This window comes from Anastrepha obliqua, chromosome 5, assembly GCF_027943255.1.
Source record: "Anastrepha obliqua isolate idAnaObli1 chromosome 5, idAnaObli1_1.0, whole genome shotgun sequence".
Lineage (NCBI taxonomy): Eukaryota > Metazoa > Arthropoda > Insecta > Diptera > Tephritidae > Anastrepha > Anastrepha obliqua.
Genome location: NC_072896.1, coordinates 372,955 through 517,133, shown reverse-complemented (window position 1 = coordinate 517,133; position 144,179 = coordinate 372,955). Strand labels below are relative to the sequence as shown.

At 35.7% G+C, this 144,179-nt stretch overlaps 3 protein-coding genes across 4 annotated transcripts; all 3 read left to right on the top strand.

Moving 5' to 3' along the window:
• Positions 1–22,663: 22,663 nt before the first annotated feature.
• Positions 22,664–24,730, top strand: LOC129247241 (neprilysin-4). The gene has a single exon (XM_054886289.1). The coding sequence runs from the start codon at positions 22,664–22,666 to the stop codon at positions 24,728–24,730; it is 2,067 nt and encodes a 688-aa protein (XP_054742264.1).
• A 68,365-nt stretch (positions 24,731–93,095) lies between these two features.
• On the top strand, positions 93,096–102,318 carry LOC129248114 (AF4/FMR2 family member lilli). 2 transcript variants are annotated; one of them, XM_054887551.1, is made up of 11 exons: positions 93,096–93,786; positions 93,850–94,337; positions 94,405–94,458; positions 94,715–95,321; positions 95,386–98,919; positions 98,986–99,281; positions 99,354–99,548; positions 99,668–99,754; positions 99,817–99,982; positions 100,064–100,214; positions 100,293–102,318. In XM_054887551.1, the coding sequence occupies exons 1-11, from the start codon at positions 93,097–93,099 to the stop codon at positions 100,571–100,573; spliced, it is 6,549 nt and encodes a 2,182-aa protein (XP_054743526.1). In that variant the 5' UTR covers position 93,096; the 3' UTR covers positions 100,574–102,318. The 2 variants fall into 2 exon arrangements, with proteins under 2 accessions (XP_054743526.1, XP_054743525.1); XM_054887550.1 differs by having other exon boundaries at positions 98,983–99,281.
• Positions 102,319–117,183: 14,865 nt separating this feature from the next.
• Positions 117,184–124,921, top strand: LOC129246831 (ELAV-like protein 2). The gene is made up of 8 exons (XM_054885480.1): positions 117,184–117,455; positions 121,702–121,968; positions 122,141–122,776; positions 122,856–122,959; positions 123,033–123,186; positions 124,151–124,424; positions 124,500–124,677; positions 124,760–124,921. The coding sequence occupies exons 3-8, from the start codon at positions 122,458–122,460 to the stop codon at positions 124,919–124,921; spliced, it is 1,191 nt and encodes a 396-aa protein (XP_054741455.1). The 5' UTR covers positions 117,184–117,455; positions 121,702–121,968; positions 122,141–122,457.
• Positions 124,922–144,179: the final 19,258 nt, after the last annotated feature.

The window sequence follows — 144,179 nt, the reverse complement described above, 5'->3', positions numbered from 1 at the left end:
CGTCTGCCACCTTGTTTTCACTTCCTGGCTTATAATGAAACGTAGGAGCAAACTCTTCGACGAAAGCACGCCACCTTTTCATTTTAGTGTTAGGATTTTTATCCGAAATTGAAAAGATAAGCGGCTGGTGGTCAGTGAAAATATGGATGTTTTTGACGCCATATAGATAGTGCCGAAGGGCCTTCAATGCCCAAACTATAGCTAGTAGCTCACGCTCATTGGTGGCATAATTTTGTTCTGTTCGAGATAGCGTTCGGGAAATCATTGTTATAGGCCTATTTTTCTGGGACAAAACCGCGCCCAAAGCATTTGAAGACGCATCTGTGGTCAGATCGAAAGGGCAGCTAAAATCCGGGTATTGGAGCAAAACATCTTCAGAAGCAAGAATTTTCTTAACTCTGTTAAAGGCGGACATGGCTTCGGGGTCCAATTTTATTTGGATTTTTTTTGACTTGTTAGCTTCTACGTGTCCATTCTCTCCTCGCAAATATTTCGTTAGCGGTTTTACGATGGCTGCATAATCTTTCACGAACCTGCGGTAATATCCCGCAAGACCAAGGAAGGATCGAAGAGAGCGTAAAGTTTCTGGAACTTTGTAATTTAAAATATCGGTTATTTTGTTTGGACAAGTTCTTAAACCGTTCTGCGACACTACAAATCCTAAAAACTCCACTTCTTTTTGGAAAAACTTGGACTTTTCGGGCGAAACTCTCATACCGGCAGTTTCTAATTTGTTTAAAATTCTTTTAATGTCATTCAGATGCAAATGCTCGTTTGGTGAAAAGATAATTATATCATCGATATAAATATGGCAGGTCTTACCAATTTCATCACGCAGGATATCGTCTATCGCTCGTTGAAAAATGCTTGGAGCATTTTTCAAACCAAATGGCAAGCGGCAAAATTCGTACTTGCCATTATTTACACTGAATGCTGTTTTTGGTCTATCTTTCTCGCGCAAGTTGATTTGGTGGAATCCTGACTTCAAATCTAGCGTGGAGAAGAACTTTGATTTTCCTAAATTGGACAGGATGACAGAAGTGTCCGGTATGGGATATCGATCAGAGATGGTGTTTTCGTTAATTTTCCGAAAGTCTATCACCATACGCAGTTTTTGTTTGCCATTTTCGTCAATGCCCTTTTTTGTTACTACGTGGACGGGCGAATTATAGGGTGAACATGACTTGCGAATTATGCCATCTCCTAAGAGTGATTTTATTTCGGAGTTTATGAACTCTGCTGCTGAAATCGGGTACGGGTAGCTTTTGCTAAAAATTGGGTTTTCTGTAGTGGTACGAATTGTAGCCTCGACATTGGTATTGTAGGGTAGGGAACGATTTGGGTGAGCAAATGCATTAGTGTTTTTATTAATTAATTGACGAAAGTCATTTTGAACACTTGCAGGCACGGAATCATCGTTAATTGTAATCAAGTTGACTTGATTGCAACAAAGGTGCTGAAGTTTTACCTTACCATCCCGATAATATAAATACCCTGCATTAATATCAATTTTTGAGTCAATTTCTTTTAGGAAGTCATAACCAATTATGCCATCGAACGTTTTTAGATTATCAAGTAAATAAAAAGTCGAGGTGTGGTTGAGAACATTAACCAAACATTTTTTGTCTATAAAATTTTGCCCATTTATTGATTTTAGCGTAAATGGGGTTTTCATCTCCTTAATTCCGTCGAGAAATTGAAAATGTTTAATAAAATTTTTTGAAGTGCCTGTATCTATTAATATTTTTAGCTCCTGACCATTCGCAGTAGTTTTAGTGATGAAAGGTAGGAGCGACTTTAGTTTAAAAAATTTATTTCGGAATCATTTTTAGAGTCGCATGTATGGTAAGGCTCTTCGGAATAACTTTTAAAATTCGAGCTATCATAGTCGTCGTAGTGTTCTTCGTTTTCAGATTCATCAGAAACTATGCCAATATTGTCTGGCATATAATTAACCCGCTGTGTCTTTCCACCAGGTCTCTGGGAAGAACCGGATGGCTCACGAGAACGTTTAAATACAACTGCTTGATTGGGGGTTTTAGAAATGATTGCACTATTTTGAGTGGCATTAATTTTTCGATAGATAGATGTGCCATGGTCAACGTCCATTGGACTCGGTCTATTGTTGTGATTTGGTAAACGATTTGGTTCATTTTGTGAATTAAAATTATATTGCGGCATTGTCGCTCTTACTTTGTTTGGTTTAACTGAACTACCCATTGCAAAGGTTTGGGCGAAATCATAGCGCTTGTGATTCATCTCAAGCTCCTGTGCAACGGCCAAGGCAGTGGGCAGATCCTTTGGTGACGAGGAAAATAATATGTCACATAGTGGACGGCGAAGACCTGAAATGAATACTCGTAGAGCGTTTGCTCTTGCACGATCGTTTAGAGCCTTTATAACTTCGTCGTTGCCACTATTCGTCATTATTTGCTTATTTATGATAAGCGTCAAATGTTTGTCCACCGAGTCATAGTAGTCTGCAATTGACAAATGACCTTGCCTAAGAATACTTAGTTCAGTTTCCAGAACATGAACTGGTCTTTTATCTGCATAGGTTTGGTCTAACCTGGCGATTATTGCCTTAAAATTTAGCACCGTATTGAAAGACGACAGTGTTGAATTCGCCGCACCAGTAATTTTATTCCGGAAAATGCCCATTGCCACATAATATTTTTCGGAACCTTCAGGGTAGTAATTAATGGCAAAGGCGGCAGCGGAGCGCCAGGCTGGGTAACACGAGGCATCGCCACTAAATTCGGGTAAAGACTTTACTAAGTCCAAACTAGCATTTCCTGACTCTGTTAAAGGGTTAATTGCAACGGGTTGGTAGGGCTCAACACATGGTGGTTTAAGGCGATTTAAGGCTAGAGTAAGTTCTTGAATTTGGGCCGTGAACTCTGCCCTAGCACGCTCGGTTGAGACTCTTACGATATCTAAAACTAGCTCTCTTGTGATTTCCATTCTGCAGAAACTACAGATATCACGATGATTTCTGGTGGCTGTAAACAACTATGTGTAAACTGAACAATCTATGGTTCGTTTTCCGCACTATGGAAAATGTGTATTTTTACAGCCGTAAAAGTTAAAAGACTGGGTGTACCATTTGTTTTAACTGTTTTAAACGAGATTATGTTATGTAATCTGACAAATTATATTACTATGTTTCAAAATAATTCACGGAAATCTATGTTTCTTTTCGCCTGATACAGCATTTTTTTAATATGGAAAACTTTGTAGTTTTTGTTTTTAATTGAAATGAAAAATTCTATGCAAAATTTTCCAGAAAGAAAATATTTAGCTAATGTTACTATAGAACACGTGTATGTTACGTAAGTTGGGAACTAAGTTTCAATAACTTTGCACAAATGCAGTGAAATCTTGTTATCGCCTGATATAGCGATTTTTAATTTTTCAAGTTTGCCGTTTTTAAGATGGAAAAACCAATTGATGAAAAAATAACTTTTTATTGTTTCTTACGCAAGTATATTGAACCTTTTTTAGTTTTGAACACGTGTATGTTACGCAATTGGGAAAAAATTTCACCTCAATACGACACGAAAAGGGACTATTAACACTTTAGTCTCAAATTTTATATATTTTTTTTTTTCACATGAAATAATTATCAAATCTAATTATTACTTACATATATATGTAATTACGAAAAGATAAAGATAAGATAAAGGCTTCACAGTATTCCAACTGTCCAAGTAAAATGTATGATTCACTGCTCCCGTAGATGATGGTCCTGGTTCTTTTGAGACCTGTCGCTTGTCCGGCCTTCCTTATAGGAATTATTCTTGCATCCGAAATATTTCTTTGACAGGCCCCACGTTGGGCGCCACTTAATATCTTTATAAAAATTCAAGTTGGACCTTCGGTTTCAATGTCAATCTTTATTCTGTTCTTTAACTAAAATGCTTCGCTCAATCAAACCCCAGCTCGATGGAATTTCACCAACGTTTTCCGCTAGGCCATGCAACCCATAATTCATTAGTTTTTCCTCAAAACTGGTTTTGAGTAAAGTGTGAGAGCAATGGTTGTTACTGCGCCTACCCCATCAAAAAATCACTCGATCTTGGTCACGTAGGAAAAAGTAGTGTTGTAAAGCGTAAGCTGAGTCGATCTTGGTCACGTAGGCAAAAGTAGTGTTGTAAAGCGTAAGCTGAGTCGATCTTGGTCACGTAGGCAAAAGTAGTGTTGTAAAGCGTAAGCTGAGCTTTAACAAAAAATATAACATCAGCTAATTGTACATAGTTAGCGAATTTGTGCGGGTGGTCTTAACTTGCACAATGGGTGCCGCTTTCGTTAAAAATTGAACAAAAACACTTTCGCAGGCGACTTTCTCAGCAACTTTTAGATCATTTTCGAAAGGATAAAGTGGGTTCTGTGGATCAATACCAGGATCCTAAATTAAAGTAATAGGCTAAAGAGTGGTGTGAACCTGGTTCTTCGGTTCCGAAACGAGTTCGTGTCCAGAAATCGGCCAAGGTGTTAGCTCCAAATGTTTGGGATGGGAAGAAAATTTTGTTTGTGGATTACTAGAAAACTGTTAAAACGGATAAATTTTGAATATTATTGTAAACTTTTAGACCAGCTGAAGGAAAAAATTCGTGAAAAAAGAGCTTTTTTTCATCAAGACAATGCACGAATTGAACTTCGAATTGTTGCAACAGCCACTGTATTAACGCGTGGAAGGCTTTTCTCAACTAATGATGGGGTCAAACAGCTGTGGAAGCGTTTTTTGCAGACCTTTCAAATTCTCACTTCTGGGACGGAATTCATTAATTGTTGGAACAAGGATATTAATGTTCAGGGAGCTTATGCTGGACAATAAAGTGAATCGCAAACCATTAAATTGTGTTTTTTCTTTTCGAACCGTAAACTTATTGAACAACCTAGTATGTGGATGGCATGAGAATTCTCTTTTCGGCAAAACGGCAGTTAACTGTGCAATGATTTGAGAAAAGAACTGAGAATATTTTAGTATATTAGCCGTGCGTGAACAAACGGGAACTCAACAGCAACTTTGCCAAACAAAATGCTTTAAAACAACACGTAAAGGTTTTAGTTAAAATTCCACATAGTTTGTCTGAGTGGAGCTAACGTTGAAACCAAATGTTTTCGCTTTATACTCGTAATACTTCGTTGTACTTGGACCTTGAATTGCATTGAGTTCTACTGGCACTACGCTTTGCATTCGCAGCACATAGCCTGGTTGGGGTAATACTAAAGGTTGCCTCTGCCACTCCTGCTTGTCGCGTTAGCTTTCAATCTCACTCGTTCGTTCTTTAGTTCGATAGAATTGCTGGCTGCTGCCAGTTGTTGAAATCAGTTACCGATGACTGCAAAAATAAAATCGCTCAGTAGCAGTTATATTATATGTAACCAGAGCAACAACTATTTTCGTTTATTCGCACAAACCTTCACCAATATCCATTCACAGACATAAGCTTGCATGGGCATTTGCTTACATATGTACATATCTGGTCGTAGTACCAGTATTGGTGTCTTTATTCGTATTATATGATTTTGTAGGATTCTGGCGGCTGGCACGTGATGTGAATTGCGGCGTTTCGCTACAGCCAGCTGCTGCGTTTTTTGCCTGCTGCTATTGTTGTCGCTGGAACTTGCAAAATTCTTCAACTTTTTGCACATTTTAATTTCGATTTTATCCTATTTCTACTTTGTATTTTATATGTTTCCTCTTTGTTTACTACTCTTTTCTTTTGTTTACTTTTTTCATTTATTTTACTGTTGCTGCCTTTTAAAGTCCTTGTTCTGGCTCCCTCGCTTTGTCCCCAGACCCCTTTCGATTTTGCTCTGTTAGCTGTCTATGCGCACAGCTTTTAGCGCAGTTACTTCTCTGCCCGTTCGTTCATCTGCCTATCATCTTGCGTATATATGTATGTAGGCATGTATGTAAGTATGAAAAAGCATGTGTGTGTACGTGTACATTTGAGCTTTTGTTGTCGACTGTCGGCATCCGTTGCCACTTTTTATTGCGCGCTGCGTACTTACGTGCATATTTAAATTTTTTTGTATGTCACTCATGTCGGCATGTGTACATATTTTTGTAGTTGTTTGACTGGATTCAGTGTACTATATTTGATCTGGCGGAGTGAATAGGTGATGCAGAGTATACTGCGGACGGGCAAATAGAGTTGCGCTGCGACTGTTTAAATGCCCGACTAAATGACTGGCTCGCTAACAGGCTGACTGACTACTTCTCTCTTACTAAATACATATGTATGTATGTATATATTTATATACACAGTGAATTTGCATGCATTACACTTACACTGCTATGCTTCTCCGTATTCTAATCGATTCCTGTGGTGAAAAAACAAATGTAAATTAATTCGAAATAAAAATCTGTTCATATGTGTGTTTAGACGAGTGGCTTCTAATATTCTACTTGTATGTAAGTATGCAGGAGGTTGCGCTTTTTGCTTGTCATTTCATTCGCTTAGCAAATTTCTTTACACCTCAGGTGGCTTATAAAATGGTAAATTGAAAGCGTACACTGCGTGCGTGATCGTTCTATAGTCATTCTGTTTGTATCCGCCTCCCTTCTCAAAAGAGCGACTCCTTATCCTCCTATTAACAGGCCTCCTGAGCTACGAAGCTCAAATAAATAAATCAATATCCAACATATCCTGTATTGGCGAAAAGAAACAGACTGTGCTGACCATGGCTGCTGATTCGCTACAAAAATCACGTCTGTTCCAAATATAGTTCGCAAGCACCTTTCTCTGGCATATATAAGAAGGGAAAATACTCGTTTGGTCAGAAGTTGGCCTAAAAACACAAGGGTCACCTCTGCTGAAAAATGTTACTGCAATGATTTGCAACTGATTGTATCCTGTAGCCATTCCATTTTAAAGTGAAATCAGCCGTATTTATGGTTTTCAGTAAGATCATTTCTAACCAATTTTGTCCAACTACATCTTCAGCGCGCTTGGAAGTCTCAAGTTTCGAATGTGCCTATAAAACGAGAAAATTACTAGGAAATTTGTAAAATTATCGAGAAAAGTATGAAATTAAAGACATTATTTTATTGCATGAGAAATACTTTTTATTGGCAATAAAAAAGCTTGAAATTTGATCGATGAGAAAACAATTGGAACCGTAGAAAGGCACACTACTTGCCCAATAATTTCACGGTATTTTAAATTTTTTTTAGTTTTGTTTTTCAACTTCACTGTCAATGTTGCTTCAAGCGTGCCGTCATCACTTGTCCTTGTTATTCATTGCACGCCGAGTATCGATTACTACGTAGAAGCATAGTAAAAAGGTATTTGGTTAGAGCTCTTTTGTCAGTGACTGCATTATGTATACATATGTAGTAGTTGTTGTCGTGTGGCGCATTTTTGTGGTGGCAGTTGGTTTTGATTGCCTTCGATGTAGTATTTGTTGTTGCCGCTTCTGCTTTGTCTACGCCATTTACTCACTGCAAATACGAACGCTCGCTTTGTGCCAAATGAAGTTGGCGAACGATTTCATTAGGCAATTGCATTTTCTATTTATTATTTCTGTTGTTACAGTAGGAGGAGTACCACATCGATTGACACTGCCGCTCACATGCTCTCTTTCTCTTCAGGCATCAATTTACAGTTGACTGCCATATAGCCCACGGAGCCTTCAACAAAAAAGCAATACAACAATGCCTTAGGCGAACCTACATCACTTGCCGTTTCTCTATTCTTTGATGGCTGCCATTTACTTGGTACTCATACGAGCGCATTGAGTGCTCCATTTTCTATTGAGCACTTGAAACGGCCGACGTTTAACGTGCTCTCGACAAGTTAAAAAGAGCGAAAACAAAAACTCTAGTAATTAAAAACACTAATTGCCAATGCCAACAAAAACTAGCAATTAACAACAACTAGTTTGTGCTCGTTGAGTTACCCGATTTGTGCGTGTTTTTGTTCTATTCTAGAATCGATTGCACGTCCAACTCTGGCTGTTTGCGCTTCGAACGCACAACAAACAAACATTACCATTTAGTGGCACCAATCAAAAGTTGAAGGCGCTACTCAACCTCATAGTTAGCAGTCAAATCAATCAGGAATCTGGTCGTCGCGGCCTTTGATGACAGCGGCAGGCGACAAATTTCACTGCCGTGACACTGTTGACTGTATGCCATTTTTCACCAAGTTTTTTGAAGCTGCTTGCGCAACACTTTTGTTTGTTGCATCCATACTGAGCTTGCTTTTATTAGTACACCTGATCATTCACCGTTTCTAAGTTGTTCTGCTTGTACCTATTAGAAGGCATTATAGCCTTTATGCTTATATTAGCTTCTATTTATTTGCCACTAGATCAGTGCTTCCAAGTATGTATGAAGATATCACAAGAATTTTGCGTAGTGAAGAATAAAAACATAACTACTTACCAAGTTTATTTAAATTTTCTGTGTACAGGGCTACCGGGAAAGCCGTTCTAGGTACTGGAAATATGTTACCATGATCACAAGCAGAGACCAAATTCCTGCTCACGACCCAAGCCACACCTTCAGTTCACACGCAGTTCAAATACCCAAACCAAGTCATGTTTTTACAAATATTTTCCATAAGCAGCCTAAAGAAAATAGGAACGATTAAATACAGTGAGGCATGCACACATATAATACTTTAAAACAATATATGGAACAGTTACCATACTACGTTTTTTTGAATTGAAGTAGAAGCACTTAGCGAAACAGCGTAAGTTCAAAATGTTATCAACAGACCACTTTTCACTGTCAGGAGTTGGTTAAAATTTTATTTATGATTTTTATTACTTCACATATCCCAAAACTAAAAATAGAAAAAAAATCGGACCCTATACTAACATTTAAAAGTGGAAATTCATTACAATTTTTTTTGAATAAGCCTTAATATATCTAAAACTGTAAAGTTTTGGCATCATGTTTTTGAACCAGTTTAAATAGAAATTACCCTAAGTACGAACGACGACTTGTTCTGTTAATTTTTCTTTGCAACAAGCGGATTGTTTTACGCGCAAGTTGCTAAGTGTTTGGCCGAACCGACAGCAGCAGCTATTTAGTCGGCATTATTTGTAATGAAGGAATCAGCCAGACAAAATTTCAATACTCAAGCAGTCTGAGAAAAACCTGGGGCAGTATTTATTATATTTCCGTTTAAAGAAATGATAAATGGTTCTCAGTATAGCGACTCATTGCCAATTTCAGTGGTATTATGACGGTTTTTACGGAACAACACTTCTTTTATGAAATTTCTAAAAATACATATTGCCAAAATAAAGCCAAGAAATTGGTAAGGGGCAGAATTCGTTGCAGATTTAAGGAATTTTATACCGATTTTTTGCAAGCGCTAAGTTAATTTCTGTTTGAGTCTGTTTCTGGCTCATTGACTTTCACAGGTTAATATTAATAAATTCATTTTTACTTCGAGTTCACCCGCAAATCAATCATTAGATTCGGATTTATGAGTCATGGCTTATGGACGAGTATGCAAGCATTGAAATATAATATTTCCCCCCAATTACATTTATTGAATCCTTAGTGCCACTTGTACACGTTCAATGGATGGATCACACGATAGGCTGAGACCGACACACGACAGGCGGCTAGCCTCTACTGCTTGTACACTGGGCCACTCTACATATGTCAACATATTAGCTCATTCATGTTTGCAGCTGTGATAGCAACAGAACAGCAACAACTGGCTGTGAATTTTCCATCAATGCATTTTGCAAATATTTCATTTCAAACGGCTACCACCAGCCGTTAGCTCGCTTGCTTTGCAGTGCCGAATTATAGTATTTTCACTCAAGGGCTAGTGGAATTTTCAATATTTTGGCATGTGTTGCATGCCACACACCATTATGTGCTGCATGTGGTTTGTGTGCCAAATTTTGATGCATATCTTGTTTGAATCCACATACGATTGCATTTACATACATACATAGTAAGTGTGCAAATGGCAGCAGCACTCATTTATTTGTTAGTGTGTTGGCGCATTTCGAAAATTGCCTTTATGCACTCGACCAAGGATTGATCTAATCACACACAAACTTCCGCATATGCTTATATTCACACAGATAAATAAGCTTAAATGTATATACATACAAACGTATATGATTGGATGCTCCCCACCATTTGTCGACACTGCCTTTGAATCTAATTTTCTCTCATCACCGTTAATTCATTTGTTTCTTTTTGCGTTATGATTTAATAAATTTTGTTGAATTGGTAGCAAAATTGAATTAAAATTAATGACCGCTAATTAGCAATGCAAAACTAATTTTCGAAAATTTGAAGCTAATTCATTACATATGAAAGCGCGCACACTAGGCGTAAGTGTACCCGTTGTCTGAAATGCGTAAATGTGTGGTGTTGGTGTAAATGTGTAAAATGCGTTTAATGATTTCAAAAATACTTTTTCGAAATATGTGTTTAAATGCACATAATTATTTGTCTAAACATATATACGAAAGCCGAGTTACCCGTTGCTTAGAAGACAATATTTCATTCATTGGGCCGGTACTTTCTTAAGTAACTTTAAGAAATGCTAATCATTTACATCAGTCCATTTCTCCATTTGTGAAAAAACTTAGTTTTGAAAATACTTGTTCGAATCGACGATCATTAGCACCAACGTACGTAAAATACGGTTAGCAGTTTAGAGTTAAAATTCTAATTTTTTAGTGAAATGCTAGGAACGAAGTCGATAGCGCTATTGCGACATACAGTAAAGGAAGCAACTGTTCACGAAAGTTCAAAAAGTTCTCTTAGAATGCACATATTTGATTTATCTTTACGTCAATGTAAACTATGAGCATATCGTCGCATCAATCTATTAAAAAAACGTAGGAGTAAATTTAAAAAAGAAAACTTCTGTGAGTTGATTCAACAACCGAGTCATTTATAGATTAACATTTTGTACGAACACTGTCAACAAGATTGTCAAAAACGTGTTCATTTATATGGAGGATGTATATTTTGGAGAACAAATTTTGTTTTTAAAATCGACCATAATGTGCCCAATGAGGTTCAAAGCTAGATACTGGGGAGACCAGTCAACCATTTAACCCCTATTTTAGGATCACTATCCCGCATAAATATGTCTCCATGCCCACGTTCGAGTCCGAATATGCCCCGGAGTGTGCGGTATGAGTTCTACAGGATGGCCGTTTAATCTGTGGCATGCATGACACCGAACCATGCCATCTATTCTTTCTGTAGAACGAAAAACGACAATTAAAAGTAGATATTCGACTGCAGAGTTCTGCGATTTCTTGAAAACAAATCCGGAACCTTCCGCCCATTTACTGCAAAGGATTAATATTTCACTAAAAATCATATAAACGTTGAAGAATGTGGCAAGAAAGTCGACGAAAAAAGAACGAGATTAGTTTACAGTTAATTTGTTGGATAGGGAGGAGGAAATAGGGTATTACCCCGGCGAATATGAGGTGAAAAAATGTATCACCTAAAAGTAGCCTCAAATGAATGTACCATTGTAACTCGTAAATTGTTAAAGAATAATTGCCAGATGAAAGTGTGCAACCCTTAATAATGTTTTAACCCTTAAATACGTGTTGTTGCTCATACACAACGAACTGAAAGCTTGCTCTTATAGCCACTTAGTTTAGTTTTCTTTTGTGTGAACATACGAGTATTGAAAGTTTGAAAGTGAAATGATATTGACAATAAAAAGTGAGTAAATGTAAACCTCGATTTTCGCAAATCGTGAAAAAATAGTTTGTATTGCAAAAATAAACTAACCGTTGCGGTGTTTTTCATTGATGTCTTAATAAAAGCCTAAAAATGGTCCAATGACTTGTATTATTATTAGTATAGTACTAAATAGGTTCTATTTTTTGTAACGAAAAAATAAGAAATCGCAAATTTAAGAGTTAACCACTTACTGCAGAGAGCTTTTGGTTGACATTTGTTATATGGGTGAAATAATATGCAGATGGAAAATTGCATATATTCGTGAAAAGTTCTGTCCCTTACTGTAATTTACCGGTTTTAAAAATGTTGTTCCAGATGGGAAAATGGATGTTTGTAAATAATTGCAAAAATCACTTCGTTGTTGTTTCTTTGCCAGCCCATACCTTTTTCACTTTTATCCGGTTTCACTCAGACCAATCATCGTTAGTGAATTAACCCTTTTCTTGTTCTTTGATATTGTTTGAATGAAATCCAGCCCCAGCAGTTAAACAGAAAGTGATGGCAGTGTAACCGGCGTAAAGAAGCGAAAGAAATGCAGATTGCCATGAATGGAGCAAAATAAAATACAAAAAGAAACACAAGTCCGTGGTAAAATCAAAGTACTGTAATTGAATGGCAATAAGAATTAAAATGGAAAAGACCAAAAAGATTACGTAAAACCGAGACCCCCACGAAAAACGTGCTAGGGATGAAAGAGGATGCAAGAATTAGAAAAGAACACGCAAAACTTGGGATATGCAATCATTTTTCGTTGCCACCTGAAAGTTGAAGAGATGTGAGGTTTCCTTTCAAACAAATGTAAAAGAAAAAGAAAAACGAAAAATTAATTTTAGTTCATTTTGATTCCTTTTCCTCTATTCTATTTTCTTGTCTACAATTCGTGCCGTTGCACAATTTTTTCCGCCACTTAAAAAAAGAAAAAATTAAAATGAGTACAGGACATTGCTGCAAAAATGTAGGGTTGCATTTTGCTTTTAGCTCCAATTTGCAACAAGAAACAAAAATTTGCAATTTATCCGGAGCATACAGTTACACAAACTTTAGCTACATTAAATGTGTATGGGACTCCTGGTTGAGACTATTTGCGCACAAGTATAAAATGTATATATGTATGTAGGTATATGACTATATGCGAATAAACTCATGTGTATGTATATGTATGTGTGCATGCAAAGCCGCCTGTATATGCAACTTTGAATATTCCTGCAACTTTGTTTAAATACCTTATACTTGTAGATCCTCTTTATTATGCCAAAAACACAACTCCCTAGAGTTGACCCTGTGTATCAGCACACATATGCATATGTAAATATATCTATCTATTCGTTACTGAAAATCGCAATAGTAAATATCATCAGTCCTTTTCATAATTCCACCACCTTGGCTTTGCAGAAACTTGCCATATACTCGCATAGCAAATGAGGGAAGTCACAGCGTAAGATAGGAGGAAGTGCGGTTCGAGCATCAAGGGGGGGAGCAGAGTACGTACATGTGCACGTCAACAAACTAGTAAAACTCAAATATGCAAATTTGTTTGCAGAAATATGAACTTCTTGTTTACTCACATTCTCTTTTAATATTCGAGTGCTTTATTGTTTCCCTTCCTTTAAACAGGGGATTTCTATTAAATTTCTGCATTAAAGTATAAGGCAGTAAACTAAATGGAGAAAATGATAAATGCATCAGTTGATGAATCCCCTTACGCATTCCTTGTTATTGATTTATACACTTATAAAATGGACAAACCTGAAAGCGTACTGTTTTTTTCCAAGTGTTCTTTGTCTTGCAATGAACTGAAATTAGCAAACAAATTGAACATTTCAATTAATGTCCCGGAGTGCAAGTTGAAAGTCTCTAAAAAATCCTAAAATTATAAAATTTAGTGCTATAGCTTGTAATTGCTTAAATTTTTTTGTTTTCTGCAGAGTTTGAGATTTTGTTATATAATGAGCTATATCTTTATAAAAAACTAATGAACACGAAACAAAAAATTTTAAAATTTGGTCAAAATGTGGACGCCAAGTGCTGTGTGGTTTTTAATAATTTTTTGTATATTCGTTTAAAAAAAATTACCAATGAAGAAATTAAGATTAGTTTTTTTCAAAACAATGCTAATATATAATGTCATTAAAAAGTGTTTATTATATTTTTGAAACATTCTCTTATTTAACTGAACACATATATAAATCAATTTTTTAACGAAAAACCAATCTTTTTTATATCCAAAGATAGAAATTTAGGGTTAGCATTAAAATAGCAAATTTGTAAAAAAAATAAAGAAAAACTGTATTTATACAAAGTTGTAATTAATACTTAGTTGAATTCCTCAAATTTTTTATTACGGCAGTACAACAGCGGGGAATGGAGTCCACCAATTGCTCACATAGCTGCTTGGGATTCTTCAGCCACGGATCTTTAACAATTTCCTAAAGTTGTTGATTGTTATTCAGTTTGGCATTGTGTACAGCCCTTTTTAAGTTTCGACATAGATTTTTTATACGATTGAGGTCAGTAACAGAGCTGGCCATTTCATAACCTCAATTTTTTTTGCTCTAAACCAATCCTTGGCCTTCCGACTCGTGTGTTTAGGGACATTATCCCACTTTTGGACCCGTTTTATTGGCATCTCCTCTCTACAATACGGCAACTTAACATTCTGCATTATTTCTACATAAATATTGATGGCCATTAAATCAGTTTTGCTTATGAGGTCTGCTACATAATATGAGAAACATCCCCTCGTCATTATTTTTGAGCCTCCATGTTTAATGGTTGTTAGAGTATATTGTGGCTTATTTACGGTGCCAGATGAATGCCTAACCTATTCCCGTGAAGCCAATGCTATGTTAGACTCGTCAGCCCATAAAATATTGCGCCACGTGTCAGCTGTCCAGCTAGCATGTTTTCTTGCAAATTCGAAACGTTTCGCCTTATATTTGGGTGTCAAGAGTGACGCCAATAAATAGTCGTCATATGCGTAGTTGACAGATTCATTCAAATAAACTTTACACATCTGAAATCCCTTAACCTTTCGTAGATATTTGGTATTGAAGTTTTCTTTAGTATGATTTATAGGAAAAGTAAATGACTTTAAAATAATTGTTTAAGGGTACTTCTATTTTCATGTTCACAGCTGTACGTATATATAATAGATATCATATATTTCGGAATTAATTCTTCGAAATCCAAGTCATCCGGAAAATTTCAGGTATACATACATAGCTTCTGATCCCATGGACTCTCAATTAAACTTAACATTTAATTATTTCATCAGAATATAATCATTTCATTATTTGTATGCCATTTTGATGGGCAATTATACATATTATAGGTGGGCCTTAGTATAATTCTCTACGTCTTTTTACTTGAGACCAAAAAATTTTACATTGGAAATTTTGAATCAAATTGACTACTTTATTGAAACTACACTTGATTGATGAGAAATTTCTCAAATTTTCCATCAGCATATTCAGTCAATGAGATGGGAAGATATAAAAGTCACTTCATATGTAGCGTCAGGCATTTGCGAAAGAAAGTAATATGAAAAACATGCACACATACAAACATTTAAAACCTGAAATTTGTAAGTGTCGTGTAGCGGCAGGGGGCTACCACTTGTTTCGAGACGAATATGCAAATGAAGAACAAAGCAGCACTGAACAGCCCAAAGGGTTAAATCGATACCCGGAATGCTGTGGACAATAAAGGAAGCCCAGAGTTTGTTGAATGTTTAGAATAAGAAGCAAAAAGGAACTTGAAAGTAGAGAGAGCAAAATGTGCGCACTTCGATACGGCCAGGCAACATCGGAACTGGTAGCAACAATGCCAACAACACCACAATTGATGTAATTTCATAAAAAAAAACAACAAACAAAAAAGCAGAAGGGTTGATTACATGGCTATGGAACGAGCGATTTAATGGTTCATTGCTTCTTGTTTGGGTTGTTTTTGTGGCTAACTGTAAAACTTCTACAGAGCGTTTTTTTATTTTTTCATTGCTTTGAAAAGTAAAGTGTGAATTAAAAACTTCGGTGTTCAATTAAAATATTCATGGATACAGAGGGCGATCCTCAGCCACAACGCCATTGCTACTTCTACCATGGACATAGATGAAGAAAAAAAAAGAATTAAAAAAAATCCTTTTATGCAAATTAAACACTCGAAAATATATTATTGCGCAGCCGTTGCCTCAGAAGAAGTGTCGCCGCCACCGCCGCCGCAACAATTTCGATTATGAAAACGTGCGCTCATGCACAGCGCATAAAATGGATGAAAAGGATTGAATGTATGAACGTGAGCGTACGAGGGAATATACCCAGTAGTAAAAGCTGGTGACAAGGAACGGTGGCGGTTATAGCAGTAGTGAATAACTAAGTTGTTGTCCAACGAAATTCATAAATTCCCACATCGGATACTATCAGTTGTGTGGATTACCGATCCATATACATTGTCGCTTATTTACTTCGATAGTGTTATAACACTGACAAAAAACGAAAACTATTTTTTAGATAAGTATGCATAAATGACCACAAGTTCTTCTCGATTGCTGTGTAAAATTCGCGCATGTGGAAATATGTCTGTACTTTTACTTATAACAAATTGAAAACTTTGAATCCGTGTTTCTCGACATTTTGGGGTTTTTGAGTTATGACACTTCCGCAGTAAATGAGCGATATGTACCTAGAAATATAAGTTCATGTAAAGGGTGATCAGATTGGAGGTACTTTTTCCAATAGATGGCGCTACTTGCCATATAAGATGGGAAACAATGGATTTACTGCGTCGTCGTTTCGGTGAGCAATTTATCTCTTGTCTCGGGGCAATGGATTGGCCACCAAGACCTTTGAACTTTTATTTGTGGGCTATGTAAAGTCTAAATGCTTTATGAATAAGCCAGTTTCGATTGAGGCATTTGAAGCCAACATAACTAAAGTTTTGCACGAGATACCGACCGAAGTCCACTAGCGAGTCATTCAAAATTGGTCTTCAGGGATGGCCGAATTGCGGTGCAGTTGCGGCCAACATTTGAAAGGGACTATCTTTATGGTTCTACAGAGAAATAATAAAGATGTTTTATTTCATTTTAAAATCCGATACTTCTAAATTGATCACCCTTTATAATAAATACAATGGCTTTTTGTGTAATTTATTTTGTTAGATCTTGATCTTTTGTTCTATTTGCTGAGAATTTGCAATTTTGCAGTAGAAATTCTGTGTTGGTTTTAGAATATACAGGGTGGGCCATATAGCGTTTGCTTTTTGAACCACCTATTTTTTTGAGAATGGTAACACAAATGACATGTCAAATGTGTTCATAATTTACTTAAAGGTTTGACATTTACGAAATGGGACGCTATACGCTTGAACAAAATTGGGAAATATTGAAAACCTATTTTCAAGTGGGGCTACGTCAATAAGCAAAATTGTCGGATTTGGGGGTCAGAAAATCCACACGCTACTGTAGATAAGCAAATACATCCACAACGAGTCACTGTTTGGTTCGGTTTTTGGTCTGGCGGCATCATCGGGCCATTTTTTTTCGAAAATGAGCGAGGAGCCGCGGTTACAGTAAATGGCGAGACTTACCGTGACATGTTCAACGAGTTTTTGTTTCCAAAAATGGAAGAGGATGACATGGACGACATTTGGTTTCAACAGGACGGTGCAACTTTTCACACTGCCAAAGTTACACTCGAACTTTTTTGAAAACCGAATAATCAGCCAAAATTCCGATATCAATTGGCCGCCTCGGAGCTGTGATTTTAGCCCGTTGGACTATATTTTGTGGGGAGCCGTTAAGGACAAATGCTATGCGAACCATCCAGAGACGATTACTGCTTTAAAACACGAAATCGAAGTTGCCATTCATGAAATTGGAGCCCAAACTATGGAAAATGTGCTTAAAAATTGGGTTGATCGAATGGCCTACTGTAAAGCCAGTCGTGGCAGTCATTTGAACGATATTATTTTTCATTCATAAATGACAATGTTCAATCTTCAAAATAAAACAAAAAGTTTGAAAAAATATTGATTAGTTTTTTTTTATAGCCGATTCAAACAGCAAATTTTACATGGCCCACCCTATAATAAAACAACAGTTATTGGCACAACTCATAACGAAATTTCCTCTTTTGCTTTTTTCAGCGGTGAATCTTTTTACTGGTGGGTAATTACAATAATAAAGAAAAAATCACATGTGAAAGAAAGAATACGTTTTATGGGAAAACGTTTTTTGGGGTGCTTTCTTGATTTGTGTTTCATGAGAAATTCACCGTCTGAGGGAGGTGGTGCAAGACTTAGTGCTTGAGTGTGCGTGCAAGTAATTTATGCTGCACTCATGAAAAAGAGTTCTATTTTGGATTTTTAAAATATTCAAAGCTTCAATGTGCTGCGTTTTTAATTTGTCATAATCAATCGTGTAAAATAACTTCAATATTTTTAGGTTATAAAAGGGCGAACTTCTATTTGCAATTATTTTATTGGAATCTGAGCAACAACTCATCGTTTTCTTGTTCTCGATTACAATTTGCATTTGTTCTGCCTGATGCATTACAAATTTAAATTGAAATTAAAAATCAATTTTAGTGGTTTTCCTTGAATTTCCTTAGTTGTTGTGTTCGATTTCGTACCTGATATTTATGCAAGTGAAACTTGACAAACTCTTACGACATTTTTTCATTTCATCCTGAATGAAGATACTCTTCCACTACTTGCTGTTGACAAATCGTTGTATACAAATGATTTCTATAGATTCTTATGTATCTAACATGCGTACATATGTATGCGTGTTTATATGTATGCGTTTGTTAAGGTTGACTAGGACAATTTTGCCTTGAGCGCTGTCATCCACTCTTTCGATTACTTAACTTCAATCTGTATCTTTTTCTACTTCGTAATAATTTTTCCGTCGTGTTCTACTTTTTTCGCTGTGCGCAATCTTAGAAACAGGAGAAATTGAAAACAGGCCTTTCTCTTTATTGTAGAAATTTTATGCATTTTGATAGTTCGCAGTTGAAATCTATAAAGACATTGCATAGGCTTCGATTGTGCTTTATTATTTGCATGAATTGAAGATGGCCGTGAGATGAGAACTACTTAGTGACCTACTTACTATTGCAACATTATGCTTAGCCCAATTTAGAATACGAATTGTGTAAGGGTTGGGGAAAGCAGTTTTTTGTAGATTTGTTGTGTTTAAATAGTGGAATCTGTAAAAGTGCTTTCGTGCTTTTAAGTCAATAATTAATATTTATAATATTATAAAAGAAATTTTATTTTGCATTTTAAATGATCTTGACATGCCTAGTTTTAATCTCTACCATTAAATCGGTACTTTTGTGGCTCTATGAGGAAAAAATCAATAGAGGCCTGCAAAGTGCACTTGCACCAACTTTTCGACTTGATCGAAATGGCACATATAATATGAAGTTGATTAAGAACAATACAATATTTCGGTTATTTACTCAAGTTTTTAACCGAACTTTTTATCTTATCAATTTCTTGCGAAGTTATGAAATTTAACTACTGATCGGTAACAGTATACAGTATTTGTTATGCAATCTGGTTTTCACTCGTATTTAGCTTAATCTTATCTTATTCTCTGAAACTTATTTTTAATCGAATTTCAATGTCCACACGAATTTTTTCATTAATTTTGCACTCAACGTGCTCCTTATACTTACAGAATTCCAAGTAACTCAAACGTGCCCGTTTTCTGTGAAGGGAAGGGAAATATAAACGATTAAATAAAGGGATACTTTCTATGATAGGGCGTTAACACCTTGGCGGCGCCTAAACTAGAAGGTCATTTTCCGGGTGTTCGATGGAGCTGCTCTAGTTTTAATGCCGCCTCTGAAATATTGGGACGATTTTTCATCGTGTAATCAGAGGCAATTTAGAAACGTTTTCCTTCAATTTCTTTCTCATTTGTAGCTGATAGTATTACTCACTCCACTACTAAACCAGTTCAGCGACTTAGTCGTAAGATTTATAACCTCGGGGTGTACTTTCTCAATCAGATCTTAAATATTTTGAATACAAATACAAATATTTGTTAGATCGTTGGAAACTGCCCGCTACTTATTTTGTGCAAACTATGCAAAAGTGCATTGTCTTCTTCGGAAGTAAGAGTTCTCATATTTCCTCGAGCCTCTAGGGTTATATACGGACAAAAGTAAGACTTTGAATAGAATTGTTCACCTCAATAGTATGCTGTAGTATTCAATCTTTCCCTTATACATACACACGTACATATGTACGTAATATAGCACGTTTTGTCAAAGTGTTATTAAAAGAGTTTGATTAAAAAGTTGCCTGCGTTCGTAATCAGTTTTGCTGCATTAACATAGCAGCTCGCACAAATATGTGAAGCCAAAATCAAAACGAAAGGAAAAAATATATCCAGAAGAATATTGTGTTGAAGAGAAAGAGCATTGAAAACCAAGTCCTGCCAGTTTCCGTTCTTCTAATAAGAATTTTTCACCAACTTGATTTGATTCCAGCTTACTGCTTTTTAATGTGGTAAAATGTGCTTGTTTGTAGCCACAAAGCAATAAATCAGCAAACTGAATTCTTTGGAAAAATTTTGCTCTAATCTCGTAATACTTAAAGCAAAACACAATCAGAAGATTAGAAATGCAGAAGAAATATCGCGCAGAATTGCCAAACGCAAAAAACGAAAAAGCAGTAAGCATCTTTGTTTTGCCTGCTTATTCTGGCTGAACTCAGCTCGGCATATCTGGCACACAGCGAACATACACACAAATTGCTTTCTTGCTGAAAAGTATCACATTTGTTTAAAAATTTTATTGATGTAGAACGAAAGTAAACATTTCAAAGATTAACTACAAAGAAGAATTATTTCATTCGATTGATTCGTTTTCGATGTGACTTTTAGTGACTTTTTACCACATTGTTGTATATTGCCACGCTCCTATTCTGAAAAGAAGAGTAGGAATAACCGAAAGCAAGCGAAAAGCAACGAAAAAAACTGCATTTTGAAGCTTATTATCATTCATGCTTTCACAATTTAAAACGCGGCACTTCATGTTTAGTGTTTTGTTTAATTTAAAAATCAAATTATTCACTGAGTGCTTCGCAAACAAGTAACTTTGCACACAAAGGTTTGTTTATTTCTTGTGCTGAGGCCACTCAAAGCGGCTGATTCTGTCAAATTCGCCGAGTACAAAGTAGCAGTTGCAGGTTGGCGGATGTCGCCGCCTTTGTGTTGCTTACCTCGTGGCGTGTATTTTGTTGTTGATTGAACTCTCTAGAATGTCAAACTCGAATTGTCAAATTTGTCAGTTAAAATAAGTTGGTGTGCATTTTGTTGTTGCGCGAATGTTCTAGGTAAGGTAAACAAAATTTGGCAGTTTAGACAACACATAAAATTAAAAACAAAACAAAAACAAACAAAGAAGTTAAAGTTGTTATGATTTTTTCATACATTTTGGCTTATGGAAAAGCCCTTTTTCTAAGTTTAAGCACATTGCACAAAAAACAACTTCCAGCAATTTCAAATTCAAAAAAGAAAAACAAATCTGCAAGTCGGCGCATTATGTGCGTTGTTATCCGCGTGCGTACATATTTGCATTCATGCTTTGGAAAATTCGTTTAAAAGATGTAGAACGACTTAATAAATTGTATACTATACATTTTGCGATTAAAATATTTATACGAAAACATCAAAAGTCAATTCAGGATGTCAAACTTAAAAATCAATGACAAAAGCAATATTTTAAATGAAACAAAACGCGATACCACAAACCAAATATCAACACAATTTACATACATATGCACATAAATCAAGACAAATATCACCACACTCACATGAACTTCCTATATTTGCAGCGCACAGAAATGTAAACACACATGCATATATGTGCACATGTATGTGTACACGCACGTATATGGGTATGCATGTATTATTTATTATGCAAATAAAGAATAAATGCCATACTGTAGACCAAATTAAAACGAAAAACAAAAACGTTGGCACTGGCTTACAATGACACAAATGGTATAAAAACTGTATAAATAAATGCGGCTGTTTGTGTGTATGCGTATTGGTCTGCGCCATCCTGAAGTTTGGTTGTCAAAACAATAACAACAGCAACAACCTTGCTTCGTCATTACGTGAATAATTCGCGTGCATCGAGAGCAGCAAGTGCGCGTTCCCGGATGGTTTCGTTTGCATTGTCAAACACCAAGACGGGTAACTGCGATTGGAAATTTGTGATCTGTGATTGCGAAGAAAGTCCAACATAAATTGATTGCTTTCATGCCATTATGTTAACTGTGTCTATCAACATTTCTTTTGTATAAAAATAAAATTTTACATGACTTGCACTGGAATGCTTCAGAAAGATACATTTTTAATCTTAGTCTTAATCATAATTTTATCGAAAATATAAAAGCTATAAAGAACAAATATGATATTTGGGATCAGTGTACTCTATTGCGCTAAGCAACAAATTTTTAGCAAAATCTATCCATTTTCGTGTTTTTCACCACTTTTTGTATGGAGCCGCAGCACGGTGCGACGGGCTAATTAAAATTATTCATAATTTGCAAAAACAATAATTCGCTATGATCAGACCAGAAATATAGAAACAAGTTTTTAATATTGATGTGACAACGCTCTTCCCGCACGACTAAAATCTCTTGTATTGCATTTGATTGTCTTTCTGAGTGCTATTTCGATAAGCAGTATTTCTTCTACACAGATAATATTTAAAAATAAAAATCAATTCTAGCGCTCATAATCAAGCCCCAAAAACCCACCGATGTCAGTAAACATGTGATTCTTAAAAAAATTGGTGAAAAGCTGGATTGTTCGTTTTAGATTAGCTCTGCGCGAGCACATCAGACGTGCATGCGGTACAACAAGGTCGGTGCTTATCAGCAGCTTGGCAATACATTGTAAATGTCATCGTAGATATTTGCGCAATTTTGCAAATGCGTACCTTCAACTTGTTCAAAACCTTCGCAATTCTCACGCTCATCAGTCGATCCGAGTGCGACCACGTGGCGTTGGTAAGTTGCGCGGAGGATGCGGACTGTCTGTCACGACTGGATGCTTCTATCGTGGATGTAATACGCGCGAATTTGCACAACGCAACCGACCCTTGCGAGAACTTTTGGGACTATGCTTGCGGAGAGTGGACTGCCGCGCCTTACTACAATCACGTGGATAATTTTGGTGCTGTGGGCAATTACTATGCACAAAAATTGCAAAAGTATCTAAAGGACGCTAGCTTTAAAGGGCACGCAGACACGGAAATTATGTTTCTGCTCAGAAAGGTTGAACATTATTACACAACTTGTACAGGAGTAAATACTTACTATCTAAAACTGGATAATTACTTTAAAGAGCTGGTGAACAGAGAACCTCGTCTAAGATGGCTGGACGAACTGAGGATTTCTTTGAATGGCGATAAGTGGTCCACGGAGGATTTTGATTGGCTTTCCGCGATCGCTGATTTACGTCGCTTTGGTTTCAATGGTGTTTTTCTGCATGAAACTGTAAACTGGGCCTACAATGATTCTGCGCGCTATGTGATTGAGTTGCGGTTGCCTTATGAAGGGGAAGCCTTCAAAAATAAACGAGAAATACTAGGCGCAATCGTTGAACTTTGTCCAGATTGTGAACAAGAGGTAAAGAAATATGAGCAACTAGCTACGGTGGTCTATGCGTTTGAGACAGAAATACAGGCCTTGAGGAAAAAATATGAAAACCAGGTGGTACTAAGACGGAACTTAATGGGAGATGGTGTGACACAGTGTGAAGATGAGGCCATACTTACGCTAGGGGCATTACATGCAGTTATGCCGCACTTTGGCTGGTTTCAGTATTTCAGCAATCTCTTGAAACGTGCACCGCTCCCAACACTCCCCATTCAGTTAGTTGGTTTATCCTACATGCACAACCTAGAAAAATTGCTATCGAAAACAGACGCAGATACCATCGCCTGGTATATTTTGTTTCATCTCACTCACCTGCTCCAACAAATGGCTCCTCAAATTACGCCAAAAAATTGCTTTGACCATATTGCCGCACTTATGCCCCTAGGCGTGGATTACCTCTTCGATCGTTATCTCTACGAAACGCGTGTCGCGGATGAAATGACACTTGGGCGCATATTCACCAGATTAAAAGCGAGATTTTCGCGATACTTGGTAGCTAATAAATTTCGATTGTCTCCCTTGGAGCGCTCATATCTTCAAGACAAACTTTCAACCATGAATTTGCGGCTTGGAAATCTGCCAGCGCGCATGTCAGCCGCTCACTATAATGCATACTATGCAGACGCCAACCTCAGCGCTACTAATTTTTATCACAACCACCTCGAAATGCTTCGTTTTCGCACACAACAACAACATTCCAATCTACTTATCGGTGATGGGCGGCTCTGTCCCAATACCTTCTACGTTTACGACGATATACAGACTGCTCGCAATGCGCCCTACTTTGTGCATCAGCGCAACTTGCTTATCGTGCCAATGATTTTCCTTCATCTGCCCTTCTATGACCATCGCTCACATCCGTTGTTACAATACAGCCTCGGCGGCTGGATACTCGCACATGAACTTAGTCACGCTTTCGATACATCGGGTATTATTTTCGATAGCTTGGGTAATGAAAATCCTGCTGGTGAGATGATTCTTGCGAATATTGGTGTTCAGAGTAGTCTTCGATGTTTCATGCGTACGCCCACCGCAGCACTCATCGAACGCATAGCCGATGTTAGCGGAATGCAGTTGGCATATGATGTATATTTTGGTGGGGACGAAGGAGTTGCGGAAAGAGACAGACTTGTGCCGGAATTCAGCTCGCAGCAGTTGTTCTTTTTAAATTTTGCTCAGTTCTTTTGTGGCTCACTACCACATCCTATTGCGCATGATCGAGATGATGTGCGGGTCATAGAAACGTTGGCGAATATGCCAGAGTTTGCGACGGCTTTTCGATGCGCTCCTGATACCAGAGAGCATCCGTTTCCGCAGTGTGCATTGTGGAGAGTGTGAGAAAGGAGGCCTGGCTTGACTAATAGAGAATATAAAAGGGACTACAAAATAATGTTGGTATCCACACAATTGAAGACGACACCAATAAAAGATGGAAGGCGCGTGCAGGATTTTTGTATGAATAAGCTCAGTTGAGGAAGCGATTCTAGGAATTAATAATATTATGAATGCCTACATATACGATTAGAAATATACATAATTTATTAAACCATAAAAGAAAAAGATTCGTGTTCTAAATCGTTCCTTTTCTTCTTCAAAAATCACTGGTTCTTTGGCTCAAGGCAACTCAGTTATAAAAATTGTTAAACGTTTGTTTCACGTAACACTCAAACTAGTCATTAAACTGATTTGCACACGAAAGTGTCATTCCGAGAGCAGTGCGTACTTGGCGACGGTTGCGTGCCGCCCGGCACACAACACGTCATCCAGTCGTCAGATGAAGTCAGATGATGTTATCAATCGGTGTTTCAAAATTGAACACTTGTTGGAAATTTCAATCCATAAATGGCTGCAGGTGGCTGCCTGATTCCTCATTGTGATAAGAATTATCTTTAAGAAGGACTTGTAGCCTTGGGCTGGGTATACCAGTTCGATAAGGAACAGATTTCTGTTTTCGAATGTCTGTCTGTCTGGAAGGTGACACGTGTTGCTGCGCGCATGTGTCTTTTGTTCTGTTTGCGCTTCGGTGTTTTTCCAACGCTCGCTATTTACCTCGCGATTATTTGCGAAGAATTATGGAATTTCCCACTTGCATTTTTCAGCAGTGCGTTTGTTAGCCCCATCTGTCTCTTCACATCTAGAGCTTGTGAAATGTATGGTCGTTTTTATGCACCTACGTACATACTTACGCATGTACTACATACGTGCAAATAGGTATAATTTTTCTAATCACAGTGGTAAAGTGTATGCCCCTCCGTCGCTCTCCGCCATTCGCGGTAGTTCCTATTGCCATTTGTGTGGCACCAATAAAATGTGTCATTCAACTACTCTACTTGTGCTCGGATGTGTGTGCATGCCTATGTATACATACATACATATGTTCCGCACACTGATTGCGTTTGCCCGTCGCATAATGCATTTTGCTCCTCGGCTGCTAGTTGTGTGTCTTTTAACAACAACTTACAAATGCCTGTGTCTGCTTGCGTTTTACCGATCTCGCTCCTCATTCAGTTCAAGCGATGAAATAAGCTAGAGTGCCGTAAAAGCTTTGCCCAACAACAAAAAATGCCTCATTTGTTCTTGCTTTCGGAAGTGGAAATATCTCGTATGGCATTCAGCAACTAACACCAACGTTGGCTCCGCAATCGAGAATCACACGGACCATAATAAAAATCGGGGTAATGGACGGAAAATGCGCGTATAGCAGGATTAGTGGCGAGATTTCTCTCTACAATTGCATTAAAAATGAAAATTGCAGACACAGCGTAAAATGCCGGCGAATTTGGGGAGAAAAAGTGTGCTGTAATAAACGAAAGAGAAATGGGAAAATACAACAGTCGCAGTTTTGCCCTGAAGCAAGTTGAAAAATCGCTGTGGAATTGGAAAACGTGCAGATAAATGACGTACGTATGTATGTATGTACGTAGCGTAACCTAAGTAGGTATGTATTCGCAAAAAAACATATGTGCGTATGTATATGCTGTATGTTCCGTTTAAGTTTCTTCATAACTGATAAAAGCCAGGCTATGCGTAGATGTGTGGATATTACGAACAAACTAAACTTATTCGAACTTCACTATTTCGTTTACATCAGTTTTTAATAAACATATCTGTGAGAATTATAAAACTGAGATGAAAAGAGCGTCATTCTGTAGCCTAAGTCAGGGGCTTGCTAATGATCCATCGCAGTGATTGGGTCAAATATGCGCATCGCAAAGAATGCACAAATATGTTAGTCTCTACAACAATCACAATGTTTTATTGAGGCCTGAAATTCAGTGCAGCTACTAATGCATATCCAACCCTCTGTACTGCAACTCCGAAGATTGTTTTTACCGTTTGCTATGTCGCCCCGGCTGCAATTCGAAATGCAGGTAACGAATCAATCTAGGGAAGGATATGAGAGCGGCTATTTAAAAATGTAAAGCCCGCAAATTGGGCTGCTATATTTTCTAATAATAATAAAAGTCGTATCGTTTTTAGCGTTGTTTACTGTAGAAAATCGAAAAATGCTTACGCAGTTTTTAATAACGCTTCCTTTTTGTAAAAATCGATAGATGAAAAACACCTTAAGCAAATTAAAATAAATTAAATAAGCTCATCCAAAGCACAACGCAAATACTTCTGTAAAAAGAGCCGTGCCTATGACACGAAATATGTGTGTCTTTCTTTGCAATGCTGGCGGATGCTTTGTCCTTCTTGCCAAAAGAGTTGTCTTCCGACAAGAGTTTTATCTATTGTGATCCATTTAATCAATATTAAATTTTTCGACGCTTATTGATAATTGGATTTTTTATTTCTGTATGTTCTTTTCAGAAATTTCGATAAAGTCTAAATCCAGAGCTTTATAAACATCCCAACAAAAGTTTATATTATTTCTATTCTATTAAAAAAATTCCAAACACATTTACATTTTCCCATTTTTTATATAATATTTACCGTAGGTTATGAATAATTTATGACTTTGGAAAAGGCTGCAAATAAATGTTTCATGTAATTATGAGCATAGATGTGTTTTCATTACACACATTTACGCCACTGACCCAGTCGAAACGGAACAATCATTCCATTGCCCTTCCAAACTGCCACGGGCTTACTTGCTCGAGGCAGCAGTAGCAAATGTTCATTAATTCAATGCTACACATTTTTGTTAGCTATTGAATTTATTTGCAATAAATCAGAAAGGCGAGTCTATCCAAATGTGGCCAGTGGAGGCACCCTGAATCTGTTGGCTAGTCTGTTAACTTCAGTATCAGACGCCAGATAGCGGCGTATAAATTGCAACAATTCTTCAAATAAGTGCAGAAGCACAGAAGTTTGAGCGAGGTTGTACGCCTACCCACAGTTACCTCTGAAGTAGCTGGACATTTGCGGCGGACGTGATGTCTACCTGAATATGTGTACTATTTTCAACATGCACAAATACAACGGTTGGACGGTCAAGAGGCATGCAAATAAATAATTAATTAGGAAAGAAAAACATAATGAACGTTTAAAATGTTCTTTATTTCTTTTGTTAACACTTTTCGTTTGTATTTTTGTTCACTCATTTCAAATCAAAGTGCTTTAAAGCAAAACATCAAGTAATAGGAAAATGTCGAAAAAATATCAAAATAGTCAACAAGGCTGCTTTCTGGTTGATTCAAGGCTTCAGCGCTTCCAGGAGGGGAGGAACGTTTCACCGCCTCACAGACTTTAACGCCAACACTAAAACCAAAGGAACATAAAATTACCGGAATTGACACGCCGCACCACAAACGCCGCTTGCTATCGACTTCGCCAACAAGCACTCTCCTTCGGTGTTGTTGAAGCTTGCGGTGCACATACCTATGCATATACAATGTGCGGCTGAAAGTAGTGCACCCAGCCAGCCAGGAGTAGTGTAATAAATTGCAAACACATAAAACTAGATTGAGCTTGAGTTTGAGCGGCGCGGCGAACGATGGGGCAAATGAAGACGAAAGATGCGTGTGCGCATATCTGTTCTGCTAGATGCTTTTTCTAGCATACCTACATTTGCGTTCGCATTTATTTTATTGTTGTACGCGCGCCATGGTGAGTATTCCAAGTAATCGCGAAAATATCAAAATGACGCTGGTTCGGCGAAGAACATAGTTTCGTGTTTCCTTCCACCTTGATATTTAACACCATTTTGTTGTTTTAGTTCTTGTTCTTTGTTGTTTTTTGTATTGTGGGGCATAGCAAGTGCACCATAAATTTAATCACAACGACTGATTTGGAGAATAAAGCAAAGCAAGAAAAAAATAAATTAACTAAGCAATCGAATCGTATAGCAAACCAAATAAAAGTGGGAGGGGGTGTATGGCGGAAGAGGAGGGCAAACGTTAGACTCTGCAAATGTAGCTGCTCGAGCCGACCGAAGGTGAGGAGCAGATAACGAATTATTAAGCTGTTGGTTTTGCCTGCTTATTCGCTGCATAGCTCGACAGGCGGTATCACTCAGTACTCTTTTCGCTTCTCGCCTCTACGGGCTGTCACTCAGTCCGCGTGTTGTGCACGTGCCATACCTTATCTCTTTTTGCCTTTTTTCGTTCTCTTCACAAATTTAATTTAAATTTTTCTCCTAAGTTTTTCCTGCGCGGTTCAATCGCGTTATGTTTTCCCCTTCACATTTATTAAGAATTTACTTTTCCTTGCACTGGTTTTATTTATTTGCTAGAAACTTAAAACATTGGTTTGAATTTTATGTCCTCCGTTAGAACGATATAATATTTCTTGTGTGCTGGTGATGCTAGTTAAGTTGGAAATAAAGTAATTGGAAATTCGTGGGCTTAGTTTGTTTTAAAATTCTACTTATCTTAGTTTGTCTCAAATGTAATTAAAAATGAAACTGCTCCTTTTTGCCCTATTGTTAACTAAACTTCGATTTTTGTTTTCTAAATATAGTTTGGTTAAAGAATTATGCAATCTACTTTTTTGCTTACAATGTTTGTACTAAACCAATAGAAATGAATTTACAGAAAACCAGCATCTCCTTTCAAGATTTTCAAGTCACTCCAATTTTTTTTTGCCCCCCCCCCCCCCGCCCCCCCCCCTTAAGGGGGGATTCTACTGTAAAAATCAAATTTTCATGGATTTTGTTTTCATACTTGTATTAATTTAATTAGTAAAAAAAAGTTTAGGGTTACATAAACACAGGTCTTGAGTGTACAAAAAAAATTTTTAAATTTATTTTCATTTCAAAATGGCAGCTGTACACCCGCTCCCCCGAAACGCCTTTTGAAATCTGCCCACACTGTCGCGCATTTAAAAAAAATCTGAAATCAAAAAACCCAAATTTTTTTTATTATATATCATTATTTTTAGTTGTTAAGCCTATTACTTGCAAAAAAAAAATTTTTTTGTAAAATTTTTGAAGTTTTTTAAAAAATCGACATTTTTTTGTTGTCATTTTGTTATTAAAAAAGGGGTTATAAATAATAAATTTTTCCCCACCATAGCTTTAAAAACTAGTAAATATTGTTAAAAATATACTATCAAAGTTTGAGCTTGATATGTTAATTTTTCACGGAGCTGTGATGTGGGCAATTTTGAAAACGTGGTTTCGAGAAAAACACGCATATGACCGTAAACCTCTCGAGCGCTCAGTTTATACCTGCTTTGCTAAAACTTTTATAACTTGAAAACTATTCAAGATTTCTTTTTAAGATTTTCATGGAACATTCTGGAGTTGTTTCTGAGTATGTTTCAACAAAAAGTAAAAAATCGATTTTTTTTAAGTTTTACAGTAGAGTCCCCCCTTAATACTGTAGTTTATGTCCTTTAATCATCTTATTCGTAATTTTCGCATGCGCAATTCGAAATTGAATAAATGAAAAATATTTTATTTATTAGAAATTGGCCATCGACAATATTGGGTGCTTGCTAAAATTATATTTGTTAATAATAATATGTTTAATATTATTAACATTTCCTCTCTTCATCATAGTTTTTTTAAAAATGGATTTACTGAACTCACTTAGACTTTCCGCAATCTCATTAGGGTTAGGAAAGGAAGGATGTTTACAATGAAAATGTATTGCATTTTATTATTTATTATTTCAATTTATGTTACTATATCTACATAATTGAACTATTTTACTGATCAGTAATTTTTTTTTCTTTTTCAGGTAAGAAAATTATGATAGTATTTTCAACTCATCCTGTTCAATTTAAGGTAAATATGTGCGTATGTCGAAACATCGCTTTATTGTGTTCAGTACAATTAATTTCTCGTGTACACAACCAGGTTTCTTTTGATGCTGTTTTTTCCGCATTAAGCAGTAGATGTATGCAGATATGCAAAAGGCTTTTGTGGTTAAAATTAGACGCCCTGAACACAACTGACGTATGCTATTGCGTGGGTTGTGTAATGGCTGAATATTGTTGGGGATTGTTTATTGCTCCAGCAACTCAAGTAATATAATATAATAATTCGTTATAATACTAATCACCAGTTCGTCGTTAATTGCTACACCAACTTTATATCGTACAGGTTGCAATTTTGTTGAAATTTTAATTGTTAATTTTTATTTATCATCAACACCTCGGCCGCCAATGACTATCTGATGAGCCACAAAAAGTTTTCATTTGAGGCTATGCGCGGAAGTATGTATTTGTCTTCCTATCAGGCAAGCACATTAAAGTCGTTTTTCATTACTAGTTAGTTTTTTATGCATATTAAATTCAAGGAAATGCAAGTTGTTATACCCTTCTGGGGTACGAAAAATCAAAGCATTTTAGGAGTAGTTACTAGTGATGCGATAAAAAAATAATTTTAGGGCTTTATTGAGTACAAATATTTACTTAAAAAAAGTGTCCTAATACAGGGCCAGTGGCGGTCCATTTTTTCGTTATTCGCACGAGTTTTTCTAAAGCGGTATACAATCGTGTGGTAAAGGAAGATATTAATTTTTCGCAAACAGGCAGCTTAGTCCGAAAAGCGAAAGTAAATTTTCACGAAAAAGAAAAAAACTTTGATTTATTTGAAAAAAAAGTGGAGTTTTTTAGACGATCATAAAAATCGTGTGTAGCGCTTTCTATAAGTTAGCTAAAACCGTTGGTTTTAAATTTCATTCTTTACTTGCAATAATATTTGTTTACTTATTTCAATGAAAACAAGAAGATGCCCTGCTAAGATTCTAATTCTGTCATAGTGGTGTTTGTTTCAAATTGATATATCAACAACGATAACTTTTTAATCGCTGATGATGTTTTTTTTCAAATTTATCATATTAACAAACGCATTCACTTATTTAAATACTTTATAAAATGTTTCCTTAAATATCTTTCCGCTATCACTTTGTTGCTAGTATCGTTTCCACTTATCTGCGATTGAGATAACCACAATAATTTTAAAATCCATGTATGCATGTGTATGTGTATATTTGTTTTCATTGAAAAACTGACAGCTGCGTCATTTCATTGTTGTCGAAACAAATAAAAATAAATTCACTATTATTTTATTTATTTATTTATCTATTTGTTTTGTTTTCATGTACCTGTTTTACGCAATTAGACAATTTTTCATAGCATCGTTTGAGCCCCACGCATTTGTTGCATGCCGACTTTTATTAGCTCAAAAAACTTCCTTAGTGGAAAGTTTATCTTCCTTTAGCTGCCTCTTTTATTGCTAAATGCTTCCTGCCACTGCTTTATTACGCTTCTTTTCGCGTCCTTCCATCCAGTTCGTTTCTTCCATACTGATTACACTGTTGTGTTTACAAAAGTTATTGAAACTCTTACTTTTCTATATATCGATTTTAACAGAGTTTTCTTCCTGTACTTTTTATGTTTTTCTGTCAAAATTTATAATCCTCGACTTATCTACTCTCAGCCTATTGCCAACCTCAATCCCTTTCACGTATTTCTTTGTATGCAAGTGTGGCCACTGTGGTTTCACTCTTTGTTTCGACTAGGCGTATACGTTCCATTTGAGCGGATGTGCTACTTATACGCCAGAGAGGCGTTTGCTCTCGCATTTCTTTTCATACAGAGTAAAACATTTATTACCTTTCTGTGTGACCGCTTTAAAGTATTATTACTGGAAATTTCAACTCACGTTGCGTAATTTTATTTTTATATATGTATGTGAGTTGACCTTTGTGCTTTGAAAACAAAGATAACTATGTATTTACATATCGTATACATGGGCAGAGAAATAGGGCACAAATAACATTTAACGAGGATTATTTTTACTGGACCTAGTAAAACAGTTGTATTATTCGTTACTATTTTTTAATTTAAAATTATTAAAAAAAAACGCTTAATAAATAGCTCTTCAATACCTACGTTTATAAGAAGCTCGAAAAATCGGAATTTATCACTCTGAAATAGCGCACTTTTATCGATCTGCAAGAGAAATCGGAGTTAGTTATTCGAAATTGGTTAAATTTGTTTATGAATTTCTTACCTGATTAGTATTTGGTTGAGTATTCATATTTTTTAAAACCTCTTCACACCTACGAGGTGAACTTTCTATTAACTTTTGGCGTCTCTCCAAAGGAATTGAGTACAACGCTGCCTGTACTCCTTGCTATAGTTCATTCGAATTTTTTAATTGTTTTGCTCAAACTCAACCGTAATATCGTTCCACAGATTTCTGATGTGGTTAATGTCAGAGTTTTGTGCTGGCCAATCCAGAACTTGCAATTTTTTCCTTAGAAATCCAATTTTTACCTTTCTTGCTGTACGCGTGGGGTCATTATTATGCATGAATAACCAGTTTAGTGTTATGTACTTGAAGGAATATGGCTCCATTGCATTTTTGAGAAAAAGCAAATTTATCCATATTGTCATTTATTCTGACTATTGGTGTAACTCCACTCCAAAAAAATAATCCCGAAACTTTCAAATTACCCCCAACGCGTTTTACAGTCTTTGTTGTGTACCCTTGAACTCAACTAGTCATGTTAATTTTTTTTTTTGCCCGTAAAAAGGATAATTTTTCAAATTTGTACGTCTTTGCTTCAATGGACAACTGCGAAAGGCAAACGAGGCTTTATATAGTATTTTTTTCTATACCCCTCATTCCTATTTACTTCCAGCGTTATCGCTCGCGAGGTCTTAAAAGGGTCACGCTCACTTTTCTTTACAATGGCCTTGCCCTGCTGAATTGTAGTCTTTCGCGAAGGCATCTTTTGAACCGTGTTTCTTTTAAGCAAATTTTGTCTGTACTAATACATTTGATGACATTGTTTACCATTTTACGAGAACAACTCATTATTTTTGAAATTTTAGTTTGCTTGTACTTTTTTCGTAAAGGTCCCAAATAATGTTTTTCTTCTCAAGTGAGCAACGAGGGTTACACCCATGACAAAAGAAGGATTAAAAAGTTAACGCGACTTATTGCCCGATATTAGAGAAAAATTATACGAATATCACTTAATCTTCTAAGAAATAACAATTCATGTAGAGGGCACTGTAGCGCACTTATACTATTTCTCTGGCCATAGCTGTAAATGTACATTTTCATTGTATAGAAAAACGTTTTTGCGCCTTCGTATTTTTGTACCGTGTGTTTTTAGTTTCTTTTTCTTCTTTTGTTTGGTCTATTTTGGCAGATATATTTATAACCATTAGTTGTGCATTGCATTTATAATCTGCACGCTCAATCTGTTGCGGGGGCTCGGGTTCACCTGGCGTGCAAACTCGGTATTGTTGGCCATAAATTTAATCTTCTATACGATTTTGATTTGTGGTGTTGCTATTTTTGTCATTATTTTTGAAATTAGCAACAACTAGAAAAAGAAATATATTTAGAAAATAATCACAACACAAATTCGAACAATAATAAATGTGTGAATAAAATTGTTACAAAACAACGAAGCATTTATTTAGAAGTGCACAAGGACGCTTCACCTGCATAGTGCTTTGGTGCCACGTCTGGTGCTTGTCGCTCAATTACCGCCTTTCGAATTAATTGGCAAAAAATTTTGTTTGCATGAGTCGTTTTACTACAAATAATTTAGAAAACGATTATTTTTAAAAACTTACTTACTTAAGGGATAAAGGCTAAAAAAAACACTTTTTTCATGAATTTATTGTAGCGAAACGGTTCAAGTCAGTTTATTAAAAGTTGTTGCATATTATAAAGTAACATTTCAAGAATATTTGATAAAATTTTCATGTAAAAATATTGCAAAATGAGCGAATGAGAGCACATTTACGTAGACGTCTTTTCAAAAATACATTTTGCAGTAGTCAGCATATCTCAGCATAGAATCATCTGAAATCAAAAAAATCGAATAATTTAGTTAAAGTATGAGTTAAGGGGTTAGGGGTAGTCAGAATTTTCAAACAATCGATTTTTTGTTTGCATTTTCTTAAAGTATAATGTTTTAAAAATATTGTGTAAAAATTTGAAGTGAATCCGACAAATACTTTTCAAGTTATTCAACAATTAACAAAGGGCGCTCGGCCGCTCCGAAGCCGATAGCAAAACTTGAAATGCGTTTTTCTCAAAACTATGTTTTTCAAACTGGTGAACACTGTAACTTAAAAACGGCTACGTAGATTTCAATAAAATTTATACAGCTTTTGAAAAACATAAAAAACTTGTGCCTGATCGAAGGTTTTTTTTTTTTTCAAAAATTTCGATTTTTTTTAACAATTAACTGTTGGTTTTTTTTTCTAAAATCTGGAAACAATTTTCTGAGGCCGCCATTTTGTTCATTTTGAAAAAAAAAAGCTTCGATCAGGCACAAGATTATCTATTAATAAAACTAATTTTTCTTGTCCGATTGGTTTTAGATGAGTCTGCAAGGACTTGTGATGTTCACCGCAAGGGACTTCTGGAGAAACGGACTTCACACAAACAGCGATAACTTTTGCAATTATTAATTTTTTTTTTTTGAAATTTTGGTGAAGTCAAGTTAAAACATGATGTTTTTATGCTATGTTTTTATTTTTGTTAAATAAATTAATTAAGTAGCAAAAAAAAATTCGTGAAAATCATCATTTTTTCGGGCCTCTGACTACCCCTAACCCCTTAAACTTCCCCCCAACGTTTATTTTGACGATTTATTTTCATTTTCAGCCATTTGGTAGTCGTTTGAAGTAAAAAGTGATTTTTGACGAAAAAATGCCGCCATTTTGTAGGTGTAAAACCACCTTAATATAAAAAAAAAATGGCGAAAAAAAACGTTGGGGGGAGGTTTTTTATATGTAAAATATGTGTGCAAAATTTCAAAAGGATCGGTTGAGTAGTTTTCAAATGCCAATGACTACGCACTTTAAAAACAAAGGTTCGAGAAAACCGCGTTTAAAGTTTGTAACGGACTACGCGCGCAACTGCTGCGTCTCGGCAGATGTTTGAGGCGGCTCGGCTTTATGCTCTATAATTTAAAAAGTTTTGCTCGGATTGACTTAAAATTTTAACACGGTATTTTTGAAATGTTTTATTACAATAACATGCAAAAAAAAAATCGATTTTTATCCCTTACCCCCCCCCCTTAATTAGCACACTGGAATATGATATTTAGTTTTGATCTAAGCTTCTACTAGAATAAATATTCTACATTTGTGCTATTTTGTCAGAATGTTTTATTTATTTTCAGTTTACGATTCCAGTTGGATTATAGACTTCACATGACTTATTTTTCATTTCCATATTAAATTGGTTAAATCAGTTTTGAAAATTCTAAGTTGTAACTTTTCAATTTGCAAGAGCGTTAAGGAAGAGCAACTAAATTATCAAATACTCAGTAGGTAGAAATATTTTACATGGTATTTACAGAATGGTAGTCATGCACCAAACCATTCGGCTATGGTGAGCCTAAAGGCAGCAAACGGTTTTCTTTTTTGGCTTTTTGATTTGAGGCACTTCTGTTGTTCAACACGTCAGATTGTGTTTCGTCTAAATGTTCACTACTGATACTTTGTAATTAAATTTAAATATTATGCGACTATACTGAAATAAACTAAACTCAGAATTTTTGCACAAAGCATATGATTTCATAGTATCCATTAAATTGTTTATGCGCTCACCTCTTCTTCTTCCTATTTATCTATTACTTGGAGACTGCTCGTGTAGTATATAAGTTGATGAAGTCATTGCTCACGAAATATTTCTTTCCCAAAACCACCTGCACAAATACTTTGCTGCACTTTAGCGCATGATGTGTAATGTACGCATGTGTGTGTTTTAGCTCTAGCACGTGTATTTTTGAACACACATTTTCTTATAGCGACCTTGACTCTGATTTTAAACAAGCAACTAGCTTTGCTCCGACGAGTGAAGAGATAAGATATTGATTATTATTTCTAAAATACGTTTAATCAAAATTTTTGGACAAGAAATATTTTTTGCTAGTTATTTCATAAATTGCTGTTTTTTTATTTGATTTTCTAATTTATTTTACTTTGTTTTGGTTTTTGCATGCCATGTTAATTTGATTTTTTATTTTTTTGCTCGTGCTCAACTCTGTATGGATGTGTTTCCTCTGAATTGTGGCCGCCAGCGTACGAGTCAGTGCAAAACTCGCGATTGCTGCCAACTTTTTATGTTCGCTTTTTCACTTTTATTTTGTTTTTGTTTGTGTTCATTTGCATGTTTGTGTTTTCGTAGCAGTTAGTCTGACAACCAGAGCTGCTGTCTCTTTTTGTTATGATTGCTATTTGTTCCTTTTTGTTATTCAATGTTTCTGCCAGTCCCCGCTGTTGCTACTATTCAAATTCTCATTTTCTCTGATTACTCACTGAAAATACGAAGCGACGCGACCGACCTCAATTTTAAAGTGTGGCAAAGTCATATAAAAAAATGTTTTTTTCGCTCTATGATGAAGCGAGGAAGTGAACAGTGTAAAACAACTAAAATGAAGATAAAAATTAAAGAATAAAAACGGTATAAACTGTTGCTGTTGCTCTTGCTTTATCAGCCATGTAGCCATATACCGTAGCTTACCCTCCGCTTTGACGAACACCCGCCCTATCTCACCTCAATCCCAACAGCTTAGTTTTGCCCTCGTCGGAGCGGCTGCTCAACGCCAACTCATTTGTGTGGAGTATTGTTTATATGTACGAGTACTATGCCCATTAGGCGCTCCGAAGGTACTCACCTCGTTGCTGTGTCTGTTCGCTATGGCCAGCCGCCACTCCATCCAGCCGAAGCAAATCAATTTCAGCTGTCATTCAGTTGGGCTATTCATGCTGCAATTCCTCTACCCAGTTGCCTGCTCCTTTGGATGAAGTTGTATGTACATACGTATACATATGTATGTATAATTGTATATATATTTGTCGGGATATGTTTGTTGTACTTGTGTGTACATCTCTATCTGCAGTACGCTACTCGTCTATTATGTTTTCATTCTTTTTTAATTTTCCATTTATTCATTTGCACAACCATTCCAGCAAGCTTTAGCTGTTTGTCAGACAATTTATCCATCTGCTTGATGTACTTTTGTGTGTACATATGTATATGAAATGTATGTATGTGTGTATAAGCAAATTTGCAATTATTGTGCAAGTAAGCGTCAGTGTAACGGTGTTTCAGGCAGTCCACCATTCAGATCGCCAACTAGTCAGTCGGCCTGTGTGTTCGTCAAATAAGTTGATGAAATAATTACTAGCTCCACTGCTGCTTTTAGACACCGCCGCACCTATGCAACCTTCGACAGTCCATCTGTCTATGCCGTAGTCGGTGTGCATATACAAAAATATATCGACAGCCCAAATATATGTAAACAGCTATTCCTCTAACCGCTTTTCGAGAATGAGGTAAAGTTCTTTGTATTGTGTATCCATGTTTGCAAACACCTCATAGCCCGCTGTTACTAATGCCTCGTGCCAGCATCGAAATTATGGCCATCTATACCTATCTGCGAACCGTATTTCACCCTCCTGCTCTCCTCTTTTCTCACCTAATTTTATCTCACATTTCAGTCCAGTCCAGCGGTAATAATCGTTGCTTGCTCACTGTTAGTAAATTTGATGTTCTTATTGTATTTAATTTTGGGTCTCGCATTGCATAATATTTTTTCTTCTCCAAACCCTATCCACCTTCCACCTCTTGCCGTCACAACTGCTTTTGTTCTCGAGTTATATTTGCATTTCAAATACACATGCGGGCTTATATAAATTCACTCATTTACTCAATTATGTTCGGAAGAGGTGTGCCTGCCTATTGGCTGTAGGCAGCTACTCGCCGGTTCGCAGAGTCTCTTGGCTGCGTCTCTGTCTTTTAGCTCTCATTTAGCTTAATATGCCAGTAATTGATTATTCTATTTGTGAACAAGCGTGGAAAAAAGAAGTGAAATAACAACTAAATATTGCTCATTGCTGCAAAATTACAGGTTTTCGCTGGAGTTGAGGGTATGCAATTACCGCCGTCACTGACGGTCACTATTTCAAAGTTTTCCCTTTTTTCAATTTTCGTTTTGGATAAATATTTAAAGTAGTAGTTACTAATTAACTTGGAGGCTTATTTGAATACCGAAATGCGATGATTTTAAAATTAATTGAAATTAGATAGCCATTTGACAGAAGCCGCCGCAAGCAAATATATGCATTTGTGTATACGAAACCTGGAAATTGGGCTTAGGTTCGGTTCCCACTAGGCAAGAAATATCAAAATTATAGGAAATTATCCAAAAATTAGTAATTACTAAATTTTAAATACATAGATGTATGTGGGTAGGTACAGTTAATTTGAATTATTGGTAAGAAACTCTAACGGCCGCAGTAGCCGAATGGGTTTTTGCGTGACTACCACCATTCGTTATGGGACTGGATTCGGGTGGGCATGAAACAATACAATTTTAGTAGTATTTTTCGGGAAAATAAACTTGTATACTTGTTTTAAATCCTTTATGATTAAAATTCTTAAAGCTTCACTATCTTATAATTAGAAAAACAGGTTGATATGTTCTAAAAAAAATTTAGAATAGAAAGTATTTGCCGGTATAAAAGGAACTAAAAAATATAGAACATTTATAAAGTCTGTGTAAAACCATGGAATGGATCAGTGTAGCCGGTTTCAAAAAAACCTGCCCATCAACTTAAAAAATATCCTGAGTGAATGAATTATTACCACTTTTTAGCCTAGCTATTATATTCTGCTAAAGGAGCGGCTTTAATATCTTTTTTTTCAACAATTTTTCGGATGCAAATTTCTGCAAATAGTGCCTTTGTCACATTGAAGAAACGGTGAAAGAAGAAGTGTGCTATTATCAGCAAAGCTCGCGCACTGTCAGCTTTACGTGGCTGCCATTTTTCGCCGCATTGCTTGAAATGGCGATACCCAACTGTATTGGCACAAATAAATTAAAAGAATTTGAACTAACATTGATTACTTCCGTATCGTACACTATTTGCATGCTCAAAAAGTGGAAAAAAGTTGAAATCTCACCCACTTTTTTCAGTTACAAAGTAATTAGAAATGTTGGACTGAGTGCTGAATTGCGCTGGGAGTTGTTGAAATAAAGTTCCTTTGCTCTTTGGCGTTCGACATCCGGCTGGCCTTGAGTACATTGCATGTTTCACTGACTTTTGAAGAATATATGTATGTGTCTGTTTGTAACTATAAATATCAAAAACCTTTAACACAAATGGATACCAATATATGAGTAAATAAAGCTGGATACACAAGAAGCTAAACTGTAGCGTGCCGCCAAAGGATGCCTGAATGGTTATTCTGATAATAAGAAACTAACGAGCAAAAGGTTAAATTACTAATTAGATTTTAAATAAATTGTTGTTTTGACGACTAAATTATAAATTTTGTGATTTTTATTTCTTGAGGATGAAGTGATTAATGGCATTAGTTGCGCTATAACATTAGAGGTTATAGGTAGGGGCGTTACAGGGATGGACATTACCAATTGCCTAAGAAATTTTGGGTTCAAGGCATCAAAAAAGCGTTAAGACCATCGGAAAGATTAATTATTTAGTTACAATTGTGTTACACATTGTTTTTGCTCTTTTTGTTGACTCTACCATAATCCCTTTTCGAACATATAAGAGAAGGTGGGACAGAACCACTTGCTGTACACCGTTTCTGTAGCCATTCTCGATTGAATTTTGAATTTGACGAATAAATTACGTCACTCTCACACACCTGTTGTGTTTCTGTAAAAAAAGTAAGTCGAATTGATCGACAATCCACCCTGGTAGTCACCTGACATTCATTCCATCCCAATCTGAATACCCGACTAAAAGTGTATTGAAATGAAATGATGTAATGGATTATTCCTCGCATTCGACCTTGAAGGGGTAGTATATACATACATAGTGTATATCGAGCCCTAAAGCTGGAACTCCATACCAGTCTTTTCAGGTGTTGTGGTTTTCGAAGTTACTCAAGCTTTACAAGCATTAGAAGTTGGCAGCAAATGAGAATTTTCAGACGTGACATTTCCGTTTATGTTAACATTTTACTATGAAGATTTGTATATGTTGTCAGCACAATAGCTAACAATTTTTAGATATCCGAATGTTTGCCACTTTTTAATTATAATAAATAATAAATATGGATCAAGAATTAGAAGAACCAAAGGAATTCATTGATTTTATTAATTTCAATATGATAACTTTGTGTGAAATTCAGAATATTCCAATCACTTAATGCAGGGGAAGAGAAGTTTTTGATACTCGAATTGTTTAAGGATCACTATTCCCAAGCATTACCTATACATAAATAAAATCATATCAAATCATCAGTAATACATCAGACAAAATTTAATTCGCAAACAAAGACACAATATAATATCACTTAATTAAATTTTTGCAAAAGCAGTAGAAATAATGAAGCAATGATTTTTTCAAGTACTACAATTTTTATTACATTTTGTAACGCATATTTATTGCCTCACTCTTTTTGCTTTAATCCTCACATAAAGATGATTAGAAATCGCTGCTTTCTCATCGTCGATATCTTCGGCAGACAACTCTGAAAATAAATGTACAGCAGTTCCAAAAAACCGTTTTTGCTCACTGTTCTGTCGAAAATCTTTTTTCCGCAATGTGAGTTTTATTTTTTAGGAATTGCGAAAATTCGTCACAATGAGTCTTTCCACGTCTTTTCTTTCATCCATTCATCATTGCAAAGAATTGGACTCTGGAAAACGAAATAGTTTTATTGAAACATACGTACATACAACAAATTATGCCTATGTTTAGCCATTTGTGTCAAGGATAGAACTGATGTTCACGACTGTGTATATGTATGCTCCTTGGTGTAGCGTTTCCGAAGATTCTTCCATTGGCAGCTTGTGCGTATGGCAAGTCCAGAATACCAGTATTAGACTATCAGCCTCATTCGCCGGGTCTTGCGCCGTGGACTTCTTTTTGTTTCGTAATTTCTTTTTAATTATTGTTTTGAAAATGCTTTGAAGGGAAGTCAAAAGAATATATTTCCAAATTAAAAATTGAATACTTCCTAGGCGCATTCATTAAAGGTTGTGGCACTAGACCAACAACACTGTTCTGTACGTTTGATTGCCAAATTAAAGTATTGAGTAAGTAAGTCGCCTTTTGCATTCTGAGCTGACAGCCAAATGGACACGGCGAAAGAAGAAAAACAACTCAGTTGATTTACCAACACCACCTTTAATAGATTCGCCTGAATACTTCATGATCGATTTTAAAATTAAAATCATGCCTTACTTTCCGTTTTGCATTTTTCTGTGAATTTACATCGAATAGATGATTTAAGGTAGGCCTTGCAATAAACGCTTAGTGGTGCTCACATGCAGCCAAACTTTGGCCTGAATAGCTGAGCGAAATTGCGCCAAATTGAACCCAGGTGATTTGGCATGTACAGCCAGCTTCGTTTATTGTCCACAATGATGATTCCAATAACAATTATGATTGTCTAACCTACTAAACATTGCGGGCTTCGCTCAAGGGTATGTGAAAATTCTGAGTTTTTTCTGCTTGTAGTCAACTGCCAGCGTTTTGCAATGTATTCACGTAAATTTATATACACACATATCTATATTCTACCCAGTACTATAATAAGTCCATTTACGATTGTAACTACAACATAAAAATGTATGTATGTAGATAAGTATTTATGTTCTCCAATCTATAGGTGAACGACCACACCACAGGGATTACATTGAATGAATGCGCTTAGATTTGGTCTACACAATTTCATTGCCGACTTTTGCAGTGTTTTCATAAGCGTGACATAGGTTTTTTTTTATTGTTGATGTTGGTGTTGCTTATATTTGTATACATTTCACTGCTCTTTGTTTGTCCCGGGAGTTTGTCCTGTAGAGCCAAATTGGCTAAGTGCTATGCCATGAGGTCCTAAAATCTTAAAAATAAATACATTCTATGTTTATACAGACCTCTTATGTCTCTATAGGGAATGGCTAAAATACTGGTAATTAAAGTTTCTACCAAAATTATTTAATTTTTTAACAAATCAAAAGTAGTAGCAAATAGATCTTTTATTAGCAAATAGATCTTGAATTAAATTGAGAATGTTTGTTTAAAATTGTGGTGTGGATTATTTAAATTAAACTTCCTATATATTTCCAACCTCTATTAAGGCCAAATGTGCATGTAAAAACTAGGCTAGACCTATGCATAGATATTCATGTCCACCTCTGATTGCTACCTGTAAATATTCGACACTGTTTTGCCACTGAATAGGTCTATGATGTTACCGATGTTGGTGACTGGCTGTATTAAAAGAGTTGGAATGCTTGCTTTACTCGTCGTTAGTGCCCCTTCTGTTTGTAAATGTGTTGGTAGTGCTACTGCCAGCTACGCATTGCAATAATCACTGACCCTGCCCAAGTCCTTTCCATGATTTTCATTTGTCTCTGCCGTCACTACAACATCATAGCTGCTCATCAACACTAGCCCAGAGTGCTCTTCTAAAACATTATCACTGTTTGGCTTCATTTTGTACGTACAGTGGTGGCCTTATAATTAGAAACGAGATAGCAGCATTTGATTTTACTAATGCAATTTTAAAATTTATTTCGCCACATCATTTTTTTTTATTAGAAATAATACAAAAACAAGTAGTCTTTCAGTTTAACATAAAAAATGTTCACCATTACTACAATCTTAAAAAAAAAAAAAAAATAAACTTAATACTAAACACAAATTCATCTTGGTCAAATAATTAGAAACGACAAGGAAAACTTAAAAATATCTTCAAAAAGTTCAACAAATTTAGCATAATTTTAATATTTTGTGGGATAACCCTTATTTTTTATAACATTTTGCAATCTTCTCGGCAAGCTTTGTATTAAATTTTGGCATCTTTCAACAGATATGCTCTCCCACCTTCGCTGCACCAATTGAAACAATTCATTATTATTTCTCAGACTTTTGTCCTTGAGATCTCGTTTCACAATTGCCCATTAGTTCTCAATTGGGTTGAGATCAGGACTTTGCGGTGGCCAGTCCAAAACATCAATATTTTGATCCAAAAGTCAACGCTTTACTAACCGTGAAGTGTGCTTTGGATCATTGTCATGCTGGAAAATGTAGTGAAAAGGGCATGTTGTCAAAGGAATATGGTTCCATTACATTTTCCAGAATGCTTTTATATTGATTCCGTCAATGCGCACAATTGGTCCCACGCCACGCCAAGAAAATGCTCCCCAGACCATAATAGATCCGCCACCGTGTTTCACTGTTTTTACAGTATACCTAGGGTCCAAAGCTTTGCCCGGAGGACGCCTCACATATGTTTTTCCATCAGATTGGAATAAATTGAATTTCGATTCGTCACTCCAGAGAACTCTATTCCAGAATCTTGAATCTTTTTTGAGCATTTCCTTAGAAAATCGTAACCGTTTCATAATATTTTTTTTTTACACATGCGGTTTTTTTTTGTGCGATGCACCCACTTAGTCCCGCCTCTTGTAAGCGCCTTCTTATCGGCCGAGCGGAGACTTCTACGTTTAATTGCTCTGCAACTTCGGCTTTTATATCATGCGAAGACATAAAAGGGTTGCTCTTGCTGGTCCTACAAATATGCCTATCATCCGCTGGAGTTGTTTTTCGAGGTCTAGGCTTCCTGGCTGGGGTTTCAAAGTTCCTCGTTTTTTTGTACAAATGAATTGCTCCGAATACCATTTTTTTGGAGCAGGCAAACCTTTGTGCGATAGCCGACATTGACATTTTTTCCTTTTTGTAACACTGTACAATTAGTTCCCTCAATTTCGGGGAGCATGACTTTTTCTTACCCATTCTAACAATTGAGATGAACTAAAATTAGAAAAGTTAATCTATGGACTTTTTCAGTATATTTACTTTAACACTAACTCCAAGATAAATATAGAAAATTTAAGAAAAAACTGCGCGTTTCTAATTTCGTGGCCAGCCAAGAAACACAATCAGTGAAACAATGTGAATTTTTTCAGGAATCAACCATCAAATATCAACGTGCTTTTCTAACTACAATGTTCATCGCCTATTCTAAGAATAACGGTGCTCATAATTCATAGTGCACGTCTTCCAAAAATATGCACAGTGATTTTATTTTTCTTAGCACATCGTTTCTAATTATAAGGCCACCACTGTATGTTTGCGTCAATGTTTCCCTGCCTGCCCACTTCCTATTTCATGTCATGTTCTTTGACCTCTTTTCATGTTGTCCAGCGTTTGCTTGTCATCGGCAATGCCAAAGCTCGTCCAAATAATCGGTTTGCCTTCTCTTTTACTGCCACTTCACTCGAAATAGCAGTAATCATGAGTAAATTATTTACTCATGTCGTCATTGTTGTTGCTAGTAATTTTAACACAAATGCATCGAAATGACTTTAAAATTGCTGTCGAAAATTGCAACTGGAATTTTGTAGAATTTCATTGAATGTCTGCTGGCATGCAAGATTAAACTGTCGAACGAGGACCTCGTTAAGAGCGGCAAAAGGCCGTTGATATGAAAGGAATGGCATGCTCGCTCGTTCAGTTGGCAAAATTTGATTGCAAATTGCAGAGAAACTTATTTCTAACGCATTTGCATCGTGTGCCTGCATTTATGTGCTTCAGTTGATGAGAATGTTTGCAATCTATTATTTATTAATTTAGCATATCAGCCTTCGTTCTTTCCACTCATTAGGTATTGATATCTGTCAGGATTGTTTTCTCCAAAAATGGTAATTATTAAAATTAGTTAAGATATGAGTTTTGATATTTCAATTAGCATTGAACTCGGATTATTGCTTTATTATTTAAATATTAACTAAAAAATACATAAATGAAATAAAATAAAAATGTAGTAAGAGTTGTCTTAGATAACACGAGGAGACTAGATTAGATACGCCAGTTGAAATTCTCGAACCATATCTCAGTGTATTAGTTTATTCTGCAAAACTGCTGCGAACGACAGCGTAACATAAGGCCCAGAAGCGATCAAGGAATATATTGACAAATGACCTTAGAAAAAGATTCACAGCTAAAAGCATGATTTAAATCAGAAATTGGCTGGCACTGAAGTTTGTCTATGTTATCGATCGCTTGTATATACACATTCGATAGTGTTGCCATATGTACCCTCTAGGTGGCCTTTTCTGAGATTTGGCGTGATGTGAATATTTGGTCGATTATTGACTTACGAGGTCTAACAGAACACTGATAATGTCCAATCACTTCATTGACGGTGGGCATTAGTCTCGATAGAACCATGCGATATTAAGAAGACTGGTCGCTCGTCCGCAGGATAATCCTTTTTGTGTATATATGTATGTGGGTGCTAAAGTGCTTTCTACTCAAACCACAAAGGAATGCTGCTAATTATAGTTTACTTTAATCTCGATGTGGCCCTACTTATCTATGTATGTATGCGAGTGCACAAATTAGTGCTTAATTAGTTTTAGTTTTTAGTTCATATTTATAATAAAATTTAATGAAAAAATTTAATTTACACTCAAATAGAAATAAGCATTAATAGTTTGGAGCCGTGAAATGCGAACATACATACAGACGAGTAGATTTGTTATAAGAACATAGCGAATTGGGACGCACTTGCCGAAATTTCACCGTACACTTGTGTAGTGGTTTTGGTTTCATATGGAATGGAAGTTTCGGCTGGACGTATGTGTGTGTAGATTCGTATATACGGAGGCATGCTTGAAACCATTTATCTTCGTGCAGCTTAACATTGTATGCGCTGCTCATTCCCATCACCGCGTTGTCCTCTTTTTCCACTTCTGTTGCTGCTTCACACCCCAAAAATGCCAATAAATTGTGTTTCTGGTGGCCACGCACCCTTAGCAAATTGTGCTACACTCACACACACACCAACAAAAACTCGTGATGGAATGTGCCATGCAAAAGTAAAACAAACAAATACGAAACACGTGAGACCTACACTACAGGCATGCCAGTGCTCACAAAAACATCCATCTACACACGTACGTCAGTATGTATTTATCTAAGAGTATATCTCCTAACCTGCCCCGCAAAACCTTTAGCAACTACTAAGTCTGTGTGTGTAAAGGGATGGCGATAGGCAGTACGGAAATACCACCATTTATCCTACACGCAACATGTACATTTTTTCCGGCCGCTTCTGTTATGCTCCTAAAAAATTGTGTTTTCAGATTTTCACTTTTTTGCTTCATGTGCCGCCGACATATTCGTTACACTTTTGGCGGAACTTTTAAAGTTTTCTCTACACTTCTGCTGTGTCTGTTTTCATTTTTAATAATTTCGCTTTTTATATTGTTTTGTTCAATTTCCTGTGTGCCAGAATTTTTCGAATATAATATTTGTATGTATTTGTATTTTCTCCCCACCGCTCGAAACATTTTCTGCTTTTATTGCCCACTTCCCTCTGCCACGCTGTCGTATTACTCGTATGTGTATAGTACAATGAATAGCGCAGACTTCGTTGCTGGTTATATTGTTTAGGAAAAATCGTAAAAACTTTACAATTCCTCAAACCACAAACCAGTTTACATTTCGTCCATTGCGATTTGCAGTTTGATAGCAATACCAGCCAAGGCTTATAAATATAAGTACATACATACATACGTCATATCTGTATACTTGAAAACAGCCGAAATGAAAGGCAAAACAATAATTTATATGGAAACAAAGCTTGAAATGATATGTTGTCTGAGATTTTCGTAGCGGTAAAATATTTGCATGATGCCTTAGAAACCGAGTTTTTATTGTGCTTCTTATCCTATTTCTCATTTTCAATAATTGTGTTTTAAATTAATTTTCAGTAATACTTTACTACTTATAGTAGATATATATGTAAATTGAAATTTCAAAAAGGCGAACCAAAAAGCATCGAGAGAATGGTAACACCTAAGACACTCAGGCTAAAAACCATTGTATTCGAAGCTCTGGAAAGTAAAAGGGTAGATAGTCAAGGAGGAAAAGAGAGATGTGGCAGAGAGAAAGAGATAGGATAGAATAGAGACAGAGATAGCTAGTCCTGTGAAAATTTTCTAGATTCTTTGGCAAATCTGAAAATATTCTCCAGTTAGAGAAAACGAATTTTATTCATTCTCATGACATCGGAACCCAAAATTGCAAAGAAAATGCTTAGCGCTATCCGCCTCCTCTAAGCAAGATAGACAAATGGGGTCCTCAATGATTCCACTCATGGTCATGGTGTCCTGAAGTAATACCGACTGTCTACCGAACGTCTTTTCTTCCAAGTTTAAGAAGAAAGAAAGAATACAGATTTTTTGACTAATGGAGTGCATTCTTTTGACACCGAGACAGTTATATGCCCTTATGGCAACGACTCAACACTTAGAAAAACTTAAAATTATTTGGTAAAATTACTTCCGACTCTGCCCAAGTGCATGTGCACTTTTATCACCACTAATATTGTAGTTTTCCTGCCGAAATAACTAAAGATACTAATTTTCCGCCATATTTTTATAATTATATCTGCTATTTTGCCACTTTTATGGCTTTCATAATGCACCGCGAATAACCTAATTACACGCAAATTTAACATAACGAGCAAAGCGAAAAATAAGTTTGCCACTGCATACTTGTGCGCCAGCTAGCAATTAGCGCCTTCTAGCCGCTGGTTGCCAATAACTGTATTTGAGGATCTTTCGGATATTTGCTTAAGAAGCTGACCAATCCATTTGTAATCTTAGAAGGACGGGTGAAAATTTTGATATATTTTATTGTCTTGTGCAGATGAATTAAACGAAGTTACTAAGACTATTGGGCACCACCTTTTTCGTTTCGTGTTATAGTTAGAGAAAAATGTTCGTGACCTTTGCTCAAAATGCTGTAGTTTAACCGGGAAAACTTCTAATTTTCAACCCTGTACCAAAAAAGAGGGTGGGCGTTCACAAACGGATTTTAATTTATCTGGGGTTCTCTTCAAAACTGTTGTGCGAAAACTTCAATTGTTACAAAAAATTAGAAATAAATCATTGAGTTTCATTCAACAGCACTATCAAATTATTTTTTCGTACTTAGAAATATACACACACACATACATATGTATGTATATGTAGAAGAGAAAACAATTATCTGACAATTTAAAATTATGTCCTTGCAAATGTAGATTCACTTGTATGAAACTCTCTGGCTTATCATTTAATCTAGAAGTTTTGTTTAGGACATTTTATCGATTACATTTTCGATGAGCTAAAAGTAACTTCAGTTCAGGCGCAGACACAAAACAAGCAATGAATTCGCAAAAGTAAAAAGGAGTTACAAAAAAAGGATACATAAACCGCAAAACATTAGAGATTTATGCCCACTGTCTGCAATGTTGCTGGCAACAGTTGCTTCAGATTGGTTCACCACTGTGGTTGTTGCCGTTATAATACAGCTGTGTTGTCAACATCTGTTCTAAACGTCTAGTCGTTAGTAGTCAGTCGTCGTTGTTTGGTCGGCCATTTAGCTGCCATTTTCGGTTTTTCTCTCCGGCTTTGAGCTTTGTACATGTATTACCTATTTGCATACAAATGTAAACAGTTCATATAGTATCCATGATACATTTTGAGTATATGTATAACTTTGATATGCTACTGTTTGTGTTTGCCACAAATGTTGCTGGGGTTTGTTTTTAAACAGTTACTGTCTGCTTTGCTGTTTGAAAACTCACATGAATATTCATGTTTATACTACGGTGTACGGTGTTGTTTTATGGTTACTTGGGGCTTTCCTAGCAAGAGGTCATTCTAAGGGAAAGCAGTCTAAAAACACAGTATAACAAAATAAGGTTTTTCGATTAGAATATTCAATCGACGATGTAGTCCTGAAAGTACATTCGAGTAGGTCATATTTGTAGAACAAAGTTCTAGACCAGCGAAGCTAATATTTTTTACAGTGGATGAAACTTTCCAAATTTTGATCATAGAAATCTTTATAATTATTTATTTATTGGTTTTCTTATTGCTTATTCAATTTCTTTATTTTCACTTTTGTAGAATTTCAGCATAAATTCTGTATAACTGTTTAATGGCCCCTCTTGGAGTCAACATACTTGCCTTATTAATGGCAAGTCCGGCCAAAAAGAAAGCGTAAAATATCCCACTTTTCTCGAAAGAAAATAATAATAATTAAAAAAAAAATAGCTCAAAGTTTTTAGTCACAAATTCAGTAGATCCAAATAAACCACAGAAAAATATTCATGTTTTGCTATTCATAAAGCTCTAAAAAGTATCAGTTCGGAAATTGACAACATATCAGAGCTAAGAGATGGGAATTTACTAAACACAATAGTTTAGTAAAGAACAACAATATAGTAAACACATTTGTATCGATCGAGTAACTTACTGATGTCAAGTTTAACTTTCACGATATCCTTAACTCACTGAAAGGCACAATTTACAGTCCATACCTTAATAACGTAAGCGGCGAAGAAGACGTTAATAACAAAGAACAAGGAGTGAGACCAGTATATAAGTTTATGAAGTCCCTGATGGAAAGCAGGTAGCATGCAGTGGTAACTACTAATGCTTCGCCACACATTGCGAATAAAAGTAAATATAAAATAAATGAAAACCAACAAAATATGAGCAATGACATTGATAGATTGAAAGATTGGCAGCTGATAACTCATCTTACTCACCTTATTTATCCCACTCAAATGACTTAGTCAATTATCCACCACACAAATCCACCTCTCCTTCGTTAACAACTCTAACCGATAATTCACCTAAATCTGCATTTAGCGGAGCCGTAGTCATAACGCCATAGCCGCAACATTACAGCATTTGTCGATTAGTCATGGCGTAACCAGACACAGCTGATATTGAAGTAAAATTAAAGACAACATTTGCATTTTGTCATAAAAACATGGATAATTTTTCACTAAGTCAATTAATTCTTTGTCGTTCATTTCCAATATTCAAATAAAATTTAACACCTTACGGTTACGGGCAAAAACCAAGACTCAACAGATGCATATGGCTACGGTTATGGTTACGGCGTTATGGTACACAACAGCAGCTACCTACAGTAGCAGCCCCATCAAACGATTTATTTCATACAGCTGCTCATTTGTCTATTCCACAATGTTGGCCCAGTAAGTTTTCTACCAAACTCACTTACTGAACCAACCAACTTTCTATGCTTAGAAGAAACGAGCAGAGCGCATAGGCAAAGTTAAAAAGTAAAACCAAGAAATCTGGATTTGTTTACAAAATCAGACTCCTTATTTAGATGAGAGCCCAAGTTTACAAAGGAAAAAGCATTTTAAGATCTTACATCCAAATTAGTAAAATTAATTTTCCATGTTTTTAGATACTCTTATGGAGAATAAAACGGAATGAAAGTATTTAGCAAAAATAAAAAATAGTTATAAGAGGAAGGAAAATTAATTTCCATATCTAGGACAAAGTACGGTTAAGAAAAGTCAAAAAAATTAATTTGACTTAGAAGATAAAAGTAAGAAATAACATAGAAGCAGTAAAAAACGGTTGCACAGTGTAACTGTTTGATTATTTCCCGTTAAATTTACTGAATTCGCCTTTAATTTCTTTTACTTGTTTAAACTTTTTAAACCTCTAAAATCTATTAGTGCATTTAAAAAAGGCAGCGCGTTTCAAATTATGCACATTTTAAATTTACTTTTGCTCTTCCCATAACCTTCAAGCACATCCGGTCGGCCCACCTTCGATTAATTTTCAACCACGTATTATCATTACAAAATGTTGTTTGCTCACCCGTGGCTTTTGCGGTATCATTTCAATTATCAACATGTGGTGCGCTCGTCTGACCGCCTATTTTTAACCCGTTTTGTGGTGGCAACGCAAATAGGACACGTACAAATTTACAGAACATAATCATGACATTGTTATTGTAATGTCTAATGCTCTTTCATGCTCTTTCATGCTCGAATTTCGCATCACACCCAGCTACGGAAATATTAGTCTGATTTCTATTGATTCATGCAATAGTAAGAGTTTAAATAAAATCTCCGCAGTATTTATTCGAAGAATAAAGTTTGTCTTTTTGCCGTTACCACTTCTTTGTTTGCTTAACAGTCGTTTGTCCAACCATCCGATTATTCAAACAGTCGAATAGCAATTTTTGCATCGATCGAAAATCAAATAGCCAGTATTCCACCGTTCGATCACCGTAGTGGAAGTTGTTTAAATTAAATTTTTTTTTCACGTCAAGCAACTAGGATTTTACTTGTATTCATTTAAAATTAGTTTTCGTAAGCAAAGCTGGGTGTATAATATATTTTTCAATCAAAGAAATCGAGTGATTATAGGTGGAAAATATATGGTCTGCAATAATTCCACTCCGCCTTTAGCAACCCATTTGAAGAGCATTCATAATAGAGACAAAGAGCAGGAGCCAGAAAAGTAAGTGTATTTTAGAGAAGTTATACCTTTGCACAGTCTATGTTCTCCCAGGACGTCGTGATAGCCAATAATGAATGTGTCGAACCAAGCCCAGAAGAAATTATCAAGTATAGAAAGGAAAAAGAAGATAGTGACACTATTTCAAGCAAATATGTTACCAAATTCTCTTAATTGTTATAATGAGAAGAAGTTAGCCTAACCCCTAAGCCTTTAAAGCGATTAGTGCCAAGTGTTATAAATAGTCAAGTTAGTCAATTAACCGAACAGTTATTTGAATCTATCTACTAGACAAATGTAAAAACAATTCGATTATTTAAGGTTAGCCCAGCATTAATCTACTCTTCCACTCTGTTACTCCGTATTGCATTGTTATATTTTTTGTTTGTCACGTGCGTTGAAATTAATTATTTCAATATTGCACTCTTACACTTTTCTAGTCTTAGTGTTGCTCGCCCGACTTCCGTTTTTGAAGTGGCCTGAACTGATTAAGCAACTTCCCTTAGTTCAGAATAGAAATGCGTCAAGCGGCTGGTCAACATCCTCACATTTTTGTTTTACGTTTCACGGTATTCTTGCCTCATTAACATGCGGGACCTCTAAAGTAGTAAATTAGTAATATATACGAGTTTTTGTATGGAAAATATTAAAAACCGGACGAAGCTGTCTTCACTTCGCATTTGGATCAGTACTAAATTTCTAAAGAAGTACTTAAATGTCTCAATCCAGTTTTAGTCGCATATATTCTTTTATATAGCTAATCAAAGTTTGGGGGAAAAATGTGTATTTTTGTTTTTTTTTGTAAACACCTTGTAATTAGCGTTTTCTGTCTTATTCTTTTCAATCAGAGAGGAGATTCTTTTTTTGAAGAGGTTCATGTGAATTTATTTTTTTGTGTTAATTACAGCTTTCGTATATGTAGTTATTTCCAAAAACATTAATTAATTTTCGTCTGGTTAAACGAAAAGCAAAAACAATTCCTGGGAAATTAATTTGCTATTGCTTTGTGAGTCTCTTGAATGCTCTTTTTAGTTATAATATACTTCTATTTTTATTGACTAATTTTATTTTTGTAACTAACTGTAATTCTCCTCATTAATTTCTTTTACACACATAAAATTGTCTTCATTTTTATTTTGTTCACTTTTTATTTAATTTTATGCTTGAAACTCATTTGGTCCATTTCGTTAATCACCGTTGTTATGCCTTATATTGTTTTGTTTTGGGCGTTTTTCTTAATTTTTTTGTATTTCTTACATTACTATTACTATTCAACATACCTTTTATATACTTATTTGCTTTTTTCTCGCCATCATCTTCGCATATTCAGCTTGAAGGCCATTCAACGTGTTGCTGTTTTCAACCTAAGCTATGCATAAACGAAAACGTCAAACGTAAATACCTACTTACGAACTTATAAGTATCCATATACAAAGTTGTTATGCCACTCCGACATTTCTCGCATTAGGCTTGTCGTCACATCTGTATCGCCTAAGCCATTACACGTTTTTCTCTTGTTCTTTAATGAGGTCATGAAAATGTTCAACCATCTTCGTCGAGCACAAATACAGACGACAAAATGCAGAACTATGCAAATATATTTGTACTATAAGTTTACATATAAAGTACTGTTCTGGATAGTTTAATGAAACGAAAGATGCTATGAATCTATTCGTATCCATAAATACATAATTCGATGTTTATTACTATTATATGAATGTGTGATTATTATACGTATGCAATGTAATGTGTATGTGTAATGATGGAGTGATTAAACACAGCGGCTGATCAATTATTCGATGTGTTGAAATTTTGAGTGCTTTAGCCCAGTAGATGTAACCATTGAGTTAATCATATTATATTATATTAATTGGCGTTATTACTAATAAACAAAGAACCTGCTAATACTTATTTTTTCTTGTCATTGCAGGTGAGTTGAAGATTTGAACAACTGTCACTCTAATTCAGCCCAAAATGGTTGAACATTATCGGTAAATATGCTATGAAAACATACACAATCTTGCAATTGAATTCTATGCTGGTACTGCTGAGTTGGAAATCTATTAAAATCTGGAATTGATGGAGAACTTTTAGGGAGATAAAGTTAATTTTAATTTATGTAGTTTTATGTTGCCTCCGAACGGCAGATGTGGCGATCTCTACTAGAGTGGGCAAATCGACTAAGTCTATGCTTTTGGAACTGTAGTTTTTTTACTTCACCGAGTTGAGAAACCCTTTGCAACACTGTGATCAAATTGAAAGGTGACAGTAGTTTAAAAAATAATTTTCTTTTATTATTTCTCCTCCTAGGATTATAATCAACTAATAAGCCACTCCAATACGGTAATGTTATTGGCTTCAAACCATTCTTTTGTTTGCTTCGCCGTGAGTCATTGTCATGTCTATTGTGATATTCGACCGATACCATTCACTCTAATCTAATCTGATCACCATTCGGATCACTTTTCTAGTTTTGTATAATACTATTTCATCTACTTATAGGAATCTGCCAAAAATTGGTTCAATTGCGTTTCATTTAAATCATAATGAAATGGAAAGTAACACAGAAAATTCTCCCGTCTGGCCTCATTTACTCAACTAGTAAAGAAAATTTCTCACGATTAGTAATTTTCGTAAAAACAGTAATATAAAGCCGCAACCCGCTTTTATCGCTACTGCGTTTCGATTGCGGTTATTGGAATGCAGGTTATCTGCGAACTGTTTTATCAACTTCTAATACCAGAATGGGCATGAGAATTCTGAAGAATTTCAACATAGTATGTTGCCATGATAGTGCGATGTAGTGGCTGGTGTCCCAACACCAATTTACGAAAATATTAAGTTGCCATTACCGGGATGGTATGTGTATTATACACTCCGCGAAATTCAATTTAGTTAAACCAACTTTGACGGAGCCACACAAATGCGCCAGACTAGAAATTGGCAACAGCACATATAGACCGAAGAGTGAAAAAATGTGTTCTGTAGAGACGAAAAATATTCTATTTCGATGGTTCTGATTGTTTTAATTACTACTGGTAACTGTTTTTCTATCAAGCAAAATTATGGATGTTGTTCTTTGATGGTTTGGATTGGCTTATGTTACCATAACAGAACATTTAGGAGCAAAATTTTCGGTCGTATAAACTCGGATGGCTACATAAATATCTTAAAAAAAAGTCGTGAACAACTTTATGAAGGAGCTAAGGACATATCTCAGCCACTGTTGCGTCACGTGCCACCCGAAATTGACTTCAGGAGGAGCAGATTCAAGTATAAGAATGGCCATCACGATCCTCGAAAACATTGGGGAAATCTTTCTCGTCGAATATACGCTTGAAGACGCGATTTTCAGAAGAGCTACGCAAAGTCATTAAGAAAAAATATGTTTTTTGGTTGTTTAACCAGGAGTGTCTTTAATCGAATTTCGCATTTAAGTTTGATTTTTTTGAATAAATATAGTACTGCAAATCTGTGTTACAACCCATAACAAAACAAGTCTCATCTGTATCCTTATACATCATTGACGTGAAGCATCCTTCATTTTATATACATTTACACAATGAATTAGAGCTACAAATTACAAAGTTCACACTTTTTATGGGCAACATCCAGACAGTTTTTCTAAATTTTTCTATTATGAACTATTTGTTGTTTTAAAACATGCCCGGTATACAATTTGCAGCACGCCCAGCTCACGTGACTTGTTGATTTCATGGCTTCTACGTATAAGCTCATAACTCATGGCAATTACACATTTATACATACTAATGCACACATATTTACATTTTTATTTTGACATTTGCATTTTTCGAGAGACGTAGAGAAGAGAAATTAAGTGGTTTGTGTGTTCTAACCTCGTGCCCGCTGTTTATTACTCGAATTATTATATTCAAAGTAGTCGTATTTGTTTCTACACAGCGACGCCATTTGCTGTTTGCAAAAAAAAAAAAACTTAAAACGAATATTCATTTGCTCGAGCGAAGTGCTTAACACAAAACAGTGAAGTAAAAAATCATGAAATATTTATAAAGAGGCCGGGCATTGCCGTAGTTTGCTTGTCGTACTTACATACAGCTTCCACATAAATCTGTTTTGCTTTTTTGCTTTGTATTATGATCAGTCACTTAGCACTTCCACTTGAAATTTTTTGTGTCTTTTGTCTTTCTGTGATTTTCCCCTCTCTGCAAAATCCCACACTGAATCGACAAGTAACTTTTGAAAAATTGCGCGCTATTATACGCTACGCTGACACAAATTATAGTGACAACTGAGACAGAGAATAATTGAGTGCGTGCTCGTGTAACTGCTGTAATATTTCTTCAAATTAAAAACAATGTACGGGTTAAAAAATCTTAAATTAACATCATAATATTATTAAATGGGTAAACAAAGAGAAGTTTTACAAATAAGAATTGTAAATGAATCCTTTATAACGACTCGACTAATCGAATAGCCACCATTGAATCTTCTCAGAAACTCAGATTAAGAAAATGGCAAGACAATAACTTGAGGACTTTGAAGAGTATCAAAAATTCAAATTTTGTCCTGAAATGAAAAAACCTTCCTCAAGACGGGTTTTGAACTTTACTCTCAACTTTGGCTCTGTGTACATATTTGGATTTGTAACTTGAAAAGTTTTTGTTCTCAATATGTAGTTTTTAAATTCGGTGGACAAACAGACTACTCAAACGGCTTTCTAGAATATTTGATCTCAAATGTTTTTCCATATTTCATCTACCACCCCCCATCTCATAGCCCGCTAAATGGAATCGCCCCTATAATAGGCTACACATGCATATACATACATGTTTGTCTCTGATCATTTACACTTAAACAAAGCCTAAGATAACAGCCGCATCATCATCATTAGATATTAGCAGATATTTTGCAAATGGAATGATTAGAGCAAGCAACTGTCCGAATACAAAACACGAAGCACAAAACGTGCGCATACTCATTCGCCCCATTAGATTGCGGACTGACTGTTTGACTGACGCTCTTTCCGCACTCATTCATGCATACGTGCTTTTCTCATCTGCTCCACAATTTCAGCCATTGCCGTGGGGGCTCACGTATGTATTGTCGTTTGCTGCATTTGACCGGTTTTCTCTCTTTGTTTTCCTCAGTTGCTTCTGGTTTTGTTTTGTTTTCGTCATTATTTCTCCCTCCATTTTGTGTGATGTATGTATGTACTTAGCCGGGGACATACAATTTTAGTGGGTTGAATTGTCGTCTATGCATCTCTCCGTAACTTACCGTGGTTACGGTACCTTTAGCCTTAATACAGTAGTTTTTCGATTTTATGAACGACTATTTTGCAATACTGATTTTTTTAAATATATAGCATTGTTTTTGTTTTTACAGTTTTTCAATTATTACAATTACTTTCGATTGCATCATCCTGATTAATACAAATAACTTTGTGCTCATTTGATTTTTGGTACAAAAATGCATCGAGAACTAAAGTCATTATACACTTATTTTGATAATACAGTTTTATCATTTAAACGTGCTGTTGCATCGTGTAACTTGCCATGATGATTTGGCATAAACAACTGAATAATAAACAAAAGGTTTGACAGATGTCACCAAAACAAAATGGCTGCCACAGGGCGCCAAAATCGACCCGCGCCAATTGAAAAACCCTACACTACTCGTATCCCCTACTACTGCTCTCTCACACAATCAACAGAAGCGATCGGGCTTAAAAGCACTTAAATTAGATTAAGATTCAAATCCTTACTGTTAGGCTTAACTTTACTTCTAAGAGATACAGTACGTAAAACGTAAAAGAATACGTCTTATTTTCTCAGAAAACATTAATTTTGTATAGAGCTCTTGAAACTGTGAACAGCCAAAGTTTCTTTAGTCGTTATTTAAGGTATTCAACGAATGCTATTCATTGATTCATTATTTGCAATTTTCGTTGAGCCAAATATTTGTAAAATCGGAGAATTACTGTGCATCGTCTGTAAATACTGTGTGCAGTAAATGGGCTAACATTCATCAACTCTCTTCCTCTCCTGTCCTAGTCAATTAGTTACGCTCTTTTATTTACCATATTTTATTGCTTAGCGTTTATATGCTGTTCGCTCAGTATACTTAAGATCAAGTGTTATTGTATAAGTAGATTTGTATAAATGTATTAATTTATTAACTATTTTGCGCTTTCCACTAAAAGCCATAAAATACAAATTAACTTAATTACTTTGAGCTACAAGCGAGCGGCAGCAAAGGAACGCTGTGGTTTCCGGAACAAGCAATAATAAAAAACAAACAAACGTAAAAAATTTAAAAACAGTAAAAATGGATCTCACGACACTGACTTAGTACTTTTGCAATAGATTAATGGGTCCATACTCGCAATAGAGTCCTCCTCGCTAAGAAAACCTGCACGAGCGAACGAATTCCGAGCTGAGAATTTGTACGATTAGTCAAAGTTACCAAAGCGACTTTCTGTAATGGAAGGTAATAGAGTTAATTAGGATATAATAAAGACGCGTTATTGTGTCGCATTTAAATTATAGAAAAAATTCAATGGTTGTATTTATATATTGAACGTAAGATCCGTAAGACGTATGCAACTGCTATACGACAGGGCCAGCAGCATTTTACGAGTAGCATTAAAATTTCATACTATACGCCCTACTCAGCAGTTGATTATACGAAATTTGAAGAAAAGAAACAGTTGTGTAATAGTACACTTCCCTACAGAGCTCCTCCACTCCTTTACATTAGACATATTTCATGAGGCAAAAATTTCGATCAAAACGAAGGGTCAGGATCAGGTATTCACAATTTGCCTTACATTCCCATGGGAATGGATTTCTTTGGAATTTTCGGGGAAAAGTGTATCATGTACATGGCCTTATGGGTACAATTACCGGAACCGATCACAGCCTACATCGAAAATGAACTATAACAGATGCATCTGACGGCTTTATATGGTATTACAAATCAGAGTCGTAGTATGAAAGTTTTGAGTAATTATCCAGTGCCTCTGTGATTAACAAAGTACTTAATGTAGGTGCAGAACACGGTGAGCACTTAAAATGAAATATTGGACGTCTTTCCGAGTTCACTAATTTCTTTTCTGTGTGTGACGTTAGTTAGTTATTATTTTATTTCATTGCTCATTCGTCTGGCCATCCGCTGCTGCGCCCTCTGGAACACCACATTTTAATAGTAGTCAAATAGACGACCGCAACAAGCGACGACTAGCCGCTAAAACAAATAACAGCCAAGCTCTCGAACCATTCAGACATTGGACCGAACAGCAGACCGTTCAGCTGGCCGCCTGAACGCCATAAATCCAGCCAACCGGTTAGCCAGTGTGTTGTTGACCTGCTGTTGCTTGCGTTTTTGCTAATGTCGCTGCCAATGAATTTTTTCTCCGCCCAGCATTCACCCGCTCATTTTTTTGGTTGCTTGGTGGCTCATTTGCTGTTGTTGGTGTCTATTATATTTTTGTTATTATTGTTGGATTTTATTGCTGTAATATTCAGCAAAATAGTAATAATAATAATGAATCAACAAGAATGCTGGTATAGCTTTGGGAGACAGAGCTGAAAGAGAGGGTGGAATTACATGGTGTTCTTAACCTCCGCCTGTGTTTGCTATTCGTTGTTGCTTGGTTGATTGCTTTTGTTTTGTTTTTGCCATTGTCATGAGTTGTTAACAAGGCTTGAACGCGTGTGTCAACATGCCAGTCAGCTCGCAAAGCGCATACCCAAAAAACCGTGAAAGGGCAAAATCTGTGTGTGGCAGGCAATATTAAATGATGGGCGAATGATAATGAAAATTATAAAAGAGAAGAGAAGAACAGTAACTATTTGCAACTAAAATTGTTGGTAGATTTTTGTTTTGCTTCTATCTTTTCGCATCGTCACTATGATATCTAAGCAACAAAAAAGCTGCACGTTAATATTCAGTTTTTCTGAGTTTTTGCTCTAAAAAACGATCAACTATAGCGGCAGCAATAATAAAAACAACCATTGTATGAAATTTAAACAAAACAGTTCTCACTACCTATTGTTACGGCGCCAACCATATTGTCGCTGATGTGTCTACTATGCGGCCATCAACTACAGAATAGGAATATGCAGCCTAAACGTTTTGTTGTTGCTATCATAGCTAGAGTGCTGATATCAGCGGCAGCAAGAAATTTGCTGTGCGGAGGGAGTGAAGGTCTGCTGGTGGCGTTGATAAGCAGAAAGTAAACACTGCCAAGCGTACACAATAATCAGAGCTTAAGAGAGGGGCAATATGTGAAAAATAAAGGAAAAGAGACAAGAGACTGCGCATGTGAGTAACTGCCAGCAGCGTATGTGGCATGCACGGAGTGAAAGGCCGTTGGTTATTCGGTTGAGTAACAACACTCGAAAAATGTTTTTGATACTGCTGTCGCGAGCATAGTATGTATGTAGCTGGCAATAGTGGAAATAAAATTGTGAATAAATAAATTACACAGTGCTCAGATTTGTTGCTCTAGCTGCATTAAATCAATTTGGTTTTAGATATGGTCACAAAATGATTACATTCAAACAACTCTTGAAATTATTATAAGCCATTAAAAATGGCATGTTTTGACTATCTACTTATTAATATTTTAATTTAAATTAAAAAGCCATAGAAATCAAAGTTTCAAGATTTATAAAAACTCGACAACGACTCGACTTTCATAAAAGTGTCTAATTCTAATCCTCTTTGGCTGCCCATTAAATTTCAGTATAATAAAGTTTGTCGAATTGGGCTGTGAAGTTCGGAGAATTTTCCTAATTTTTGTATAAAATTTAAAATTTTTATTCATATGGTTTTTGTTCGACAAGGAGTTATATTTTAGGTTGGTACGTGACTACGATTCGGAAGTGTACCGGTTCGAAAGCCCGGGCCCGAAACACCAAATGATAGAAAAAGCTTTTTCTAATAGCGGTCTTTCCTTGGGCAGGCAGTGTACTATATTTTGTCCGATTTCTTTATTGAATCATGCAAGCGTGCGAAATTAATAGAATTTGTTAATGTTCATTGTCATGCATTCAATCTTAATTTTTTTGTAACTTAATTTATTGTATGAATATATTTTTTTATGTTTAATTTTTTCGTACTTATTACACTGAATACAATAAAATATTTAAGTCTCACTCTAGAGTGACCTCGAGGTCACTGCATTGCCGGTTGCTGCCGTTGGCGAAGTGATCCACCTTGACGCTTAGCAATTTTCATCATCACTAACACTTCATAGTCAGTTTGACATTACGCCAGTCAAATTTATATGCTCTTGTTGTTTCTTACGTCATTCACTTGCAAATTAAAGTTGTTAATTATTCTTGCAGTAATTTAGTTGGATGAAATTGTAGAATTCTTTGAAGTTGCAGTGTTTTATTCGAATTGTTACGACATTATTGCACATTAGCTTTTTTCTAACAAATGTTAAATTTATTTATTTTTTTAAATAAAATTCATTCTAAAAATAAACAAAAACATAAGAATGCTGAAAATTTTTTATATGCCCTCCAGAAAAAAAAACAACGCCATTTTGGAGACACTTCAAACTTGCGCTGTATTATTATACATATGTATATATATATAATTGGCGCGTACACCCTTTCTGGGTGTTTGGCCGAGCTCCTCCTCCTATTTGTGGTGTGCGCCTTGATGTTGTTCCACAAATGGATGGACCTACAATTTCAAGCCGAGTCCGAACGGCAGATATTTTTTGTGGTATAGGGTGATCAATTAAGAGGAGTTTTTTCCATTTGCATTTTTTTTACAGATCGCGCGCGAGTTGTGGCAAACTGTCATCGTGGATTTGTTGAACAGCGTTTGGCATTTCGTCATGGAAAGACTCACACCGCAACAACGTCTACAAATTGTTCAACTGTATTATGAAAATCAGCGTTCTGTGACAAAGCCACTTGCCATACAGCTCGTGAAACAATGACTTTATTGAGAAGTCATTTCGGAGAGCAGCTGATTTCACGTTTAGGACCTGTGAGTTGGCCACCAAGATCTTGTGATATCACACCTTTGGACTTTTTTCTTTGGGGATTCGTGAAGTCCAAGGTCTATGCTGATAAACCAACTACGATTGAAGCTCTGGAAGCCAACATTACGCGTGTTATTCACGACATACCAGTCGAAATGCTCGAACGAGTGATTGAAAATTGGACCTTCAGAATGGACCACCTTAAGCGTAGTTGCGGTTAACATTTGAATGAAGTCATATTCAAAAAGTAAATGTCAAAGAATGTCCTTTCAAATGATAAATAAAGGTTTTGAACATAATTTACATTTTTTTTTTTTTAACTATTGAAAAAAGCACCTCATGATTGATCACCCTATAGAAATACTCTCGGAGGTTTGTCATTACCTGTCGAGGGGCGACCGCTATGGCTGTATTATACCAAAATTAAATGGGCGATAAAACTGTATCCAAGTACACGACATTTCTCTAAAGATTCTGATACATAAGTTTGAATGAGAATTTGATTAATTCTTTGTGCACAGCCTGTCGCGCTGCTATTGTTGTGAACACAGGTGCATGCAAGTTGCGTCTTAACAACTTAAAAACTTTCCTTTGGTGATGACGCTGTAAAATGATAAGCGATTCCGGACGTGCTGCAGGATTGGAGGCAATGACATGCGAAGTAAGGTGTCAAAGGGCAAATATATGAAAGAAGGGAGATTAGTAACGGCTGTTTGTTGTAGTCTAAACACTAAATTACTTGTTATTACAATGAAAAGTCCCCGCAAACGAACTCGGTTTCTTCCAATGCTCAGCTTGTGTGCAAATTGTTGTTAAACTTACTTTCAGGTTGCATAGCAAAGTCAAACGAAAAAACGAGAACGGCTTAAACGAAATTAGCTTCTGCGATAAAGACAAAAAATTGCAACACATACAACAAAAATAAAAAAATGACTTGCATTGCAGCTTTTGGCGTTTATCAATATCTTCATCAACATCCGACACGCACAAAGTAAATGGATTTTCAAGGATTCTGCCATCAAAAATTGCGGTTATGTGGCGTCGTTTACTCTCGCGTTTGCATTTTCCAACTCACTCATCCATTTTTGTTGGAAATTTCATTCAAAGACCATATTATCACTTTAATCAAATAATTGTTCCAACCCATGAACGAGCCGTGAAGCAGAGTGGCGATTGATGGCAAAGGTAAGCCTACAAAAGGCTACAAGGAAACAAGACAGTGAGCCAAAGTGGATGTAGTCGGGCAGGTGTGCACTCTCTCACCTACTCATTGTTGATTCGCCAATCAGGAATGGAATTATTAAAGGACAATCCTTAATGTGGTGCGAACATGCGAACATTTTTGAAAGAAATTTTGATGGAAGGAATATTTTAGATTTGCACCCAAATGCCCTCCATAACTTTTGAATTTTTTTAATTTCTAAGCCCTACCTCAACATCTTCCTTGATTTATTTTTATTTGTAATGTATTTTAGTATATGCTTGGAATATATTGAAAAGACAAATCAGAACGAAGATCAATAATCGGAGTGAAACACAGAAAGCGGAGATGCGCCAGTGACGAACTCCTTGTGGGCATCCTCCATTCCAGGCTTGAAACTCAGCGAAGCATTAAAAGCGACAACGTCAACATTTTTGCTGAGGCGCCAATGGAACCGGACAAGGAATGCTAGCGCTGCGAATGTGGCAAGGCGTGAAGTAAAAACAGCACTTTGCAACTTCAGTAGCATCAGCATTAACACCAACAAATTGCATTTTCAACGCAGGCAAGAAAAACGTACGCCAGAAAATGTAATGAAGTGTATCAGGAGACGGGCTCAAAGAATCCTGAACAAATAAGAAAACGAGTAAACTTTACGCCGGAAAAAGGATTTCTTGCCCGAGATACAGTGAATGAATAAGAGACAGCCTTTGGTATTACGTTGCGGTCAAAAAGTTGCAGCTGTGCAACTTGCCATGCGCCAGCAGGATGGTTGAGAAATTGAGAGAAAAGGCCAGGCAACAAAATTTAAAATTGGTGGTAAATAGCGAAATGCGCGGAATGTGTATGAGAGCAAATCTTTCACACACAGGTCATAAAATTTATTTGCTTACATTTTTTTGTAGAGGTTTATGAATTTAATTTAAGTGATAGAAGAAAAGTAGCGAGATCTATGTTAGTTAAGCAGAACATAAAAATATTTTCCTCATAAAATTCCTCCTCATGGCGAATGTCTTTAATTAAAGTTTTGGGTTTTAGGGAGTTATCAGTAATGTTACGCATTGCCGGACCGTTTTCTTTAGCACTTTTGTGTCAACAAATGAAGTAAATATCGTTCTAGACTCTGTTCTCAGCTTGAGCATTAGAAAATAAGGGCATTCAAGCTCACCAACGCTCGAATCAACCGGCAACATCGCTTTATTCCTTCGATGTGTATTCTTTTTACTCTCTCTTTTTTCTCGAAAGTAATCGCCATCATTTAATGAGCTTTACGGCGTAGACATAGCGATTAGAAACGAAAGTATTCGATTCTATACCAGCTGGTGGTAGCAGAGGAAGAGGAAGGCCTCCTCTACGTTGGAAAGATCGGATTGGTTGGAGAAGGACTTGGTGTTTCATTTGGTCTTTCCAACTGGCGCCGGTTAGCACGAGAAAGCAAAGACTGACTCGCTTTGTTAAACTCGGCCAAAATCGCGTCAAGAAAAAGGAGAATCGCAATCACTATCCTTTTCAAAGTGGCAGGTATAGGGTCTTTTAAGACCAAGATCCCTCTTTGAATTCAAATGAAACGCAAAGGAATGCATCGAATGGGAATTAAGTATTTGTGATTTGTAGTAAAGGGCATAAAATTGTTGAATGGTAATGGTGTAGATGTAGATTCGTTTGGAGAATCTATCGGTGTTATGGAGGCTTAAGTTTTGTGATTTCCCCCCTGCGGGCTAGGGGTTTAGAATATACCCGCAGTAAGGCATGCTTGTCGTAAAAGGCGACTAAAATCCAAGCATCCACTCGCTTTACTCAAGAAGACCAAGGGCTTGGTTGTGGAATTCTTAGCCAGTCTCTGCCATCCTCTTTTGTGGAAGTCAGTGGAGGCAATACGCATCCTATCGCTACAGGTAGGGATGACCTGTTTTAGAGTTGCATGTCTGTTGGATGAAGCTTCTACTATTGCTGGCAACCGTTTTAGCCGAAGCGGACAACATTCATCTAATACTCTTCCAACTCGTCTATGCCAAGGACTTAAACCTAGCTCAAAGCAGTGATGACATGTTTTAGAGTTGCACGTCTGTTGGTTAAAATTTCTACTATTGCTGACGACAGTTATAGTCGAGACGGACATCAGTCGTCCAATGATATTCTAACTCGTCGCTGCTAAGGGCGATAAATAAGCTCTAAGCAGAGCTGCAATTTGGGAGTTGTGTGTCTGTTAGTCGAAGCCTCTAATATTGCTGGAATCAGTTTTGGCAGAGGAGGGCAGCAGTCGTTCAATGACCTCTAGGTAGTCTATGGCAATACATGGAACTTAGCATAAGGCCAAGCTAAACGTGTTTTAGAGTTGCATGCCTGTTGGATGATGGTTCTACTATTGCTGGCAACAGTTTTAGCCGAAGCAGACAGCAGTCATCGAATATTCTTAACTCGTCTAAGCCAAGGACTTAAACCTAGCTCAAAGCAGTGATGACATGTTTTAGAGTTGCACGTCTGTTGGTTGAAGTTTCTACTATTGCTGACGACAGTTATAGTCGAGACGGACATCAGTCGTCCAATAATATTCTAACTCGTTGCTGCTAAGGGCGATAAATAAGTTCTAAGCAGAACTGCAATTTGGGAGTTGTGTGTCTGTTAGTCGAAGCCTCTAATATTGCTGGAATCAGTTTTGGCAGAGGCGGGCAGCAGTCGTTCAATGACCTCTAGGTAGTCTATGGCAATAGCTAGAACTTAGCTTAAGGCCAAGCTAAACGTGTTTTAGAGTTGCGTGTCCGTTGGATGAAGCTTCCACTATTGCTGGCAACAGTTTTAGCCGAAGCAGACAACAGTCATCGAATATTCTTAACTCGTCTATGCCAAGGACTTAAACCTAGCTCAAAGCAGTGATGACATGTTTTAGAGTTGCGCGTCTGTTGGTTGAAGTTTCTACTATTGCTGACGACAGTTATAGTCGAGACTGACAACAGTCGTTCAATGATAATTCTAACTCGTCCGTGCCAAAGGCAAGTACTTGACTCTAGCAGAACTGAGAGTTGTGTGTCTGTAGGTTCAATTCTATTATTGCTGTTAATAGCTTTAGCCGAAGCGGTCAGCAGTTGCCCAATGCTCTTCTAACTCATCAATGCCGAGAGCTAAGCGAGTGCATAGCTCAAGGCGAGATGACGTGGTTCAGCATTGGGTTTATGCTGATTGAAGCCTCGAATATTGCAGGGAACAGTTTTAGCGGATATAACCAACAGTTGTTTCATACTCGTTTATGCTAAGAGTTACTACCATAGTCTTTATTACAGACGCAAAGTTGGGCTCGGGGTGTGGCACTTTTTAACAGACATTTACCATTCACGAAATTTGTATTTGGCAGATTTGAAGAGTTTTCCATGGTCAAGCCAAGAAAGCCTCAATCTTGCTTATTTCAATATTTTGTGGGTAGATTTTTTGTTAATTAAGTTGCCCTCTTTCGGCCTATGCATGTACAGGCTGTATAGCCAGTAACTATAAGGGGCAACTGTAATTTTCCCGGCTTGTCGGATTCTAGTGCCACTAATTATTTAGTGAACTTAGTTGTTGAGCTCTTTGGTTAGCGGCTTGAGTCCGTCCTTTGCTGGTGCTCCGAATGTTCTCGAGGTTCCTGGACTACGAGATCGTTTTATTTTTTTTATGTTGACGCAAACCAAACTTCGCCGCTTTTATATCCCGACATGATAGAATTGAGAGGAAGACATAAGTAAATGTGCTTTGTTGGGTCTTAACATTCTTAAATCGGTTGGAATATAAACGGTTTATAAGAGATAATAATTTTAAAGATATGCTTTTTATCTCAGAAATTGAAAACAAAAATATTCGCAATATATGTTTGTATGTATCTACGTGCAGATGTGTATTGTGAATTTGCGTTCAGGGCATAGAATAAAAAGGAAATGTGTTGTAAGCGCAAAAGACAAATTGTGTCTGCGGGCTTATACACACCTTCCAACAAAACCAACAAAAACAAAAAAATTTCTTTACGTTTGTAATTTAACAAATATTGCATTAATAAAATATGTGATTTAATACAAATTTGGACGATTAACACATTTTGGTTAAATTTTTTGTTGTAGTACTAATAAATATATTGGTTAAAAATCCAAACAAGTGAATTTAACTATATTAATTAGTCTTAGTATTTTAATATAAGACCTAACGTTCAAATAATTAACTCAACTACTGCTCAAATTCGTTAGCAATACTTAACATCAGACACGTGAGCAAGTTGACCTTTAGCAAAGCGACGTTTAGCCAAATAGAAATATGTGATTGTGTAAGTTTTGGCCAGCACTGTTTTATCTAAATCACCCTGTTATCGATGTTTTTTATTGTTCTCTTTTTCGCTATTTTATTATTACTTAAGCTAAATTAAATTGGACCAGTACCGCCCGTAATCGAAAATTCGACCACTAACAATTCCCATTGCAAGTAGTCGTTTGTAATCTATTCCAGTTTTATCATTATGTTTGTCTCTGTCCTCTGTCTATCTCTTACTTTGTCTCTTTTTCTATCCTGTTTTTTATCTTTACCTTTTTTGCTTTATCTTCATCCTTAACCCCACCTTTTTTATCTCTATCTTTATCTTTATTATTATTACATTAATTATCTACTTAATTATATACACCTTTGTCCTTATATGAAGAGAATAAATTTGTTGTTATGTTTATGTACCTTTATTTTAATTTTTATCGTTGCCTTCATCATTTTCTTCATCTGCATATCTATTTTTACCTTTATCATTGTTCAATTTTATCAATTTCAATCCCATTTTGCTGTTTCCACCATACACACCTTCGGCTTCAATGCTTAGGTTGGCTAGTTCTTCAAAATATCTTCGCAGCTAACGGTAAAAAAGATTTTTGGTAAATTTTATTCATCGGAACGGCATTCAAATTGAAACAGTCCCAAACATGAACCTTAGCTGGATGATTAACAGTTCGTTGAAGTTATTGTTTATCAGCAGTACACCAGAGCGGAAGTATGCAACTATTCGCCCAAAAGGAAGATTCACCCGTGAAAATTATATTATCCATTATTTTCCCGGTAGATGTGGCTGTAGTGATCGATATCTCGTAAAGTATTGATCGAACCATTTAAAGTTGATGCTCGTTTTCAAGGTTATATTTCACGCTAAAAAATTTGTAGCATCGCCCACGAGCTAAAGATCGACCATAAAACAGTTTTAAACCATTTACGCAAAAATACTGGATTTCTTTTTCCGCATTAATATAATTTGTGAAAGCGTAGCATTTTTCTTGTTCTTTTCTCATATGAAATATGCAATATTTTCCCAAGGCATATGACAATATTTTCGTAATGTTGCCTTGTAATGTGATAACACTTTTCCTCGAGAAAAGGAAACACCATCAGTAAACCCACATTTTTCCAAAAATAATTTCGTTGTCCGATTATTTGTTTGTTATTTTTCTAGTCCTTCACCTTTAGTATATCTACTTTTGCTTTAGCTGCGACTGAAGTAGTACTGGTTTAAAAACCTTTACCAATGGCACTTTATTTTTTTCGCTTCTATAAGCGGATATTATAATTCTACAACCTTCAAACCCATTCCCGCATTTACAACTTTTCCACCGCGTTTCGCATTTTGCATAGGTTTGCTAGTGTTTATTCTTCCATTCGTTTCAGCTTCTCTTCTCTTTCTTAATATCCTTTACTTTTCATATTGATCACTCAACCTCTTTATAACTGTTCACGTACGCCTGAGTGCATTTTATCCTCGAGCTCGAAATTCGAAATTTTGGCAACGCTCGACAGTTATACGAGTATATTAGTATTCGACCGAAGGGGCTCAGCTTTGTTTGGTATTCGGTTGATTTTTTATGTACGACCTCCCGTCTTAAATGGCGAACATTAAGGCCGAAGATATTTTGTTTTTAATCGAACGTAAACATTTCATGGAAATTCGATCAATACACTTAAAATTCGATTACTTATGTTAAGATGTTAATCAGATATTTATTCATATTCATTCACTAGCAAACCCGGCTCCCTTCGCTGGGCACACTAAAATAGAATAGATATGGTTTAGAACAGAAAATATATGGTTTTCATATTATTATATTAAACAATATTTTTTGTTTTTCTATTTGTTTTTGAGTAAATATAAAATATAAATTGAAAATCAGGAAAAAAGAAGATTGTTTTTAAATTTCAAATCAACGCATATGAATAAACAGTCGTCTTTTTTCCTGATCATCCATGAATTTTTCGTTTCAATTTATATGCTTTATTAAGCATTGGAGCTTTTTTAACCATTATCCATTTATATTTTTCAAAAAAAAAAAAAAAAAAACGAAAAAAAATTTGTTTTCCACGAACACATAATTTCATTCGGATTTCACATTAAATTCTCAAATTTCGTAAGAAATTATTCACTGTTCCAAAATCCACTCCAAAAAAATGCACAAACAATTTTTACATGTTGCATTTACGTTTTTTCCTTATGGCATCCAAATCAGAAAGAAATATTGACACATTGTAACTCACACTGTCAATTTGACAGTTCAGTTCCGCCCCAAGCGTTAAAAAAGTAAGCGACATTATGGCTGGCTCAAAAGAACGCTGTACCCGTTGCCACTGCTCCGAATTACAACCAAACTTTACGAAACCCATTTTCAATACTTACTTAACAATGTGCATAAGTTTGGTTTAATTCGGTGCAAAGACACGGCGGGTCCACGTTTTGGCATATATTTCGAGACCCTAGTCATCAATAGGTATGAAAATTACCACGTATTAAAGCACTTATCAACAGCTTTCATTTGATATCCATATTGTACAAACACATTCTAGGGTCCACGTTTTGGTCTCTATCTCGAGACCCTAGTCACGGAGCGGATGGAAATACTCTGAACTAAAGCATTCACCAACAGCTTCCATTTGATACCCACATTGTACATACACAACCAAAGGTTACCCGGGTCCACGTTTTGACCTATATCTCAAGACCCTATCTACCAATAGGTATCCAAACTATACGGAAACCATCTTCAATACCTCCTTAACAATGTGTGTAAGTTTGGTTTAATTCGGTTCAAAGACACGGCGGGTCCACGTTTTGGCATATATTTCCAGACCCTTGTCATCAATAGGTATGAAAATTACCCCGTATTAAAGCACTTATCAACAGCTTTCATTTGATACCCATATTGTACATACACAACTAAAGGTTACCCGATTCCACGTTTTGACCTATATCTCGAGACCCCAGTCACGGAGCGGCATGAAAAATACTCTGTACTAAAGCATTCACCAACACCTTCAATTTGATATCCATATTGTACAAACACATTCTAGGCTCCACGTTTTGGTCTCTATCTCGAGACCCTAGTCACGGAGCGGCATGAAAAATACTCTGGACTAAAGCATTCACCAACAGCTTTCATTTGATACCCATATTGTACATACACATCCGAAGGTTACCCGGGTCCACGTTTTGACCTATATCTCGAGCCCTATTTCCAAAATAAAATATGATCCATGTTACTCGTGGATGATGTAGCTTTCGAATGGTAAAAGAATTTTTAAAATCGGTCCAGTAGTTTTTGAGCCTATTCGTTACAAACAAACAAACAAAGTTTTCCTCTTTATAATATTAGTATAGATTGTTACTTCAGAGGCCTTAACCAAAATGTATGGGGAATATCTGCTGAGCTTCCTTTCCTCAGAAATGTGTATGTTTTTGACGCATTTATGAAAGGGCACTGATCTTCCAGGTTTTCTTTATTATGCATTATATTATAACAAATTCGTAGCTAAAATTGTACACTTGAGTTTGTTTGATACCTTCGCTAGTTTTTTTCCATATGGTTGAAAACTTTCATTTGACAAGTTCGCAAAATAAGCTGCGAATCAATGTAGGTATTGAAATGTCCTTGAAATAATTAGTTCTATCCATCCAGACTAAGCTGCTCCGCTTAACATTTCTATACAAATGACTTTCAACACTGCATAAATTAAAGAAATGTGACTTTCCCAGCAGCAAATGGGCCATGCACTACACACACACACACATGCACACGACATTTGTTTGAAAAAGTTGCTCCAAATATCGCTGGCTATCTGCAGATGCACTTGCGATTTTCGATTGTTTTTTGTTTTGTTGTGCTGGTGCACATGCCCCCCCACATCGTATGTCGACATCTTCAGTGATTTTGCATTTTCTGTTTGTTTTCGCAGACACAAAGGTTGGTGGTCATATAGGATGCTTGATTATTTGCACTAAAATGGATCAAAGGATCTGTGTGTTTAGCCAAAAAACAAATACGTTACAAAAAGATTCCTTTATTTTGTGAATGAAGCTCTCAACTACATATGTATGTATGTCTCCTGATAAAACGCTTTTACGCTCCTACCAATTTACATTCTTTACTCACATTTCAAGCTGGAGCTCTCTTATCGAATTGGTGTGGATCTAAATAAGTATGTATGTGCGTATGTATGAAAACTTTCTTTCGCTGTATTTGTGCATGGTACATATGTATGTCCTTCGGGTCATTGCTGCCGCCGTCATTCTCAAAGCGATGCTTAGTTTTCGTTTTATGTAATGTGCAACACATTTTAATTTATTTGCATGCGGCGGCCGGCAGCGGTAAGTTTTATGTGACTGTGTGTAACGTGCTAAATTACTTTTATGGTCACTTGTTGTGCTACCACAACGCTTTCACGCCTGTGCAAAGGCAGAATGGCATGCCCATGCACATACTGATTCAGTAATAAATTCGGTTTACTTGTAGATCTTTTCCTGCAGGGTGCATATAAATATGTGTATACTTCTCTCTGTATACTCATACATACATACGTAAGTGTTTCCCAACGTAACACACATTTTTTGAACTATTTTCTTCTTATTTTTCCTTTTATTTTCCTTTACTGTCGCCGCTACATTGTTTTAGCCATTACGAGTGCTACCACCTCCCAGTAGACTCTTTCACTATTTTCTCACTGTTTGGGGGTTTTACTTAATTTCCATCCCTTTCTGCAAAACAAAGTGAAGCACTTGAGTTTTGCAGTTTTCGCTTTGAAATGTGTATAATAGCTTAAATGTTCCCAAATACGCATGCATTTCTTTGAATGTGTGTATGTATGTACAAATGTGTGTGCCCGGTCTGATCTGCTTGCCATTTTTGGTTTATTTTTCGGTTTAGTTTGCCAGTTTATTTTCTCGCAGCTTAGCTGAATTTTGTGTATTTGTATGCGTCTACGCGTTTCCGGCGCCATTTAATTAAATTTGAACTGGTATTAAACTGTGGTGAACACACACATATACACATAGGAATCGAAGAAAGAAAGCAGTAAAATAAAATGGGAAAACGATCGCTACAAGGTGACACCCAAAGGACAGATTGCTTGAGTTGACTGCTGCTTCAGTGCGCCTTACGGGATAACCAGAATCAAATCGCTGAGCGGGCTTCGCCGGGCAAAACTTCGTTGTCGAAATTAAAACAAACTGCAGTATATGAGCTTGTACACAACCGAAGCGATTGCGGGGGTAGCGGCAAAATGAGCTCTCAGTGAAAAATGTAGAAAAATCTTCTCCGCAGACGTTTCCTTACTTGCAGGAATGCCTTGTACATTGTAAACAAGATATTTAAAACTTGACCATTTGAATTAATTGAAAGGAATTTGGGGATTCTTCTTTTCACTTCTGATGCGAATTTCATTTTGCTCTATTTAACTGTTGTGATTAATATCACAGACGGCATCGCTCCGGCCGACGAAGTTCGCTTGGCGATTTGATTGTTAATTCATTGCATACATACATTTCAATGATCTCATAAAGTAGCATACATACATACATATGCAAATAAATATTTCCAACATGTATTTATCACAGTGAATAATCACGAAAAGCATTAAATTAATATATTTAAAGTAAAAGTCATCTGTATTCACACAATATGACATAGAGCAAAATTTAATCATTTCGTCATATCAATAGCTCTGAACCAAATCTGTTTGATTTATTGTTTTTTTTTTTCTCGAAAAAATGTGACCTCATTGTATGCTAACATTACGAGAGTATTGTCAATCTCCTTGTGAAAATGTTGGGTGCCATATTTCATTGAGAAAAGAACTCGAAAAATTCAAGACTTCGCTTAAAATGTGTATGAAGCAATAAACGCACATTTTGTTATGTAATTTTTATCGGCGTTTTGCAATCTGTTTTATTGACCGTAAATAATGAACGAAACATCAACGGAGAAGACGTACCTCGATATCGTTCAACACACTTTCAAAGTTCTGAAAGAATCAAGAAACACATTTTTCTTTTAATGGAAAACTTTTCTCACGACTTACATTTTTCAGTTCGTAATTTATTTATTTAATTATTTCAGTCTGCAGTCTTACAGACTAATACAATTAGTTAAATTTTACAAAAATATTCGAGTTCGAAATCTTAGACAATTCGTCCCCTTAGTATTAAAATAGCCTATAAATTTTTTGATGTTTTGAGAAAATGAATTTCAAACTTTTTGTCGAAAGTAGCTCTCACTCAAATCTCGTTATGTCTGTAAATATTTATTATTTTTTGACTGACGTTTTGACCCACTTTGTGGAACTAGAATTTGACAAAATTTTGACCACATATAAAATCGACGATGGAGAATCCCAAAATTCAATAAAAAAATAATAGCCTATGAGCACATAGGCTATTGTTATACTAAGGGGACGAATTATCATTGAAATAAAATTAAAAGGAAATTAAATTGTTAAAATTGCGCGCTATATTTAAGACATACATATTTTTTTATAATTCTTTTACTGGCCGAATATTGTGGCCTAGTTTTAGTAATACTGCATATTCGGGTGTTTTTTGTAACAGCTTAAGAACTGGAAATGATAATAGAAAACAGAAATATTGATGGTATGATTTTTTTTTATTATTATAATTATAATCAGGTAGATAATTTCATGTGACTTATATGTGCCGGATTATAGGTTTGGCCAATAACTATGGTGAAAAACAAAATTGTGAGGGGAACTTCGGCAGCCACGTCACGGGAGTGATTCGCCAGCCGAATTCTGCTCTATAATTTCACACATAATCGCACACTCGTCCAATCAGTAGTTGTTCAGGGGGCAACGAAGTGACATTGTGTTAATTTAATTTCTTTATTGTATATTACGTAGAGCCGGCTAACGGTCTGATATTAGCCACACCATAAAAATCTTTTCACGATGCACCGTTAGTATTCATTGGAGTTTATAGACACCTAATAATGGTTATACAATTGGACAAATGTGTTTTTTTGCTTCTACACCTTTGTCACAATGTCTGATACCGCCAGGTGAATATAACTCATAAGCGCAAGTTCAAGCATCCACATTTTTTATCATTACAAGTGAAGCCAATGCCGGAACATCGTTCTATCGGCTAATATTCGACGCCGCCAACGCGCAATGGTGAATAAATCTGCTTTAGAATATTTTTTCTAACACTTCAAAACTCACTTTATTCGATGTTATCATAGTCCGTGATTTCGCGACATACAATAGGGCCGTGGGTAAGGGACGTGTCGAGTGCTGTTTTTGTTCATCTTGAAAGATTTTCTACTCAGCTTGTTGGTAAGGGATACTCTTCATTGAATTAATAAAAAAACGACATTATTTTCAGTGCTAACTAAGAAAATGCACAAAGGGATACATTATTTCAAAATGATAGGTGCCTACAATGACGTGCTGGTTCTTTTTCTCGGGCCTTTTTAAAGTTTTGGCGTAGTTTGAATATCTGCTCGATACATTTACAATTTTACTGCTTCCCGAGAGATGGCTGACTTAACTGACACAAATCTGGTACTTGACGTTCTTGCGAAATCGGGCCAGCAGTACGATCTACATTTATTTACTGTATTGTGGCCTCAGACTCCGGAAGCACACCAAATAGGAAGAGGAGCGTGGCCAAACACCCAATAAAGGATGTGAGCGCCCATTATATATACACAGATGGACAAAAGTCACCGTCATCTAGTATCTAGAAGATTATAACATCTCCCGTGCCCAGAATATAATGGAAACATAAAAAGTAGCATATTTAACAAAAACTATGATTTATTTAATTTCTATTTCAGTTTAAATATCTTTCTCTTACTAGCCCATCTTTGAAAAAATTAAAAAATAAATATTTTTGTCACCTTTTTTGGAGGACAAAATTCACCGTCAAGTCAGCTCGGCTTGCCTTTTAAAATAATTTTAACAAAAATTTAAGCCAATCTGGCTCCTTTTTTCAGCGAGTTCGTTTAGTATGGTAGCTTTAAGACTGATCTGTATACATTGTATAACGGTACTTATTTAAAAAATTTTACTGACGCCGCGTGATTGTTAAAAATGAATCAAAAAAGGAAAGAAACCACAATTGAAGAGAGAAAAATTATTTTAAATGCGTACAATCAAAGCAAGACCATTCGGGAGATATGCTCATTAGTAAATCGTCCACGCACTACTATTACTGGAATAATAAAAAGATTTAAAGATGAACCAGAGTGCAAATATTTGGCAAGGAGTGGACGACCGCTGGCACTATCTGAACGTGAAAAGCGTGAAATAATCAAAATAGTTAAAAAAGAGCCAAAAACTCCGTCAACAGAAATTGCTGCATCGATAAAGGAAAGCACTGGTACAATTGTTCACCCACGTACTGTGCGCAGGGCGCTGAATTCCGCTGGTTATAACGCCAAAGTATGTAGAAAAAAACCACAGATCAGCAAGGTCAACCAAACGAAGCGTCTTTCCTTCGCAAAAGAGCATTTAAGCGAGGGAATAGATTTCTGGGAAAAAGTTATCTTCTCTGATGAAAGTAAATTTTGCATATATAAATCAGACGGACGTGTTTTAACGTGGAGAAAGCAGGGCGAAGCATTAGCAGAGAAGCATATACAAACAACTGTGAAACACGGTGGTGCTGGAGTCATGGTATGGGGATACATGTCGGCGGCCGGTGTCGGAGAGCTCGTCTTTATCGATGAAATAATGGACAAAGGACTTTTTTTGAATATCCTTAAAGAAAATCTCCAAAAAAGTGCTCAAAAGCTTGGCATTGAATCAGACTATTATTTTCAACATGACAATGACCCCAAGCACACCGCAGAAATAGTTCGCTTGTGGGTCTTGTACAACAATCCCCATACCTTGAAGACTCCGCCACAGTCACCCGACCTGAATCCAATAGAACATTTGTGGGACCATTTAGATCGGCGCATTCGGGAGCATCACATTACCTCAAAAAATATGCTTAAGGGGGGACCCTCATTTAGACGGTCGAAAAATGCATCATTTTTGGGAATTTTTTTCTCAGGTAAAATAACTTCAAACGTTTTGTAATTCATAAAGTACTTTAATAAATGTCTTGACTGTCTACAAAAATTTTCAGAGAAGAAAAAAAAACATTTTAAGTATGGAAATATACACCTCGTCCATGGCACCTCATTCTATCTGTGTACATTCTAGCGCTCTGAATTTTTTTCTGAAATAAAAAAACCAATTTTTTTTAAAACTTTAGGATAATACCTTCGATGTGACATTTTGATTTAAAAAAAAAATGTCGAAATTGATATTTTTTATCCAGTTTTATGTTAAAAGTGATTTTTCATGCATAAAAATTGACTTTAAAATTACAAAAAAATATGAAAATCTTTTTTTTTTTAAAAACACTTAATGTCACATTGAAAACAATTTAATTATCTTTAAAATGAGCTATTGTAAAGCCTGATTGGTTCAATACAGCGTTCTCAATTGTGTACACAAAATCGAAAAATGATGTTTCGAGAAAAACGCGTTTAAAGTTTTGGATACAGGCGATCAGGCCACCCGTCGCGTCCTGTTAAAAATTTTGTCACTCCTTCAAAAATACAGATATCGACTTGAAATTTTGAAAGTATATTCTTAAATAGTTGTAGAATAGATTAAAATTGTTTCCAAAAAATCGATTTTTTTGACCCGATAAATGAGGGTCCCCCCTTAAGCAAACGCTGCTACAGGAATGGCAGAAAATAAGCCCAGATGTTACCAAAAAAATGGCTCATTCGATGCAGAAACGATTGCAAGCTGTCATCAAAAATAACGGCAAACACACATCATACTAAAATAATATTAGCACTTAAATTGATTAAGTGCTTTATTAAATGACGGTGACTTTTGTCCACCAAAAATGCACACAGCAACCATTATCTGTCATATTTTTTATAAATATTTCTTGAATTAGCCTTATGTTTAAACTGAAACAGAATTTAAATAAATAATAGTTTTCGTTAAATATACTACTTTTTATGTTTCCATTATGTTCTGGGCGCGGGAGATGTTATAATCTTCTAGATACTAAATGACGGTGACTTTTGTCCATCAGTGTATGTATTCATTTACATTACACTATTAAATTTCACTTTTTTTGCTTTTATGAACTCCACAAATTACTATTCTTCTCTTAAGGCCAGGTTACCCTTGATTTGTGTGCTTTTTTAAATAAACTTTATTCATAGTACAAAATATATTTATTAATCAATTTTTTTACATGTGAAAAAACAAATAATAAATTGCTTAAAAAAATTTTTTTTTTTTTTTTTTTCAAATGGTGGCTTTCAAAATGGCTGCTAAATTTTAGCTGATTCGTAGTTGGATGCCATCATATCTCGAAAACGAAGTATCTGAAAGTAAAAATTCAAACGGTTTCATCTTCTGTATTGAATTGGTTATAGCCGCAAGCAGAATCACAAACATTTATTGTTATTTAAAAAAGTTATAAACAATTAAAAGTGAAAAAATAGTGGCAAAAAATTCAAAAGTCCGCCATTTTGTTTTTTTTTATTAAAAATATTTGATTCTGCTTGCGGTCATAACCAATTCAATACAGAAGATGAAACCGTTTGATTTTTTACTTTCAGATAATTCGTTTTCGAGATATGATGGCATCCAACTACGAATCAGCTAAAATTTAGCAGCCGTTTTGAAAGCCACCATTTGAAAAAAAAAAAAAAAATTTTTTTTAAGCAATTTAATATTTGTTTTTTCACATGTAAAAAAATTGATTAATAAATATATTTTGTACTATGAATAAAGTTTATTTAAAAAAGCACACAAATCAAGGGTAACCTGGCCTTAAGTATAAACTTGCTTTACTTGCCAATACCCCATATGCCTTTGGTATTTGCATATTTGCAGGCCAAGAGTATGCACATATATTTTTCTTTCCTTACAGTCCAAAAACTACCAAAAAACTTAAACCATCTTGTGAAAGTAATTGAAAGTTTTGTGTATAGCACTAGTACACTTGTGGTGCTCTTAAATGAGAACCTTTTCTGCTGCTGCGCCAAAAATTATGCTATTATTTATTTGCCGCTTGCACAGCGACTACAACGTCATAATCATTCAGTTTCTCAATTAACCCTTCTGCAAGACTTTTTATGCCAAAATGTTTATGTAAATGCGCGTATATATTTTCCTGCCATTTCTCGTTGTTTCATTTTCCTTACGGAATGCTTTATTATGGTATGTGTTTTGTTTTTTTTTTTTGTGTGGGTTGCGGAAGGGATAGAAGCAAAGTTATGCGGGTTCACCTTACCACAACAACAAAGCACTTAACCCATATTTATGGAAAGTAATAGTAGACGAAAAGCTATTGTTGAGTTTTTCTGCTGCGGCCACCGCCCTTTGGTTGATTTTATTGTTCGCAATGCGATTTCTGCTGCGCGCACGTATTGTCTGTTTGTGATGATATCCTGCTATTTCTTGCTTTGACAAATCGGAAGATTTTCTTTTTAACTAGAGTTTTTTTTTTTTTTCTAATTCAATTATTTCTATTCCGTTTTTTGCGTTGGTTGAAGCAAACGCCTAGAAATATGCAATTTATTCATCTGAAACCCCCTTTGGTTATTTGTAACTAACTTCTTTGTTTTAGTTATGTTTCATTTCCCTTGAATTGTGCTGTGCGGTGATTTTGAACGAACACGTTATTAGAAACCTAATTATTATAAGTAGATTTGGTAATTTTGTGCACTTTTTATTTAAATGTATTCGTTGAACTTGACTCATTTGCATTTTCTCTCACATAAGAAAGATAAGTGACTTATATTTATACTTATTAAAATTTATTTACATTCATATTTTCTTTCTTATTCCATTGGCTAATGTAGCAAGTACATTGATAAAACGCCTGCAAGTATGCAACATTGTATATTCTTCGCTCACACTCCTATTTTTTTACTATAATTCTCAGTAGTTCGGTCGCACAAGTGTAGCTCAAATTATCATGCTTACCGTATTTTAGCGCTAAGTGGTTGTGCCTCCTTGCCGCATCGTTATTTTTTAATTCGCAACTATCTTGCCTTATTGCATCTGCTTAGTTTTGATATTGTCTTTGCTCGTAAAATAATTTTTTGGTTTGCTCTTTTCTTCATTGTTTTGAGACTTGCTTTCTACTTTTCATTCTCCTTCTCCTTGCTCCGCTAAATTTTACAACTTCCGACTATTTTTCGCAATCCTTTCTGGCTATGTACACAGCGCCCTACCCCTCTCTATTTCTCCCCTTGCCCCTTAAAAAGTAAACCATAAAAATGTAAGTAAACGTAGTTGAATTTGAAAATTGCGCGCCGCCGCTCCAACTGCAAGTTGTTGAAGAACAGTACGGACAAAAGCAAACGAAAAAAAAATAATAATTCGTCGCACACTATTTTCTACTCTCATTTTTGCCCGGGTGCAGCATATCACTGCGCTTCCAACCCCTCTCGTCTACTTTTCACTTCCTTTACAATTTTCTTTACTTTTGTGAAGTAAAATAAAAAGTTCTACAAATTAAAAACTTTTACTCAAGTTATTCGCTTTTGGCTTTAGCTTCAGCTAGCGAGCGCTTCCTTTTCCTGCCATTGCATTTTCTCTGGCGCTTCTTCTTTTGTGCTGCTGTTTTTGCTCTTTTTATCACGAAACTTTATTTTAGTTAGCAGCTTACTTTTATGCGCTCACTTGAAGTTTTTAACTCGGTAAAGTTTTTGTCCGATTTCGCGCGCCTTCCCCCTCTCGATCTGTTGCTGCAGAAAAATTCTTCAGGTTAGAGTAATTTCTATCTACCTTTAACTAAAATTTGTCCGATCTTTTCCTTTTTATTTTTGAATCTGCTTTTTTCAAGCCAATTTCTTTTTCGAATGGGATTTAGTAAAGCTTTTTGTAATATTGCTTGTATAAATATATTCGACAAAATTTTTTCCAAAAAGTGTATTTTAAATAAATTAAAACGATGCCCCTTGTAAAAGGTAAAATATAGTAAATTTAATTAAATAAAATAATTGAAAAGATGGAACTGATATTTTGTGTATCTGTCTTGTTTTTTAATGTTTTATCTCAGATAAAAAGCTCACCAGAATGGTTTCAAGAGAATATTGCTCTTTACACTTTGCAAGATTTCATCTAAATATTTACTAGCTTTGAGGTAAAAGTATGAAATCTCTACCTTGGCCTTCTATTCAAATTATAGAGTGCTCTTGATGCATTTTTACAAATCTATGTGCAGACAATATCAAATTGCTGTTGTTTTATGAGATACTTTTTCAAGGCGGTTTGATAATGCGCCCGCTATTGAAATAAACTAATCCCATCCCTTTGATAACTCATGTCCGAAATAAATACAAAGTTCGCCTTGTAATCGAGAACTGGTTGAAAGAAATGTAAAGAATAGAGAAAAAGAGGAAGGTACATTACACAAATACGCTTTCATAGTTTCTCACAAGAACTACCGATAAAATATATAAAGCAGGTGTCACATAAACATCAGCCCTAAATATTTTAAGTGAGCTTGAATAAGAAAACTTCATCTACATCTACATCTAATTTAATGTTTCCTTTTCTTAATTGCAGGTAAGCACAGCTCAAGTCTTCTAAAGCATGTTTCTTGGTAATCGAAATCTAAAACCACGGTAAATACATATATAAATGCTAATAAACTTTTATACATACAAAAACTTAAATACTTGTCCAGCGACTAATTAAAGCAAATTACCGCAAAGCTGTGCATCGAATTCTCTTCTTGTAATTGTTCAAAGACTTTGAATCGTCTCACTAATTTCGATAAATTTTGCTGGCATCCTTCAACATTTGCTGTTCAATTTTAATTGTAAAAATCTCGGAACTTCAGTCTGGTAAAAATATTCTCGATTTCACATGGGTTTAGCGATGCCAATTCTTCGCCTTCGCAGCGAATTATAAAAGCACATGCGTGGGAGTTGCGGATGACGTTCTCTTCTACGATTTGTTTTGCCGCATATTTCACAGTGAACTGTCCGTTCACAGATAATTAGTACAATATCGGCTGCAAAATTTGCTGTAAGATATGAAATATATGACGTTTGAATGGTGGGAAACGTTCTGATTGCTTTCCTTAGTCAAAAGATCTTGAACGTCCCAAATCGGATTAAGGCTCTTGAGGCGAATATAGAACGAGCCATTCATGAGTTAGAGCAAATTTCGTCACCAAGATTATCTAAAACTGGGTTAACAAGAGGCGAAGTATGATTTTTATTCTCAAAGCCTGAGATTTTATGGGGAAAGGTGTTTGAAAGGTGAAAATTCTATACTTTACTTTGTGAATAAACGAATCTAAATATGCAATGATGCTGATAATGAGCTTCTATTCCTTAGAAGAAGAAGACGTGATTTTGTGATTGTGGACGAAAGCCAATTAGCGCAAAATATTTATAATGTGCGCTAAGAAAAAATGGAGAAAAAACTTCCAGTATGTTACTCTTCTACTTCGCGGCTAGTGACTTAAGGGGTAACACCACTGTAGAAATTTCAAAAAATTGATTTTTTTTTTATAAGCTTAAAAAATTCTTTGAACCTTTTAAAATACAGAACAAAAAGTTTTATACGTTACCGAAGTTTATTTCATAAATATTTTAAGATTTTAACCAAGCGTTAGTGACTGCTACCTAACGATTTCTCCAAATTTCCAAACTTTACTGAAATTGGCACGCAGCATAACTCAAACAATTTTAAATATTTTTAATCAGGTTTTTCACTACGTCTGTAAAATAACCTTCTTAAGAGAAGAGCGTAGGGGATTTTCGATAGATTAATTTAAACGATTGTTATAATTATTTAAGTGCCGTTTTTTTAGTCCAAAATAGAGTTTTTTTCTTCAAATGCTTGCTAATTCCACAAAAATAAATATTTTTTAAATCCCCTACGTGTTTCTCTAGCTATTCTTATCTAGATTAAGAAAAAATAAATTTCCTTGTTCCAGATTAAAATTTGCACCCTCTGTGCTGCGTGCCGCGGAGCTCCTTCAAGAGAAACCACATTACAAAAATGTCTCCAATGCCGCCATTTTGTAACATTTTTCGATCAAACTTTGTAGTTTTGTATTTTAGTATATAAGTAATAACTTCCCAAATCTGAGTGATTGTTTTCCCTTTCTTTCTATACAAAAAAATTCTTTAAAAATCGTGTTTATTTTACGCGTGTAGAGTGGTGTTACCCCTTAAAGCACAGCGCGTGGCAATTCAACCCAAAACCAAAAAAACAAGAAGGTAATGGTGGAATGAGAGATAAAGAGAAAAACGAAAAGAAAGTTTGGCACTAAAGTCTAACGTTTCGTTTTTGTTTTTTTTTTTGTATATATATTTTTTTTTTCTAAAACGCATTCGTTATAAACAACCATTAACAACAACTATGGCCAGGTAACGTTTGGACAAACTTACAATCAAACAATTACTGTGATGGTGAGAAAGCGTCAAGCGCCGAGGAAAATGAAAAGAAAAGCTAATTTTTTTCAAATTCAACCACAAAAGACACCAAAACAAGCCATTAAACCTTGTACAAGACAGTGGAATAACAACTACTGTCACACCATCAACTACAGAAATTACTCAACAAAAACAACAGCAGTGCAATCAGCGATGCCAGAAGCATTACGAAGTTGTAGATGTTGCAATGCATGAAGAACACGTACATAATTACAACTAAAGCAAAAAACTATGGCTAAAAAATATTACAAAACAGGATTAAAACACTGAGCACTGAATGTAAGAGTCCAGGCTGGCAATTATCATCTGCTGTCACGGTTGGCACATCTTAAAAAGTAACCAACCAGAATCCATAAAAAACCAATAAAAAACAATTTTTAAACCGTCACAATTAAACTCTAATTGACCGCTATACAAATGCCCGGATTTCAATGTCCGCTACTGTATATACATATGTATGTTTAATGAAATCAATCATAATTTGGAAATGTCTACTTACCTATTTATGTGTTTACCACATTGTGGTAATACAGTCCAGTGCGGCATAATGGCATAATGGCATAATTAAAATTCTAGGTAATTTCTAATGAAAAAAAAAACGATGATTGGAAACAGCTACTTAGTCTTGCAATAAATTCTATGACAAATTATACAATGCATACGGCGAGAACAAATCCGCTGAAAAAAGTTCCGTTATTTTTTCTTTTGTTCGTATGCATTGTCTCTCATAAAGTACTCAGTTCCGTGGCAAATTTCGGAGTAGGGAGCTAAGAAAGATTGCATTCCAGTGATTGCATTACTAAAATGCGGCAAAAGCGCTATTGAGATTTACGATCGTCTGAAGTGGCAGACAGAAACCAGTGCAGCCTTAAAAGCCGTTCGAGAAAGAATTTGCAGAAAGCATAAAATCATATTCAGGAGAATGAATGTATCCATGATCCATGTCAAGAGTAATTAAGCAAAACGACAAAATCTAAACTTCTCAAGAGGCAAAAAATGTTGTTCGAAGGGTTCAGCGTGGCTACCATTCAGCCTCCGTAGTGGTTTGGTAAATACGTTACATCTCTTCATTTCTACGGAAAAGGGGTTAAGACCGGGCAAAAGCGTACCAGGAGGATGTCTTAGAAGGCGTGATGAAGCAGTTGAGCAGTACTCTCTTTAATGAAGAGCGTTGGATCTTCCAGCAAGATTCCAAGCCAACAGTGGCTAAACATCAATATTTCTGCATTCATAGGCGCAGAAGATTATCCGTCTGGAAGCCCAGATCTAAACCCATTGAACTATAGTTTGTGGTCAGATTTCTGTGTCGAAGACCTCAAAAAAATTTGTAGAGTCTAAAATAATCCTTGGTTCGACCAGCAACTTCAATGGAAACCGTGCGTGCTGTAAGAGCTGAATGGCCTAATCGTTTGAAGGCTTGTATAAAAGAAAATGGCTTGTGAAAATTTAATATTTACATAAATGAAACTAACTTCATTAAAAAAATATTTTAATTTCATATCTATAACGGACTTAACTTCTAACAAAACTTATGGCAAAACTAAGTAATGTTGCGCTTCCACTACAGCTTACTTTTTAGTTTGCTGCCGCTAGCCTGTTTAAGCGCTACCAGCAGCCAAAACTCTTGTTAAATCCCACACAAATACATCCATCCTTCACAGCCTGTTTGTGTTGGATTTACACGCGTTTTAATATTACATGGTACCAAAGTGTTCATTAAGATGAGAAAACTTTTGTTATTGCATTATAATCGAAACATGCTTGCAGGTTTTCAGCTCGTCAATATCGGGCTGGCTGCCTGGGTCTAAAGTTTAGATATACATACACAAGAATGAGACAAACGAATTACAGTTTACACATAATTTCCAACAAATACGCAGTGGAAACAGTTGACGATTCTCTCAAACCCGAAATCTACAAACTTCGGGCTTATCTTTGGGGGTAACCTATCATATTATAACAGAAACAGTCTCTCATTATTCTCTGTATGCATTCTCAGTTTTGGAATTTAGTTTCCATTGCACCTATAGCTCTCTATATGTCTTAAGTTAAGTGGCGTAGGTGAACCAGGAATAGGTAAGGTAGATTGGCCTAAGTTATGTAAAATCATGTCAAAGCTCCCAGATTCCTAAGTTATGTATTTTACGTAAATTGAGAGCCGTGAGAGAATCCTGCTGCCATATATTTTTTTACAAATGGAAGCGTGTCAAAGCGAACATTAGCGATGCATAATCGTGGGTAACGAGACCTCTGACTCCTTAGCTAAGATGGGTAAGCAAATGGGTAACTACAACCCACAAGCGAGCTTGACGGGCTGAGAGAGGCTGCAGATGGACTGAACTGATGTTACCTGTCATATCTGATCGACTGTCGCAAACCGCTGGTAGGACTGATGATGGGTCACTTTCTGTTAGCGAAGCACATGGAAAGGTTGGGCATCTCAGACAGTGTACTCTGCCTAGCTTGTAAAGAGGAGGATGCGACGCGGACCACTTCCTGTGCGTCTGCCCCGCCTTCGCTCGAATCAGATTATCATTAGAGGTCTTTGGCACTGATGTGTTAAGAAGTGACCATCTTGGCTCCTTGGCAACGCAAGATCTACTCAGATTTCTTCGGAGATCGTGTAGATTTAAAAAAAAAATAAATAATTGGCGCGTACACTTCTGTTAGGTGTTTGGCCGAGCTCCTCCTCCTATTTGTGGTGTGCGTCTTGATGTTGTTCCACAAATGGAGGGACCTACAGTTTCAAGCCGACTCCGAACGGCAGAGGTTTGTCATTGCCTGCCGAGGGGCGACCGCTATTAGAAAAATGTTTTTCTTAATTTGGTGTTTTCATCATGTAGATTTAAAGAAAATTAAAAGAGAATGCAAGTGTAGAACAATGGACTTAATTATTGTCTGTGTACTGCACTGGCTAGTTGTCCCGACAAAAAAAAACAGCCCCTAAGTTTGAAGTCTAGCTGAAGTCTAAGTTTTGGCTAAAATAGCTCTTACGAATTATTGTGGGCGAGGCAGTTGGCTGCGAATCAGGAACATTTACAATTTCTCAAAATCAATAACAAATACATGCAAAACTCTTTATCTTGAAACCCCTGTCAAAATGTTTAGTTTTTATTACTTTAGCTTCTGATGCAACATCGAAGGAAATCACCCTCTTATTTTTATCTTTACTTTCATCCTACTCTCTGATTATGTTATAAAAGTTAGGAATTTTTCTTTAATTCATTTTTCTTCTCTTCTTTGGTCAATTTTTGGCGCTTTTGTATGAGCTTCTGCCTCTTTGCAGCCTCTCTTTCTTTTTTTCTTTCGGCGGCAGATTGTTTTTTTGCTTCCGCGTCTGATTTCTTCTGAGCTGCAGCTGCTTGCTCAGCGCGTAATGACTCTAGCATCACTGCATCTATGAGAAGTGCAGCTATACGTCGCTTCCGGCCTCGATTTGATGGTTTGCGCAGTGAGCTTTAGGAAACGGCCGAATGTCCTCAATTGGAATTAATAGGTCGAGATTCGATCGATCTGGCTCTTGATCGGCATTCGATAAAAATGGCTCTTGATGGGCATTCGATGGACCAGTCTCTTGATGAGCAATCGATGGACCAGCCTCTTGATCTGGTTCGTTCTCGTACGGACGATCAGTTACGAATGCTGGCGTGAAATCATCTTCCGAAAAAATGTCGCGATAAAATGGCCAAATGCCAGTTGATCTGAATCCAGCGATGATATTCATGCTGGAAGCACCTTTCAACAAGTGTTCAGCTACCAGTTCAGCTATTCGGTCGATGGTAATAGGAATGCCGGAATGATTTAACATCCACGCCTTGCAGGAATGGTCAAAATAAGTTTTGAGCGGCCCAAATACTCCTCTATCGAGAGGCTGCAAACGATGGCTGGTGTGCGGAAGTAGAGTTAATACTTTAATATTATTATTCTTATAAAAGTCTAATCCAGCAATTGTCATGTGAGATTCGTGGTTATCCATTATGAGCAAAGTTTTTTCAGCACTGGATCGAATCGCATAATTTTTGAAGTGCTTCGAACGGAATTTTAAATTGTTTAGAGGCTGATCGAACACTAGCGCCATCTCTGACTGCCGCGATTGCGTTTTTTACGTCCTCTTCACTTCGTTTCGGCGTTTTTCGCACATAATTACGCACCATTTTGCTGCAAAAACAATTAAAATTTATTTTATTCAATTAAAAGTAGTGACCTATAATGCCCCCAGACGGCTGACCTATACTGCCCCCAAGCACATGTTTTATGTTAGTGTCGATATTTTTTTAAAAAACAAAAATATCAAAAAACCAACACATTATTCATGTTCAGCATTATTTTCTACGTAAAATAAAACTCACCTGACAAATATTTACATACATTAAATGCACTGCACCGTAGGATAAAAAAATGCTATGTCGGAGAAAAGCTCACAAAAAACTAAACGACGCCAGAACTAGGATATCTAATCAATGGTGACGGCCGAAATGACAGTCGCGAACGTTGTTCCCCACCACGTATTCAATTCACATAAGACGAGTGATCTCTGCAAAAACAGTGCGACGAAAACCCCACCTACTTATTGTGCCCCCATACCTATCTTACCCCATTCTACTCTATTTGCTATTACTTTTTATATTGGTTTAGTTTAAACTAACTATTTGTTATTACTTTTTATATTGGTTTAGTTTAAACTAACTAATATCAATTTTTTAAATAAAGTCGCTTTGAAAATCACCCTTCGCATATGCAAATTAATTGGAGGAGTTGAGCTGTCAAACTAGAAATATGTAGGCACGAAGAATAAGAGATAAAAGAAAGCTAGCAAAATCCCAGTAAGCTTTATTGATATTAGACAGCGGCATGGTTCGTTTATTTATATTATATGTGTGGAATTTCTTATAACAAAATATATATGTATTTATGTTATATCAAATGAAGGGTGCTAAAATGATCCTCTTTTTAGCCATCGCGGAACAATTTATATTGGAAATTTAGATTGTAGTAACTATAAATTTTGGAGAATTTACCCGACAATCCGAGGCAGCCATATGTATGAAGTTGTGTTCCATCATTAACCGGAAGGATTGAACTTCAAAATAAAAAAACAGTTTGAAAAAATATTGAGTAGTTTCTTCTTTATAACATTTTTAATTCCGTAAAGTTATATGGCGGACTCTATATATACGAGTACATGAAATGGTTTTTGTTCGTTGGGCTTTTTGGTAACTTCACATTTTCTATGCCAAAATGCCATTTTCAAACGGCCATTTTCAAAGGGTCTGGAGATGCGTTAGTGTGTAGATAGCAGACTTTTCTTAAAGTTTGGAGGGCGGCTCTTTCTATTGTATGGGGGTTTTAGATGTCACACTCCCTGATCCTGCACTTCCGTCCACTATAACTAAACATTCCCCTTGCTGCCGCCTTATTTCTGGCAACTCGTCATTTTGTTTGCTGCCAAGCATTCCAAACGACTTCCCGAGTGCGCTTTCACATAAAATGAGAGAGTTGCACATCTAGTTATCCATGAGAATAACGTTCGCAGTGATTAAAGGTGCTGGCCCAATTCAGGCTGGCTTTGCCATAACAATCAGACGATTCGTTCAAGGAAAAAGGAAACAGAGATGTTAACCATATTGAATATTACATAAAACATTTTTGAATCATGATGTTCCTAGAAGCTGTGAAAAGATATTGCGAATTTGAATAGTACAAATATACAAGATAAAACATGAAAGCACAGGCAGACAACATAAATCTAAATTTTTACTGTTATGGTTGCGCCCGTCGATAATTCAGTGGTTTTGAACCTTTTTCTATTTTTATGCAACTGCTACTCTAATTACCTCTATTTGTAAGCATTTCTTTAGGTTTTCCCATTGTCGATAGCCTGTATTTTCAAGAGTTTCAATCCTTTGTAGTTTTAGCATTATCACTCGCCTACCTTTCAAATTTCGTACACTTGAATAATTTCGCAGGTAGCGCTCCGGCCGAGATTTGTTGTTGTTGTTGATGTAGCAGCATAAACATTCCCTATACATATACGGGGAATGCTGCTGAAGTAGCAGTCCTTGGCCGGATATAAATCCAGGTCGTTCCGGTTACGTAGAACCAAAGCGAAGAAGTAACGTTTTTATCTTAAACCAAATGAAATTAAATAAAAGACAATAGTGTTCAATTCCTCCTATCAAAAGCGCAGCAAATAGAGCTTCAAGCAAAGATCTCATTTGGTCTCATTTCATATATCATATTTCAGTACCCTTCTATTCATTTTTGACAATGGCAAAAATCAACCCGATTTTGAGCGAATTCTAACTTACAATTTATTGTACTAAAACTGAATGGGCTATATAAAACTGTGTTATTGGAAGTTTTCTAAAAACTCTGATTAAAAAGTTGAATATTTGATAATTTTTTGAAATTTGTGCTACTTCTCTGCTCGCTATCTCTGGGCTCTTCTCACTTGACGAAAAATTTGCAGGTGAAAAAAGCAACAAAGTTATTGTGCAAGATTCGCCGCTAGCGAGTGTGGTTATACCTCCAGGAAGATAGAATAAAAGGTTGCGTATTTCGCCGTGTCGTCGGAGCCTATGAATACACGAACCAAAGGAAAGGAAATTACTTGTTTGTGAAGCAATGGAAACAACCACATGTGTACAAGAAATTATACGCACACACTTTCTTGCTCCCGCGTCTTCCGCATAAAGGCATATATTTATTGATACTTTCACAATTTAACACGCGTCACTTCGTTTTCATTAGTTTGTTTAGTTTAAATCTCACAAATCACAACACTACTACTAAGCCTTTCACTGAATTTCTATGTAATTTCTCCTCCTCTTATTTGTTTTGTCCCTTTGCTTTGTATGGGTAAGGGACCCTACGTGAGGCTCTTCAAAATCGCCAAAAATAAAGTAACTGTGTAGTGTAGACTCCACCTTCCATACCCAATTCGCCTTGGTTATGCCTCATAACACTGGTATAACTTTCTGACAAACAAGTGTAATTTCTGGTAGCTCTTTTCCAGCACTACAAACATATGTTTATTTATACCAGTTGCTTCACCTATTTGTCACTTGTTAATGCTTGGAGAATCGAAGAGGCCTCAGGTAACTATAGCAAAATCCAACAATAGAAAATTTTCGCGATAAGCTCAGCTGTTGTGATTGATCGCGAGTAGACTACCTGCATTGTTTTCCTTATTTATGAGTGGGCATTGTGGGAAGGTGGTGGCACTTGGGCAACAACAACAGTCAGATGTATTTCGTTTTTATAAAAGTAAGTTTTAATGTTAACATTTTCATGAGAATGTAAACAAGACAATAAAGCAACAATCGCCAAATCAGCTGCTCTATTGCCATTACCTTTAATGAACTTGCAAATTGAAGCAGAATTACCGCCGAACACATACCAAAGGATTAACAGCAAATGACGTATATATGGAGTGAGCCATCTAAGGCTAGTTTTTTTGTCTTTTGTATTTTGTCTTTTGCTGGTCTTTGTCTTCCACTAACTAACTAACTTAGAAAGCAATTATCTAAATCGTGAAATATTTTTTGCACTTAAAGATTACGTTATATGTTTTGGGAATAGCTCTTTCGATAATTTAACGTAAAAATCTTTGACGCCCCTCAAGGTCAGGTAATTGTTGACGAGTCTGATTAGGGCGAATTCATACAAAGTGATATGAATTCTAAAACAACAACAATTTGGGGGCTATTGTCAAATTTCAGCTGAACGTAGAGGAGGGATGTAAGATACATATCAAGGCTTATCCCCACATATCTTGCGATTTGCTGGTTGAAATGTCAAAATGCTCTGCTTCTTTGTTGTTGCCTCATTTGTTTGTGTATATCCTCATTTTGACATTCGAACGAATTACAAAAAACAATATACATGGAAATGTTGAATTCAACTTGATATAAATACACATTCGTTGGATGAACCTCTCGTACGATTTTGTTCAGTGAGCGAGACCCTGGGCACGCCCTCCAGTGCAAACATGTGTTCCTTTAAAGTTAATTTTTTCCTTTCAGGCTGGTTCTTTTGTAATATTTTTCTTCACCTTTCGGCTGTGAACTAATAATCCGATTTAATCACTTTTTAGGTAAATTGTTATTTCAATGTCCCGCTTCATCAACTTATAAAGCAATTATTTGAATCGTGAACATTTTTTTGCACTTCAAGATTACTTGATATATTTTGGGAATAGCTGTTTCGATCATTTAAGGTAAAAATTTGCTGGCGAGCTATTTTTAGGCTAAAGCGAATCTATAGCACACCACCTTGTATGTGGTTGTCTTGTTGTTATTGAGATATACAGCCATGGACGGAGAAGTAGCGCACTTCCCCACATTGATGTTTTTACTGGATGTCCTAGTAAAACATTTATTTTTGCACGAATTTATTCTTTTATTTAGTGTTAGCAAAAAACAAAAAAAAACCAAAGTAAATAACAATATATACAATTACCTATAAGGAGTTCGAAATTGGAATTTATTGCATTTTGAACTGGGCACTGAAATAACGTAACTTTTATCGATCTGCGAGAAAAATACAAATTAGTTAAGTTCAAGTTGGTTAAGTTTGTTTATGAATTTCTTACCTGATTAGTACCTTCTACTCAAATATGAACAAGACGGTATCAATAAAACGGTCCGCGGATGACATATGGCAAAAATAGATTTTTTATTTTTTGGTAGGACTGTTATAAGCTTACATGGCAAATTTCAGCGTGATATGTCACATAGTTTGTTTTCTGTGCTACTGTAAACAAGTCAAGCTCGAGTGTGTTCTTCGAATTTAACGATGGAAATTCAAGTTGAACAAAGAATTTGTTTGAAATTTTGTTATTCCAACAAAATTTCGGCTTCAGACGCCTTAAAAATGTTGCAGACAACCTATGGGGACCCTGCTCTATCGCGTGCACGTGTTTTCCAGTGGTACAATTCGTTCAAACTTTCAAGATACCCCCACCACGATTTACGGTCTTTGTTGTGTATCGGGGATTGAACTCTTGATTATTTTCACGATGAACAAAAGTCCATCAATCAACGAATCATGTTGATTTTATTTTCGCCCGTAACAAGTATTATTTTTCAGATTTGTACGTCTTCGCTTCTATCGGCAATTGCGAAAGGCAAACGAGCCTTTATAAAGTTTTTTTTTTCGACAGTAACGGTTTTTGTTTTGCTAACACGCCCACATTTTTATTTTCACAAAGATGTATTCGCACAAGTCTGCTTGATCCATTCTATACCCCTCATTCCCATTCAGGTTATATTCCTCATTTATTACCAGCGCTGTCGCTCGAGAGGCCTCAAAAGTGTCACGTTCACTTTTCTTAACGATGACCTTGTCCTGCTAAATTCTACTCTTTCTAACAAATCCGTATATTTTAAAGCAACATCTACAGCTACGGTTTAAGAATACACCTTAAAATTAACTATTGTTACGACACACACCAGAAAGTGGGGGAGGAGCTCGGCCGAATGCCCAACAACAAATTTACGCAAGATTACTGTATTTGTTTCGAGAATAGCTTGTCCGATCACTGAAGGTGAAAGTTTTTGTCGCCACTCAAGGTCAGTTAATTGTATACTAAGGCAGGTCTATAGCAAACCACTTTGCGTGAAAGAGAAGGAATGAACATACCAATACTCTTCCTTTGAAAAGCAGGCACCAATCACATCCTTGTATAAATGTTTGACGGCGAACTCATAAATTCGCCTTGGTATATATCCTGAGCCAAGGCTAATTTACCTTCAGTAGTTCCGTGAAGTGCTTACATTACGTATGTTATGATACTTGTCAAAGTGTGTGTTGTGTTTTAAAATGATGTTTATGTACGTATTTTATTGGTTTTTTTATATCACGCAATTTAGTTAGCACATTTTTACGAAATCAACATGAGTATTTTTCTAAATATATGAAGAATTAAAATAATGCGATTTAATTTGATAAGTGCCAAGAAAAAAGCATAAATACTTATATTCCTCTGTAATTTATTTGTATTCTTTGTTTGGTTCTATTTCCGGGTTACTTCATCATTCACTACATACAGTATGGAAGATTTCGAACGCCGACAACAGAGGGAACGTGAGAAACATAAGCGTCAGCAAGTGCAAAGTGTCGGTCGTGAGTATGCCCTCTTCCCCGAACCGCGTCGTGTGAATCCCTCTGAGGTTGACGACGATATCAGCGCCAAACTGGGCGATCACTCCAAAGCCATTGAGTTTATGAATACGGACGCTGTCGGTGTACAGCCGTCCTCCAACAATGCCTTGCTCTCCAGTCATATACAAACAAGTGCCTCCTCTTTAGCTGGCGGCAATGGTGTCAACAGCGCCTCTATGCCTGCCAACGCGTCGTCTTCGTCTCAGCGATTATTGGCCGGCCCACCTGGTTCTCAACCGCCCCAGCAGTCATCGCAACAAACACATCACTACCAACAGCAATTGCGCCAACTCCCGTATCTAAAGCAGGCTGACAATAAGCCACCGTACAATGGACGCGGGGGCTATCCTGGCCAACCGGTGAAAAATGATTTTCGTTCCAGTAGTGGTATGGCGCCGCCGAAGGGCCCACCACCAACTTCGACAATAACAACTGCCGTCGGCAGCGGAAATAACAATTGTAGCAGCAGTAGCTCAGGTGCAACGACGTCCTTGCCACCACCGCCTCCGAATGGGTACTTGGGTCCGCCCAAATCGACAGCACCATTACACAATGGCTGCTTCTCTAAACCTTTACCGGTGAGTTTGTGCTTTATTTGATTAGAAAGTAAAATCTTACTAATTTATGTTTTTTCCTTGAAGCCTTCTATAAACGATATCTTCACCAAAGTGGATCAGCAGTTTCGCGCTCCTGAACAAATTACAAAAATTGCCGCCACACCACGCACTACCATTGGTGAATATAATTTGAATGGGCCGAATCGGCATAAATACTCTGTTGGGCCGATACAGCCCATTTTGGGCTCTCCACCATCTGGAGCAGAATTGTTGCAGAGCGCGGTACCGCCACCTATAACACCAATCTCAGCTCTGCCTGCAACGCCAAACCCACAGGCTATTTCAGGCGCCATGGCTATAACGCCCATTGATAATAGCGGCACGTCTACAGCGTTGCCTACTGTTATGAAAACGACGGTAGCGGCTGTAACGACGGCGGTACCAACACTCAGCGCGTTAAATGCACCGCCGGTTACGTCAGCTGTCAGACCAGTATTGTCAATGCCTAAGGAGCCTTTGAAACCGCTACTGGCGGAAAAAATTGGGCCAACTTTGGAGAAGCAGAACTCCACGTAAGTGAAAGAAGTGGAATGTGATTGAATGGGAAATAAAAATAATAAAATATTGATGTTTTCTTAGTTTGGAAAATGACTTGGAGCTTTCAGAATCAGATGACGATCGCAAGAAGCAAAGGTAAGTTCATATAAAGCCAGAAGGCCGAAACTTAAAAATGAAAATAATTATAAAATCGTGTTGCATAACTATGTAAATGATAATAAAAACATACCCACAGTGTTTGAATAGAAATTCTATGGAAATTTAAAAACACTCAATACTGCTTTCGATATTTTACTAAAAATTGTTATGCACGGCGGTGAAATGAATTGTACTTGATGTTTTTGTTATTGTGTGTCATTAAACTGTAACATTTTTTCGTACTTGTTCACAGTGGCTCGTTACATAATTCAAGTGATAGCTCACCCTCAGATTCCAGTGAGTCTGGCAGCGAGGAGTCGTCAAAAAGTGAACAACAACCTACACAAATGTTGCATCAGCAACAATCTACAGCACAACAGCAAAATTTGCACGCACATCACTCATTCCAAAATCAGCAACATGGGCAGCAGCAGCAACAGCTACTGCCACAACCAACACAATCCGTCGTACGTTCAGGAGTGAGTAAATCCGTTAATGATAAATCAAAGGTGATGGAACCACTTGTCGGCAGTCGCTCAAGCATTTATCTCAGCAGCAATGTTCTGGGCTCAGCAGGCTCTTCCAGTTCGGGCCCCAGCTCCACCTCATCCTCCTCCAATAAGACGCCATCACCTTCTGATTCGAGTAAATGGCACTTACGCCGGTACTTCGGTAAAAAGTCCACACAAACACAGAACGAAACCCCATCACTGCTGAATTCGCTAGTCGTTAATTCGATTAATGTGAGCATGGATGAACCTACTTTGCTACCTGGTGGTGCACAAATAATACCAGAAGCCACGCAGCCGCAACCTAATCCAGCGATCGTAAAGCATGAAACAGCCAACTATGGAACAACGGTGATTTAAGTAGTAATTTTTAGCTAATACTCTATATATAACGGTTTTCTGTTTCCCTTTTTAGCAAAAAAAAATTTTAGTACGAAGTGACGACGACGATGAGGAGATTGGTGGTGTGCGAAGAAGTTGCGATGCGCGTACCGCTTCAACAAATGCTAATACCGCGAAATCGAGTGTATGTGGTGGCGTGCCAGCATTGTTAAATGAAATCAAAAAGGAATCCGATGTGCTTTATCCTAGCTCCTTATTGAAGGCTAGCTCCGCAGGCAGCGCGCAGACTCACGCACATGCCGCATCTCAACAACAGCAATCACAGGTGCCGTTACTTAACGCTGCCGAGTTCGTTGCAATACCAACGAGTCAAATAAAACACGAAGCACCCGGCTTGTCGACAGCATCCACGACAACAACAACTGTTGCGCCAATGTCCCTTGCCGGTGGTACTACTACAGTCACACCTTACAACACGTCATGTGCTAATGCTAGTGGGAGTGGGAATGGGCGAAGGCGTACTCCCTCTGCCTCACCGCATGTGCGCAATAGTGTTACAACCGGCACAAAGGCTGGAGAATTTGGGCGTGTTACTCAATTGTCGGCGCCTTCCAGCGATGGGCCAAGCAGTGGAGACGAAGACGACATAACATCTGTAAGGCCAACCGTGCCAACGCTAGGCCCAGGTGGCACATTGAAGATACCTGGTGTACCCGCCGCAATCACCGCTTTACCGCCTTCGCCACCGCAACCATTGGTGCCAGCGCCTACACTTCGAAACTCAATAACAGTGGTGCCAATTGATCCACTCCCGACGACAGCGCCAACACGCAGACGAAAAAAGCCCCGAAACTTAGTACCCATAGTTACGACGCATCTAGATACAAGTGACGAAGAAGACATGGCACCGGCGAAGGCTGCTTTTAAAAGTGGTGGTGTTACAGTTAGTCCGGCAGCGCTGCGAGCAGCAGCTGGTCCAGGCGGAAAATTGTATGCAGAATCAACACCGCCAGTCGCGGCAAAAAAAGGTCCAGGCCGGCCACGTAAAACGGCAAGTAGCGGAACAGCCAGTAATACAACTACAACTGTCACCGTTGCAAAAGGACCGACACTGACGGCGAAGAAGGATGTGGCGAATAGTGGTGCTGTAGCAGCCAAGAAGCCGACTGCAAGAAGGAAAGGTTCGAAGCAGAACTTGAATTCGGCTGCGACGACATCGACGGCGAAAATAGCAACACAATCACAACAACCAGTCGTTTCAGCACTAACACGCGCTCCAAGCATTGATTCCTCCTCTGGCTCTTCTACGACCTATTCTACGTCCAGCTCTTCGTCTTCTGATACAGAAGGCTCGTCATCCGATGATGAGGACGAAGAAGCGGTTGCGAGCGCTACATCGACCAAACGCAATCCAACGGCGCGCCCAACAGCGGCAGCAGCAGTAACTGCGGCAACGGCAGCGGCGTCCGTCGGCACTAGTCGAATTATAGTGCAATTGAATAAACGTAAATCCTCCCGTGACGATGCGCTACCTACAACAGCTACGACAGCAACAGCCAGTGGTGTATCAAAATCGTCAAACAATGGAAAGCGAAGACGAACAACACCACAGTTTGAAGATGCCGACAGCGATGATGACTCGTCGGAATCCGGCTCTGGTTCGGATGAAAGCTCTGTCAGCAACTTTATCACAGCGAACGCCAATACAAATGTGGTTGCACCGATAGGAGCTGGCAGTGCCAGTGGCGGCAGTTCACATCGATCACAGAATTTGCAATCACCATACAAAGTGCCGATTTCAACGGCGCCTGTGTCTAGTTCTTCGTCAAGCTCGAGTAACGGGTCATCTTCGTCCTCGAGCAGCAGCAGCGGGGGTGAACACTCTGATAGAGAACGTAGCGCAGCATCCAACAACCGTGTTAAGGGCAAAAATGTGAAAACGGGCGCTAAGGGCGCAACGTGCCCCAGCACCGTTTCTAGCAGTGCACGACTACGTCGTGATAAGCCAAAGGCGAGTGACAAAAATAAAAATGTAACTCTCACGCGCATTTTCAATCCGAAGGAAGGTGGTGCGAAGAAGCAGGGTCAGGTGTTGGTCATCGATCAGTCGAGTGGTGAGCTGAGTGGTGAGCAGCAACAACAAAAATTAATATCACCTAATGCGGCCGGATATAGAACGACGGCGGCTGCAGTATCAGCATCATCAGCCACCCAAGATAATCTCTCGGCAGTGGCCGCTACATCGCAATCACCACGACTCACACCGGGTCACATGAAATCGCCACGAGCTTTGCCACATCTAGCGGCGGCACATCGTACACCTGACCGTAGTAGTCGTAGCAGTGCAGAACGTAAAGTCCAACAACAGCGTATCAAGACGCCATCATGTACACCAACACGCACTCCTCCGTCAACGCGAACGCCTACACCGACACCGTCACCAGCAGGTCTACTGTCGGCACCCACTGCCTCTCCAATGCGTACTGCAGCAACCATGGCGTCGAATATTCCATCCCTTATCTGTAAAGTGGATTTATCCCGATTGTATCGCATTTTGCCAGAATGGCGTGCAAATACTTATCGACTTTCTAACGCAGGCGCTAGTACGTCTGCTATGCCTCGTTGTGCGCAACACGAGGCAATATTGAACGCTGATCTGCAAGCAACAACTGTCCGCCTTGCAGCTGGTGGCAACGGCAGTGCCACACCACACACTACCGATATCCGAACCCCAACAACACCCCACGCACCGCCCGATCGAGAGCTGTATCGTTCAAGGGAAAGTCTGGCTGGAGTTGGTGTTGGTGGGAGCGGGAGCGGGAGCGGAGGCAAACAGAGACTGAACACAGTGCATTCAAATGGGCGATTGAGCAGTCGCGGTGGCGGCAGCGGCGACACAACTCCCAAAGAGCATCCCCAACTCACACCAAATGGTTACACATCAGCGACGGCTACATCAGCAGTACTTACAGGCAATAACTCACCGCCAACTAAGCAACTGAAACATGAGCAATTGATCAAGCATGAACCAGACGCCGAGCTTGAGAGTGCATCTATGGTACCTCTCAACAAAGCTGACCCCTACTGCAGCGAAACTAAGTTTAAAACAACCGGCTCAGTTAAGCAAGAAGTACTGCTGCTTAAACAGGACTTCAAGCCTGGGCTGCCCCCGCCAAAAGACTATGTGGTTGGCGAGAAACAAGATCACAATGAAGAGGGGCGCAGTGCTTCGCCTACATCACACAATCTGCGAGTAAGCGGCATGACAGAGACAAAGTCCCAACGGCGCAAGCGTAGCGCCAGTTCCAGTCCGTATAAAGAGAAGAAGCGGAAAAAAGAGAGAACAGACAAATATGCCAAAGATAGTAAAGGGGTAAAAGAGGGAAAAGAGGGGAAAGAAAGTAGCGTGTTCACAACTTCAGCCACGATGGCAGCATCGGGGAATGAGAAGGAAAAGGACGTTGACAAACTATTAACCGCTGTTGGTACTATAGAACGTGATATTGAAAATGGCGCCATCAACTGTTTTGGGGGTGCTAACGATACAAGTAATCGTGCGGCTGCTTTAATTTCTCCACAAGACATCACCAACAATGGACAAATGGAGGTATATGTGCCTAAACGTCTAACTGTTATATATGTATTAAAGAGTATTTTTGTTTGAATTTAGAAGGACCATCAGCTCATAGAGAATCGGCAATTGCCTCACACGAATCACGACCGATTACTCGTGGAACGTCAATTGGGCCAGCAGCACCAGCTTGCCAGTGCCACCGCACCGAACTCCTCACACAGCCCTGCGCATTTACCAACAACTGGCAATCATTTAATTACGCCGCCGATCGCGGAGACGATCTCCGGCAACGCGCTGCCTTCGGGAAGTGGAGCTGCGCCCTCGGCACCGCCGCCGCAACTCATATATCGCTCATTCTTTGAACGAGACGATAACAGAATCCGTGATAACATTAGGTGAACTATTTTAATATAAGAATATTTTGAACTGTTATAAGGGCTAATTGTTCTTTATTTTTTGTACCTTAGCGAAAACTCTAAATTTCTGCAGGAAGCCGTCCAACGCAAACATGCAGCAGATAAGGAGCAAAATCTATTCAACCAGGTGTCACTGTATTTGGAAGCGGTTATATATTTTCTCCTCTCCAGTGCTGGGTTGGAGGAGCATCGCAACTCCGAAGAATCCAGCTGGGTGATGTACAAGGATACGCTAAACTTAATTAAGTGAGTAAAGTGTGCGATTTCTAAGCAGCTCATACGTACATAAATATTGCGATATTAAAAAAAGATTTTATTTCTTAAACTCTCCTCGTTTAATAAAATGTATCTAATTTATATTTCAGATTTATCTCGTCAAAGATAAAGCATTTGCAAGTGGCCTCATCTAATAATGAAGTGCCCGAACCTCACAATAAAGTCGCGATCTTGAGGTGAGTGGTTAAAATTATAATAAACCGTAGCTTTTTATATTTTAGTTTATTTTCGTTTTTAGTCTACGTTGTCAGTCGTTAATCTCGCTTAAACTCTACAAAATGAAACGCCAGTATTGTCGCAGCATAATAAATCATTGCATTGAATTATTAAAGAGTAGTCGCTTGGAAATACTCAATGGGAATACACCTTCGTCAAACTCGCCATCGAACTCAGTCTGCTCACAGGTAGGGCATAAAAAACATAAATTAAATGGAGATGTGTGAATGTGATGTATGGAATACATTTCTATCTTAATTGGTTTTTAGGGCTCTGACTCAAATACACCTCCAGGACGTATTGGGCGCCTAGATGTGCATACAACGCTCAGCCAACAAAATTTATATTTCAACTTTTTAGCCAATTGCCATGATTTGTGGGATCAGGCGGACCGCCTTGTTCGGCAGGGAAATCACACAGGTTCGTTGTAAATATTCTTGGCTTTCGATCAAGGATTCCCACATTTTTAACACAACGCATTTTTAATTAATTTCGCAGATTTCTTCATTGCATTGGATCACGAGAATGGTCCTCTGACGCTGCACAGTTCTATGTATGACTTGTTTCGATATGTTCAGTCTGGCCTTAAGAAGCTGAAAAGCGCCAATACGATCGCCACCACGACAGCAACAGATACACCATGTGGCAGTAGCGGTAGCGGACCTGCTCCGGGCACTGCCCCTGTTTCTGCTGCTACCAGCACAGCCACATTGGCCAATAGCAACATCACCAATACTAATAACAAATGCAATTCGAACATGTCAAAATTGCACCAGTAGTGTAACAATTTTCGGCGGCTTTGCGTTTATGGACCCACACTTTGTTGGTGTTCAAGTGTTGCTCTTTTTGTTACACTGACTGCCCTGACAAATCCGCCAACGTCGCAGAGGGCTGCATTCGCTGTTGCATTTCTTCAATCGTTATAGCTTAGAAAGTAAAGAGAATTTCATTAAAAAAAAAAAAAAAAAAAAAACTATATATATACTATATATAAACTATGTATATATATATACAAAAACAAGCCCATAATCCAGTGCAAGTGTGTGTGCTTGAGATTGTTAGTAGGCGGCACATTTACTATTTTTTATAACTTCTACTAGCATGAGAGTTACTATTTGAAAAATCGTTGGACGAGAATGTATCAAGCAATTGTTTGCTAGTTGTTATAGAAAAACAAGTGTTACAGTTTATATTAATATTAATATTACCATTATTTCTATTACGTTTTTACTAATAATGTTTAATTGAAATTTATATACGTAACACATAAATTTAACAACTGAAAATATACTTTATAAACAATAATTGCGAGAATTACGTAAACTTGTGAAATAAGTGAATTAGAAGACGCGAATGTATTTGTTTTTTAATTAGTTGCAAAGGAGAAGGATAAAATGTTTATTTGTTTTATTTTTCACGATTTTTCGCTTCTAAAAGCACAAAACTTTGTAAAAGAATAGGAAAAAAGAAGAGCAAACTCCTTGTTTTTAGAAGCATAAATTTTGTATATAATTTGCATATAAAATGCAGCAAGAAATATTTTAATGCTTTTTTATTATTAAATAATATTATTTAAATTTATTTATATAAAATCAATCATTGGGGTAAAAATAATAAAAGCGGGCGCGCTGATATAAAAAATTATTGCTAAAATGTAAATATCGATAAAATTATTATTTCGCTTCCGCAGGCACACACATGAACCACTACGAAGCATACACTAAACTTAGCCAGTTACTACGAGGAGTACTCGATTTTAGTTGAATTCTAGTACATTATTATTGAGTTCAAGTCGACTTTGTCGAAAAAGGAACTTAGCTAGTGAACTTTGTCTAACCCCTCGTGTTCCACCAAGAGATGTAAGAAAATGTTGAAAACTTAATTTACTGTTACTGTTCCAAAGCTGAAGTATCACATCGCAATTTTATTCATATATAGCGTCGTTAAGTTTTACAAAAAAAGAAGGAAGCAAATTCTTAGTAATTTTTGAAATTTTCTTGAAATAATCCAAATACTCGTAATAAATATATAATTTTTGGCTTTCGTATCCACTGCTTTTACTTTGTATTAATGTTTAAAGGCATTTTAGCTGTTTTGTTGGCACTCACTACTACATATATATATATATACATATGTATATGTGTATGTAAGAACATTATATTTATTATATGATTATTATTTTTCCTATAATTTATAGGCAACTTAGTTAATTGTTTAAGGACCTTTGAACTAAATTATTTTTTTAAATAAAATTATATTCGTTTTCTGCTTGTATTCAGTGCTATTTCGTCACAACTTCACTTGGTGCAAAATGACTGCTCTGTAAAAAGGCAAGGCACACTTTAAAAGGTTTCAAAATTTACAATTCTTCGCTAGTACACATTTCCACTTAGAGAATAAGGGGGTCACCGTAGTCAAGTGCGGTTGTGCGAGACTACCATTCGGGCTGGTCCGCATTCGATACCAACTGTGAAACATTTTCTTTTTTTTGATAACGGTCGCCCTCAACAGGCAATATAAAACGTCTAAAGATTCATATTAAAACCCTTGACATACGGAGTCGGCATACAACCACAGCGCCGTTTGTCTGTAGAACAAGATGATCGCGTGCTCAACCGTTTCAGTAGAAGACCGGCCATAAGCCCAACAAGCACCATACCTCATATATATTATAGATATAATTAAATATTCCTTTTGACGCTTTATTTTTACTAAACTGATATTTGGTCCCAGTATACAAGCTGATGTTACCGGAGTCCTTTTCGCATTTTGTAATTTTTTTATATTCAGATTTTTGTTTCTTGCGTTTCTCTTGTTCTTTTTGTAAAATACTTCCAAATAGTAAAGGGGTACAATTAACTTACAATTAATATAGTTTAAAATAAGAACGACGTAAAAAATGTTAAATTATTTGTATACATAAGAAGTGTGAGCATATTAGAAGCGTGCGAAGCCGCCACAGCAATAATTAATGTGTATTATCATTAAAAAACAACCTAACCTAGGGGCAGCAACTACAATGCATGAAATAAAAATACCAAAACAATTTTACATATTTTAATTTCATTTTGTGTTTTATTTTAATTTTTTTAATTCTGTATGGATTGTTTGCGGCACTTCAGATGTCTGGAGAGAAAGTCAGGAGAAACCATATTTCAGGGTTGATGTTAGCAAGTCGTTTTACTAATCGATTTATCCAAAATTTTCTATCGTTATTTATTATTTAAGTTGTTCTTCTTATAAATTTAGGTTGAGTACGTAAATTCTGTACTTTATGCAGTCTTTCCACATTTGAAAATATTTCGGAACTAATAGTTTATAAACCTGGCTACCTCCACACTATAATTTTTTGTTATAGCAACCGGGTAACTGGTAAGGAGAATTCATATAAGGTGAAAGCAGTAGAAAAGTTGGTGCTGTCAAAAATCGGCATCATACAAATTTTGCTTCATTCTTTTCTTTGTCAATAGTAAATTTTCGTCAATATCGAAACTGCAAAGAAAATATTTATGGAGAAATCCATTTAACTTTATTTAAATATTCACCTTCCCCCTCTATGCAATATAAGTGATGAATAAGAGAAAATAATCAACTTAACATTTGCAGCAGGGTGGATCAGGGTGGTCTGCAATACTGCCGCTTTTATTACGTGCCTCGAAGTTCAAAGTTATCTGTTTTTTGTGTGTTTGTTTGCATTCTGATTGAAATTTTGGCATTCAAACCACCAAATTGTAAAAACAAAATGCATGCCAATATGAATACATGACTTGTAACAGGGTTTTGGATGCAAGGCTGAGGGAGAACTAAAATAAAAAGACTTGAAGGAAAGCGATTTTGAGAAATGTGGCAATAAACCGATCCTGAAGTTCTTTTTTCTCTTAAAAATAATGAGTTACAGAAAAATCAGAAAGATGTAAACTAATTTTTTCACAAAAGTTTTAATTTCTATTTGATTTCCCGCTATTATACATATATTAGAAAAACAAAAAGAAAGCCACATCATCAAGAAATGAAGAAATGAAAAAATCTTTGCGAGCATCGAAACAAGTAAGAAGTACCTCAAGGGCAGAAGAAATATAATGACAAAAGCGTAAATTCAATAAAATCAGGATGAGTTTTGAAGAATTTTGCACAGCTAGCATGGCATGAAGTAAATAATAGGCCAAAGGAAGTACTGAGAATAAAGTAAATGTAATGAACCAAAAAAAGAAATGCAACCAAATGAATTTAAAGAAAAATATAAAATATATTTTTAATATGCATATGTGTTGGACATAATATGATAATAAAAAGGCAAGTTTGGTTTGTGCCGTAAAATAATTCATTACATTTATAATAGATCAAAAACGAACAGCAAAAACTTGGGCAAACTTGCGGAAAGAATATTATCTCAACTTGATTAGCGAAAGGTATTCTTCTGTAAAAAAATATATTTTTCGTAATATTGTTTGTGGATGAAGTCGAGAATTCATGACAATTTTACAATTGAAATAGAAAAGCAAACGAAAATTCATGCGAGTAGGAAATAGTCGTGAAAGGGAATCCAAAGCAAAGCAAAGCAAAGTGAAAGTAAGTAACAACGTTTAATTAGCAAAACTTTACTTTAAACTTAGTGAATAATTCAATAGAATAAGCAATTATGTAAGTTACAACAACAACAACTCAAAAATATTCTTATGCAGCGTAGAAAATAGTGAAAGAAACACGAGCAAATTTTAATCAAATAAATTCTGCTCAACAAAGTAGAAAAACAAACAAACATGAATAAATGTATTTCTTTTTCCCACTGATTTGGCTACTGGCGGACGACTTCGACAGAATTTGGAGGACCAAGTTTTGAAGTTCAGAAGTAAAAGAAGAAAAAAGTCATATTTTCCGTCTCATTTTGACGTTTTGATTATGCGAGATCATTTTAATTCATGCTTTCGATATAGATAAATTGGACGGAATTGGGGATTCAGGGTCTGTCTATCGAAAATGACAAAATGTGCAAATCAAGAGAAGAATAGTGCGAATTCCTGCATATGGGTATGGCAGATACTCCTATGAGAAAAAGTGAGTTTTCCTTTTCGTGATAGAACAAAAATTCAAATAAAACAAATTTAAATTTGAAAGTCATTTAAAACTCTTCTTCAAATATCTGAAATAATGTAATTATTAGTTCAACGCCCATTTTTACGCCATACCACTCAGTTAATACACCACTGTAAATTGTATATAAAAGATATGATTAGTCTTTTGCTCGTACCATATAACTAACATTTCATTTCGTGAAACGAAATAAGTGAAACACCAACTATTTATTTATATCTTTTTGAAACGCAGTGTTGCCAGACAAGTATTATACTATTAAAACCTCTTTTAATTGTTGTCTGCGCATGAGATACCCTGCCTCATAGACGCCGGGTTAATCATAAAAGAGGATCAGAGACAAACGGGCGTATAACAATATGAACATGAACAGGAAACCCCTTAGTCGTATTTAAAGCATTAAGCAAATCATTCTAAACCAATCTTTAACAAGCAACAGAAAGAACAACAAGTTAATGTAAGCAAAAGTAGTTTTATATATAAAGATATTTAAGAATATTCTAAAGTGCATACATACATACATTTAAATGGCAAGTCTTAAGGGAATAGATATAGAGTAAAATCGAAATTAGTAAATTAAGAACCAAACAGCGGCATTTGCAAGTACATATGTAAAGCATCAACAAAATGAGTATTTATTAAGTCACCCCGTTGAAATTTTGCAAACATCATACCAAACAAGTCAAAAAATGAAAGCGAAGCGATCCATTGGAACAATTACTTCACTGTATCATAAGCAAATTAATATAAATATACTTATATACTTAACATAGCGTTAGTGATGAATAACAAACTATATTTTTTGATAAACAAACAAATATCCAATGAGATGTAACATACAAAAAATATTCAATTATTAAATAATATTTTTTCAGTGCTGAATGTGAAGATATAATTTTCTTTGAGTAGTACATTAGTTTATAAGTTGAAAGTTAAAAAACATATGCATATTAATGCGTCAAAATTGTGGCTGAAAAGCTTCTTAGGATAGTTGTATACTAATTAAATGAAATATTTTTTATTATCACGTTGCATTTGTAAAGTTTTGTTTTAACTGAATTAACTTATTAAATATAATTAGAAACCGAAATTGCAATTGTCAAAACTAACATTTAATGATAATTATAAAATGCATTATAAAGTACATATTGCAATAATTAAATAATTATATGAATGATTAGTATCAAAATTGTTCGTAAGTAAATCGTATATTTTGTACAAATATAAAATCAACCAACCATGCAAACAGCGGAAAAAAATCAACAAACTACTCATGCAGTTATACATACTATTATATACAAAATATTGAAAATAATTATTATTGTATTGTATATTATTACTATTATTATTAAATAAATACTATTACCTATTATTATTTAAGTTTGTAAAATCTTTGAATTGTAAGAAAAATTGGATATGTTGGAATAATGAAAACAAACATTAAATTAGCATGCAACAACATCAATATGAGCATTCGTTCAATGCAGCTGTAGTTGATAAATCAAAAAATGGCAACTAATAAATACAAAATATTGAAATATTGAATAGAGTAAACAAAACACGAAGGGAAGCAAGGAAGCAAACTTCAACTCTTATAAATTTCAATAAAAAATTGAAAAGTTATTTAAAAACAGCAATTTTTTCAATTAACTGGTTTAAATATTTTCTCACAAAAGTCTGTTGAATCTGTTTTCTCTATTTGTTGTAATATAGTCATATCCTAAATGATGCAAAGGATACAATCATAAAAGCCCCTAACTCTTCGTACCTGAATTTTGCAATAATAATCCTTTACTTACGTGAAAACAATGCCCAACATTAAACACTGAATTCACTCGTGCAAGTAGATGATCGCATTATCATAGAAAAATTCGAAGATGGCATGCAAATGCTTGTGGGAAGTGCAAGTTCACGTCAAAAATATTTGGAACCTGAAGGTGTGAAATTTACTTACTTTATATACCACAGCAGTTTGAAAACATGAGTTCATGGTAAAGAATTGCAAATGTATCGAACATTTTAGACCTTCCCTTGCACGTGTGGCTCGGGAGTAGTGAGTAAATATTTATAAGTTCATAAAGTTTTATTCTGAAGTGCCCTGTTTCGAACACAAGAAAGATGTGGTTGGCAACGCGATTCGCTGTCACGAAATATACAGTGTAAGTTGGCAGCACATGGTGAAAAATACGTTATACGGTCATAAAATCACCCACACAATTAATCAAATTCTGTTGAATTATTATATAACTTAGGCGCGAAAAGTCCTAAATAATTTGCTGACATTTCTAAAATTCAATAAAAGTTAAAGTATAGTGTCTGCAAGCAAAGGGAGTGGCGTAGCTATGAACTGAAAGGCAGTAAGTAGATATGTAAGTAAAATAATTTCAAGTTTTTCTAAAATTTTCAAATGTGTATGAATATTTTTTTCTTTTACAGATAATTGTTGTGGTTTCGAGAAATATGAATGCAAAATGAGCTATCTTTGAACAACTAAACTATACCTTACAACCGATAGGGCGTGTATTTCATCGCTGCCAGCAGTGACTGATTTTTGGCAAATTCAGAGTCAACAGCGTTTGCCAACTGTGCATTTTACGGATGCAGCAACAGTCGATCAACAGTGAAATTCATTGTAAAAACCTTTTATGTTGCAATCATCACTTGAACTTTAAACAAACGCAGCACCGTTGCATCAATACCCTTGATATAATTACAAGATAAATTTCAAGAATCCCTTCGTACATCCGTTAAATTTGCAATTACCTGAAATACGACTCCATCCAGCACCGTTTGTTTTTTCCTTGGTTTTTAATACATACACTGTGCGACCAACATGGTCACATGTTCAACTGGACAATTGCATTTGTACGTAAATTCATGTGATTTTGTCGATGCAGGATATCCCCACTCCTTTGCAAAACTATATCCTGTGTTGAGCAAATTTCCAACAAATCTATAAAATATTTAATCGCATTATTGCATGGATTGGTAGAATTATCAAACGACAATATTAATCCCAACGGTACATTTCCCAGTGACGTAGAGCTTAAAGTTGTGCTTATCATTTCCGGGTATGTAGCAGTACCTTCAGCATATCCGCTTGCAACCTCTTCACATTAATCAGTATATTTGGAAGGATTAAATTTGCTTGCATCTCGAGCATCGTTTTTCAAGTCTTATATAATACTGGGACCAAGCGCTGTAGAGAACGCGTAGAATCGAAATAAGTAACATCGCTCAATGCGTAATTTTAGTGCATTTCATGTCTTGTCAGCAAGAGAAATGGAAAACAGCTATGGATGGAGCCCGTGGTGAGGTGAGTTAAACTAAGTGCATAAATGAAAATAATATCAACAATATTTTTATATCATTTGGGAGAAAACTTTCAGAATAATTTTAAGGTTAGCAAAATATCGAACAAATTTATGATATTTTTATAATTTTATTGGATTCCTGCTTAGAAAGGCTAAATTTATAAAAAATAATTTATTTAAGGGGTAACACTACTGTAGCAGTCTAATAAAGTTTTTTCTTTGACAATTTTTGCGGGTAGTAGGAAAGGTAAAATGTAATAGTATTTGGGATATTTATTGACCATATACGTACATATTTAACTACATGTAAAAGTTTGTTAGAAAAGTTTGTAAAATGGCAACACTGTAACAAGTGAATTAAATTACCTAATCGAAAATCCCCTTCGTGGTTCACTTTGGAACGTTATTTCAAAGTTGTGGTTAAATTTTCTAATTTTTTCTAATTTTGCTGTACGAGTCGTTTTAAAAAATGATATTCGAGAAAAGCAGATTTAAAATTTTGAAAAGTCTTATAGACCCAAAAAAGCCGTTAGGGTAGAATCTCTTAAGTATTTCCGTAAAAGATGTCAGAAACTAAACTTTTGGCGTCGTATTTTAAAAGCTTGAAAGCATATTTTAAGCCAAGAAAAAAATTGATTGTTTGGAAAAACTACAATGGAAAATTGAAAAATCAAACCAAAAACCAAAACGAACGAAACTGTGATTCTCTGAAGATGCAATGGCTTCTCGACGAACACGTGCAAGCGATCTCAAGATGTAGCAATTTTCCTTGTTGACAAAACTGCCGAGATGAAAATGGGTTTGGTCAGAAAATATGATTGACTACTTTTCAATGAACGCATTTATTGGGTTACACAACATTGGCTTTTAAAATAGGTTTTCAATACGCCCCAACGTTGTTCAAGCATAAATCGATTATTTTCGTTCCGGGGCGATACGATACTGGCTTGCTGCCACGATTTCCAGCGGGGAAGAGCTGCCACTGTCAAAATATCCCATGATAAAAAACACTACATGAACCACCCTGTATATGTACACGATACATATATATTATGTGTTCATACTTTATAGATTTATGTACATATGTAGTCACTTGTTGTTGCCTGTGCCGCTTGTTTCTGTAGCTGCTGCTGTCGGTGTTTAGGGAAATGTGGGCGACGACTACAACACCAACGACAGAGTTCAATGGTCTTTTGACACAAATGATGTCAAGTTGAGTCAGGACCAAATGAATAAACAACCCACGAATCAACCAACGAATAAAAACGAAGCAAAACGCTAGTATTAGTACTCGCACCAACCAACCAGCATCGTCAGTAACCAGACCTTCGTCTATTCCATCGACCGACCGACCGACTAAGTAAAACATGCGTTAGATTTCACATAAAATGTACTTACTTACAAATATATATACATACGTACGTACAAGTGTACGTACATGAATACAAAGCGAACCTCCGAATCGCCAAACTACATAGTGGCGGCAACAACAGCATTGTTGATTTTAGTTTTTAATGTTGGTGTCAATTTGCGCTCTCACAAAATCCGCCATACATCCTTAACACCCATAAATGTATATAAATATGTAAATATGTACAAATTGTGCGCACCACCACTAGCTCTCGCGAAACGCTTTCGTGTGTATAGATGCACCTACAAAACATTTGTTATTGCACAAAATATTCTCTGCCTTGTGCGGCTATGAACCTACCACAACAAAATTGCTCCTGCGCCTGCACCAGTAAGCAAGGAGCGACAATTGCATTTCTTTATTGTGCACGTTGTGTGTATGTGTGTATGTGTTGAATCCGTGCTGGAATTGGTGGTCTAGTCCCAATGTTGTTATCAACATACATCATTTGTGGTAGTTGTGAATGTAGAACAATTTAAGGGTTGCATGGACATACATATGTACATACATATCTGCAAGTTGCACTGCTTTTGTTTTTCACTCTGCTTTGCAAACCGTGGGTATTATCATTTTAAAATTGGAAAAAGCCTGCAACTACATGCCCGACTTCCAAAGGTATTAATAAACATTACTTTCGACTGTCTGTTGATTGGGTGATTAAAAAAATTACAGATGCATAATAACCCAGCTTTTTTCGTCCTACATGTGAAATGTATTTTAACTAACTTTACATAGATGAATGCCAAATGCATATGATTTGTCGCAAATTTTGCCGTTATATGTTTCAATAATTGTAGCTAATTGTAATATATTTCCATATGTCTCTGCATCAATGAGCAAATTTAAAGGGTATAAACTACTCCGCAGAGATGATAACTAGAATCATATATTTGAAGAGAGGTTGAATTGAAGTGGGCATTAAAGCTGGCTGGAGTACCGCTGTTCTTGAAAGGGAACTTTAAGGTGTACCCTGCACGAGTAGATGGCTGCATCTAAGGGCATAAAAAAACTGCTTTTATAGGACAAATATTCATGGCGTCTCTCTTTTGCAAAAATCTTATTAGGTACTCCGTGATGTAAGCATCGAGAAGCAAGATGTACCAATTCTACTTTCGGTTTTACAACTCTAAGGCAGGTAAGAGCCATGAAATCTTAGAATTCTCTGTTTATGTAATATTTCATTCAAGTCCACTATTTTCTTAATATTTTTATATTTATTTTTGTCTCTTCATTCCACTGTCTGCATCTCAGAGTTGCAGTGCTTTGGTGATACAGCTTGTTTTTTTATTTCCCTGTACTTTACCCGCCGACTCGTGTTTATGTGTCCTGCTGCTTCGTTGAGTTTCTTCCTCACCGCCCGCGTCTTTGTGTCGATGTTGGATCTATGTTCGGTACATGCAATTTTATCCTGCCAGCGGTAAACGTTCGCCTTTAATCATTTAGTTCTTGCACTCTCCAACAGCAAGTTGAGTTTTTCTGTGTACGCGATTTTGGTTCTATCAAACAAATATATGTGTATATGTGCATGTGAAAAATTTAAACTATACCTATAGCTTAAAGTGAATAATTGTCTTAAGGCGAAAAATTGATGTGCTTAAATAGTTTTCAACCAAAAACTAAGAAAAACTAGCGCCGAATGTGGAGGCATTTCATAAAAAAGTGAAAAATACATTAAAATAAATGTGTTTGGATTACAAATTTGTTAAATTTTTCACAACGAAAAGAGTAATTGATTCCAAATACCGATTGAGCAAAGCTTGTCGTTAAGTGAATTTAATTTTTAAAAATAGTTGACTATTATTTGTTAAAATAAATGAATATAATGCATTATCAGGGCGTTTTCTCTCGGTTGAAAATCGGCGGTCGGAAGAGCAATTGATTTTCCGCAAAAATTTGAATTTTCCTGATTGCAAAATGCACACACCCAAACTGTGATATATATGCATTGGTGCATACATATGTATGTATGTATCTGAGAATGTATAGAGATGGATTTTACTCTGTTTTTTGCATTTGTGAATTCGTGAATTGGTTTCGTGAGCTGCTGCGTCTATTTCTGCCTTCCCGCAAGAGTGTTCCTTGTGCTTATGATTTGCAGGGGGATGTTAATGTTGTTATGTAGCTTCCCGTCCGTTGCACTGCCTCATTGCACTGTATGCGCTTCAATGTATACACATGTTTTACGAATAGAGTCGTCGGCGAGCTCGTTGTAAACTGGGTGGTGTAATGGTGCTTCCCATTTACACCCATAATTCGTAACTTCAGGGAAAACACCATTACCTTTACGTACACATATACTCATTGAAGTGATGCTGCACGCAGCTGCATTCATCTGATGATCATCTTTTATATTTTTTATTTTTCTTTGGACTTAATTTTGTAAAACGGCAGAGTTCCAGATTCAGTCACCAGTAATGAAATAAAAGTTTCATAAATTAGAAACTCCTGAAACCCGCTTTTGGCTATGTGGAAAATTACATTTCAATACACATTGCAGCGGCGTTTGACGTCGCGTTGCCGCACAATGCTCCAAACAGTTTCATAAAACCTCATATTAGTATACATAAACCTGTATTTTCCTGAGCCTTTTACGTATACAAATAGTACATGCATAGTTATAGGCGTTGCAGCAGCCATGCCAGTAGCAGAAACAAGCCGAGCATTCGCACGAACAGCAAGAGCTACTAGTTTTACAGTTGGTTTTTATTTCTTTGTAATTTGAACGTTGCCGCACCCTAAAACTATTTTTGTAATCATCAGCGTAACAAAACATATTTACTTTTATTTGGGCAACGTTGCTCTGCCCACTAATTGATGCTTCTCCCGTAGTCAATGTGCGAGTTTTTTTTATGAATTTGCAGTTGGTATACACTTTGATTGCATACACAACTCTTTGGTAATAGAATTTATGAATGAGTCGTAGTTGCACTAGTAAAAATATGTGTTTGTAGTGGTGTTCAATTCGAAATTGGTTTGTGGAAATTAATTTAATTTAAAATTTTGAGCTTTTGGTAAGCTTGCATACTAATTTTTTTCAATGATATAAACTATGTTTTTTGGACTTTTACAATTTTTTGCAAATAACACAAAAAAATATGTAAAGTAGCGAATATTTTGGTTTAGTAGCTTGAAAAATTGTATATATTTACCTCAAATGCGGCTTAGGAAGACCATAAAAGGCCATGAAAGTCACTCCAATTATTGGATTTGAAGTGATAAATTGATAGCTGACTTATCATAATAGACAAGGCTTGACGTAGCGCTAGGAATGAAATCACATGAGTGATTGGTGGTGGACTGGGGCTAACTTTCAAACATGGGAGGTTTCCAATGGATCAAAAAATCAATCCTGTTTGTATTATTCCCCCATGTGCATTGATGAGTGAACTGTGGGAGCGTTCCGTTTCAAATGCAACTATTTTCCTTCGGTCTGCGAATGAGATACATATTGGTCATTTTATTATCTCCTGATATTTTAGCCTACATATGTAAAATGCATGTATTATATATACATATATATAATTGACGCTAGCCCCTTTTTAGGTGTTAGGCCGAGCTCCTCCTCCCATGTGTTGCGTACGTCTTGTTGTTGTTCCACAAATGGATGGACCTACAGTTTTAAGCCGACTCCGAACGGCATATATTTTTATGAGGAGCTTTTTCATAGCAGAAAACTCGGAGGTTTTCCATTGCCTGCCGAAAGGCGACCACTATAAGAAAAGACTTCTCACTTCATTTTGGTGTTTCGCGGAAATTCGAAAGGGTAGTTACGCACCGACCCATTCGGCTAGGGCGGCCGCCCACGCATGTATTACTTATATATAATTTTTTTTCGTAAGTTTATGTCAATTATAACTGATAATCGCCTTGGCTTGTCTGCTATTAGTTTGATGTTTTCTTTTACATCGCAAGTCTATTCGAGATAAATTTTTTGTTTGTGAACCAGTGTTACTTTGGAGAATTTTGCTTTGATTCCAACATGTATGTACATGTATATGTACATTCATATTATATATCGAATCTCTGATTTTGGTTTTCCGTAAATATGTGTTGGCATCTCTGTTATGTAGCTCCAAACTCACATGCATGAACTTATAGTACTCATATATTAAAGTAAAGAAAATTGTAAAAGTAATTTAGACAAAATAGTACAATTTTATACTAAAATACAAAAATACTAGGTGCTATGGCCTTTGACTCATATTGAAAATAAACTCTCATTCATATGTACCATCTTGAGTCTGACAAATGCAATATTTTTACCTTTTAGCGACGTGTTAAATTGTTCGGTTCAAACGTTAGAGACGACTAATTGTTACTTCGAAAAGATATCCTAATGTGGATTTGAAAGCCCTAATCCAACACCTAAGAGTTTGTAACAACAGCAAACGTTATTTTGTATTTTTAGGAGCGGGCTGTTATCCTCACCTCCTCGTTACGCACTCTATTCTTAAGCTATACTCATTCTGTCTTTTCTCCCTCCGACTACTCTACGGTGCCGGCTAGTACTCATTCAATGTGCTCTTGCTGCTCTGCTCAGTGATGTTTTGTTTACTTTTCGTACTTACAGAGCTCTGATGTTTTGTGTTGTTTACATCTACTACCTATATTCATACTAGTAGGATAGGCATATGTAAAGCGTAGGGTATGCACTCGTGCCATACACATACATATGTATGTATGTACATACTCGTACATATGTTACGACTTATTACATATTTTCTCTTAACTTTTCCTTATGATATGCAAGTATGTTATCATCATATTAGTATCGATTATTATGATAATTTTTGAGGCAAAAGTCGCTGGCTTTTATGTATAAAACAGTACTGATTATTAAAGAGTGCACTTGTAAGCATAATTATTATGAACGTTTTCTCTAATTTCTCCACTGTTTGAAATATATTCCTTTGGTGAGAATTGCCCCCAGCTATTTGAAGAAACTTCGAGGCAACAGAGAACGTTCTCATAAAAAGCATCTTCTGTTCGGTGGGTACCTCAATTATCCGACAGTATTCAGTCATGAATAAGAAATTAGGGGGAAGATCGGCCTCTTGACTGCTGATACATATAACTGCTGACATTTATTCCTGATTTTGTAATTATAAAGAGTATATTAATGGCCGCCGTAGCCGAATGGTTTTTGCATACCATTAAATGACAATGAAATATCAAATGATAAAAAACAGAGTTTTCTTATAGACACATTGGGAAACCTCTGATTGTATTTCTGTTATGAAAAAATCATCTCGTAAAAAACTATCCGCTGTACGGAATCACATCACAAATCGGAGGATAAACTCGAAGTAACCCATTCTTGTTTGTTCCCACAAGTAGATAAGTATTATAATAATATGAACTGAACTTCTTTTGGAATAAAAAGTCTACATTGAGTTTTTTTTAAATTTATTTTCAAGTTAAGATTTAAGTTAACAGTTTACAGTTTGTTGCAGTATAGGGTTTCCATGGCTTATTTTTTCTAATATTAAATGTGACAGAGTAGTTTTGAAATATTAAGGCATACTTTTTTTCAGAAGTAGGTGTGACTGCCTTGGCTTTTATAACAGTCATTTTTAGGTTTCTAAATAGAAAATTAATAACAAAACACATGCAGTAAAATACGTCCAATACTTACAATTGTTATACTTATACTCCTGTGTATATCCTTGGAAGGAAGGGTAGGAAGGCAATGCTACAATACTCCATGCCAGCTGTTTATTGTTATTTCTTTTAAGTTCTTACGCTTACATATTTTCATATACAAATTTCTTTCTATTATACAAGTCTTGAAGAATCCCCCTTAAATAGTCCTTTACATATCGGATTCTCCAATTAATAAAATGTGTACGGAAAAAGAGTCGAATTTAGAAATTTGTATGTTGAGAGCAAAAAAAATAATCTATATGTTTGAGTCACTACAAAGATTAAAGTTAAATATTACATTTCTCACTATGCATACACACTTCTCACATAATTCAGTATCTTTTCAATATTTCGGGCATTTTTTATATTTAATTTTCTTCTTTCAATTTGTATAAAAGTACAATTCATTGTATGACAAAAGCCTGCAAATCAAAGTTCATATAAAGCATAAAAATTGGCAACAACCAATGCAATTTTTGAACGACTTGAGTCACACACTAAAATTGAAAGGGCCATAAAACTGCATACCCAGCTTTACTTAATTATGAAAGCACATGCGGCCACTTGTTCCCATTTTATTTTCTTAATATTTATTCAATCGAGTATATGTACGAGTTTGTACGTACATATTTTAGGACGTCCCTAACCTTAGTAACCAAAAACAGCTCTATAAGTATTTATTTCAGAGATTTGAAATTATTTATTATATATAATATATAATTTTGTTTACGCATTATACTCTGAATATAGAATCATTTATATGTATGTACTTATATGCAAATTATTAAAGCGTTACTACGAAACTCACCATTCCTTACGTCTTTGCAACAGTTTTGTAAATTCTACAGGTATGAACAGCGCAGAAAAAGGTTGCATATGTCTATTCAAATATACTTGAGAAGCCATGGAGAGATGTATTTTCTTACTGATATTTAACATTAAGGAGTCCCGGTGGTCAAGAGCTCGAAAATTTAGGGTATTTTCAAGAATTTTTTTTTAAATAAAAAATCTGAAAAACGATTTTTAAAGTTTTTAGGCTTTTTATTTAACTTCTTTTACATTCAAAAATGAAAAATTGGACCTTTGACGATGTTGTCTATTTTGGCTCTTCTATTTATCTGAAAAACAAAATTCAAAAAAATTATTCAGTATGACTGTAGCTATGTCCCGTACTGGAATGAGAAAAAATCTGACAAAATGGCGCGGTTTTGAATTTGACACTCTAAAAATCGGTTTTTTCTGCGGTAGCCATTGATGTTGTGAACAACATATTAAAATTTCAGACGATTCGGTTGCATAGTTTTTTTTTTGATAACACCTGGCCGAAAAAAGTAGTTTTGAGATAATTGAGCTTAAAGTTTTGAGAGTGGTCGCTTGACGAATTTGACTCTACCTGCTAAAACGGCTGTAGAATCGAAAATACTGGGAATATTCTTCCAAAAACTTGACAGTATATTCCTAAAAGCCTATTCTTTCGAAATATCAAAAACAAAAATCAATTTTTTGAAAATTCTTGACCACCGGGTCCCCTTAAAGATAAAAGTTTTCATTTTGAATAGGATAACGTTTTGAAATCGCATGTGAAAATTAGATACACAACTCTTCATTTTGGCTTTAATTCTCCGTAAATTGTTAAACACCCTACAAGATGGCTCTCCCGATGCGGTTTTTTTTGTTTATCTCCTACCTCTCTTGATTTGTCACATTTCCTTTGAGCCTGCGCAGTAATAATAAATATATTTTCAGTAGTTCAATGACTCTCAGTCCACATTGATATTCGTTACATTTGTATATGAACGTCTAAAATGCCTCTCAAACTATTTTACTACAGCAAATGTGTTGAATTTCTCTGCAATATCCCCCATGTCAATACATAATTCTGTTTCAAAGTTTTCACTAGGGGCTTTTAGTTTATTTCCGTTCAGTTGAGTTGAAGGAAGGAACGCGTTCTTTTCTACTTTCAGTTGATTTTTTCCTTAATTTCATTTGGGTTTGCGTTCTGCATTTTAGTTTCGTTCGGTTTTTATCATATATACAAGAAAAACAAACCAGAAAAAAATTATAAATCAAAAAAACTCTAAAAAAATTCTAAAATTAATTTGTGTTCAGTTCTGATCCGGTTTTTTGTGTTCGCTTTTCTACAAAACCAACAAAAACATCAGCAAATACGGCGAATACGCATATACAGGAATAAAGTAAAAAGTAATTCTCTTCATTATATACGTAATATCACAAATAGACACTGTGAACTCAACTGTTTCAATTAAAATAATATAGAGTAGATTGCGTCAGTCCAAAAACACTTTGGTATTCTATGTCCACCTCAAATGTGTTTCGTAACCGAAAAAAAATTTGCCGAATTCATCTTTTGAAAGTGGAAAATTGCGAAAATATTTTCTGCTATGCACCTTTGCTTAATTTGTCTGTTTTCCACCTAAATACCTACATAGATACATATGTATATGTACATATGTAGGTACTTATTTCAGATTTGTGCTCGTATGTGCGAAGAACTGCTTAAATTGGATTATAAAAAAAATTATTATAATTATAAATTATTATAAAAAGAAAATAAAAGAGGTAGTAACCAGGCAATATATGTACATATGTACCTACATACATATTGGAAATTTAATTTTTGTTTATTTAATTATTGCAAGCAGAAGTTGATACAAACCGAGGGGACGCAAAGCCAATAAAAGCCTCGGCCGAAGAGCGACATAGATCAAATAAAGACCGAAAGCTATTTTGCGGCATAAATTCTTATACAATAAAAGTTCAAATAGTGCAAAAGTGCAATGCATGACACTGCATTTACGTGTGCAAGAGTCAAAAATCATATCGAAAAAATTCTCTGCGACAACAACAAATCCATTTGTGTCGAAAACTTAAGGAAGTCGGCTAAAAATATGCGCTTGTAGTCTATCCATAAATACACACCAGTCAGTCTATATTTTAACATATGTTCGGCAAGTCATGATATCTCCCGGTTGGGGGGAATGGTTTTACTAGCTGAGCAGCGCCGGTCGAGTCAAATGCTCTTGCCGCTCACTTATCATAAGAAACACTATTGCCAACATCATTTAGCCTCCACTGCACCACCACATGCGCATCTATTTCCTTTATTTTTTATTTTTGCCAACGAGTTTTTTCTTTAGAAAATTTATTCTTGAAACATATAATTGAAAATAAACTAAATCAGCTGTTGTGTACTTTTTCTTGTGTTTTTTGAGTTTCCAACTTTGTTTCCGATCTTTCAATTCCTACCACATTAGCAAGGGGATGAATATTTATGTATGCTTGTACATATGTTGGGTGCGCTGGTATACCACGCGTGTTCTAAAAATACTTACTATATTTTTGTTATGTTTGGTGTGTTTATTATCGATGAATTGTGTTTAGGTTGCAGCCACTGTTTTTTCATGTCATTTTCGACACTATAGACACTAAAATAGTTCTCTACTTTATATTTTTTCGCGGGTTTACTAGTATCATTCGTTTAGTTGTTAGAGAAATATGCGTATATATATGTATATTAAACATCCATATGGACGGACGACAATGAAAAATTCCAAAGCGTAACCGAAATATTACTAAAATCAGTTGATAAACTAGAGAAGAAAATCTAGGTGAATAATATAATACTTGGCAAAATTACCGAAACACTCAATTTCTTTGTTCACATAATTTTTTTAAGCTGCTGCAACTCTTGACCAGTTTTTTAAATTTTCTATTCGCAATCACTCCTGTTATTGAATAAAAATTGATGTACATATATACGAACCGAGATGTAATCTTTTTTGGCGGATTTGATTATTACCTCAATTATGGACCCCCTTTGGTGTCTGAACGTCATTTCAAATCTGAAGCGAACATTATTTCCGCACTTACCCATTTTAAATTTATGTGCACGAGCTGGCGTGAATATTTAAGAATTTTATCGTCCTCCGCAGTTCATTGCTTTAAATTCTTTTAAAGTAAGCCGTCGAATATTTTGCTCACCTTGCGGTAGATCGCCACATGACCTACGATTAGTATTTTACGTAAAATGCAAAACAAAAAAAAAAAATTTTTGTTTTTAAACTCTTTATTTGTAAGGAGGTGAAATAGGGGCAATGCAACAACCGAAATCATGGCGATGTTATATATACTTCTAATAAATTATGATAACTACCGAGGTGCTCTCTCATCAAAACGTGGGAGTAGTCACTGTTACGATAGCTCCATCAGATTCATAGTCACATCAACATTTATGACGTCATTCGAACGAAATCTACAAGAACTAAAAATTGTGTAAAGTTATTCCTAAGTTGGTTAGGAGGGGGTTATATAAGCGTAGGGTTTGCTCGAGGCACGTAATAAAATCGCCAGTAGTCCATCACTTTCACCCTGTTGCAAATACTAAACTGATACTTTTCTGAAGCGGCGGCCGCCGTAGCTGAATGGGTTGGTGCGTGACTAGCATTCGGAATTCAGAGAGAACGTAGGTTCGGAAACACCAAAATGAAGAACATTTTTTTCTAATAGCGGTCGCCCTTCGGCAGGCAATGGCAAACCTCCGTCTGTCATGAAAAAGCTCCTCATAAAAAATATCATACTATATATCGGCCAAATACCCCAAAAAGGGTGTAATCGCCAATTATATAGGTCAAGGTGAATACTTCTATAAATATTATATTTTCGTATATTATTTCGATATTGACGGTAATTTACTATTGATAATGACAACGACAAGAATGAAGCAATCGTGCAAATAAAATTTTTATGATGCTGATTTAGAAGACTTTAGGGCAGCATCGGGCGAATTGTTGACAGTTATAACGCTATACTTCTACCAAAGTTGCCAGAATTTCATATACAATACAAGCGGTTATGAGTGCAACTCAAACCAGCCCGTACTTACTTCACACATAGAATAGGCCAGTAAGAAATTGCTGAAGATCAGCAAAATAGCTGCTATGAACGAGACGCTTTAAGCTTGAATATATTGAAAACATTCTTCCGAACAATTTATTTACTGAAAGAAGTGCCGGAGATGATATATTTTCATCAAGCAGGCTATGTAAACAAACAAAATTGCTGTATTTTGTGATCGGGGAAATTCGGACGTGATTGTCAAGAAGAATGCATCCGTAGAGTCCCAGTCTGATGACGATTTCGGAATGGTGGAATAATTAGCTCTTTTTCGGAAATACTTCTGTCAACGTCATTTCTATTTCTGACACACAATTACCCATTTTTGGAGATGGAGTTTGCGTACGATGTTATACATCTCTTCTATCAATCGTCCAATTGCTAAAATTGACTGCCTCGATGCAGCGATTGGACTCTGCTAGGTTTGACTCGTAAAGATTAATGTTTTGGGGATAATCCAAAACGACAAACTATTCATAAAATAGCCAGTTATTGCAGGGCCACTAGATTCAGTTGCATATATTCTACAATTAATCAAAAATATTAATTTTTATTATAAAGCAAAATTCAGAGATAATTGAACATGGTTTTTTTTCAATGGGTTTGCAATTTGTTTGAAGGTATGTGGTGCAGTGAGGCAGAGATTTTTGTCAATGATCTTCGACATTTATACTTCTATAAATAATTGGCCGCCGTAGCCGAATGGGTTTGTGCGTGACTACCATTCGGAATTCACTGAGAGAACGTCGGTTCGAATCTCGGTGAAAACACCAAAATTAAGAAACACATTTTTCTAATAGCGGTCGCCCCTCGGCAGGCAATGGCAAACCTCCGATTCTATTTCTGCCATGAAAAAGCTCCTCATAAAAATATCTGGAGTTCGAAGTCGGCTGGAAACTGTAGGTCCCTCCTTTTGAGGAACAACATCAAGTCGCACACCACAAATACGAGGAGGAGCTCGGCCAAAGACCCAAAAAGGGTGTACGCGCCAATTATATCTATATACAATATATATATGGTATATATAAAATAATAATATAGATAATTGGTGCGGAATTATTCGGTAGGTTTTGACCGAACCACTATCTAATTTGTGATGTGCGCCTTTGTGTTGTTCTACAAATGGAAAGATCTACAGTTTCATTGCGAACACTGGGCAACCGAATATTAGTCACGCGTAAACCTTTCGGCCAGGGCAGTTTTTAGTATTGAATTGAGTTTTGGGCTCGATGCATGTCTTTTCCATGACATATTGATACAGTTTTCTGCGAGTGCTTTGTACTAATCTTGAGTTTCATGTCATTAGCAAAATCAAAAATGTTCTTATTTTAATAATTTTTTTTAATTTTTTTATTGTAAACTTCCACTCTTTGTCGGATTAAGCATTTCCCAAAATTTATTTTAATTCTGAAGCTTTTCATAAATTAAACATTTAGCTACATTCAGCGATCGAATTCATTTCCATTAATTGAATCACTTAATATCTCAAATGTAGGTATGTAAACTAAATCCATATTTTACTTCTTACTTTCAGTTAAATCAACAAATGAACTGGTAGTGTATGACGTTGAAGATTTCGCGTGTGAAACAATAACTGCATGTAGGGATATTTGCATAAAAAAAGTAAAAAAAGAAGCCACGTATACTTAAGTAACATATAGTAATAACCAAATACTATTTACAAAGCAAAAGGGGAATACAACTTTTTTGTAAATTTAAAGTCTTGCTATACCCACCTTTGCAAATTTATAAAAAAAAAGTAGAAGTGTGAAGCAATGACTGTTTTTCGTGATTAAAACAGGTAAATAGCCCAAATAGATTACACGAAATTGGTGTAACTAAAAGCAGTGTGAATGAATTGGTATTCGCTGAAACCTATTTTAATGAAACTTTTGCGCTCTCTGTCTGTTTTTGGTTATGCGAATGCCCTATTATTGTTTTAACAATTCATCATAATTTTAATTTATTTTCAGCGCTGCACTTTTGCGTCTACAATCGATGTCAACTTATAAATCGTGAAAGGAATTAAGAAACTAACAAACAGTATTATACTCGAGCCAGTGAAAACAAACAAAACTAGAACATTTACTTTTTCAAAGACAATCATAGTTAAAAACTTAAATTTTAATATCACATATTTTTGACTTAAACGTTTTTGCTAGAAATATTCTCACGGAATTTCAATCCAACATAATTTGTTCAAATATCTTTTCTTCATTTCTGTGCTATCTTTTTGTATTCTGTTCGGAACGAAAACCACAATTTTCAAATAACTATTTTGTGTATCTAAATGATGACTACCAGCGCTAACAGTAATAACATGGTCGAAGGACAGCAGCAGCAAAACGGCAGCGGTGGCTCGGGAACTAGTGCTGGTAGTGGTAGCGCAACAGCTGCAGCAACAGCGGCTAATACAAATGTTAGCAGCAATAACAACAATAATAACAATACAAGTACTAACAACAATAACAACAATATGGAAAGTGACCCAAAAACGAACTTAATTGTTAATTACCTGCCACAAACTATGTCGCAAGAAGAGATACGCTCATTATTTGTTAGCTTCGGCGAAGTCGAGAGCTGCAAATTGATAAGAGATAAGGTGACAGGTGCGCAAGGGCAAAAGCCAAATATACATATGACTAATATAAGCTCAATAAATTTTGCATATTAAATTCCTTTGCTCAGGTCAAAGTCTCGGGTATGGATTCGTTAATTACGTAAAACAGGAAGATGCCGAGAAGGCAATCAGCTCGCTCAATGGTTTGCGTTTGCAAAATAAAACAATTAAAGCAAGTTGTCCAACATATATTTTTGTAAATCTTGTATACCCATTTATTTTAAATATTATTTCAATATATGCAGGTCTCAATAGCCCGTCCTAGCTCAGAATCCATTAAGGGAGCAAACTTATATGTATCTGGTCTTCCCAAAAATATGACGCAACCCGATCTCGAAGTTCTATTCAGTCCATATGGCAAAATAATTACCTCAAGAATTTTATGCGACAATATCACAGGTGAGTGATTTTAATCAAAATATAGCAATGCAAATGGCCGATTAAAAAAGAAAGAAGTGTAAGTAAAATATTTAGAACACTTTATTTGCTCGCGTGTTTTATCATTTTCTTAGTATGGCGTTACAAAAGTAATATACCCTTTTTGGGTGTTTGGACAAGCTCCTCCTCCTATTTGTGGCGTGCGTCTTGTTGCTCCACAAATGGAGAGACCTACAGTTTCAAGCCGATCCCGAACGGCAGATATTTTTTATGAGGAGCTTTTTCATGGCGGAGCAACACTCGGAGGTGTGCCATTGCCTGCTGTGGGACGAACGCTATTAGAAAAACTTTCTTCATTTTGGTGTTTCATGCACGGAGATTCGAACCTGTGCACTTCCGAATGGTAGTCACGCACCAATCTATTCGGCTACGACGACCGCCATAAGTATAATGTTTAGTTTTATACCATCTGGTTGATCACGAAGCGACTAACTAAATCGACCAGTTTAATCCCTGGGCAATAGTTTTATTAAGCGAATAATGTCTCATTACTAGATTTTACTTAAATATCCAACTTGACATTAAACCGATTACTTTTTTTTCAATTTTATGCGATTTGCGGTCCAATTAGAATCGAACTGTGACCGCATACCGTTAAGAAACCATTTCAACGAGCTAAGTCAAAGCCAAGCGAAGTCTTAAATACATAAACATGCGTATTTTTTATTGAAAAATAAACCAGAATATTTATTAACAGCTATCTACTAAACTTACTAAACAAACGCTTAAGTATCTGTAGACTAGTGTGTAATACTCATACACTTTTTCCCACATCATGTTTTCTTATCGCTACGCATAATAGAGTGCATAATAATTTAAGACAATGAATTGAGTATAATTTTTCCTTGAACTGAATATTTCAACTGCAGAATGAATAATGATATAAAAGAACTATTTCACCTTCGGCTACTTGTTTACTTCTCAGGTCTCTCGAAGGGTGTTGGTTTTATACGTTTCGATCAACGCCATGAAGCTGATCGCGCCATTAAGGAATTAAATGGAACGATACCGAAAAATGCCACCGATCCCATCATTGTGAAATTTGCCAATAACCCTAGTAATAACAAGTCATTGCAGCCCCTTGCCGCTTATTTAACACCACAAAATGCTCGGGCACGGGGCTTTCCAGCTGCTGCTGCGGCTGTTGGTGCAGCTGCCGCCGCTGCAGCCATACATCCTTCGGCAGCGAGTCGTTACAGGTAAGTGGTAGATGGATGACGTTTAAAATAAGCTGAACCCGTTAGCATTGTGTGTAAAAATGTTGTGTTCGACAGTTCAGTGATTTCACGCTACTCGCCATTAGCTGGTGATCTTTTGGCCAACACTATGCTACCCGGTAATCCCATCAATGGCTCTGGCTGGTGCATTTTTGTTTACAATTTGGCGCCCGAAACTGAGGAAAATGTGTTATGGCAGCTTTTTGGCCCATTCGGTGCTGTACAGTCGGTAAAGGTGAGTTACAGTTCCATTGATTAGTTTCTATGCGGGTGTTTATAGAGTTGATTTGTTTTAATTGGTGCTTCCGGTACGGCAGGTAATACGCGATCTGCAGACAAATAAATGCAAAGGTTTCGGTTTTGTCACCATGACCAACTATGAGGAGGCTGTAGTCGCTATACAATCGCTCAATGGCTATACGCTGGGCAACCGTGTGCTTCAAGTCAGCTTTAAGACGAATAAAACAAAGCAAACGTAATTATTAACGAAACTAACTGCTGTTATGAATGCCACCGCCACCAATACAATAAACCTTACAACAACACCGACACCACCCTCCCTGTTCAATTCCAACACCACCAACAAGAACAAGAACACCACAACCACCACAACCACAACCACCACCAGTTTCAGTTTCAACTCCCATAACAGCACTGAATTGATGTTGATGCATTTGAATGGCGGTGGTAGTGGTAGCCGTAAACCGAACGACAACAACACTAACAATAACAACAAACATAACACCAACAGCAACAACAGCAGTCAGCGCAATAACGGTAACCGGCAACAGCAACAGCAGCAGCATCAGCAACAGGTCAATCGTAAAACACAGCTAGTACCAACAGCGACTGCAGCAGCTCGAGCAACCGACTTGCAATCCTTACTGAACTTACCACCACCTCAGACACAGCAACAGGCAGCGGCTGCCGCCGTTGCAGCAGCAACTTTAGCAAATGCAGCTGCTGCTGCATCACTTGGCGCATTCGGTAGCAGCGGCGGAAGTCAGCAAGCAGGTACTGCATCAGCGTCAGGTCGTAGCCCATTACCTACACAACCGCAAACACAGGCGCTGATCAAAACGGCCAGCAAATTTATTTACAACAAGCCACGCAATCACTTCGAACTTCTGCAGCAGCGTTTGCAGATGCAACAGGAATTTGCACAATTGCTGACGAGCGTTGCGGCGAGCAGCGCAGCAGCTGCCGCAGTACAACAGCAAGCGCAGCAGCAACAACAACATCAGCGGGGACGCGGCGGTGGAGCAGGTAGTAGCAATTTTGCGAGTACGGCCAGCAGCAATACCCGCGCAGCCCAAGCAGCTGCGGCAGCAGCAGCAGCGGCAGCGGCAAAAAATTCATTATCTTCTCTCTTACCCTATTCGAATTGGTTCTTCTAAGTTACACTTCATTTGCTTTTTTAAGGTTTCTTTAATAGTTTTAAGTGCAAAATGCTAATCGATTATTAACAAAATTAAGTTTTTGAATTTTAAACATTTATGTTAATGTTTCTTTAACGATAAGTTATATTTATTGCGTGCAAGCAATATTTAGCGAGATAATAGAATTGCTTTGCTGAATTTGGGAATTAACGCTTAGATAAATTATTTCATTTAGATATCATCCGCAGCTCGCTCTTTTCAAGAGTGCGTTCTATTTGGATGCCACGGGGTTATATTTACTGTTATATTTATTGTTGAATGCCTAATTTACAGTTCTTATTACAAAAAGAAAAAATGTTTAATTGCCAGCATTATTACCCTTACGTAGTCTTAAGCTCCTCAAACGCGTTTGTTTGATATCTCTCACAACAGTTAAAATAATTTTCAGTTATTCGAAAAAAAATTTTGTTACGGTTTTTGGTTGATGGTTAGTTTAAATTTAATTTGGAATGGCACTTTGGAATGCTGAATTTTTTTTTAATTGAACGTTAAACAGTCGGAATATGAATTTGATAATAAACACATTTTTTTAAGTATTTGCAGCTTTCAAGTTTTTTGAAAATTTTCATAATACTATCTTTTAAAAATTCAATATCAAACTCCATAATATTTTTTAGAAATATTCTGGAAGAAATAATGTACTTGTGCAAATTTTGTGGAGACAAAGCGCTAGCATAAGGGTCACTATCGCAAAAGGTATATTAAAATTTAATATGCGTATAACTTTTTTATAAAATTCGGTGAAGCTTAAAATCGTTTTAAATAATTTCCAATATGCAGTTTTAAACAAAAGTTTTTAGCAAGTTTCTCGAGGGCTGTAAATTGGCAACGTTTTTTTTTAAAGATAATTACAAATGAATACGAATTCCGATACTGGGAAGTAAAGCGAAATACAATAATAAACATTTTTAATTTTCAGCTGAGTTGTAGAATAGATATTAAGTTGAGCTAAGCAAGATTGTACATTTTTAATGTGAAATGCTTATTTCTCACAGAACTTAAAATAATGTTTAATTATAACGATTTCAGTGTTTCTTAGGTTTGGCAAGTTTCGAGAAATGTCTCGAAATTAAGGAAAAAGCACAGTATATTCCATTTTAACGATCGGAAGAGACAGAAAATAGACGACTTAAATTAACTAATGACTCAGAAATGTCGTTTTGAGCTTTAAACAAATGCTCTACGTTATTTACGAGCTTTTGACCCGATATAGAAATACGCAGCAGATCATTTTTTATGCCACATATAAATGTGTCTTATTTCATATTCCTCATGCGTTTATATTAATTTTCGGCTATATCGAAAAAGTTTTATTTACTTTTTGCTGCATTCGTAAAGTTTCAATTATAAATTTTGGATATTGAGAATTCAGTTATGCCATTTAATGTGTAATATTAATTTCAACAAATTGTATAATTTCACCTGATTTTCAAAGTGACATTAAGCGTATGAATAATATCAAGTGTTTCACATAAACAAATCTTTAGTAAAGTCTACAGGCCAGTTTTAAAATAGTGAGTATGTGAGCATTATTTATGAAACATGCAACTTGGTTTTTTTCAATTCCTTTTTAACTCCCACGTAGCACTAAATAACTATGTATGAACGTCACTTTCAAAAATGTGCGCCATTGTACTTACGTAATAAGAAAAAGTATAGCTTAAAAATATTTAGCTTAATTTGCATATTTCGATGATCAAGTTGTGAACGAACAGCACTTTATATTTACATATATAGATATACTAATCAATCAATCAATCTTTCTCTAAACAGTTGAAGCTATTCGCAAACTATGACGTTCTTCGTTTTTATATAAGTATTTACACGTAATCTTAAATTGAAACAAGGAGATATAAAAACCAACATGTGTGTGTACGTAAGCTAAATAACTAATAAAGTAAAATTAAATTTTATACGCAACTAAATGTGAGACATATGTGTTTGAAAAGCAAAAGCAAAAACAGAAGCGAATTATGTATGTGTACTCTTTGCAAATGGGGTTTCGCTCATTTCTAAAATAAAAACAATAAAGAAAATATGTGAATCTTACTTGAATTTTGATTTGAAATTTCTAATCATTGTTGCTAAGTAATTTAATTATTTCGAGAGGCTAACAAAAAGGCTACATCTACACATTTTTTGAAGATATCAATTGCAAAACTAAAACTCGATTCGTTAAAGTATATAAAAAGCTCCGTTAAGCAACTGGATTGTAAAAATTTTTCATGCAGAAAAATGAATTTCTGACCGAGAGCAGTCTTTACGTGCCTCAATTTTGTATTTGTTATTGTTTTGAAAAACTCAACAAGAAAAAAAGTAAATGAGTATAAAATGCTTAGTACTTTAAATTACTACACAATTTTCGAATTTTTGATTAATTTCCTTATTTATATTTATGTTATAGTTTTTCTTGCTTTTCAAGTGCTCTGTTGGAAAATACAAAAAAAGAAAAGGAATGAATTTAAAAAAATGAATTATGTAGTAGCAAATGAGGAATAAATATACAATTAAATATACAAATCAGCGAGAATATGTAAACTACGTATATATAAAATAATAACGTATATATATTGTATAAAATTTACCCAGTTATATAATACATGTTTATAAAAATTTACAAACAGAAATTACTATGTTTTAATTGATTAAATTTGAATTAAACTTAAATACTTTTTTGGTGTCAAAAGTAGCTAAGATTAAAATTAGACTACGTTACAGTTACAATGGAAACGAACTTGGGTGCCGCACTATAGCATGTTTTAGAATTAGTTTAAGTAACTGCATACTGGGGTGTATTTGCATACGCCCTATAGAAACGAGAAATGAAAAAGATTATACGGCGGTCAAAGTGGTTACACAGTGTTTCTAACGCAGTGCCGATCATCAGAAATACGCCTTTATTTAATACTTTACTTTTAATGGTTTAACAATCATCGTTTCACCATCTTGTTTATTTACTCTTCGTTGTCTTTTTAATAATTTTTCTTGATTTTATTTTCTTGTAGAACTAATATCTGTGCTCTTAAAAATGAGTTGGTATTTCTCATTCTGATCGTTATTTGTTGTTTCAATTCGTTTCTTGTATGCCGTTATTCATTTGGGTTCTTTTTTCTTTTTTACAAAATCTCTTTTCGTTTTTCCAATCGGTAGATTAGCTTTTTCATTACTTACGATTTGGAATTTTGAAAAAGAGAGCAGGCGTCTTTAACAGATATTGAAAAGCGATCACATAGCATTAGGGACTTTAGTAGTCATGCATATTGATAAATTCAAAATCACACAATACATAACAATCGATTGGACCAAAGCACTGTAAGTACTTAAATATTCATAGTGTGTAGTGGTTACTATTTTATAGTTTTTTTATTAAGAGCTATGGTTTAACGTGAGTTTAAATTTTTTTCGTACTGAATTTCGAAAATTATTTTTCAATTGAGCGCCGGTTTCTTTAATACTATTACTACAAATTGTAAATTCTCCTTCAATAATTTATATCAGATATGAATACTGGTAACAAGAAGTGGATGATGTAATCTGGCCCTATAGAGTTGAAAGTTAAGTGAGCAAAGAATGTTGTGCCGATATTTGTTTAGTTTTAATTTTAGTATTAATTTTTTTATTCATTTTTCGTCTATAAAAGCTATAACTGATGAAGAAATTAATTATTTTAGACACTATATTTAAATTGTTTATTTGTTTCGAAATGTTGTAGTTTCAAAAGTATTTTCTTAGGGTCATACACACCTTCAACACTGCATATTTACATAACTTACTTCAATATTTGAACTACTCACATTAATATATAAATCCAATAAATTCGGAAGCGATTAACGCTTGCGTCAAATAATTTTCGAATACAACGAATAAAATTGTAAGATTAAATCAGTCGTAATTGAGTAACTATCTAACTGACAGATTCCCACAAGGCACCGAAATGTATTTAATAAACAAAAACACAATTTGAATGAGAAGAATCAGTTAAATTAAGAAATTTGCCAAAAAAAGTACACATCCATATATAAATATAGATAAAATAATACAAAGTCGTATATTAAATAGTTTGTTACAAAGCGGAATAATTTGGAAAACGTCAAAGAGCTCAAACTTGTTCTTGAGATTGTCCATCACAGATGAAGAAAATGATGGTGAGAATTGAGAGCTTCTGTAAGCAGAAAAAGCGGTAGAAAATTTGACGCACAAATTGACTCATTGAAGAAGGAACTGAAATGTTACAGGAAATGCATCCAGTGCTTACAAAGTCTTCATCAGCACAGGTTGAACATAAATATGAATAATGAACTACCTTCTTAGCATAAAAAGATACGAAACGGAAACTAGAATAACAACCAAGACCAAACTTTAATATTTAATCACACTAAATAGCTTATTTTAGAGAGGAAAATAGTAACTTACAAATGAAGAAGTATTTTTGAAATGCAAATAAAAAAGATATTCAGCAAATTTGGCTACATTTTTTCCACAAACAAGTGAATCTGGTGCTTCAATAAAAATATACGGAAAAAACTTCAATTGTTAAAATACAAAAGGTAGATTAGACAGATCAAATGATTGAATTCGTAAATTAGCATACGCCTCAAGAATTATGCGTCATTAGCCACGAATTAGAGAATACAAAAAGCCCCGTTATGTATCCCGCATGTGTATGCGTCGTACTTTCTTTAGTTAGATGTTCTTCTGATTAAGTTGGGATTTTGAATAGAAACAAGTTAACTTTAGTTCTATACTGGCATCTATACTGGCTAGCAATACTGACTCACGCCTTAATCAAATTTATTTATTAAGGCATTTTAAATTATATTACATAGCTGCCAAAGAAATATTATATCGAGTAAGTAAAATTATTTAAAAGTTTCGAAAACAAAAACGCACGAATTTCAATATGTCAAGGAGTTACTATACAATTTCTTTTTGTCAGCTTTACAAAACCCTTAAATTTGACGGCTGTTGTCAGTAAGTTAATAGTACGCAGGGCAATAAAAAATATATTTTAAAAACTCATTTTAAGCGCTTAAAATATTCCTTTAAATTCTAGAATAAATGCTCCGGAAATACTTGTAAAGTCCCTATGAGCCGCAAGTTATGAAGTTTATGCTCCTTCGAAAACCACACAAATCAATCATCAAACTATTGAGATGAAAATAATGAAAACGCACGTCCATATAGTTTTATGGTTTATTCAAGCATAAGATAAATTTTCCAATGTATGTGGAAAATGTGTAATAGTGCTTCTTTTTCGGTTTATTTGTGTTGTAAGGATAAGGCCAAATCCTATACGAACGCTTTCAACACAAACTTTGCAAATTACAAAAAAAAATTCAAACTTTTTAATCAGAATATTTAGAGAAGTTCCGGGTAGGCAGGGTAGCAGCCTATTGAATTTTGGTATAATAAAGAGCAAGCTTAAGGTGGTTCAAAAATCGCATTGATTTCTCTTGCGCAGAATATGCCTGATAGGAATAAATTCGGAACAGTCTTACCAAATACCTGCAGTTATAATTTCAGAATTTGATATTATTATGTCGTAACCATAGCAACGAAATATTCGTTTGTTGCAAAGTATGCTAAAAAATGATTTAAGAAATATAGATATATTACAATTTTATATTTTTTTTGTAAAACTTTTCACATTTCATCAGCTCGTTGCTGGCATGCGTGACAAAAGACTAACTGGAACATATTTTGGGTTGCCCAGGGAATTATCTAACAGGAGTAAGACGCTTGTCTCATACGAGTATAAGTTAGATGCAAGTTTTTAAATTAATTGTCTTGGTGGACTTTGTAAAAAGACTCTTGACATTTTGAAATTAGAGTATTTTTTGTTTTCGAAATTTATAAATAGTTCTTGCTATATCTGACTTTGTTTAGCTAAAAAAGTATGTATATAAGTTTAAAGTAAAATATGAATTTTTATTAAACAAACAATTTTTTACAAAAGAAAACGTAACAAACGACTTTTTCCTCTTGTAAAAACACTGTGGGGTCTTAGAATGAGTTTTTGCACCGAATAAAGGCTAAACTTTACATTCCTATATACAAATTTGCGCTCACATAAATAAGTCTTTTTACAGTATCCACAATGTTTTTCATGCTGAAATTGTTTTCGTTAATTTTTATAAAAATATATTTGCACGAAATTGAACGAATTCAGAAATTCGTTATGAAAAGTTACAACTTTTTAAACAGAATCTTTAAAAAACATTTGGGTATGCAGTTTCGCAGCCCATTCAGTTTTAGTATAATAAAGTATAAGTTTGAAGTCGCTCAAAAATCGCGTTAATTTTTGAAATTCTTGTTTAAGATGTTGGACATTTTCGTCCATATGAAAGACTTCCAAACATTTGCTTTTGCAAATTCTGATTAAATGTTGAAAAATTTGATGAGAAATTTCAGACATTTTAGGAAAAAAAGTGCAAGGCTCAGAACTTTGATTTATTAGATGTTTAGTATGCAGTGAACCATATTTTTATAAAAAATTAACGAAAGATTTACCATGAAAAAGTTTGCGAATATTGTAAAAAGAAAAAGTGAATTATGTGCGCACAATGCAACGTTTAAAAATCTAATTATTTAGCGTGAACGTGAACAATTATTTTATATGTGTGTTATCATGAGTTAATTAAATTTCGTTAACTTACGAAATTTTCAAATAAAAATTCATGATTCATTGCTCACGAGAGTATATGCCTTTCCTTTTTGCCTTGTATCGGTTTGTTTATCTATTCGCAATCTCACACGTTTAAATTTCATAAAATTGGTATTAAATTAAAAATAAAAGCATTTTTTAACCAGAACCAAATCCGACTATTTTGAAATTAAAAACACAACAAAACTAGTCAAAACCGGATCGCGTACCTGTTATTTGGACCATGGGTGTATATCTTAAGGCGTGCATGTTTTTTCCTGCTAGGTATTTGCTAACTCTAAAGGAAGCCAGATCTTCCCAACAGGCAAAGGTTTATGAATCTTTTCATAAGCATTTCTCAAAGTGTCTATACAAATTAGCTGCACTTGCTCACATCCAACTTGAAGCATTCAACAATTTTTCCACGTTTTTCAAAAGATTCATTTTTAGCCTATACTGCAATAAAAAAATATTTGACTTTAAAAAATTAGAGATAATTAAAAAAAATCTTAACATAATAATTCAAATTTCTGCAAAAACCTAAGTAGTAAATTTTAGTGAAAGGGAAATTTGAACAAACAAATTAAAACAAAAGTGTCAACTACTGGAGTCTTTTTTGCTAGATCTCAGAATAGTCTAACCAATAGTTTACTCTTTCGTTTTACAACTTAAAGAATTTTACACTTACTCTCAATGTCTATAAGTAAATAAACGTAAATATTAATGGAAAATTTAGCTTGCACTGCAAATATGTATAAATAATATTTAATAGAGTTTTTTTAAAAGTGACTTATTTCAATACTTACAAGCAATTTCCATCCTTCCACTCCACCAACTAAGCACAAAACGAGCAAAAATTAACACTACAAATACATTAAAAATACTAAAATCACGGCTTGACTGAATACATATTTTTTCTCTTAGTGGCAAGGAAGCGTTTTTCTTCTGAAGAGAAACGATAACGATTTTGAAAAGATTGAAGATGAACACCAAAAATCAATTAATGAAATAATAGCAAAAAACTCTAATATCTGCCCAAAGATAAAAATATGGAATAAAAACTGAATCAGTAAACACAATCTACATTTTTAAATAATGCAAATATGGACACAAAAATCTAACTAAAAACATTTTATGTGCATACACACGAGTACATTCTGTGTAAATAAGCACAAACTATTTTTAAACCCAAATGTAAGGCGTAAATTATATAATAAAATATAACGAAGCAAAGAGTAACAAGAGTAACAACAAATCGCACAATAATCTACAATACGTAAGTATTGATTTTTCGACTTTGGTTTGCCAGTATTTTGTAGTGAATATAAAAAAGTTAAGCTACTAATATGAAAGAAGTAATCTGACATATATAAAAGGAGTATAATTTACATGAAATAGCTTAAATAAGACAAATATTTATGAATAGAGAAAAGCAACGTTAACATTGCAAAAAAGCGCATATCTTGAATTAATAAATAATGAACGGTCGATGCACTCGATCAGTGAGAAGTACTAATTTTAATAAAGAAGAAAAAATTAATGACATATTGAAGGCAGTGTGAACGATAAGAAATAAACCTAGTTTTACAAATGATAAAATAAAATACTAAGGTGATTAAGGTAAATTAATTAAAAACAATGTGACAGTTTGTTAATATGAATGTTCACTTTTGTACTTTTACACCGCATACAAAATCCGCAATTACAAAACAAGAATTAAATATTGAAACAAAATACTTCACTGCATGCAACAACATAGGGCATAATTCATTACGAAGCATACACACTAAGAGAAAAACACAATTAAAACTGATAACTTCATACAAAGTCAAGTAATAACGGGCTAATCCAAATTGAAATACTTGTAGCATTAAATGAGTTTATAAAGTATTAGTGTCTATTTATAAATAAATAATATATATCGATATTACATTGTATTCCCTTTATAAATATGCAGCTGTGGATTTAAGTATGTCATGCCAGTGTATCCTTACATTAGAAAACTTTATAATGCCAATCGCGCAGGCTGTATCTCAATGGTTCGTTAATATGTATTTCCATTAACCGGCAGTAACTTAACCAATTGATGGCTTGAGGTGGCAATTCTAGTTTCCCCAAGACCTGCTGAGCTGACATCGGGTTAGTTCGATCGTTGTGAATATTTAAGAAAATAAATCAGAAAAAACTCATTGTGAATCTACGAAAACTGCACATCAGTTTAAAGCCCAGTTAGTCTAGACTTAATTTTATTTAAATTAACTTAAGAAATTTGCTACGATTACTCAGCACGTCAACTTAATTCTTGGTACTTAATTTTTTTAGGTATTCCTCTTTGAATATCCTTGTTGACGTATTTGAAGTGATTTTTGTTAATCAACAAAAATTTCAATATATTTGGTCTCTAAATTGCCACATTTTTGTTAAAGTACTCTGAATGTTCCTTGATTCCGTCATTGGCCAAACGCTCTGCCGACGCACAACTTCCTGATGGAGCATTGAGTTGTCGCATCTCTCTGGCATATCTTTGTCCCAATGCCAACCATCTCCGGGAACATTGTTGTTCTACAAGAGCGGAAAGCCCATAGCCGCACAACAACATATTTTGAGTCGATTCTGCTAATTTTTAATTATTAAATTAATTAATAATAATTAAATTAAGTTTCGAAATATTTGGTTTTATATCCTCTATTGCAGCTATTTGACAGTACGCTTCGTATGTGCTCTTCAGTTTCCTAAGTTACACTTAGAATAATTACATAATAATTACGTCGGCCGCGGTAGCCGAATGGGTTGGTGCGTGACTACCATTCGGAATTCAGAGAGAACGTTAGTTCGCATCTCGGTGAAACACCAAAATGAATAAAAATACAATATTTTTGTAATAGCGGTCGCCCCTCGGCAGGCAATGGCAAACCTCCGAATGTATTTCTGCCATGAAAAAGCTCCTCATAAAAATATCTGCCGTTCGGAGACGGCTTGAAAGTGCAGATCCACCTCCTCCATTTCTGGAACAACATCAAGTCACACGCCACAAATAGGAGGAGGAGCTCGGCCAAACACCTAAAAAGGATGTACGCGCCATTTATATATATTAGGGCGGGTCGATTAAAAATCGCTCATTGCTCTGTGAAAATAATATTCTCTGGATCAAAATAAGAAACTTTGCCGAAGGAACCATACCTCTAAAATGAATTCTGATGTCCCCCAAATGGGCGATTTTTTTGCCTCCCCACAAATCGACCCGGCCTAATATATATGTATATATATAATTACGTCAAGAATAATTACACACAGCTCACAAATAGCACACGGCGTTTCATATAACAAATTGGGAAACTATTAAGTTAAATTGAGTTGTGTAAATCCAGTTACTTATGGACTAACTGAGCTTTTAGATTTGCAGATTTGCGTGCTTATCTGTATCATCGAAGGTTAAGTTACTGAGTAGCTGATTTATCTTTTTTTCTTGCGATTAGGTGATATGAGTGTCGAAGTGATATGTTTGTTTTCGTTATGTTTACAGTTTTGTTTTGTTTAAAACTTTGACATTTAAAAAACCAAATTGAAAAAACAAAACTCGTGCAAGTACCATTTACGAATTATCTTGCACGGATACGCTGTGTTAATTAATATTAAATAATAAAAGAAGATATTAACAAAAGAATCGGTTATGAAATTTGTTGTTGAATGATAATACGAGTATTATTGATAGCAATGGATGATCGCTATGCCAATGCTATAAAAAATAAGAGTACGGACGCGGTTTCTCGAGAGGAAAAGCGAGAAGGCATTTTAATAAACTCTACAAGCGTTAATTTTTCAGTGCAAATCTAACACTGCTTTCCAGTTTAAATGTTCAATCTTGCAGGGTTAAACTCAGTTTAAAAATTCACTACCCCACAGAAAAACCGGCCCTAATAAGTCTTAGTTATTCACACTTATTCCACATAAATTAGATATAATAATCAACAAATCCTTTGCTCTATATTTAATAAAAAATCTATGTAAACATGCGAATTAGATAGCAAAACAAAATTAGATGTATTAATTTTTTTACGACTATCAGCTGCTAGATTTTGTTTTGGTTAGCAGCTAACCGGCAGCTAATCTACTGAAAAATTTGATCGGAATTTAACCGCGAGATATTTGTCAACCAGACAATGGGAAAACACTTTTTGTCCATCTACTTATTATGGACTTAAGTGCTTAATCAGACATTGATATAGGGGTCCTTAATCTACAAAATTAAATTCCATATTCGAACTGTTTGAATTTGCAAATTCTTTGCTTAATTTAAAATCATTTTGGAATTATCGCATAATGGCTTAAAACATTAAATTATTTGAGAAATAGTTGTCAATATTTTCTGCATCCAGCTTATGACAAAATATCAACTACATATTTGCTCTCATATAGCTGCAACGAGATTACTTTAATTATTGTATGAGAAAAAAATGATCTGAAAAAAATCTAAATTCGAAAAAGGTTGTATATTTACAAAACAAAACGAAGCGTTGATAAATAAAAGTTAGTTTCATCATCTTTGAAATAATCAAATATAATATATCATTGGAAATGGTTATGTATAACACCGTGTTAGGAAAACCTGGAAAAATTTCATATGCACGTGAAACTACAGATTTTATGTAGTAATGGTACGTACTCAGTATTTCCTTTTCTCATAGATTAAATTTTTTGAAGAACTTTAAAATTTCATTAAGGAGGAAAATTCAACTATTAAAACAGCAACAGCTTCAAAGACAGTTAGGGGAAAGTTTTTCAAAAGACCTTATGTGTCGTTCGTTTGATATCCTCGTTCGTTTGATATCCATACTCATATCAGAGACTAGGCGTAAGTATTTAAAAAAGTTTTTAATTTTTTAAAGTCCGTTAAAAAAACTGAAACGTGCATATGCAATTTTTCTTTCAAAACTTTTACTGTCGCACGGTGTAATCTATTACGAAGTGGTGCTAAATCATGTACTTTATATTTCGACAAAAATATGTCCAAAGGAAAGCAATAGCGTAACAATGAGATTAGTACTGACAAGTCCACTGGGAAAGAAAGAAGCAGCACTCAAAGTGTAAAATAGCCATTGGAAAAATGAGGCGAAGTCGAACTATTTATTAATTAGTTATTTGAAATTGCATCAAAGAACTATTATTCGCTGTATAAGACACAATATTTGTCGTTCACGTCTCAGATTAGTAAATTCTGAAATATTGGCGACTGCATCGCTTTGGCACTTTGTGTTATTATCCCATTTCCAATAACTAAAAATCAATGAATTTAGTTATAAGAAAATAATTTATGTTTAGTATGACAAGATAAAAAACCTTAACACTAAATTCAATTTATATGTATGTGAACTACATGTTTTTATATGTTTAAAGATTTATAATATAATGGGTGTTTATATATATTTAATTGATATCCCATACAAATATGCGCATTTAAAATAAGCAAAAATATGTATGTAGTTATATTTAATATCTACATATATAACTTGCAAGATATTACCATATTCCGGAATACTCTCTTAGTATGGATACGGAACACAAACATACATATATTTGGTATCTTATGGCTAAAAAATTTAATTAATAATACGAGTAGCATTAGAAAAAATCGAAATAATTGCAAATTGTATTTGAGGCTGAATCAATTATTTGCAAATATTATTCCGCTGTATGAAAGTATTACTTCAATTTAACTAATTCAATTACTTCAATTCAATAAATTAAAAAAAATCTCAATATTAAAAACCCTTAAGGTGAGCAAAAATATGCATAATATTAGTTTAATCTTCATCCAAATGCCATTCAAGTAAGAGCCACGCCATATTTGTGGGGATGTTTGGTAGCTACACGAATGTATTCGGTTTTTCTTGGGTAAAATGGAAAAGTTTATGTGTAAATGAAACGCAGTTTCAGTTACAATAAAATTCCTCAATAAATTTTTGTTATTTAGGAAATAAATAACTCTTGCGGTTAATAGGAATTCAATGGGCCTGTTCGCATTGGCAGAACTACGCTGGATGGTATTTCTTTAGCAGCGTTACTGTGAAATGTAATGTATAAAAATTAATGTTTGTTTGTCTGTTTGTCCGTTATAATTTCCTATACCTATATTTTGTTATTTGTTTCCTATACAATTTGGTGTTTTGGATGAAATTTTTGTGTTTTGCTGCATATATGCCAGGGACGGCTTATAAGTTTATTTGGTATTGTTAGATGGCTTGTTTTTATGGTAATGCATGCTATAAAAGCTGTTGCCCAACATTATTGAAGCCACAATTCTCAATGATAAATTCCCACCAAAATGCCATCTGAATTCAAGCGTTCAGAGTTTCCTCTACGTGGCCTAGTCCAACCCGTGCCCTAGTCATGCATAAACCACTCGTTGGACTGTTAAAGTTATTTGAATTGACAGCCATGACGTAGGCTGCACACACCTTGATAGGAAATTTTATTTTCAAGATGTGTGGCTTTTGTATGGTAATCTTCTACTTTGAATTGCAACAATTCACTATTTTTATGAATTTAATCCATTGTTTAATTGTGGTAAAATCTTTGCAAGGCGAAACACGAAATTCATTACAAGAATTGTGATCAGTAGCTTAATTTGTCTTTCTTAAACCAGTTAATGGTGCAGGAATTATTTATTGTAGTAGATGGTAGCTATCAATGTATGAAGACATAATTATTTAATTTCAGTCAACATTTTTGTGTATCGAAATCGAAGCACTCGAATATATTAAGCATAATTATAAGAACGATTTATTATTATTAAATACATACAAAAATATATATGACGACTCAAACGCTCAATCGTATATACCCACTGTTCAACTTTAAAAAAGAATTTCGGAATTGTAAATAAATTAATTTTCGAAAAAGGCATATTTCAAGATTTTTATACTGGGACATAAAAGAAATCATAGAATTTATGTCCAAACGAATAGTCGCGGTCTATTCCCGCATTTAAATGTCTTGGAATCGACCAAGATTAACATGTGTCTGTCTTCATTTTATTAAGTTCTACGGCTGGTACAAAGGGAGTTTTTTAACTTCCTTTAAAACAATGAGTTCTGAGCGATCATTAAATTAACTTAGGCGCCTTTTATTTGAAATTTAGGAGTCACTTTTGTGTTCTCTAATTATGCACTGTGCTGTAGAATGAGTCCTGCGCATTAATTTGCCAATTTCTCTAAAAGTTTTTCCTTCTTCATGCAATTTAACAATCAGCCGGCGTATTTCTTTAGCTGCCAATTTTCATGATGGAGCCACTGTGGAAGAACCATTTTTATCACATCAAAACTTGTAGCAAACTAAAAACTGTAGCACTTTTTATGAAATTTGATGCGTATATCGATCGCGCGCATCCTCGTCATGTATGATTTTTCTTTTTGACATGAATTCCGCGAATTTGTTTATTTTTATTTCCCAGTATAAAAATGTTGAATTGAAATATAATTTTTTATGTGTGATTAAATTGAGTAGACTATAAACAAATGAAAAACGTGCATTTTTCGAGCTAAAATTAATTTATCGTTTCGAAAATCTGTTTTAATGTTGAACGCTGAGTTGTGATTAAGCGTTTGAGGCACCTTATAACTCGAAAAATCATATTTGAATACCTTAAATTTTTCATTTAAATACAATTCCATTCCATTTTAGTGCAAGTGCTTTCGTATACCAATTAGATGAATTAGTAGTATATTATAATGGAATTAAGAAAATTAATGTAAATGTAATATCTAACTTCTTATGCGCAAGCAAGAAAAAAGGTATTTTAAGATCAAATAAAAGTAAAGCTATCTATTAAACTATCTGTCACTCACTATCACTTGTGTTGTGTATAATATTTATTGATGCATAGAAAAATTATTAGAAATAGCGAAAAACTAACCCTTCTATTCATGAAAGCTGAAATAAATTTTGAATACTCTACAAAACGAAAGTTCCATAACAATTTTCGATTTATAAACTATATTAAAAACAATTTCAGTTTTTATGAATGACGGTGTACATATTTATAAAATTACATGAAAATGACTAAAGAACCACTATACTTAAATTAGTTGGAGTTTCAACTGTACTGAAAATAAATTCAAAGTATCGCATTTATATATTATATGTAATTAGAGAAAACGGGCAAAAACGAATGTTTGATGTAGAGACGACGCAAGAGGCTCCTAAGAATAAAAATTAAATCGTTGTGTATTTTTTCTTATCAGGGAGCTATATGATTTACGCATTTGAATTCGATATTCGCGAAAATTTAAGAAAAGTAGAAAACCGCAAGTATTACCGAGTGAATTTGATTACTTACGTAAATATATTAAATATTATGCATTATTGTACCAATTAGAAAATTCATTGAAAGTACTGACTAAAAAAAATTCCAATGTCAACCTACAGACCACTAATACCAAAATTCCCATCCATAAATCAATGCAATTACTACAGAGAAATACATATACGATACCTAACTGCATAAATGGGCAGAGATTTTTAAGTGAAAGCTGCAAAAATATAAAATTTAGAAGTGGTTAAGTCGAGGAAGTACTTATGTAGGTATATAATATATTCATATATACTATATATACGAACCATGAATTATGTATGAGTATCCTGACAATTTAACAATTTATTCTATTGCTGAGAACACTGAAAACTCAATAAATAAAACCTAAAGTGTTTGAAGAAAAAATGAAGGATGTATTTTAATAAATGTAGTGAATTGTGAAAATTAGTTCTGGCTAAAGGTAAAGGGCGGCCGCCGTAGCCGAATGGGTTGGTGCGTGATCACCATTCGGAATTCACTGAGAGGTCGTTGGTTCGAATCTCGGTGAAAGCAAAATTAATAAAAACATTTTTCTAATAGCGGTCGCCCCTCGGCAGGCAATGGCAAACCTCCGAGTGTATTTCTGCCATGAAAAAGCTCCTCATAAAAATATCTGCCGTTCGGAGTCGGCTTGAAACTGTAGGTCCCTCCATTTGTGGAACAACATCAAGACGCACACCACAAATAGGAGGAGGAGCTCGGCCAAACACCTAACAGAAGTGTACGCGCCAATTATTTATTTATTTTTTATTTTAAAGGTTACTTCAACGAAATTTTAGTAGAGTATCTGGACAGAAAGACTTATCTGATCGAGAAGACCCCTTTTGCAGCTATTTTATTTAACCTTTTATCTAATACTTTACCAGCGGTTTCTTCAAGGTAATGAAGTAGCACCTTTCTCAGCAGTATGACAAGATTTCTTCTTAAAATTTAAAAAAAAGTTTTCGCTTAAACTTCTACTACTAACAACCGGTTATTAACAAGAAATTATATAAAGTAACCGTACACCAGGTAAATTTTAAATTCTCTGATGGAACCTCTGAATGAAAACTCACAGTCTATTAAGAAGAAAAACACTAATTTTGGTAGAAAAAGATCAAAACCAACAAGAGAAGAGAACAAAAAATTGTTAATAGAAATAAAAAGCCGCAAACTGACTGTTAATTTTATTAAATACTACGGTTAAGCGGACATATTTTCGTTTTAAGTTTGCTCGGTTCGAGCCCAGTCAGATGGGAAATCTTATTTCTTGAATGGCTTTTTAATTTTTCAGTATTACAAGAATTTTAGTATCAATGGATGTCAGGGCACAATGAATCGTTTATGGTGATATGTTACTGCAACTGCGACAAACGAAGAAATACAAATTGAATAAATTATTGTTACTTGCGCATATATTTAAGTTCTTCAGAGTTTCGATTATTTTTTTTTTGGCCGAATGGGTTGGTGCGTGACGGAATAGCCGGGCATGAAACACCAATGACAGATTTTTGAGTGCGGCTGCCCTCCACGCACACAGTGCGATAGCAACACTAAGAGGGTTTATTTCCTTATGTTGATGATCATACGTTGGCCATTTGATGGAGAAGGGTCTTCTAAGAATATTTGAGTAATTTGCAACTCTACAACTCTGCATGAAGTATATTCGCGTAAGGTGGTAATAATCCGTGGGATCGGGTTATACCTTTATCACCAGTTTTTATTTGACTGGAGTTTGGCTTAAACATCCCTTAATACAGGGATGTAGTTATTCGAAATAAAAAGTAGTAGTACCCAGACATAAATTATTAATGCTAGTACTGCACGCCAAGTCTATCAACAAAGCGGAGTTAATATGAGAGACAGGTGAGTCTGATGGTGGAGCGAGCAGATACTGTGCGTTCTTGACATATTTTTCTTTACTAATATATGATACTTTAAGGGCGGCCGCCGTAGCCAAATGGGTTGGTGCGTGACTACCATTCGGAAGTCAGAGAGAGCACGTAGGTTCGAATCTCGGTGAACGACCAAAATGAAGAAAAAAGTTTTTTCTAATAGCGGTCGCCCCTCGGCAGGCAATGACAAACCTCCGAGTGTATTTCTGCCATGAAAAAGCTCCTCATAAAAAAATATCTGGCGTTCGGAGTCGGCCTAAAAACTGTAGGCTCCTCCATCTGTGAAACAGCATCAAGACGCACGCCTCAAATAGGAGGAGGAGCTCGGCTAAACACCCAAAAAGGCAGTACGCGCCAATTATATTATATATATACCATATATATAATGTACTTTAAGATGCAAAAAAACGAAATAAATGTAGATTATTATTATTTAATATTGTTTTCAGAGTAGAGGTATTATGTGTAATAGTAGGAGGTGTGATGATGCATTCATTGTGGAGTGAAGAATGTTGCTCTGACAGTTTGCACGCATAATACGAATGCAGTCGTTTAGTTAGTTAGTGGAAATAGTGAAAACCCAATACATATTGGCTGGTTGTAGTACCATTTTGTGGTGAGATAGTGGCATTTGGCATGGCATGGAGTTAGAGATTTACTCATTTATCTTTACGTAACGCAACAATTTGTAGGAATCAAAAATAGTTTAATAACACCACTGGGAGTTAGCCTACCATTGACCATTTTATTAAATTTATATATACAAATAAATCAGTTTAAATCAGTTAAAGCAACGTCTTTAGCTAATCGAAAAAGAGAAAAGGATACGGGATAGCTCCCACTGAATAGCACGACGATAGCGCACTTGAGGCGACCAAACACCTTGAATGCTAGACGCTTTAATTCCGTTTCAAATGTCAATCAGTACATTTATGCCGGAAAACTATCACTGATGTCTGAATTGCATGCCGTGGTTACGTTCACACACATTAAAAAATATGCAGTCTCATGCTCCTATTATATGTACATACATACATAACTTTATCTAGGCCCAGACCATATCTTCTGTACGCAAATGGACATACTAGTACGAGTATATTAGTATTCAAAGAGCTGCTGGTAAATTGATCACGTCAGTGCTTTTGTTGAAAGTGATTGCCACATCTGGAAAGGCACGTGAAAAGGAAACGGAAATTTCAATACCTTTCAATTTCAATTTATTTCAATAAATGCTTCCATGTACAGGGAGGTATAACAAAACATACTCTACACTTTTGTGGGGAAAATACATCCCATTCACAAATTTATCAATATTTATGTGTATGAATATAAGTATGTGCATATATATATAGTTTGATAGCACTAAAAGTAGTAATCCTGAGGCCGTTAATATTAAATTTTATGTTTAAGACAATAATATTTCCGAAAAAT

What these genes read in the sequence shown, in the direction of transcription:
- LOC129246831 (XM_054885480.1), top strand. Translation starts at nt 122,458, where the DNA reads ATGATGACTACCAGCGCTAACAGTAATAACATGGTCGAAGGACAGCAG. An exon ending in GATAAGAGATAAGGTGACAG is followed by an intron (nt 122,777 to 122,855) that starts GTGCGCAAGGGC and finishes TCCTTTGCTCAG; the next exon opens with GTCAAAGTCTCGGGTATGGA. An exon ending in TTTATGCGACAATATCACAG is followed by an intron (nt 123,187 to 124,150) that starts GTGAGTGATTTT and finishes TTTACTTCTCAG; the next exon opens with GTCTCTCGAAGGGTGTTGGT.
- LOC129247241 (XM_054886289.1), top strand. Translation starts at nt 22,664, where the DNA reads ATGCGTACCTTCAACTTGTTCAAAACCTTCGCAATTCTCACGCTCATC.
- LOC129248114 (XM_054887550.1), top strand. Translation starts at nt 93,097, where the DNA reads ATGGAAGATTTCGAACGCCGACAACAGAGGGAACGTGAGAAACATAAG. An exon ending in TTGGAGAAGCAGAACTCCAC is followed by an intron (nt 94,338 to 94,404) that starts GTAAGTGAAAGA and finishes ATGTTTTCTTAG; the next exon opens with TTTGGAAAATGACTTGGAGC. An exon ending in TCGGCAGGGAAATCACACAG is followed by an intron (nt 100,215 to 100,292) that starts GTTCGTTGTAAA and finishes TTAATTTCGCAG; the next exon opens with ATTTCTTCATTGCATTGGAT.